Below are 133,613 nucleotides of genomic sequence, written 5' to 3'. Positions count from 1 at the left end.
CGGTCTGTGTCGGGGAAGAATCGAGACATGAAAGTACGCGTCCTTCAGGTCGATCGCTGCCAACCAATCCTGGGGACAGATGCACTCGAAGATGCGCTTCTGCGTGAGCATTTTCAACGGGAGCTTGTATAGGGCCTGATTCAAAACTCGCAGGTCCAGGATCGGCCGTAACCCACCGCTTTTCTTGGGTACAATGAAGTAAGGGCTGTAGAACCCAGACCTCATCTCGGCTGGAGGGACCGGCCCGATCGCGTCCTTCGCCAGCAGGGTGACGATCTCTTTCCTCAAGACAGGGGCATCGACACTCTGCACTTGGGTGAAGCGGATGCCCCTGTACTCGGGGGGCCGGCGGGCAAACTGAATTGCATAGCCAAGCCTGAAGGTACGGATGAGCCAGCGGGAGCGCTAGCCAGGCTTCGAGAGACCGTACCAACGAGCCGACCCGGACCACCGGCGTACCCGCGGAGGGGCAGCGAGGTGGAAGGCAGGGACCGGACTCCGGAGGCATTGCTGCGGCCGAGAGAGGGGTCTGGGTGTGCGGTGCAACACCTACCTGCTTCCACCGAGGGGCAGGCCCGACTTTCTCTGGGGCGTTCGGCTGCTGGCTGTCCCGAGGCGAAGGAAGGAGGGGAAACGAGGAGCGAGGCCCGGGGGCGTCGAGTCCTGGCTTCCGCGCCTCCATAGCGGCGTCACTGACATCTGAGCGCTGGAAGAGGGGGAAAAGAGTGGCAAGGCATGGGAGCGTGGCTCACTGCAGTCCGCACCTCTTGTGACCCAGAGATGGAAGAAATTGCTCTATTGAAAATGTGGGTACCACTGGACTCCGGGGAGCCAGCGGCGGAACAGAAAATGAACAAATTCTCCACCCGGCCCTCCTCCGGGGGAGGGAGAGGTGAGGATACCATCTCCCAGAGAGCAACTTCCTCCAACTCTGTGTCGCCCGTCTCAGGGCTGCTGAGACAGGTGGCGCCGTCCTCCTGCGAAAGCTAGACTTCATAGTAGAGCTGGCTGTGACATCTTTTCCACAGGGGACTGACACCCTTGGCGACAAACAGACTGAGGAGAAACCACGAGTGACTCGGTAGCACATAGGGTCAAGCTCTTGGTCTCCTCAACCTGCTTCTGAACTGTGGAAAGCCGCTGGGCACAGTCTCCAACAATGTCGCCGAAAACGGAAAACCTTGTGAGATAGGAGCACCGAGAAAGCGAACTCTGGCGATGTCTCGCACCTCTGCAAGGTTTAGCCGTGGGACGCTTCTGGACCACCAGTGTGGACATCGTCTGACCGAGGGCCAGTGCTATGACTTAAACCATTTACTCGGTCAGTCACAATGCACAGCTCAACCCCGACTCAGAACTACCCTTGTGTACTGCATGTTTTGGGTTCACACAGACTTGTAGTGGGGAAGAGGTGGTCTGCCATTAGTAAAGCCACCCCACCACCAAGGGTAGTGAGAGAGGAAAAAACTTTTTCTGCAGATTTTGGCACGTTTGGCCTTTCACAGCAACAACATGCTTCCATACTGCTAAAAGTTTTCACACACATCCGGGCAGGCACGGGGCGGGGGAAGGCGATTACGCGTTAGACTGCGCCCCAAGAGTAGCCCGGGAAGTGTGGCTGTCAAGTCTGAATCTGATTCAGCATGAGCACACACACCATTACAGTGGGAACTCAGCATCATCATTTCCAGAGTGTAACAGCCCTCTCTCCGATGCAGCAATCGACATCTGATCCTCCCCTGGAGCCCCGAATGAAATAGCTGGTCCCTCATGAGAAGGACCAGAAATTCCACCCGAAAGCTGCCAGGCATGCAAAACAGTGAACGTGGCCATAACCTTGATGGCACATGGCACGCAGAACGCTCAACCCCTCGTGAGAAAGGCAAGACGAACAACGTGCCGACGTGGTCATGCTCTCATAAGAGAGCATAAACCACCCACGAACACAGTCTCAGCATGTTTGCGATGCGCTAGAGGAGTGAGGGGTCTGAGAATGTGGTCTCGTCGGAGAACGCTCACTGTAATCCTCAGATCACCAATGCTATTAACCAAAGTAGCCCTTTTCCAGTGGCCACCAGAAGAGGAACTAGATCGGGGAATAGGCAAAGGGACTCCACCTCTTGAGTCTCGACCGCGCATCTAGAGCACCGAATGACGCGCTGGGTTGACGTGACAACCCGTGCTGTCAGCCGGCAGCTCGACGGCATACTGAGCGGCTCAAGCCTTTACGAGAAAGGGGAGACGAACAACGTGCCGACGTGGTCATGCTCTCATGAGAGAACATTAACCACCCACAAACGCAGTCTCATCATGCTTAAGCCCAGGCACGTGAAACAGTTATCGTGGCCGTCAAATGAGGACAGGAAACGACCGCATCCAGAAACACACGGGTGAAACGTCATCCTGAAAAGGACGCAATCTTCACCCGTGTTGCTCTTTTCACAGAAAACGCTCTCTTATTGTGCTGAAGCACACAGGGATAAACGCGGCAACACAGCGGGGAAACTGCAAGCCCGCTGTGCGCACTCAACCGAATACCAGCCGTGACAACAGCTCTTTGAAAAAAAGGGAGATCGCGTGAAGCAGCAGCTGGTACCCGGGAGATCACTGAAGCGCCGTCACACCAAAACAGAGAGGTCTCGGAGAAAACAGCAGATTCGTTGAGCGTAAATTACTAATCTTGAAGATCATCCACTCAGAGGACACAACCGGTCGGCTCCGAAGCTAAAAGCATATGTGTGTGCGCTCGCTTCCGCTTTATACCCGCACTGGCAGGCGGGGCGCGGAATGTAAGTCCTGCATGCCAATATTCATTGGCTCGTTTTAATTCACTCGAAGGCAATTGGTCTCCCTAGCGTGATCCCAATTCGTTGGAAACTCCTCCGACGAGAGGTAGGAGTTCCCGAACGAAAGGGAACTGCATTTGTTCTTCCTCTGTTAAAAGGGGGAGACCCGACAGATTTAAACAATTACAGACCCAAATTGTCCGTCCTGGCCAAGGTTATGGAAACTCTGGTGAATGAACAATTGAAAGAGTTTCAAACTACCAACAATATTTTGTCTAATTTTGTCTCTCAATCAGGTTTTCATAAAAAACACAGCACAACTACAGCAGCCCTAAAAGTATTTAATGATTTCATTGTCTCTTTAGATAAAAAAACAACATTGTGCAGCTCTTTTCATTGACTTATCTAAGGCTTTTGATACTGTGGATCACGCAATATTAAAACAAAGACTTCTCAGTGTCGGGTTGTCAGAACAAACAGTCTGTCGGTTTGAAAACTATCTATCAGGTAGATCTCAGTGTGTACAGATCTCAGTTCCAGCCCTCTTAGTATATCCAAGGGTGTGCCTCAGGGGTCAGTGCCCATTTATATTATATATCAACATTCTTGATCAAAATGTCTCTAACACAAATTTTCATTTCTATGCCGATGATACTGTGATATAATGCTCTGCATCTACTCCAAACCAAGCTCTTTGTCAGCTACAACTTGCTTTTGAACGTACGTTGTTTGATTTTAAATGACGACAAAACAAAACATATGTTGTTTTTCCAGTGCAAAATCAAAGTCACTGAACCTTTTACCCATCACTACTTCTCAGGGCTCAGATATTGAGTCTGTATCTCAATAAAAGTATCTTGGTTTCCTAATTGATGATTCACTCTCTTTTAAAACTTACATTCAGCAGTTAGTGAACAAATTGAAGCTGAAACTGGGTTTTTATTTTAGAAAGAAGTCATGTTTTACCTTTGAGGCCAAAGGAGGCTTGTTGCTGCTACTTTCATGTCAGTGCTGGACTATGGCGATATTATATACATGCATGCATCTATTACAAGCTTAAAACTGTTGGATACTGGAGCTCTTAGGTTCATCACAAACTTTAGAGAACTTACTCATCACTGTTCTTTGTATAATCGGGTTGGTTGGTCTGCATTGTCCACCCATAGACTTAATCATTGGCACATTTTTATCTATAAAGCGATTCTCGGTCTGCTTTCCCCATACCTCCAATCTTACATCAAAAAAGAAAAGCACAGGAAGATATTGTCTTCGTTCTGAGGACTTTTTTTTTTTTGATCTGTCCGTCAAGTGCGGACCGAATTGGGAAAAGGGGCGTTTAAGTATGCTGCCCCCTGCGCTTGGAATCAGCTGCAAAATGTCCTGAATCTTTAGGAGCTGGTTTCACTTGTTGATTTTAAATTACTTTTAAATGACATGGAGGCTACACAAACTGGCTGTAGATGTTACGACTGACTATTCTGAAGATCTTTGCTGTTGTTTATCGCTTGTGATAAATAGATATGAAACTTTGATTTTTATGACCTTGTAACTAACTATGTTTTACCGGTGTAAATTGTTATATGTTTTATGTTCATTAAATATGTTTTTATGTCTGCAACCTTGTTAATTGTGCTGCTGCCTGTCTTGGCCAGGACTCTCTTGGAAAAGAGATTTTTAATCTCAATGACTTTTCTTTCTGGTTAAATAAAGGTAATATACATGCGCAAAATAAAATTATATATTCATAAAATACATTTCACAAATGCAAAACACAATTCGTAGTTATACAACTGTGCACAAAAACCTTTGAATTTTTTAAAATGTACGAGTTTATCCTTGAATTTGAATGTGCAAATCGTCATTCATGTGTGAATCGCCTTTGATGTGTGTGTGTGTGTTTTTGAGACTTTCCTGGCAGCGCTTTCCTCGTAACACAGAGCAGTCGTACTCTTTAGCCAATCAGATTTAAGCTTATCAATCGACCAATCAGTATCACGTGAGGGCGGGCCATACCTGCATTATGTCATCAGCTTTCGACCAGTTCATGGCTGAGCAGAGGTAAGTGCAGTTAATCGTTCATTTCTGTGTTAACTGAAGTTAAAGAAGTTTGAGATCAGTTGAAGCAATAGTTTGTGAACTAATAACTGATGTAAGCAAGTGCTGTTGTTATCAGATGTCCCATAGGTTGAAAGTCTCTACACATCCTGATAGCAGTCACTAAGTTAATTGGTCTAAATGTATGCGTGTATCTGTGGAAGGCGTGGGACCACAAAATGTTAGTCCAATCATTGCATATGATGTTCTACCTGCCTGTCAACATAATCATTTCCATACCTCCATGAACCCTGCTGGCGCAGACATCACACATCTTCAGCGCGTTTCTTGCTATCCAGAGTTAGACAGACCTCAGTCACAGAGCACTGCAACTGAAACAGCAGCCATCTTTTACAGTTCCTCCTGAAACAAAATATTGAGCTTATGCTGCGTTCACACCATAACTACTGTAATTTAGAAGAAAGGGAAACCTAGAGAAATACCAGTGTTTTATGGAGATCCTCTTCAGTTTGAATTATTTATGCAAGCTTTCGACTTGATTTGTAGAGGCTTTTTGTCCACAAATTATTCCAAAATTAAAGCCACCCATCTTGTTTGGAGGGTTGAGGGATTCTTTGAAGCACATAATCCAATAGATTACCTCCATACCCAATATAATTGCTAAATAAAGTATTTATTTCCATAAGAAAGCAACAAAACAGGTTAATGTTGGTCAATACAACAATCTGTGGTCGAAAGCTGTGTGCTCTCTCCACCTTCACACCTGATTCCTTCGCGTAATTTTTTTTCCCAAACCACTTCAGCGGAAATCCCGCCCTGCAGCCGATTTCATTGGTTTAGGTTACAGTGACGGGTAGGTTTAGGGATCAGTGTTTGGTGTAGTCAATCAGTACAGTGATTGACATGACCAATGAAAACTTTAGAATCGGCTGCAGGGTGGGATTTCCACTGAATCTTCTTCTTTTAGTTTTATAGCGGATTGTATCCACAACTTATCAGGTGCATACTGCCACCAACTGTACCGGAGTATGCAATATGGGTAATGATTCGGTAACACTTTACAATACGGGTGCACTAATAAGCATTAATTCATGCTTAACTAATGCACAGATAATACAGAATGAATGTGTAACTAATGATTATCTAAGCTGTTCATTAATGATAACCACATTAGGAACTAATTAAGAGTCTGTAAGGTTAATGTATTAGTTCATTCATGCATTGTTATTAATTAAATATGTAATTGTGGATTAATTCCCTAATAACTCTTTTTTTTTTTACCTAATAGTGTTAATTAATATGTTACTTTCCAGAATGAGCCAAAGCCTTGTATTTCAACTTCCAGATAATACAGGTGCACTAATATGCATTAATACATGATTAATTACGTTATTGTTAGTGCAAATTCATGTGTAAATTACTACAATTACTAAATGACTAGTTAATAATGATGTGCCTCAACAAGTAAAGTCATAACATAATGATACCTTTGCAAATCATTAACTAATGATTAATTAAAGCAGACAACTGGTAGTTGAAGTGCATAGCTTTGACTAATTGTGGTAATTAACACATTAATTTACACTAGTAGTTAATAAAATATGTTATTAAGGAATTAATACACAATGACAGATTGAATTAATAGCAATTCATGTATTACTTAATCTATTAATCATATAGACTCTTTATTAGTTGCTGATGCAGTAATAATTAATTAATGGTTTAGTTCTTCATGAGTCATACATTAACTCATGATTATCTATGCATTAGTTAAACATGAATTAATGCATATTAGTGCACCCGTATTGTAAAGTGTTACCAATGATTCAATGATCTACTTATTTAAAAAAAAAAAAAAAAACCTTTCCTATACAACTATTTTAATGTTACATAAATATTTATATCCCTAGATCTTATAATATACCCCTATGCTCTTCAGATATTCCACAACATCATTATGTGTATCCTCTACCCCTTCTCCTGATGTTCCCAAGACACCCTCAAGGTTCCATTTCCTTCCTGCCTGACTTATCTTTTATTTTAATTGAATCATCTCTTCTCTATATTTCTTACAATGTAACAGTATATGCTCTGCATTTTCTGTAATTTTGCACTCCAAACATTCATCTGATTGACTTTTACCTAACATAACCATTTTTTTATTTAACCCTGTGTGGTCAAACTTCAGTCTGGTTAAAACTATCTCCTCCCCTCTGTTCCTTCTGATCACACCCTGTGTATTGATAGATTTTTATATACTATAATATTTCCTTCCACTATTATCAATGTCCCACCTATCCTGCCATTTCTTCATCATTTCTTTTTTTATTATTGCCATAGCTTCTCCTTTACCATGTGGAACTTTTATAACATTGCTTGTTCTTGCTATTTTTTTTTTTTTTTTTGCTATTTTATCTGCTCTCTCATTCCCTTTTATATTTACATGAGCAGGTACCCAGTAGAATCTCACATGTATCCGAAGCTTTCGCAATCTAAATAAACTTTGATGAATTTCTAATATTAAATCTTCTCTGTTAGATTTCATATTTTGAATACTGTAAAGTGCTGCTATAGAGTTAACACAACATACCACTCTATCTGGTTTTACTTCCTCCAAGTTTTGTAACCCTACAATAATCGCCATCATCTCTGCTGTGTAAACTGACAACTGATCGGATAATCTTTTCCCAATACTTACATTTCACGAGTTCACACTTACATCAATTAAACAGAGTAAAGATTATGCGTATTTGGCGTGCTGTCCGGGGGGAGGGCTCCGAGCTCGGAATTTTGCCCGAACCCAGAGTACTCCCCCCGTTGTTGTAAGAGTATTAGGCAGTCCCTCCAGTTTTTCGCGATTCTGCGATCGCTGAATACAACGCAAAATCAACAAAATGTCGCATTTTTTTGCGATCCTGCATAATTCCTAATTTAACCACAAAATAATCACAAAAAATAAAAAAAAGTCCTCTCAAAACATTAAATTATAATCACCCAATTGAAATATCTCTAGTTAATTAAAGTTTCAATGCATTTTTACGTGGGTACAGATTACAGAATAGATGTTGCGCACGCGTGATGTCTGTGAGCGGTCTGTCAGAAACATGGCGAAAGAAAAAGCGTCTCTCCTGCCCTCTCAGCGCCCAGGTTTTCATTGGGCAGTACGGCAAACTTATTAATGCGTTTAACATGATTGAATGACATAACAAAAAGTATTATATGCTCGATGGTACTAAAAAGAATTATTAAAAGCGCAGTATACCGTGAAAGAGAACTAATTTCAGCCAGTCGAGTGACAGTCTGTCTCTGACTGCAAGTGTGTGTGTGTGTGTGTGTGTGACTGACTGACTGACTGACTGCGTATCACCGCCTGTCGGCCTAGTTAGAATATTGAATTCTCTTTATAGCGCTTGAACAAATACACATAGCTACAATTACTTCAAAATATTCATCTTGGCAAGTATTAACGTAAAACAATCAGTAATAACTAATTGAGACGTTTGTCATTACTGTAGTAGGTCTTAAAGTGACAGTAACCTAATTTACCTGCTGTTGTTAATGTTAATCAAGCAACAACAATAGGCTACAGCATAATTTTTAAAAAAGAATTTGATTAGACCAAATAAACAAGCAAAAATCGCAAAAATCACATAAAAAAATCGTGAAATCCTGGAGGGACTGATTAGGACTATAAGTGAGGAGATGGGGTGGTGGAGGGATGCTGTTAAACTGTCAATGAACGGGGGTAAGTTTGCTGTACACAGCGCTTAACTCGTTGATTAAGCACCACTCGTGTCTAATTAGGTTTGATTATCTGAATGTGCTCCACGTGTGTTTAATTAGGTTTAATTATCTGAACGTGCTCCTCCCGAACTTTGTTAATAAAACATCATTTAGTGTTGGTATGTATATGCCTATACCTACCCTATCTTCTTTGTCTTTGGACCCATCTGTAATATTCCCTTTTTATGTACTGACTTGCCATGTGTCCTTTCTCACACTCTTCCCAATCTTTCTTTAATTCCATTATGTTTAAATCTACCTCAGTTTACTACTTATAGGGGTAGGGGAGTTAAAATTGGAAATTATCTAATCTTAATTCCACTGCTTTAGCCTTTATTACCCATCCAAATCCATTACATTGAAAATAATTAGTATATTCCCAACATTCTTTAATAACACTATTTGAAGGATTTTCATTACCCATCCACGTAGACGACACCAGTACGTAAGCATTAAGTGTATCTTTTCTCAGGTCTGAGGGCATTTCTCCTAACTCTACCTGTATTGCCTTAATTGGTGTTGATCTCATCGCACCAGTACAAATCCTCAAAGCTTTAGTAACTCTATCCAATTTCATTAAATGTGTTTTAGCTGCTGCTCCATACACAAAGCATCCAGAATCTATTGTTGACCTCATCAGAGCCCTATAAATATACATTAGTGATTGTTTATCTGCCCCCCAATCTCTCCCAGCTAATGCTCTCATTAAATTTAAGGGTGCTTTCACACCTGGATCGATTGGAGACGTTGTTCCGAAACAAAGGGGGGTTTCCCTTTTGGCCCGGTTCGTTTGGTCATATGTGAACATAACAATCGCACTCTGAATCGGAACAAAACAACCGAGCCGAGACCGCCTAGAAGAGGTGGTCTCGGGTCGATTCCATACGAACCCTGGAGCGGTTCGTTTGTAGTGAGAACACAACCGACCCACGAACCGGAACAAATCAATAGGCAAGGTGGTCTCGTACCTTTATGTACTGCTGTCGGAGTTTTTTCGCCTTTGCGCGGCACTGCTCGACGGACCGTTCATAACCCCTCTCTTTCATTTTATAGCGATCTTTTTGTACACTTCGGTGTTCTTGTGTGTAGTGTCCAATATCCGGGAGATGTGTTCTTCCGACCAAATATCTATGAGGCATTTCCGGAACAAAACAAATCGATCCAGGTGTGAAAGCACCCTTAGTGTAGGCTAGTTGACAATAACAGCGTAACAAATTCATAACGGAGATACCAACAGTTAAATATTGGGTTAATCAAACACATAATGGATTCTCCTTGCAGATAAATAGCTACACTCATTCACATTTGTCAATCACGTTATGTCAATCACGCGTGCACACTACGAAACTTTCATCCGTTATATAAAAACAATCGTAAGTTTTTCGCATCCGTAGCAAGCAGTTTGAATGGTGTTTTGACAATTCGGAGCCACCGAATCAATACGAAAAAACGCATACGAAAAAAACGCGGACTCAGTGTGCAATGGCCAGGGGGCTTGATGACGCTTTGGCAACTTTGCTCGCTTTTGACAGCGACATTTCTCAAATTAATAATATTTAATCTTTCTGAGGAGATTTGCTAGCTTGTTTATTACACAGAGCGCTCGCTCCGAGTCTGACAGGAGGGGGGCTGGACCAATCGCGTGCCGGTCAGTCGAAACGGCTTTCCATCGACAAATGATCAGCATTTGTGTAGATTTATAAGCTTTTTGATTGGTTCTATACAACGTGTAACATCATTTAAAGAGCAGAGATAGTGACGTTTCAGGGGATACCCGGGAAATGCTCAGAGGTGACGAGAGGAGTTGAGAAAAGCAATTCATTTCCAGCGAATTTAGTAAAACTTTGTACACTTTAATAGTAATTTAAATACCTTTACTCAATTATCTGGACTACGAAACTTTGGGAGATTATTTTTGAATGTCTGTTCTTTGAAATTAGCAAAAAAAAAAAAAATCTATTATTTCATTGTTTTTCCACATAATCCGCCCATATCTTAAAATAGAACGTTGCGACTTACGACTCATTTCGCCAGATCGGGTCACATTTTGTTTTGACCTTTTCAATATGTATTTCACACCTGATTCCATTCTGCCCACTTCCTTATTGAGAATGAGAATGTGACGTCACGCGTATCAATCCGCGTTGCATTGTGGGAAGGATTCGCCATCTTGGAAGGATACGCTATCCGTTGTCATGGTTACTTCTACCGTGAGATCGAGAGAAATAGCGACACAGAAAGAGAGCAGCTTGATATTTGTTTGCATTTTTGCGATAAGGCACAGTTTCTTAGGAATAAATGAAGAAGGGGGAAGGAAAGGGGCTCTATCGGGAGAGACAACAACACGAAGCCACATTATTTAGAGAAACTACTTGACATCAACAACATGGACCCGTACGACCTGCTACAGAATGGGCGAAAGACCCAAAGCACTAACGTTACCACCTTTCACATACCCTGACATAGTCAATTACCTGGTTTATGGTATCAGTGCCTAACGTTACTGCCTACACAATGCAAGAGTTCAGAAGCTTTAAGTCATTAGAAGCTTATGAACAATTCTGCTGCGGCTGGGTGCAAGACTTAAACCCCCAAACCTGTAACGTTAAACTGCGAGAGTTCAATCATACTTGATGTTTCAGGCCTCATTCATATGTGGAAATAAATCTGATATGAATCAGATGCGTGCATTTGCACCTGATGTGCAACGTCAAGCAGACAGATCGGACATTCCCATGTCAATGCGAGTCGTACGTCATTAAAAAAAGTCTTTTTAAAACATTTCGCGGTACAGATATATCTATAACAAATTAAACAACTCTAGTTGAATAACAGAGTATTAATTTCGTTCGTTTGTGTTAAATAAAAGGCGAACTGTGCTGAAATGTGTTGCTTTTGAAATCATGTTTTGCTCGCTGTTGCTGCTGTCAGTTTATTGACAAGCAGTTTCTCTAAATAAAGCTGGCTAGCATTGTTATTTAGTCTCTCCCGATAGAACCCCTTTCATTTCTCTTCCTTCTTCTCCATATCTTCCAAAGAAACTGCGGCGTATTGCTAAAATGTCAAATGTAAACAAATACTAAGCTGCTAAATCTAAATCTAAATCTAAATCTCTTTCGCTATTTCTAGAATGTTTAGTCGCGCCTCTGTGAAGTTCTGAAGGCGTTGCCTCAGGCAAGCGATAGCGTCTCCTACCATCATGGCCGACCGGCTCATACCGACCCCGCCCATATCGGCACGTGACTCCTCACTCTCAATACAGAGTAACCTTACAAGATAAAAGTCATCTCCTTTAAATTCATCAAAAACATAAAATCATAGTTTCAGTCAACAATTGAGATACATTAAATACAATTCAAACATTCAAACCGCTCCAACACCCATGACATTATATTCGGAGTTTAAATGACCGAATCTGCAGCAGTCAGGTGGTAGTACAGGTCATCGCTCTTTAAGTTATATTCATTATTATTGTGACATTATGTGCCTTGAGACATGAGGTAGTTTAACGCCGTCTCTCTCTTGTAATGCGTGGCTTTGGAGACGCTTTGAAGGGAGGGTGGGTGGTAAGTTCAAAGCTAACTTGCTATTGCCTACCCTACCTTTAAATCAGATTTACAAAAATGTGCAGCACATCTTATTACTATTTAAATAGTAGCTGCAATTATGCCATATTTGTCTGTGTTTAGACATTATAGTATATATCTTCCTCGTTCTTCATCATGACCGGATGGGCCAAGTTGCTGGCATGTATACATTAAAATGTAAGAAAATGAACTGGGAAGTGTCAACCTGATTTTATGGGAAAATATAACTATTTTGGCAATTTCGTATGAATTTGTACGATGTGAATCTTGTTGCTTATGTACATTTATACTGACTCACTACTTACAGTACCCTTCTCTAGCTTTCAAAATACAATGTAGACTTGAGACTTTTTGTAGTACTCTACAGTACTTTAAAATGTCTGTATATTTTGTCTGCTTTCAGCTACAGAGCAAAACAATTGAAAACATGATGCTTTACTGAGAATCTTGCCATCTATTACAAAATCAGCTGCACTGTAAGTGGCTCATCACTCTAGGAGGGTTACTATTGTCATCAAAAGCAGGTAATTCTGTTCCACATATCCTCAAACAAGGTCAATAATTTGTGTGGAAATGGCACCTGAAGGCTGGTCTTGAATTTTAATCAGAGTTATATGAGACGCAGTGTATTTTCTCTGTGCACCCGAACCCTTCTTACAAAATCAAAGATGTCAATCCTATACTTCACCCTTAACTTCTGAGCACAAGGACATTTTGTTACCACCTTGGCTATAAATGGTACAGGGTTATAGAACCTTAATTTATAAAAGGGTGATGTGAATTGCTGTTGTGAAGATGGACTTGGACAAGAACATGTCTTTCAAAATGATTTTTTTTTTGGTTGCTTATCACATTATCTCCTTTAAAAAACATTCTCATTCACTAACTGAGCAAATGCAAGTATCTGAGCTTAAAATCCTGATTCAAAAATTAGTCTGCATTAAAATCTAAAATGTATTATAATTTGTAATTTTCAAATATATTTTTATATTATTATTATTAATATTGTTATAATAACAAAAATAACTAGGTAACTAATAATCAATCATTTGTACACTAAATTGTACAGTAAGAATAAACCAAACATAAAATGCACAAATAAAAAACGAGAGGTCTGAAACACGATCACGTGTAACTATTTATTGTCCAACTATTGATTGTGTTTTAAAGTTGGCGTGAAACAGAAATGATCATCTTTTCTTTGATTTTGTCCATTGGGAATTGATCGGATCGTTGTGCAGCAACACAGTGTGATTAGAAGTTATTAATTCATACAAGATGCAAAAGTGTACAAGTTTGTACAAGCTGTAATGCATGTTTTGGAATGAGGCTCAGTGCTGAAGTGCTACTCTTCCTAGCATGTTTATTTGTTGAAAATATTGAAGAATTATTGAAAATATCGTTCACCAAAATGCTATATGTCTTACAGAGTCCCAACAAATAACATTATTTGAATCAAATCTAGTTTCCTTTTTCTTTAGCTGTGACCTTGATGTGCTGTGAAAAACACTCCCATATATTCATTCAAGAGTGGAAGGGATGCCAGTAATATTGAATGAATAAAAATGGCTCAGAAATTTGTCTTGCACAAACAGAATACAGCTCAAATCAGTCAATTCCTCCAAAGGGTTGTGAGAAAAGGGAGAAGGTTGACCTGAGTATAGACTAAACTTTTACTTTACCCGTGTCTTTTTCTCATTAATAAAATGTCATGGAAAATAGGGCTTATGTGACATGCAATTTTGTTCATCTTTCAGAGCCCCCATCAGATTATTATTGGGAGTGAAGAAATGGCATTGGCTGGCCTCAGAGCGATAATTGCAGCAAGCACAGGGGGTAGACAGACGTTATTTTCTTCCTGGAAGAACAGCACAGTGACATTAAAAAAAAAAAAAACATTCAGTGAGTTTTGCTTGAATTCTTTTCAAGACATGCAAGACTGCAACTCCCCTTCAAGCAATTCAGCATAAGAGCATAGCATGCTCAAAAATGCATTTCCCCCCATAAATGTATACAAGGTGAAATTAGTATCATTTAAAATTATGAGATACAAAACAGATAACATCTTGATGGTGAGCAGTGACTAGATTAACTGCATGAGAAGTTGATTGCCTCAACAGCGACACAGATTGCGTTGATCCTGTAGGCCGGGGACGGCTCACATAGTGTTGGAGCAAAATGAAAAACATGTCTTTACCACAAGCTGCAGCTATCACAGAGAACTTGAGTAGAACTGCACAACTGATTCACACTTTGATGAAAATGATACAAGACACCAATCATGCTTGCCAAGCAACTCACAAGCAGAAAAATGCAATAGCCACCAAGGGAGATACAGTAGTGTGAGTTGTGGCACGTGCACAGATAGACCCTAAGTGGTGCTCAATAACCTGCCCTTTTGGACTAAGTGCCCTATTTGCAAGAAACTATTTTTATTTCATATTGTTTTTGTTTAAGTTTGGCCCGTGGCATCAATCCTCAGCGTGTGCCCGACAACTTCTTAAATTCTTAATAATTCGACGAGGCCGCACGAACCCCTCCCACTCTCCGACATCCTTGTCACAGCATCCACATCTCCCAGACATGCCTTCATTGGTGACAGCCAGGTAACAATCTTTTACCCTAAACTTTGGCACTGTTTGTCACAGCTGTGAAATTAAACCACTATTAAATGCACAGAAAATGTTCTTCATTGAAATTTCCTTTGTTCTTTCACAAAGGATGTCCATACAGACTTCTCTATGGAAGTCAATTATTTCACTCAGAAAAACATTTTATTGCAACATTAAATTGCTTGAGAGCGCTATCCTGCTGCTGCACATAGTATTCATATACAAGTATAACCTGTGCTCCCAATTCATTTTCCAGCTCCACATACTGTACCTTCAGGCTCAAAATTGCTATATTGTGGGAGGCTTTAATTGCTAAGACCCATTCAGATTAATGAGCCAAAATTATATTTAATGTCATGCCAGAATGATCACTAATTTAAAAGGACATTCTAAATAAAATACAGTTCAGTATGAGAAAAATATTGCAGAATATATTTATTTTTTTACAAAAGCAACGCTAAAGGGACAATTCACACAAAAATGACATTACTTACCCTTGTGACATTCCCAACCCATAAGACTTGGAAATGAATAGACATTCTGATTCTGTCTAATGAAATATGAAGTAAATCTGTGAAAATTGCAATATTTCTCCAAATGTGCACACTTTTGGACTCAATGGCCTATGAATGTCGTTAAAACATCTCAAGACAGCCAGCCTTACTTGGGCATTATGCATAACAACAAGCAAGCTGTTCTGGCTTTGACGTAAAATAGCGTTGTGCAAGGTCGGAAATGCCACCAAAATTAATACAATTGCCATTGTATTTTTTGTTTAAAACATAATATTGTTAAGCAATATCGTGTAGTCGATATTAGCAAGAGTGCTATTTTCTCGAATATCAGCATAATTACAAAATGTGATATTCATTTTATACAACAGTTCAATAAACAATAAGTTGATTGTATGAATTGACAATTTGTAGACACAAAATTGTCAATTATCATTGTCAATGTCAGTTTTTGCTCTATTTTGCTAACGAGAATAGTTCCAAACTAAGCAGAAGAGTTGCTTCTCCCAGCAACTCCCAGCAGTGTTTTGTTCTTTTGTTATTTTTGAACGAATCAGTTGAGTCTATGATTCAGTGACCTAATCATAAAGTCAATGAACACTTGCTTTTTTCATGAATGAAACAGACGGTTTATCGGTTGAATGAATGATTTTATGATTCACTTATTACGACTTGCCGCAACCTATGTAACTTTAATCTTCCCTGTATTGTTTACTTAGGCCAGTGGTTCTCAGTTGTTTATGCTGAAGCTCCCTTTTTAGTTGTAAAATTGTTTAATATCACAAAAATAAATAAATAAAAAGTGATACTGCTTTACAGGAGTGAAATGAAAGAAAGGTCCTGTCATTTACACACCCACATATGTTGCATCAAACCCATATGATATCTCTTTTGTGAAACGAAAGGATGAGAGATTATTGTCAATGTAACTGTCAAGCTAAATATAGTCCATATAACTTGTGTGCTATTCCTAGTCCTGTAAGGCAAAATATCAATAGAACTGCTGCACTGCCCTGTCAATTTTCTTTTTATTTCAAAACATAAATATTTAGATCACCTCTCAAAAGAAGAAAAACATGTGAACAAACGGTAGGTTTTGGCCACTTGAGATCCATATACAGCACCTGCCACAGTACTGCAATCAGTGGGACAATATGAAATGTTTACCTTGAAAAATTTGCCATACTGTCCAAAGGGTGAACTTGATTTAATCAAGTAGAACATATTCCTGGATCAACATCCTTGTTGATCCTGGAACAACATTCCAATCAACCAATCAGATTTGAGGGATAGGTTTAATGTCAAGCTTTCAACCCAGGGTTATTTTAGGTGCTTCTACATCAGTGTTATTCACCTATCATTTCCCTCTGATTTCAGGGATATGTTATTGGTAGGGTTAGGTTTAGGGGTTGGGATACAGTCAGGACTTTGTTGTTGACTTTATTAACAAAAGATCAAATTCAATATGCACCTCAAAGATGATGCACACTATACAGGCAAGCAGGGGGCTGTTCCATAAATGAAGCTTAGAAAAGCGGGGATTAAACTCCAAAACCGGACTTGAATGAGCCTAACAAATAAGTTGGGGCTAAAGTGGTTCCATAAAAGGTAATTGAAGTTCACGCAATCTCACTAATTTGATCCAGGTTTATCTAGTCTAGATAATTGCGTGTGCACGCGTTTCTGAAGCAGCCCTAGAGGTCGATCGTGGATCAAATCGATCCACCATCATACAGCGTATATTTTGTGCTGTTTTATGCGTTTGTGACATGTTTTTTTCCCCCCTCAGTGCAAAAATTACATTTTACAGTTATATTCTCCATCTGTAAATGTTAGAAAGTCGTGCAAATGTATCCATTTTGCTGCTAATCTTCATATTGAACGAGCGCTGCTGCGCGCATGCGCGCCAAATAGGAGCGCAATAATTCTGACTAAAATATACATTTTGCTTGGAAAATTAATATGCGATATTTTATAACACTAGAAATATCTTCTAATTATAATAATTTCTCTTTAGGATGTTGGATAAGTTGCAGTGAACTTCTAGCTCATTACACTCATATATTTTATACTTCTAATAAAAAAAAGAAATTGAACAGAAGTAGCCTAATTCAGGGACGATTTTTTTAAAGAAACTAAATATATAAAGATACAAAATATAGTTTTGGGTATAGGACCTATGCTACTTTATAAAGATGATATATACTTATTTAGAATGCTGAGAATTACAGCTTTTAATGCAATAATTTTTTTGAGAAAGCAAGAATCCCCAGTTTTAAATGAGTGGTTAGATTTAGTTTCTAAAGTACATTATGGAGAGGATAACATTAAATTAAGAACAAATGTATACATGTTGAAAAGATATGTGCAACTCTAAAATCAAAGAATATTCCATAAAATAAAGGAATATATATTGGCCTACATTAACTACATTTTTATGTAACCTTCCCTTTTACTTCTTATTTTATTTATTTACTTATTTAATATTGAATATTTGATATTTAAATAATATTACTTGAATAACTATTAGGAATTATGTGTCATTCATTATAAGAGTTTGATATATGTGAATGTTATATTTTTATTAATATTTATTTATTGTTTTATTTATATGTATGTGTTGGTATTATCACAAAAGAAAAAAAAGTAGAAGGAAAAATAAGGAATATTTATTGGGGGAAAATATGATGTCTTTAAAGGAACTGTCCATTTGTAAAATTGTGTTAAATGTGTTTGAATTGAAAGACATAAAAAAAGTACATAATATATATATATATATATATATATATATATATATATATATATATATATACATATATATATATATATATATATATATATATATATATATATATAAGAGACAGTGCAGAGAAAGAATTCTCTGATAACCGAGGCAATCCCTAATTAAAATGTCTTTATTACAAAAATGACATGTCCTAAACGGACAACTTTAAAACGACTTATATATGTGTCTATATTGTAGCCTTATTTAAGTTGATTTTCTGTATACTGTGTATTTATAAAGTCCAATAATGGTATTAGAGACTGTCAGTGGTAATATCATTGTGTTCTTGTCGGTCAGTGTTGAGGATCTGTGTAACAACTGAGGCTTAGCCTGACAGTTAGCCTGCCCTGGACCAGGCTAGTTTCCCAGCATAAGTTGCCAGGGTAACTGAGTTTGAACTTTTTTAAGTTTGATTTATGAAACCGAATCTACCAAAAATAAGCTTGACTAACCGAAATAAGCCTGGCTTATACTCTAATCTTGGTTTATGGAACAGCCCCCAGATGAGACAAGTTGAATAAACATAACTGCTAAGTTAAAACTGTTTCTTATTATTCTGACCATCAAGAAATTAGTTAGGGCTAATCAGTTTTACTTTTCAGACATCTACCTTTTTATGTAATTGACTTAACCCTCTGGGGTCGGCTATCGCGCCGGCGCAACGAGCTCACTTTTTTCCTTATCAGTGCAAAAGAGACTCAAATTACTCTGTTGATTTTGATCTTCATATAAGTGTTGTACATCATTATATCCTGTTAAGTGTCTATTTTTTTGTGGATACTCACAATAAAAAAAAAGTGTTCTGCTTTTTGTCAAATAAAGAAAAATAAACATGATGTGAATTTTGCCTTCTCTCTATCAGTGAAGTTCATTCTGAAACGCGTCCGAAAATTAACTGTAAGTAAATTTGTCACACAGGCACGAAAGATTTTTCGTTATGAAGCTGAAATTCTCTTCTTTTAAATGAAGTAATTTATATAAAAAACAAATATTCTCAGTTTATGTAATCTGTTTGAAAAGAGAGAGATGTCAGTCTTTTTCCTTTCAGATAATTATAGCGTATTATGTCTTAATGTGACCACGCCCACTGAGAGCGTGCGCTATTCAAACGCTAATGTTGAGGCAAGCCATGAAAACGCCCACATCAGCTGGATAAAACATCCAGTTTAATAAGAATCATGTATGTTTTGCTGCGCTGTGAGGAATAATACTAATAATCCTGGAAAAGTTACCTCAGAAGTGCTGGTAGTTTCATTTCAAGGAGCGGATTCAGCTGATGTAGGAAGTTATTTATTCTTAAGTGCTTTGTTCTAATCGCGTTATTGAATAGTGTCTGTAAACTGCACAAAGACTGTTTAAATATGAATTGCTTGTCTGTGTGTGAATGAATGAATGGCACAGACACGCGCGCGATGTACATCGCATCTGTGCGTTTATTCACTCTAGCCCCTACATTAGTAAACGTTATTTTTACATGAACACATCCAAACTATATTGCTAGATTTATTACTGAGATTTGTTCTAATCGCGATATAGAATAGTGTCTGAAATGACAACATTTCGTTGACTAGTTTTAGATAGATTATAAAGTTTTTACTCTAAAATAGACATCAAATAAGCTTTTGTTAGACAGTTTCTGCTCATATGTTAAATATATAGTATGTTTTGTCAAAAAAAACTAATCACCTGTTATAGTGTGTAGCAACTACGAGAATGAACCAAACACAATTGAAGCTTTTAGATGATTGTTAATACATAATAACACATAAGAGGCTTCACATTCCAGATTACCCCAGGCTCCAGAGTCTGGAACCAAAAAGACCTTGTATTGTTTAACTAAAGGAAGAACGTTGTCAGCGTTTTATAATTTGGCAAGACAGATCTGTTCAGAAATGGTGAAACAAGAGGCCCTAACAAGAGGTCACCTGACCCCTGCGACTAACAGACTACACCTTTCTTAAGGACCAAGGTCCCATGACATGGGGACAAAACAGCCTTCAGCCTGAACTATTCTAACCTCAGACTGGAATGGCTTAAACCCCACAAACTGTACGCGCTAAAACACTTTACATATCAAAAGCCATAAAACTCATCCCAGAACAATTCTCGATGGACTTATAATCAAAGATCATGCAACTACATAATTCTGTTGTTCCTACAATATATGTGTGTGTCTCATGCTTAGATGCCATACAATTCATAATTGTTATAAATATTAGGTGTGTGAATGAAAGTGTGCCGTGTTTCCTGTCAGCAGGATTGTATGTTTTTAATTCAAAAGATGGCTCGATTGAAATCTGTGTAAAATGTTTTGTATTTTTATAATAGTAATAATGTCTAAACTGTGCCTCTTGTTCTCTCTGCTAGTGCCGGAGAACAAGGAGATCATAGATAACCCATGATTTACGAAAAGAAGGAAATAGGTCCACCTCCTAATTGGCTAGAACGTATCCGGGAGGTTGGACAAACTTTGAGTTTAAAATCCTAGACCCGAACAGAGCTTAAAAACAAATATGCAGCCGACAGAGTTAACAGACAGATAAGTAACCATGTAGACGAACGAAGACAAAGAACCCAATTTAAGATCAGAAGAACATGGGTTAAACAACAGCTTCATCAAGCCATCTAACTCGTCTCATCTTCCTTTCTTTTCCTTTGTTTTCTTTTCCGTTAAAAGTCTCGGTTCTAAGTTAAGTTTTGCTGCAAAGTTTCGTTTGAACGTTTCGACTTCAACGCGCTTCCAACTTCAAAGACTTTCATCCATCCGCCAAAACACCACGTGATGGGCTGCCCAAGATCTAGCAGGCACGAGGAGACCGCCAGCCAAGCAACCGACCCGGGAAACCCCTTTACACCGACAAAAGGGAACCCTAAAGCAAGGACAAGCAAGTAGCCTCCAGACTCTTAACTGAACTGGTGTTTTAATATACAATTGAATAACCTGCCTAAGAAACAATAGAAGCAGTGGTGTAGTCTACGTGATACGCAGGTATACGGCGTATACCCACTAGAAAATGTCAAGGATTTCCGTATACCCACTAGGAAAGGCCAAGGATCTCCGTATACCCATTTAAAAAAGCGCGAGTTCGTAACAACATCGTTTTGTGACAGAACTTTCATTCATAAATTCACCCCGCCGTCTGTGTTTGCGCAGCGGATCGAATCGCGGAATCCAGTCACAAATGTAACTTAGCCTACTGTAAAGCGGAACGTCACGCAATTTGGCCATTTTTGAAAGAATAAATCAAAAGTAGGGATGTACAACGAATCAAATCTCGATATGTACTAGTGTGTAAACTGGCGTCCTAGGCTGTAAACTCCGATTTTTCATCTCTTCAGCAAGGCTACACGCATCTGCTGATCCTGAGAGAAGCCGCCGTCGTTGAAAAGGCAACTCTGCAAGCATCTGGGAGACTGATGAAGCCGGCCGTCTTCGCCACCTTCAGCCGTCCTGCGAGCTAGCGCCATCCAAAGGATTTGTATCCTTTTTTACAAAAAGCTTCCTGTAAACATTTTGTATCTAAAAGAGCGAGCGTCTTTTTCATGATGTCTCATAAATCTTCCTGCGGCTCTTGCCGTGCTCCCCTCGAGGTTGGAGACCGCCACGTCATCTGCGCTCTCTGCCGCGGATTGGAGCACGCCGAGCTCGCCCTCGCCGATGGCGGCTGCGATCTCTGCGAGGACATGCCGTTGTCGACCCTGCGGTCTCGACTTCAGGCCAATAAAGTTGCTTCCGCGCCGCCTCTGACTTCGCCGCGGAAGAAGAAACGCCGCTCTCAGAGGCCGCCGGAACCCCAGCCAGAAGCGTTCATCCCGCCGGAGCCTGTCGCCTCCCGCTCTCCTTCTCCGCCGCTTCCGGAGATACAGTTGCCGCAGAGTGGCCGCTCTGTCGCCTCCGATGACGCCGCGGACATGTTCGCTTCTCGCCTCAGACAGTGAGGAATGGTCCGGTTCTCACGCCTCCTCGGCCCGAGAATCCACCGGGACCCGCGCTGGAATCGAGGAGGAATTAGTGCGCCTCCTCTCACAGGCCGTCGAACGCCTCGGGCTCGATTGGTCCCCTCCCCCCGAGCAGACTATCAACCGTATTGACAGCAGCTACTTCCGCCAGCGCTCGACTCCCGCCACTAAACGGGCCGCGCCCTTCCTGCCTGAACTGCACGCGGAACTCACGAAGTCCTGGAACGCCCCGCTCTCTGCTAGAACTCGCTCTGACTCTTCCACCCCGCTTCGCGTTGTGGACGGAGCCGCAGAGATGGGCTATCTCTCCATTCCCCCTGTAGAGGACCTGGTCGCCGCACATTTATGCCCGCCTTCCACGAGATGGCGCTCATCACCTGTGCTTCCCTCTAAAGCCTGCAGAGCGACTTCAAGCTTTCACGCCCGCGCTTACTCAGCCGCCGGCCAAGCAGCCTCTGCACTTCACTCCATGTCCGTCCTTCAGATACTACAGGGTGACTTACTTCGTGAATGGGACGAGAGCGGAAAAAATCCCCCCACAGTCGCGGATTTGAGGAGCGCCACGGACATTGCCCTTCGCGCTACAAAATCTGCTGCTCAAGCCCTGGGGAAATGCATGGCCGCCATTTGTGTGTCTGAAAGACATTTGTGCCTCACACTCGCCGACATGGGAGATTCTGAGCGCGCCGCCTTTCTCAACGCCCGCTCTCTCCATCCGGCCTCTTCGGATCTGCTGTCACGGGTATCGTTGACCGATTTTCCGAAGTGCAGAAAGCCTCCCAGGCCATGAATCTCTTTCTGCCTCATCGCGCTAGCTCCTCTGCAGGCCGCTCACGTGACCAGCCTCCTGCACGAGCCCCACTCCAGCGCCCAGCTCAGCACAGTCAGACTTCTCAGCGACGCCAGGGCGGCCGCCCTCGTTCTCGCTCTGACAGCAGCCACAGACCGCCGCCTCCTCGGGGGCCTCGGCCTAGGGTCGCGCTGAAACTTGATCACTCGAAGTCTGCCTAGCACAGCTGAGGAAAAGACGGCGCTCTCCCGCCGCGGCCGGACCGCCGTCAAAGTTTCGCCCTCTGTTAGTCCCCGCTCACGCGGCTACTACAGCAGTATACCCCGCCATTACCAAGCCGGTCCCCCTTCCCGCTTGCATGAGCACAAACGCCGTTTTCACGGCGACCCAGAGAAATCTCAAAAAGAGCATAAAAGCCTCCTGTGTAGAAAATGTGCCCACAACACTGTGTTCACTCATACACAAAAGCACTTCAGTTCCCGTGTCTCACACAGAGCCCACTCTCATAAAGCGGTTCCAACCCGCTCGAGTTTCAGAGTGCATAAGCGCGCCCACGAGCCCGTGTGCGCGTCCCACCTCTGCTCACTCTGTTACACAGCCCATAAACTCCTCTCTGAGTGTAAGTCCCGCTGTCTTAAACACTATGAGCGCGCTCGCGCAGCCCGCTATGTTGCAGCAACGGGGACCATGTAGCCATTCACCCCCTAGCGTTACGCTTCAAAGCGTGGGAAGCTATTCCGGGAATTTCCCAGTGGGTGCTAAACACAATAAGGCTAGGCTATCGCTTGCAGTTTCACCGCCGCCCTCCACGTTTTTGAGCGCGGCTAGAAACTATTGTGAACCCAGAAGCAGTGACACTGCTCCATTCAGAGATAGCAAAACTATTGTGCAAAAGGGCTATAGAGAGAGTTCCTCTATCTATGAGCGAGTCTGGGTTTTACAGCCGTTATTTTCTGGTTCCCAAGAAAGACGGCGGCCTCAGACCTCAGATTTCTGAACAAAGTTCTCATGAAGAGACCGTTCAAAATGCTCACTATCAGAAAACTCCTCGCGCATGTGCGCCAGGGGGACTGGTTCATTTCACTAGATCTGAAAGATGCTTACTTTCAGATTCAGATAAATCCCCTTCACAGGCCATTCTTACGTTTCGCCTTCGAAGGCCAGGTTTATCAATACACCGTCCTTCCGTTCTGCCTATCCTTTAGCACCCCGTACGTTCACGAAGTGCATGGATGCGGCGCTCGCCCCCCTGCGGAGGATGCGGCGCTTGCCCGGGGCTGCGAATATTTGGACGACTGGCTGATTTTGGCACAATCACAGAGAGAGCTACTGTCTCATCATACAGTTCTCCTCGACCATCTGAAAGCTTTGGGCCTCTCTGTCAGCTGGACAAAGAGCGCACTACAACCCAGTCAGACTATCTCCTTCTTGGGTATAGAGCTAGACTCGGTCACGATGACAGCTCGTCTGTCAACACAGCGTGCGCCCCGTGTTCAGCGTCTCGCCGCATCTTTGCAGATGAACAGACTCACACCTCTGAAAACTTTTCAGAAGGCGTTGGGTAACATGGCCTCAGCCTCCGCGGTGCTCCAGCTGGGGTTACTGCGCATGCGCCCGCTTCAGCTCTGGTTAAAGAGCCGTGTGTCTCACCGTGCGTGGACCACGGGCCGCCAGCTGATAAAAGTAACGCAGACCTGTATCACAGCTCTGCAGCCATGGACTGTGGCAGAATGGTTTCAGCGGGGCATTTCCATGGGGACCCTTTCTCGCCGAAAAGTCATCTTGACAGACGCATCCAACACAGGTTGGGGGTCTGCGAGGGCTCACCGGCCTTCGGCCCCTGGTCAGCTCAGGAGAGCCTCCTCCACATAAACTGTTTGGAGATGCTGGCGGTCGAGAACGCGCTTTCTTCCGCGCATTCATGGTCACCACGTGCTGATCCGTTCGGACAATATAGCCGTGGTCTCCTATCTAAACCGTCAGGGCGGAGTCAGATCCAGGAATCTCTTCCGGCTGACAGAACGCATCTTAGTTTGGTCTCAGTGTCACCTGATCTCACTCAGAGCGACGCACGTGCCGGGCCATCCGAACGACGGTCCAGACAGTCTGTCCAGGAACCCCATTCCTACCACAGGTGCTTCAGAGAATCAGGGAAATACGCTACTCGGTGCTCCTCATAGCCCCGCGTTGGGAGGGTCAGACTTGGTTTCCGGAGCTCACTGAGCTGTCACAGACAGCCCCGTGGCCCATTCCAGTCATAGCAGATCTCCTCTCCCAAGCTCGTGGCACGATCTGGCATCCCCACCCAGAGCGCTGGGCGCTACATGCATGGGTGATCCACAACTACCCGTTGCTTTGCCAGAGGGAGTGTTAAACACGATCATGCAGGCTAGAGCGGCTTCTACTAGAAGGCTCTATGCGTCTAAATGGTCTGTGTTCTCTAAATGGTACACCGACAGAAACTTGGACCCACGGTCATGCGAGGTTCCTTTCTTGCTAGTTTTTCTCCAAGAGATGTTGGACAAGGGCAGGTTCCCGTCCACTCTCAAGGTGTATGTGGCAGCCGTCGCAGCGTTCGTTGAACCCCGGCACGGCCAGTCACTGGGCAAAGATGGCTTGGTCATCCGCTTCCTCAGAGGAGCTAGAAGGATGAACCCCCCACACCCCCCTTCGGTGCCGATTTGGGACCTTTCCATAGTTCTCAAAGCTATGAAAGCCCCCCCATTCGAACCGCTAAACACCGTGGACCTCAAATACCTTTCGCTCAAAACCGTTTTTCTGCTCGCGCTCGCGTCAGTAAAACGTGTTGGAGACCTTCACGCGCTGTCCATTAGCGCTTCCTGTCTCGAGTTTGGGCCCAATGACTCCTTAGTCGTTCTCAAACCTAGACATGGTTATGTCCCAAAAGCGATTGGTACCTCGTTCAGGGCACAAGTTATTTCCCTATCGGCTCTGCCAGCATCCGATAGCGAATCTGACTCTAATCTCCTGTGTCCGGTCAGGGCCCTGAGAATTTACATTACTCGGACTGCTGCGGTCAGACGATCCGAGCAGCTTTTTGTTTCGTTCGGTGGGCGCACCAAGGGGTTGGCTGCCTGGAAACAGGCTCTATCCAGATGGATAGTTGATGCCATTGCAGCCGCATACACATCAAAAGACCTGCCATGCCCTCTGGGCATCAGGGCTCATTCCACTAGAGGCATGGCCTCATCGTGGGCATGGTCCAGCGGAATTTCCATTCATGACATTTGTGTGGCAGCAGGATGGGCTTCCCCCTCCACCTTTGTCAGATTTTACAATCTGGAAGTTCTCGCCTTGCAGGCTAAACTACTAGCAGTCTAGTATGTTACAGCTCTTCTGGTTGAGCTGCACTATAGAGAGTTATTCACACAGACCGGTTTTCGCTCTGTCCCTCTCTATCATGTGCTTATGTACTACACAATCTCCGGCCCGCTCTGCTGGCCTTTGTCACAGGTACATATAATTATTCCCACTCATAAGGGTTCCCCGGGGTCTCCCCTGGGACTCATAGTGGATTACCTAACGTAACCTCGGTTCTCTCTAGATGAGGGAACGAGTATTGCGTTCCTGGCCGTGCTTGTGCTTCTAGCGTTCTCGCTTCATTCTATGAAAACCAGAGTTTACAGCCTAGGACGCCAATTTATACTCTCTGACCACGCCCGTTTCGGCGGGCTCTGACGCAATGAGAGCAGGTCAGACTGTCATTGGCCGAGAGTTCATTCGCGTCTCCTCATAGGCTTAAGCAGTTCTCTGTGAGCGAACCAATGAGCTGCTAGCTAGCCCGCTCATGGTCTGCTGTACCCGAACTGCGTTGACAATTGATACAAATTATAGGATAATTTTTTGGCTTCAAATTCTCAGAAAAGATGCATCTTTCCCGTAGCGTAAGCTAGCTTACGCAATACTCGTTCCCTCATCTAGAGAGAACCGAGGTTACGTTAGGTAACCGATTCGTTTTATGTGTTAGTCTTATAATCAATAAGGTTCTGTTTGTGTGTGTTAGATATTAGTTTTATGTGTTAGTCATAGGCTTATAATCAATAAAGTATTGTTTGTATTTGAAAAGAGAAGCATTACTTGTGTTATGTGCTTACGAATTTATTGTCTTGAATTGCGATCTAAGCTACTTATGCTTTTACCCTTGAATTATTTCTTAATTTAGCTGTTAGCTGGGAATTAGTCTTTCTTGGCCAGGAAGATATTATATTTCCTAGAATTAATAATTGTTTATGCTTTCCGTTCATTGAATGAACTAATAAAATGATCATACTATTGATTCTGCTACAGTAAATTCTGAAAATAATTAAATTATTAATTATTGATCATAATCCGTTATGAATAATAATTAGTTATATTTATACGGGCGTATAAACACTACAAGTGATTGTTCCGATGCTTTATCAAAATAATGAATCCTTAACTTTGAAATATGTATGATAAAATGTATTGGCCTACTTTAAAAAACAATACTTTATGAAGACATTTATGGGAAAAGACAATTTTCTTTTCAAGATGTTTCCAACTCTAACTTTGAACCAATTCTGTAGAATGGCCCATATAACCTGTTCGAACAGGATTTGTTTCCAGGTATGACTAAAAATGTGCTTTTGACTTTCATTTATATTTTGATTATATATATATATATATATATATTTGTGTGTGTGTGTGTGTGTATGTATATATATATATATACATACTGTAACGGTCACCAGCTGGAGTGCTCTTGAGAGCCACCAGAGGGCACTCCAGATAAGACTATTATCACTCACAAACTACATTTCCCATAACTCACTGCCCGGACTCACCATCACTTATCACTGATCACATTCACCTGTACCTCATTCACTGATTGCATTCACCTGGCTCATCATCCTGTTAGTCTGTCTATTTATACCATGTTCATTCATTCACTCACCGCGAAGTCTTGTTTACATTTACATTTACTCATTTAGCTGACGCTTTTATCCAAAGCGACTTACAATTGCTATATAGGTCGCACGCCTCTGGAGCAACTAGGGGTTAAGTGTCTTGCTCAGGGACACATTGGTGTCTCACAGTGGATTCGAACCCGGGTCTCTCACACCAAAGGCATGTGTCTTATCCACGGCGCCATCACCACCCCTGTTTAAGTGTTACACTGCATTTCTGTGCATTCTCATGGTTTTCTTGTCTCTCTTGTCTCTTGGTTTTGGATATCTTGCCCTGTTCCCTGGATTACTCTCTTGCCTCTGGTCCCTGCCTGTTTTGTTTGTTTCTTTGTTTCTCTGTTTTGGACTGCCTGTCTGTGTATGACACCTTGCCTGTACTTTGGTTTACGCCTCTGGATTGCCCACAATAAATGAGCTGCATTTGGATCTCATCTTCGTGTCTTGGAGCAGATCGTAACACATACATGCATATATATATATATATATATATATATATATATATATATATATGTGTGTGTGTGTGTGTGTGTGTGTGTATATATATATATACATATATATATATATATAGTCCTTGCATTCTTTCTTGTGTGACACACCTTGAATGAAAGGCTCATTATGCGGGTTTTTCTCAGGTGAGAATCACCTAATTATACATGAGGGGGTTGGGCCGTTCACGCCCATCCGCATATTGCCTTTCCAAACAAAAAATGTTTTTCACAATTTAAAACAATCTATTGTTTTATGTGAATGATTAGGCAGGATGATTTTCAAATCATTTTGAAGCAAAAACTCTAGGCGACAACATACATTAGTCAAAAGTCTTGTGGACAGATATTTAGTATGTGTTTTGTGGCCTTATTACAGAAACTTTAATTCTTAGTTTTTTCAATAACCATGTATAAACAATATTCTGATTTGTGAAATGGCTCAATATTCTGAAATGGCTAATAAAAACTTGTACCGTGAGGATGTGTTGCAAATGTTATTCGCCGATTCTGACTCTGAAGGGGAATATTTGCCTTTTGTAAATGATGATCGGCCATCTAATGATCGCGCTTCTCCCGGTACATCTTTGCCGCGCAATGGTGCCGCCCGCGCCTTTCCCGGTACAACTTTGAAGCGCAATGGTGCTGAGGATTAAAACAAATAAAACATGCAAATAAGTTCAAATATCAGTACAATATCTACTATTTCCTGAATATTATGAAATTCAAGAGGGCCGCCCCTGATGACGTCATACACCTTAACAAGATAATTAATGACACACAGCTGAACCAAATGAAATAATGAAGACGGTAACCATAGAAACAAAGGAGTGGCGGGAAACTGATCAATTACACCCCAGATAAACTTTCAGTCATCCCCAACATTTTTCTAATTTACAGTAGATCTCTATCTTTAAGCCCTTTCAAGCCACAAGCTTTTGAAATTTTGATGTCAAAATCGAAAAAACCTTGGCGCCTAAAGAGTTAATGAGTGGTCGCATCACACACTTCGGAAATCTGTAACAAAGCAATTGTAATTCTGTAATGACAAAAGAATATAACTGTGAAACAAAGTGATATGTACAGTATACAGTTAAGGAATTCAAATAAGAGGATGGTGTAATAAAATGTAGCCTACAGAAAAATTCCATGATCAATATACAGCAACGCTTTAATGGTGCTGTAATACAATTTTGTTATTTCTGTTGCTTTATTGATGACCTCCTAGAACAGAATTCCTCGGTGTGCTTATGACTTACTGCTTTTCTGAGGCTGAATGTTAAGGGTACGTTTACAAGACAACTGTCCAGTTTGTGTTTGGACTTTTTGTTTGTATTTGATCAGTTTCCCGCCACTCCTTTGTTTCTATGGTTACCGTCTTCATTATTTCATTTGGTTCAGCTGTGTGTCATTAATTATCTTGTTAAGGTCCTTTGTTTGTATCATGCATATTTGCATATCATGCATGCTGTGTTCTCCCTCAGTCTCTGTCGGTTCTCATTAACGTTCGTTGTAATGTGGTTTTCTCTTGCTTTTTTCCTGGTTCCTGAGTGATTGATGATTAAAGTCTTACTTCTAGAATTATTCCTCGTCGTGAGAATTTCTAAGTACCAAGTTACGTAACAACAATGATGTACTAAGTTTTTGAAAATTTTAACGAACACAGCGACAACGTTGTCAAAGCAATCACAGTTCATACGGGGACTATGCGCGTTCTGAAGACTTAATACGCATGCGCATGACATTACTATTTTCACAGATTAGCGTTTTTGTGGTTTACACAGAGATGATGAAGGTATCGTTTAAAAAAAAAAGAAAGCATTTTCAGGTCCCCAAAACGCTGTTGTCGTGTAAATGAATGGCCCGTTTTTAGTTGTAAAAGACACCAATGCCATATCCACCTCCTAATTTTCTAGATTGGTTTATTGTTTGGAAGAAGATTGTATGAATGAGAATGCTGCAAATTCAAAATTAGCTTAAATTTCTTCACAACAAAAGATATGCAATCTAAACATAAAACAGTAATTTGTGATCAACTCAATCACCAAATATAAGTAAATACCACATAATTAGAATAGGTTTAAAAATCAGAATGGGAACATGTTAAAAGTCTCTTTTTCATATCATATATTTTTCATTTAATTTTCATATTGATCTGTTGTCTAACTACTTTAATTTGTATAGCAATTAACCAGAATTAATATACCTGACTTGCTGAAAATCAATTATTAAACATTTTCTTTCCTCATGACTTGCTTAATCATATTCTCTAAAATGTAGCTTTCCGCAGAAATTAACAATCATGTAAAAATAAAATGAGCGGCTACACCAGAGTGCACAATGACATGTTTTGTCAGGTAAGCTGAAGACGTGCTACTGTATGTAGTGACATTTTTAAAAACAAAAATACAGTATATGCTATGGGTGTGGGTTACACCAGGAAAGCAATTATTAGAAATATTAGGTTGAAATTGATCACACTTTTTAACAGCACAACAGCACTTTTTCAGGTTTTACCATGTCTAGAGATCCTCATTGAGCTCTGTTTAATTTGTGAGGCAGCACTTCACAGACAGGGATGAATAACAGAAAGCAGATTCCACAAAAAAAAAAAAGGTTTAATCAACTGCCACCACTGAAATTGAAAACGTAGGTCTCATTTATCATGGCCCACAATAAACCTTGCACTTTAATATCTTTCTTTTTCTGGTATTTTACAGTTTTTTTAAAATAAGTATTTTGACTGCAAATAGAAGTCATGCATTTTGTCAAGTAAAAGCAAGCTGACTAGTCTGCAGTATGTGGATGATAAATGGCACCCTTCCAGCCTCAGTGTGATTGTGAAGAAATTCCCATTTCACTATTAGATTGATCGATGTGGCCTGATGCACTGATTGCAGCACAGAGTCATTCTCAAAATCTAACCAGTTTTAGAGATTTACAAGACATGTTTATTTTGTATCTCACTGTGTTCATATCGTAAGGCACATCTAAGATGGAAAATAGATCTTTGTAGGGCTTTCTGATGTAAAATAGTTTTTCTTGTAAATGTAACACTTTTGTGGATGTTCAGAGCTAGAGACGACTGATTTGCCGAAGTCTTCTTATTCTTTTCCATGAAAAGCATTGCACTTGTGGGTTTATCATTTACTAAAAAAATCACCCTGTAGTCATGTCTGGATGGTTCTTGTTGTCATGGTTACCCGTAAAGAGAACGCTTTTGACCTACAACCATTTGAAACTGCATTGTGATGTCATGATCATTGTGAACCAGAGGATACAGTCTGAATTTGGTCCCTGTAACCATGACTACAATTCTGAGATCGCTTCAGTCCAAGCCTTTGGGGTTTGTCAGATCACGGCTGGCTGACGTCCTGCAGTCCCTCTTGCATGGTCACTGAAGTTCATGGTAAGGACAGCATGCTCCTGATTCTTCTTCATGATGATGCAATTCCAAAGGAATGATGGAGATCCAAAACAATGACAACAATGAAACTGACAGAGAAGAACTGACTTTTGAAGGTTCTGGAAACCTTTGGGAGTTTTCTGAAAGGGACATCAAGTTTGTTGTTTCTGAAAGGAAAATTCTGAAAGAGAATTTTGTTGGTATTATATCAGAAAGCTTACATTTGTTTTTATGAATAATTGAATGCATGACTGCAAATATTAGTGAAATAATTCCTATCGTTTCCTGTTTCTTCAAGCATTTGAGTGCTGAGATTACACTATACCACACAGAAATAGTATTTTCAGCCTTCATTTTCAACCTCTCATACTCAACGGAAATGTCTGTCATCTCCGTCAAGGGCAAGCTATCAGGACGCTATTGAATCTGGTTAACTAGGTTTTTTACTATGTCTTTCCTGTACCGTGTCACCATCGAGACGACATTGTACCTTTGCTGTGTTCCTTAAATTTTCAGATTAAAAGCAGCAGGAGGCTACTGGTGTCTGACTCATTCCAGCGAGTTGCTTATCCATTTTTGACTCTCTCTCTATAATTGAAGTGGAGGTAGACTCTTTGTTTTTTTGTTGTTTTTTTCTTGTTGTTTTTTTTACACTGGTGACCCAGTAAGTGAGAGATTACTATTTTGCACCTCAGGAGACGGATATCCTGCTTTCAATACATCTGGTCGAAATGCCGGCGCTATCAGAACATCTCTTCAGATGTAATGGAGCTCTAAGCCTGGAGCTCTAGATCTATTTGTGCTTGCTGATTCTGTTGTTACTGTAAGGTAATAGTTACATAGTAAAACAATGTATAGGGCCAAACATATATAATAAAAGTACATTTTAAAAATAGAATAGCTTGCCACTTGGTTCCTGCATGGTTCATATGGGGGTTATTATGTGGTAGACCACATCATAATGTACTTGGTTACTGTAAGACAAACAGAACCTCAGAAACTTTGATCTCCCAAGATATGGAACACAAACACTTACAGCCATTTGTCTCCACACCCCACAGAGTGAAGTTGTGGGAAAGCTTCTTTCCCTCCTGTCTTCCCTACACATTTGTTCCTTCTCCCCCACTTTCTTCCCTTTACACATTCTTCTTTTTACTCAGTTCACTTAGAACATTATAATAATTTATATAATCTTTATATGTCAATGCAAGTGAATTGACAGTCACGTTTGGTGTCATTTAAAATGTCTCTGGTACAATGGTCTGGTATGCGACTGGTACAATGGTCTGGTCTCCACAGAAGTAAACCAAAAGGTAATAAAAGTTTTAAGAGTTTAGAGATACTTTGCTTACTGTGGTGGATGTGCCCCTTTCCCAGAGTCCTTCATCCAAACCACCTCCTGTTCCTTGACAAGGTGCGAACCCCCTAGGTCTTTAACCCTAGTCAATACAAATTCCTATTGTAAGTTCATGGCCCACATTGGGGGGATATTTTGTCTTGGTCTGGGTATTTAAAGAAATGCTGAAAAAGGCATGGGGCGATTTGTAGTCAGATCAGCCCATAATGCTGATTGTCCTCCAGACTCTCAACATTCCCATTATTTCAGGGAACCGAGGTAACTGTAAGGCCCGCCCAATCGGCCAAACAACAGTTTCCGATAAGCTTTTTATTCGGCTTTATCCTGTTCGGCTTTTTCAGTGTAGCAAAGTAGTTTAATTCCAATTTACTTTTATCTGACTCCATTTTATCGCAACCTCGCATTTAGGTAAGGTTTAGTTCAAATGAGCAGTAGTTCGCAAGATCCACTTATGATGGTGTTCACTTTATCTATTTCTAGCAGGTGCCAAATTAATATTCATTGGGAAATTGTCTGTATCACTATGCTGGGAATTTCCTATGATTAGTGAGCTGCATGGTTTGGCTGAGCTACTCTCGTGGTTTGTTTGCAGAATGGGTCTTTAGGCCTCAAACAGACATTGCCTTTGGGACAGACACTTTTCCAAGGTTTTGTTTCCTCCTCACAAACCCCTCATCCCCCATCACTGATATGTTAAACTTACAGCTTGGATTCTATTTAAATTCACAGCCTGGTTCATAATTCAGTTACACCCATTAAAATTGTTATGTTCTTGAGTCAGATTCACAGTTAAATATAATTTGCAACACTGAGATAACATGCATTGTTTCACTCCTGCATAACAGTACAACAAATTCAATCATGAAAATGATCTAATTTATGAATGGAAACAACTTCAAAAAGTATGAGATCAATAATAATTAAACCTCTGTCATTATTGAATATAACACAAAAGAATGTAGTGATGATGATCACAGGATCATATTTTTTTATATATCATCATGAATGAGAGGTTAATAGAATTAAAATAAAAGCATTATACAGTTGTAATCGAAAGTATTCAACCCCAAGTATTCAGTTTTATTTGCAAAATTGATAGACTTTCAGCTGTTTGCAATGAACAAATCAAACTAAATAATTTCCCCAAATTCAACTGAAAATGGGACTTTTAATAACTTCTGCAGTCTCAAAATTATTCAACCCCCTAAATAGAATCAATCCCAACACAGCACAAATCTACAAAACAGGTTTTGTCTCAAGCACACCTGATGCTTGGTCACAAGTGTGCTTGAGCGCGATCACATAAAATAACTGAACTGGCTAGGTTTGTTGAGTGTCACGTTTGGCTGCATGTTAGAAATAAGTCAAAAAAATGGTCCAAAAAGTTAAAGGGGACATATCATAAAAATCTAACTTTTCCGTGTTTAAGTGCTATATTTGGGTCCCCGGTGCAACCCAGAAAACGTCTACCAACCCAGAAAACGTGAAAAGTGACATCCCAGTAACTTTGTTTTGGTAAGCCTTTCTCTCCAAGCATGTCAAAAAATAAGCTGATCCGATTTCACTTCCCTTCTGACGTAGGAAGGGGATCTTATTATAATTACCGCCCCTTATCTGCACGTTTCCACTCATGGCGCCGCCATTTGGCTTTCGCAAGCGACAAAAGTGTTACCAGTTCTAACGCAATGGCAAAAGTTTGAGCAAAGCTTGCTAACTGTTCTGTCGTTGAGACTGAACACTATTTGACCAAAAAAATATCACAGCAGTCTTATAAAGACCTCACCAGGAACTGTGTCAACTTGTGTAAAAGTTAAACATGACGGTACATGCAAGTCAATGAAATTAATCAATGTAACTCCACAACAACTGCATTTGTATCCAATAACCATTCAGAAATGTCCAGGTGCAGTCTAAAAGTTGCAACCTCTTCCTGAGTGTCTGTGTAAGGCTGCACTCCGCTACTGGTTATTCCTGAGATTTTATTTCGATGAGAGAGAGATTGGAGTATCCGAAGCTTGTGTAAAATATTGGCCATCTTCTGAACGGAGGTGGGTAGCAGCAGCTCATTTGCATTTAAAGGGGCACACACAAAAACGGGGCGTTTTTGCTCACACCCAAAAAGTGTCCATTTTAACATGCTATAAAAAAATCTGTAGGGTATTTTGAGCTGAAATTTCACAGACACATTCTGGGGACACCATAGATTTATATTACATATTGTGAAAAGGGGCATAATATGTCACCTTTAATGCTGGGGCCACACCACAAGATATTCGGGCCGATTTCTCCGACAAATCTTAAGTGAAGTCCCGATTATCTTGATGGTTCAACAGATTACCTTATCAGATTTTCCTGTGGTGTGAGGTGTGTTAAAAGTCACCGAACCTGCTCGGAAGAGCCGCCCCGATCGCGAAACGTTGAATTTGTTGAACCAGAATCCTGATGTGTGGGGGGAACCCCGAGGACAAACGTGCATGTACTCTGTTGATTGTCAGGTGGAACGAAACGATACCCAGTCAAAAAAGTGAGCTGACAGAAGACGGGAGCATATTCGCAGTCATGGACTCAGCACAGAGTGAAATGGATATGGACATCAGAGATGGATGATCAGCTTGTCGATTTGAGGAAATTCTGTCAAAAGCATTCCAAACACTATCATAGCAGTTTCTTCCTGCCTATCGTTGCTATGTTTATTCTGAAGTCTAGAGAGATGTTGCATGATTTCCCATCTTCACAGTCGGGACTCTGGTTGAAAATCTGTTTGTGTGTGGTGTGTTTTCTTCTTCACATCGTGGCACACCACACACTATAGGAGCAAAACTGTTAAATCTAGGAGTTTTTGTCCTCATGTTTGTGGTCTCTCACATTGTGAAAATCTTATAAGATTTTAAATATATTTTTGTGTGGCCCCAGCATTAGAGAAGATATCATCGCCCTTCACAAAAAAGGAACAGGATACAGAAAGATAACGAAGGCACTAAATATTACTAGAGACACCGTTGAAAGCATAGTTTGCAAGTTCAAAGTTAAAGGAACAGTGAACACTACCTGACAGAGTAGAAAAAGGAAGCTATTAATGGCTGCAACCACATTTCTGAGAAGGCAGGTTCAGAAAAACCCTTGAGTGACTGCAAAAGACCTGCAACACCACTACTGGCCCAAAAGCACAACTTTTCGTCCCTATGGATCAGCGGTATGTATTGAGGAAGAAAAATGAAGCATATGTTGAAAAGAATACTCTGTCTACAGTTAAGGTGGTGGTGGCTCGTGATGCTCTGGGGCTGCTTTGCATCCTCTGGCACTGGAAACCTGCAGCATGTGGAAGGCTAGACGGATTAATTTAAGTATCAGGAAATCCTTGGAGAAAACGTCACGCCATCAGTGAGGAAGCTGAAGCTTGGGCGTCATCGGACCTTACAACAGGACAATGATCCCAAGCATACCTCAAATTCCACCAAGGCTTGGTTGCAGAAGATGTTCTGGAATATTCTACAGTTGCCATCACAGTCAACTGACTTGAACCCCATAGAAAATCTCTGGTGGGATTTGAAGAAGGCGTTTGCTACAATTCTAGCTACACTAGATTTGTGTATTCGTGCTACATGCAAACCCAAGAATATTACTGAACTGGAGACCATTGCTCATGAGGAATGGGCTAAGATTCCTCAGAAACGCTGCCAGAAGCTGGTGTCTGGTTATACATCTCTTTTGTAGCAGGTCATAACATCAAAAGGGTGTTCTACGAAGTGCTAAAGATGCTTGCCATGAAGGGGTTGAATAATTTTTAAAAGACTGCAGAAGGCATTAAAAGTTGCATTTTCTGTTGAATTTGGGGAAACCACTTGAAACATTTGTTGTTTTGAGCTATTTCAATTACTTTTGTTTGATTTGTTCATTGCAAACAGCTGAAAGTCTGTACATTTTGCAAGAGTCACAAGAGTGATTAAAAACGGAGCCGTCTGCTCTCTAATCGTCCTCACGGTACTTTGATTTCATACATCGATCGGTCTGTCTAGCGCTGCTTCAAGTCAAACAAACCTTTTGTTTTTCATTGATCACGTGTTTCTCTGAAAACCATAGACGCTCGGGCACGGAGCTTCATGAGAAATTCTGCTGCGTACTCGATACGCACTAAGCTTCAGTGTCATTATGTCACTAAATTATGTTTTATTAACAAAGTTCGGGAGGAGCGCGTTCAGATAATTTACACGGGTGGAGAGCGCTCAACAATCAATGACAAGAGGTGACTCAACAGTCTCACCTCAATCCATTGACAGTTTAGCAGCACCCCTCCACCGCCCCTTCTCCACAGTTATAGTCCTAACTACTTACATAGGGGGGAGTGCTCTGGGTTCAGGCAGAACTCTGAGCTCGGAGCCCTCCCCCGGACAGCACGCCAAAATCCGCATTAAACTTTACCCCCTCTAATTGTATGTAAGTGTGAACTCGTGAATTACAGTTGTGTTCACGCCAAATCATAATTACCGTAATCTCGAGATGACAACATGTGTCATTCTATTCGGGGGTGTTCACGTTCTAGGTCTGGGGATGCGTTTATGCGTTTCTATGGCAACTAGGGATGTTAACGATTAATCGACGATCGATTATTTGTCGATAATACATTTAATCGATAAAAATTAATCGATTAAACAGGTCCATGTGTGCACATGCTGCTCAACCGCGATACATGTAAAGCGAGCGCGCCGGAGTTATGTTTGGGACCATTTTACACCATCATGACTATGTTTGCATGTGCATTCGCAATTTCACAGCCTTTTGTTTTGTGCAAATGTAAGCTTTAATATTGTGTAGGCCTATCTATATCTGATTAATCTTATATAGGATGCATTTGGTTAAGAATTAACGCTGTAGTAAAGCGTGCGGTGATCATCTTCAGCGTGCGCAATTAAAACGGCAATGCACGACTAATAATGACTATGATTTGGACTGTCATATCATATTACATAACATAAAGAGTACAATATTGTAATAAAACATTATGAATTATTTGGGTTTAGTTGGCGTGTTTTATCGCGTCCATTGCTCCAGGAAGAGAGCGTCCACAAGACGAGTCATTCTGTATGGCTTGTAACTTAGTTCAAGTTCACTTGTGCATTCACGTCATTTTGTGCAGATATAATTCATTTGTAATATTATGTTTATTTTGTATCTGATTATCTCATATAAGATGCATTTCTTTGAGTTAAATAACGCTCTCGTGTTCATTCAGCACGCACCTCAAGCAGCAATGCACGGCTAATAATAACTATGATTGGGACCGTCACATAACATGAGAACAGTATTTTATAATAGTTCAATAATATTTAAACTATCGCGTTTTCAGCGCGTTATTCCAGGAAGAGCATAAACATTCTAAAAGCACGCATCTGATACGGTGTTGGTGACACGTTGTTTAAGTTGTTATATTTTCTAAGAAATTTAATTAAATGATCAATCACATCGAAACATTTTACAATCCTACTAGCCCTTTATTTAGATTAAAACCCTTCTCATTAATTTGGTGAGGTAGCCTTTTCAGCAGCATTTGCCTACCCTGTCATGCTGTTGGCCATATGCCACTGCAGCAGACTCATATTGCAGTATTAAGGCTAACGATTAATCAATTAATTGATTGTTAATTTAAATGACGATCGATCATGGGAATTTGTGAAAATTGACATCCCTGATGGCAACACTCTCTCTCTCATTAACGTTTCAGCCGTATCCGACTCTTTGTGATTCTATGGCCATAGGTTGCCTGGTCTTTCCCCAACCCTTGGGACACACACACGGACAATTTACCGTCTCCAATTCACCTGCCCAATTCATACTGCATGTTTTTGGAATGTGAAAACCGAGAAAAGTTGACACAATTATGACTAAAGGTTTGCTAAAAAGTAGAGCTGTCAAATGATTAATCGTGATTAATCACATCCAAAATAAAAGTTTTTGTTTACATAATATATGTGGGTGCACTGTGTATAATTATTTTATATATATAAATACACACACATGCTTGTATATATTTAAGAAATATTTTCATGTATATACTGTATATAGATTTATATATAATTTATATTATATATAAATATAAATATTTTATATATAAATAATATTTTTTTCTTAAATATACATGCATGTGTGTGTATTTATATATATACAAAATAATTATACACAGTGCATCCACATATTTATGTAAACAAAAACTTTTATTTTGGATGTGATTAATTGTGATTAATCATTTGACAGCCCTACTAAAAAGTATTTCCTACTAAAGCAAGGGGGCATTTGGTGGGCACTGGTGGGAGTAGCCTTGGACAGCAATAGCCCAGTGCATTATGGGTGTTGAAAAGGGAAGACAACTGCCTTGTTTCTCTGTTTTGTCTAGCACTGATTTACATTTTTATTTCCGCCTTTCTACTGTATAGGCAGCCAAGTTTTATTGAAAGCCTATTTTGCCAGTGGTGAAGTACCCCTAACTAACTTCCTAACTAATTTGTTTGTGTTTATACAAACCCTCCAAACCATTAAAGTGGTTAATAAAATTAGAGTAGAGTTCTTGGTGACGCTTCCTTTTACAGTCCTGTTACCCATGTACTTACTATGTACTTATTATAGTAACTATAATTACTGGGTAATAACTAGGTACTAACCCTGAACCTACCCCTAAACCTACCCCTAACCCATGTACTTACCTTATATTAGCCAGTACTTTCTAGGTAAGTACACTGTAAGTACACGTAAGTACTGTACTGTAAAAGGAAGCGTTACCGAGTTCTCTCACCCTTTCATCATGAGAAAATGGCAAAGTGTTGTCAGTTGCAGCCAATGTGATCTATTTTTCTCAAAGTTTAAGAGACTCTGCAACATTGACCTTTGCACTTGATCTTTCAGATTGTAAACAACCTGTCAGAACATAGAAAAACAGATCACTCAATACAAGTTTGTCCTTGTAGCATATACTGAATAATTCAGTGTGAGGCCAATCTGAGACGGGTATTTGTAGTTTACTGTGACCATCCTCTACGGATCACCCATTTTCCATATAAAGTATGTGCCTACAAACCAAGGTATTTTTTTTTCTTCAGTTGTATACTCCAAGGCCACTGAATTGGAACACTAAAGTTGCTTGTTTGTTATTAAACATGGATCAGCTTCCTGTGAAATAATCGCTTTTCAGACACCTATAAGAGAAATTCTGGTAGACTGTAATGTATCATTGATGGAGGAAGGACTATCTCAAGCAGGTTCTCATGACTTGAATTCATGATTAGCTTTATATAAACAATTATTTGTTTTCAGAGACATATATCTCCTCTCTAAGGGCACTTTCACACTAGCACTTTTGGTGCGCACCCGAGTTCGAATGAAGTCAGAGTTCGGTTCGTTTGGATGATGCGAATGCTGTCTTTCTTTGAAAACAAAACCAAAGGTTAAAAAAAGAAGAACAAATGTGAAGAGATCAATTCTATCCATTTTAACGCCTTTTCATTCATAGCGGCGCCGCTTACCAAGCAACACGATTACGCGCCAGCTGCAGCTTGATGACGCAAAGCGTACCGTGGTTCGGATACAAATAATATAATCTGAACACAGTCCATCGGGGGCAGGGGCAGGGGCAGGGGCAGGGGCAGGGGGAGGCGGAGGGGGAGCAATCGAACCAAAGCCCCTTTCACACAGAGATTCCAGAAAATACACGGATAAAGCGACCCGGGATTTGACCCGGGTTCGTTTGATTTTGGTTCATTCACACTGCCAGTGATTTTCCGGAATCATAGAGTGCGTTCACACACAACCCGTAAAAATCCCGTAAAGACACGTGACATCGATGTGACATGTAATGTCTCAGCAGCGTGTATAGTTTGCTTATGAGCTGCGATTTCTCTCTGGAGAAACCACGCTTGTGCATTTTTTTCTTTGATTCGAACATAAACTAGCACATTACATACCGTTTCACTAGCCTGCTTTCACTTCACTTCAGCGTCATCATTACGACACGGCATTGGTTACGGCTTTTGCGCGCGTTCCGGGACTGATCCCGGCAATGTTACTAGGTCCCGGCATCAATCCCGGGTCGTGTTTGCGTTCACACAGAAGGCGTTCTGGCAATTTCCCGGCAATTTCCCGGGATCAACACGCTGTGTGAAAGGGGCTCAAGTGTGAAAACGCTTAGTCATTTATTATGAGTGTTTGTGAGAATTTTAATTTGAATATTTCGTAATGTCTATGTACTGCAGCAGCGTGTCGTGCAGTAGCAAGCCCCATACTTTCTCTGCAGCAGCAATAACAGCAGCAGCATAGCAGGTGTATTCATCCAAGACCAAATATATCAACAACATTGTCATACCCATTGCCATGTCAAACACTCAGAGAGTTGTCATGACAGAAGTGTATAATATATTCTCCCTATTTTGTTCAGTTCTTTGTCCGTTCTCTTCAATGTTGCATGGTAGTTTAATGTTGTTTCTTCTGTGTATTTATGAGTTTATGTTGATGGATTATATTAAAGACTCATTTGTTTCTAGTCTCCTGCATTGTGCGCTCTTTACACAGCCATCCTGTGACAATAGGCTTTATGCACAGCTTCACTACTTCCTGAACTTCAGCCAGCTCCTTTGTTTCCTGTCTGCCATTATTGGACAAACTGATTAATCCAGGTGTGCCTGATTATTGTTACTGAGGCCAGGCACACCTGGATTAATCAGTTTGTCCAATAATGGCAGACAGGAAACAAAGGAGCTGGCTGAAATTCAGGAAGTAGTGCAGCTGTGCATAAAGCCAATTTCATGGGGGGAAAAAATTCTTCATGTAGAACACTGTATTTACCCAAAACGAAAGTCAAAAGGATGAACTGAATGGAAAGGTGAAAATACACTGCATTTTTCTAATATACATTTTTTTAATAAAAAAAAAAAAAAAAAATATATATATATATATATATATACACTCACCTAAAGGATTATTAGGAACACCTGTTCAATTTCTCATTAATGCAATTATCTAATCAACCAATCACATGGCAATTGCTTCAATGCATTTAGGGGTGTAGTCCTGGTCAAGACAATCTCCTGAACTCCAAACTGAATGTCAGAATGGGAAAGAAAGGTGATTTAAGCAATTTTGAGCGTGGCATGGTTGTTGGTGCCAGACAGGCCGGTCTGAGTATTTCACAATCTGCTCAGTTACTGGGATTTTCACGCACAACCATGCCTGTGGGCCTGGTTAGGATTGGGTTCCTTCAGTTTACTCTCGTTCTGACTCTTTCATTTTCATGTTTAATCACATCACTAATTGGTGGGTGGAGCGGGCATTTAGTAAGCCATCAAACGCGATTGAAGCAGGCTTCTATAAACACCTGGTGTCCTTAGACTGGGACAGTGTAAATGTACTGCTGGCTCTGGTGTGGTGAATCAGCGATTCAGATGCTGTTTGAGTGTTGAGTGCGTGAAGGAGACGACGCTGATTGAGCCGCGGCGCGCCATTGTTTTCCTGTCTGACCATGTATGGGCGAGCGAATTACGGCAAAGTAATGCCAAACTACGTCCGCGTTTAATACGCATCGGCTGGAGACTGTGACTGCAGTGGGATGTTTACATTCAACTAGTGTTACCCCTTTCACTGTGAATGTTACGACAGGTATGTCTTGAATTATGTTCTGCCCGTATTCTTTTCCCTTGCTGTTCTAACTACCGTGTGTGTATTTATGTGTATTTTTGGTATCCAAAGACGTACACCTTGATATTGACCACCTTTTTTTATATGGCCATTTTATCCTGGAATATGTGACTGCATCTAAAAACGTGATATTGACTGAAGCATGATCAAACAAATATTCTTAATGATGTGGTTATTGTGTTTTCAGATATGTGCAGTTACCCTTGAGTTGCTAGCTGCTGTTCTCCATACTGTGTGATTGTGTATGCTGCTTATAGTATAGGTAGTTCATGTTATTATTATTATTTCTTTTTTTCTTTCCTTTTGTTGGTTGTTTGTTTTCCTCTAGCCTGTTGGCTGTAGCTGTTATTGTATGTAGTTGTATGAATTGTACGTCACAGGCTAGAGTGGGTTTATTTATCTTATTATCTTATTATCTTTATGCCCAATTCCCCTTTTTGTTTGTAACCAGCCTCGGTGTTAGTGGAGCCAGGGTAACTCCTGTATAAGAGACCTCACTGGAAAGCGGGTTTCCTTTTTCTTTTTCTCTTGTTTAACGAAGAAGTGTGCAGTGCCGTGTATGGTGAACCTTAATGCCTTTTAATCACATTTATTAGAGTGCTGTGAGTGTGCAGTGTGTAGACATTGAACTCTGGTGTGTATTACTTCAAATGAAGTCTGTCTTTGTTCACCGGTGGTAGTGCGAACTTGGCCTTCTCTTAGTATTTTCTCAACTGCTTTGCTGGCTCCCGTGCGGATGGCTTGGTATTCCCTAGTTATATGTTTATTTGTTTGATTTATTCTTTTTCTTTTTGACCAACCAACACCTTCAATCATTCCTCAATAAATATTTTTATACTTTTCTAAGAACCTGTGTTTGTACATTTTATTGGGGTAGAGTTCCCCTTGCTCTGACACTTGCACTAATTAGTTTAGCCCAAGGGGTGCCACATTGGGTTGACAAAGAATGGTGTGAAAAGGGAAAAACATCCAGTATGCGGCAGTCCTGTGGGCAAAAATGCCTTGTTGATGCTAGAAGTCAGAGGAGAATGGGCCGACTGATTCAAGCTCGTTACAACCGAGGTATGCAGCAAAGCATTTGTGAAGCCACAACACGCACAACCTTGAGGCGGATGGGCTACAACAGCAGAAGACCCCACCGGGTACCACTCATCTCCACGACAAATAGGAAAAAGAGGCTACAATTTGCAAGAGCTCACCAAAATTGGACAGTTGAAGACTGGAAAAATGTTGCCTGGTCTGATGAGTCTCGATTTCTGTTGAGACATTCAGATGGTAGAGTCAGAATTTGGCGTAAACAGAATGAGAACATGGATCCATCATGCCTTGTTACCACTGTGCAGGCTGGTGGTGGTGGTGTAATGGTGTGGGGGATGTTTGCTTGGCACACTTTAGGCCCCTTAGTGCCAATTGGGCATCGTTTAAATGCCACGGCCTACCTGAGCATTGTTTCTGACCATGTCCATCCCTTTATGGCCACCATGTACCCATCCTCTGATGGCTACTTCCAGCAGGATAATGCACCATGTCACAAAGCTCGAATCATTTCAAATTGGTTTCTTGAACATGACAATGAGTTCACTGTACTAAAATGGCCCCCACAGTCACCAGATCTCAACCCAATAGAGCATCTTTGGGATGTGGTGGAACGGGAGCTTCGTGCCCTGGATGTGCATCCCAGAAATCTCCATCAACTGCAAGATGCTATCCTATCAATATGGGCCAACATTTCTAAAGAATGCTTTCAGCACCTTGTTGAATCAATGCCACATAGAATTAAGGCAGTTCTGAAGGCGAAAGGGGGTCAAACACAGTATTAGTATGGTGTTCCTAATAATCCTTTAGGTGAGTGTATATATATATTAGTATTAACTTCCTCAGATTGTGGAAAAGCTGCCAGCTGCCAGTTTTTTACCGTAATTTTTTTTTTATACAGTACACCCACACTTATATAATATAAATATAACTTCAGTAGAGCAATGTTAAGACCTGTGCGCACTGAGCAGTTTCTAGTGCCACAACTTTATCAGGTGTGTAATGATAGAAGAGAACTTGACCTCCTCCTCTGCTGCCCTTCATATTATGCAGGCTCTTAAGATAAACTGAGATGATTAATTTACTCTGAATCATATGATGAACTTCTAATGTTTATTCAAACAGTTACGTGAGGGGCATTTCAAACCTTTGTGTAAGATGCATGTAAAATTAAGGGAACTATTTGCAATGCCACAAAGAGATAATGGCCTGGTTTCACCGGCAGGGCTTAGATTAAGCCAGAATTAGGCCTTAGTTCAATTAGGTTATTTAAGTAGCTTTTATAAACATGCCTTAGAAAAAAAAAAGTACTGGTGTGCATCTTTAGACAAAACAATGGCACTGACTTATTTTAAGATATGTCAGTGCAAGTTGCTTTAAGTTAAAACATGCATTTTATTCTGGGACTACCGGGGGAATGATTAAATTCGCATAATTTAAAGGGGTCATGACATGGATTTCCCACAATATCCAAATGAACCATTTTTGGAGCTTGATTAAGTAAAAAAAAAACAATTTTATAATGAGGAGGACGTTTTAAGCTATGAAACTTGCAAGATGTTTTAATGGTACAAAGACCTCTATATGTCAAAAGATCAATGTAATTTTGAGTTCTTATGTCATGACTCCTTTAAAGGAATAGTTACCTCAAAAATGAATCATCATGTAGGCCTACTCATCTTCTAGTTGTTCCACACCTATATCCACTGAACACACACACATGTTGGGGTTTCATGTTTCATGGGGACTTTCTATAGACAAAATGATTTTTATTGTGTACAAACTGTCATGATTCTGCCATATCATTGATTTTTCCTAGTCTTGTGGCAGGATCATGGCAGACCTTTGTTTTGTGTACAAGCGCATGGCCTGTTGTTTGGGCCATGTGCTTGTGTTGTCTCGTTACCTTACCCCGCCCCCTTGTTATCCTCATCTTGTCATTATTGTCTAGTCAGCTTCACCTGTCCTCGTCATTAGTGTTCCCTATTTAATCCCCTTGTGTTTGCTGTCCTGTGTCGGTTCATTGTGTATCATTCGCTGTGCTAATCATACCTGTGAGTACCTTGTGGAAAGTCTTGTCGTTGTGAACAGTTTATTAGTATTATTGTTTGTTTATTTGAACAGTCATAGTCTAGTCCTGTCAGCCTAAGTTTCCCTGTCCCGTCCGTGTTTTGCCCCCTCATGGGTTTTGTTTTCTTTTTTGTTACCAATAAAGCTTGTTCATCGCACTCTGTCTGCATTTGGGTTCATCTCCTTGCATCATCATAACACAAACTGTATATTCAAACTGTATATCTAACCCTACCCCTAAACCTACCCAATAACCAAAACTTTCTGAATTTTTTTATTTTATTTTAAAAAACCCACACCCTTTAGTATGTTTTTTAAGCCACACACTCTTTTGAAAAAAATATTCACTGCTGTTTTCCATACAATAATAATGTCCAATTCCATACAAAACATGGGCATATCTGCCAAGGGCGTAGGTTTAGGGGGGGACGCTAGGTACTAGTCCCAATCAATATTTTGAGATGACAAATTTGTCCCCACCAATATTTAGCAAGCTCCTTTGAACTGCTATTTTGATACTTGCGCTGCTATTTGGATCGATTCAAACGGCCAGGACGACGACAGTACAAGATACGCCGTATTTTGATTGACAGGCTACACGTGCGGGCCGGGACTACTTTCTGTGCTTGCACTCACTGGCAGCGAGCGGGTGGTGTGTGCGTGTGCGCGCGTGACGACGCCGACAAGTTACCAGGGCTGTCTCTCTGCCTCCCATATACAAATGCCAGAGTAAAACATTTTAATATTCCGTTTTTTTTGCCCCTTTTTGTACTTTGTACATCAGCTATGTCACCCAAGAAGAAGAAAGGGGACATACGAAGCTTTTTCATAAAGCAGAGTGTAAGTAGGCAAAATTACGGTGGCCGAGAGAGCTCAACGCGCTGCAACTGAAGAAAACACATGCAAATAGAAGAAAACACATGCAAATAGAAAACAACGCGTGCAAATAGAAAAAAAACACATGCAAATAAAATAAAACGCATGCAAATAGAAAAAAACGCGTGCAAATAAAAAAAAACACCTGCAAATTAAGAAAACATCTTCATCAGTTTCACAACACACGTGTGCTCCAAATACTCACAACACCACCAAATACATAAACGCGCTGCAAATAACACAGACCACAACGGAAATGTTTCCAGAGGAACCAAATAAGTGACGAACCCGGCTGGGACGTGCTGGCATATATCCATATCCATTGATATCCATAAATCGTCTCGGTTACGGATGTAACCCTCGTTCCCTGAGTAGGGAACGGAGACGTTCCGTCGGATGACGACGAATGGGGGTTTCGCTTAGAAGCCAATCAACTTCAAATACTTCAAAACGAGCCAATGGCAAAGAAATGCCATGGGTCTGCGGAATTTGCATAGCGTAACTCCGCCTCACCTCGTGAGTATATAAGGAGAACGCTGGCAGCAAACCGGCATGTTTCTTCGCTGAGGAGCCAACCTGAGTTCAGGCGATCCCCGCGGTACAGCGGAAGTGGCAGGAAGACGGAACGTCTCCGTTCCCTACTCAGGGAACGAGGGTTACATCCGTAACCGAGACGTTCCCTTTCGTTGTCACTCCGAGTTCCGTCGGATGACGACGAATGGGGATACCAGTCTAATCACGCCACCTTCTCAGCTGTCTTCCAGTGCCCTGCGTAAATCTGAGATCCCTGTCGTGAGACTAGCACGGACGAAGGACTCCTATTTAACACAGGAATACCAAGGTACACTGGGGAGCATATCCCAGGTCTTAGGGAAGTATGCAATTACTGCCAACCCAGAGGGGGGGACTTAGAAATACACATATGACCCGAGGGATGCATATGGGGAATCACTGGGGTATCCAGCCGCAGGTGGAATATTTCAACCCCAGGGGTGGCAAGGTGGCTTGCCAAGGGAAAGACACATGCTCAGAGAGGCTTACAGTGGGAATACACATGTGGGGGTAGCTCCGGGAGGTACCATGCACACGGGAGGCACCTAGCCGACGCGCAGGCAAGAGACACTGGCGCCGACGTCAGGAGTGCTGGAGGAACTCAGGGCTTTCGGAGAAGCTCACCTGAGGAGAATATCGCACGTATCCAGTCCGTGGAGTGGAGTGGCGAGCAAGCGAAGACACCTGAGCGGGTCCGGTACTAGCTGGTTGAAGCGAGTACATGAGAGGACACTGGCTCCACTCGGAGATTGTAGAATCTGGCGAATGTGTTAGGTGTCGCCCAGCCTGCAGCTCTGCAGATGTCTGTTAGCGAGGCGCCATGCGCTAGAGCCCAAGAGGATGCCACACTCCGGGTGGAGTGGGCAGTCACACCAAGGGGGCACGGTCGACCTTGCTGCTGGTATGCCAAAGCAATGGCGTCCACTATCCAGTGAGACAACCTTTGCTTGGAGAGAGCCTTTCCCTTCAGCTTCCCACCATAGCAGACAAAGAGCTGGTCTGAGGTCCTGAAACACTGCGTTCTGTCTACATAGATGCGGAGAGCACGTACTGGACAGAGCAGTGCCAAGGCTGGGTCTGCCTCCTCCGGGGGCAGCGCTTGCAGGTTCACCACCTGGTCCCGGAAGGGAGTGGTAGGAACCTTGGGCACATATCCAGGCCGGGGTCTCAGGATCACGTGAGAGTAAGCCGGCCCGAATTCCAGGCACGCTTCGTCAACGGAGAATGCGTGCAGGTCCCCTACCCTCTTGATGGAGGCCAATGCAGTCAGAAGCGCCGTCTTCATTGACAGGAAGTTAAGCTCGACTGACTGTAAAGGCTCAAAGGGAGCACTACGCAGGGCGGATAAGACCACTGCGAGGTCCCAAGAGGGAACGAGAGGAGGGCGAGGAGGATTCAGTCTCCTCGCTCCTCTCAGGAACCTGACGATCAGGTCATGCTTCCCCACCGACTTACCTTCTATAAGATCATGCTGTGCGGCAATAGCGGCGACATAGACCTTGAGGGTGGAGGGAGACAGCCTTCGCTCCAACCCCTCTTGAAGGAAGGAAAGCACGACGTTGATCGAACATCTCCGGGGGTCTTCTCGGTGAGAAGAGCACCAGTTGACGAAGAGGTTCCACTTCAACGCATAGAGGTGTCTCGTGGACGACGCTCTAGCGGAAGTGATGGTAGCCGCCACCGCTGGTGGCAGGGTACTCAAACCTGCCTCGTCCCGTCCAGGAGCCATACGTGGAGGTTCCAAAGATCGGGACGAGGGTGCCATAGGGTGCCCCGTCCCTGAGAAAGTAGGTCCTTCCTCAGAGGTATGGGCCAAGGAGGTGCTGTCGCGAGGAGTACAAGTTCGGAGAACCAGGTCCGGGTGGGCCAGTACGGCGCGACCAGAGTGACCTGCTCCTCGTCCTCCCTGACCTTGCGCAGGAGTTGCGCAAGAAGGCTCACTGGGGGAAACGCATATTTGCGGCCCCGCGGCCAGCTGTGTGCCAGAGCATCCGTGCCGAGCGTGCCCTCGGTCAGGGAATAATACTGGGCGCAATGGGTCGAGTCGTGAGAGGCAAACAGATCCATCTGTGCGTCCCCGAACTGGTCCCAAATCAGCTGAACCGTCTGGGGATGGAGTCGCCAATCTCCGGGGAGGGGCTGAAGCCGTGACAGCTCGTCGGCTGCACAGTTCAGGGCTCCAGGGATGAAAATGGCTCGAAGCGACCTCAGATGCTTCTGACTCCATAAGAGGAGGTGGCGGGCGAGTTGTGACATACGGCGGGAGCGCAGACCACCTTGACGGTTGATGTACGCTACCGGTATTGTCTGATCGGACTAGTACATGCTGGCCCGAGAGCACGGCTCGGAAGCGGCGCAGGGCGAGCTGTACAGCCAGCAACTCGAGGCAATTGATGTGCCATAAGCGGTGGGGTCCTGTCCAGGAGCCCGCGGCAGCACGTCCATTGCACATGGCACCCCAGCCCGTGGTGGAGGCATCTGTCGTTACAACAACATGCCGGGAAGCTCGTTCCAGAGGCACTCCTGCCCGTAGAAAGCTGAGGTTCCCCCACGGGGTGAAGGTCTGACGGCAGGTCGGAGTAACTGGTACTCGGAGGGTGCCGTGTTGCCATGCCCACCTCGGGACTCGGTCGCGAAGCCAAAGCTGAAGCGGTCTCATATGAAGCAATCCGAGCGGCGTTGCCGCGGCTGCAGATGCCATATGCCCCAGGAGCCTCTGAAAAAGTTTCAGTGGAACCGCACTCTTGCCCTCGAACTGTCTCAGGCAAGTCAGCAGTGACTGCGCGCGCTCGCTCGTAAGCTGCGTGGACATGGCGACCGAGTCGATCTCCATACCGAGAAAAGAGATCCTCTGCGCGGGGCAAAGTTTGCTCTTCTCCCAGTTGACCCGAAGGCCCAAACGGGCTACATGGCGGAGTACCAAATCCCTGTGTTCGCAAAGCTGATCTCGAGAGTGAGCTAGAATCAGCCAGTCGTCGAGATAGTTCAGAATGCGAACCCCGTGTTCCCGGAGGGGAACAAGGGCTGCCTCGACGACCTTCGTGAAGACGCGAGGAGACAGGGCTAGCCCGAATGGGAGAACTGCGTACTGATATGCCTGTCCCTCGAAAGCAAACCGTAGGAACGGTCTGTGTCGAGGGAGAATGGAGACATGAAAGTAGGCGTCCTTCAGGTCGATCGCTGCAAACCAATCCTGGTGCCGCACACATTCGAAAACGCGTTTGGCGGTGAGCATCTTGAACGGCAGCCTGTGAAGGGAGCGGTTCAATACGCGCAGGTCCAGGATTGGCCGTAACCCACCGGTTTTCTTCGGGACAATGAAGTAGGGGCTGTAAAACCCGGACCTCATTTCGGCTGGAGGGACAGTCTCGATCGCACCCTTCGCCAGCAGGGTAGCAACCTCCGCTCTCATGATAGGGGCATTGCCACCGACCATAGTGGAGCGGACTCCCCTGAAGCGGGGAGGAGACCGCGCGAACTGAATCGCGTAGCCGAGCCTGATCGTTCGTGCGACCCAGCGGGACAGGTTGGGAAGCTCTAGCCAAGCTCCCAAGGACTGAACCAGCGGGGTCATGCGAACCACAGACTTCCCGTCGGTGGGGCAGCGAGGCGGTATGACTGACCCAGACGTGGACGGCATAGCGGCCCGGTGTGGGGGTACAGTCATAGACCGCGTCCTGACAGAGCAGACCAGGGAAGGACGAACGTTCCACGGGGGTCTGCTCTGCCAGGGGTCTGGCGACAGAGGAGGATGAGAGTGGTACGGTCCGTGGACGGCGCGCACTGTCATCCGGCTCTGGGACAGAGGAGGACGAGGGGTGCACGGCCTGGGGGCGGCGCACCGTGTCGTCCGAGAACTCTGTGTGCTCAGAGATGAATGTGTCACTTCTCTCAAGATTCTCCCCCGGCCCTCCACCGGGGGAAGGAGTGGTCCTGCTACCACCTCCTGAGAAGTGTACATCATCCCTGAGCAGCCCGTCTCAGGAGCGCCGCTTGACCCGGCATTTAGCGGGGGGCGGGACTGGAGAGGGCTGGGGCGCCTTCCTACGGCCTCCTCCGCGACCGGGCCCGGGTGAAGGCTGCTGCTTGGGCCGGGCGGGAGGGGTGGGAGCCGTAGGAGGGCGCCCTCGGCGGGAAACAGACTGAGTATTCTGCCCGGTCGGCTGAGTGGAGGCAGCAGCGGGCCGTCGGGGCAGAATGTGCTTAATAGCCTCAGTCTGTTTCTGGGCAGTCGAGAACTGTTGGGCAAAATCCTCGACTGCACCGCCGAAAAGGCCATCTTGCGATATGGGGGTGTCGAGCAGCCGGGACCGCTCGGCATCCTCCACATCAGCAAGATTAAGCCAGAGGTGTCTCTCCTGGACCACGGCTGTGGACATCACCAGACCCAGGGAGCGTGCGGTCACCTTCGTCGCTCGGAGAGCAAGGTCGGTGGCGGCGCGCAGCTCATTGAAGAGCCCCGGGTCTGTCCTGCCCTCGTGCATGTCCCTGAGCATCTGGGCCTGGTAGACCTGCAGAATGGCCATGGCATGCAAAGAGGCGGCTGCCTGCCCCGCAGCTCTGTAGGACTTCGCCACTAACGCAGACGAGTACATACAGGCTTTGGATGGGTGCTTAGGCTCACCACGAGAAGAAGCGCTCTGAGGACACAGTTGCATCGCAACAGAGCGTTCAACCGGGGGGAGCCCAGTGTACCCACGGGCAGCGGCCTCATCGAGGGGAGGAAAGGCGGATGAAATCAGCGAGCGGTCACGGGAAGACATGGGAGTCTTCCAGGACTTCGAGATCTCATCATGCACGTCCGGGAAGAAAGGTATCGGGGCCTGACGCGGACGGGGGTCCGCAGCCTGACCCAAATACCAGTCATCCAGCCGCGAGCGCTCGGGGCAGGGCGGAGGGTTCCACTCTAACCCGATGCTCGCGGCGGCTCGAGACAGCATGGCCGTCATCTCTGGATCAGACTCTAGCACAACTGTATTCACACCCGAAGGCGGCAGCTGTGATGAGTCTTCACTTCCAGAAGACTCAGACCCACCCTGTGATGCTGCGATAGACATCGCGTCATCCTCTGGAGCGTCAAAGGAAACCCGCGGGACACCCGAAGATGATCCCGCCGGAATCCCCCGAACACTCACGGGTTGCAGCACTGGAGAGGATGCGGCTGGGCACGGACTGATAGTCGGCGCTTTGTTCCAAACCGTCATCCTCAGATCACCCTGGCCACCAGCCGAAGTACTAGCTCTATTTCTAGAGTCAGTAGATCGGGGTGTGGATGAGGGGACCCTCACTCTTGCGAGATCACCGAGTCTTGATCGTAATGCTGCGATGGTCATGTTCCCACAGAGAGAACATGAGTCATCCACGAGTGCTGCTCTAGCGTGATTAATGCCCAAACACACTATGCACCACTCGTGCCCATCAGAGTCATCAACGAGTCTACCGCAACCAGAAGTGCACGGGCGAGGCATCTTTAAAAAGACGTGCCGCGTGCAAGCTCTTTTGTGAGAAAAGAAACTCTGACTGTGTTGAAGCGCCCGGGGAGAAACACACTCGCTGTCGAATCACGGACAGAAAAGCAGGAAGCGCGTCCTCGCCGGAGATCGCCGTCACACCAACACCAGAGAATCTCGCTCGTCTGAAGAACTGACAGTACAGAAATGGCTGTGGAACGAAGGATTAACTTGGCTCCAAAGCGAAAACATGCCGGTTTGCTGCCAGCGTTCTCCTTATATACTCACGAGGTGAGGCGGAGTTACGCTATGCAAATTCCGCAGACCCATGGCATTTCTTTGCCATTGGCTCGTTTTGAAGTATTTGAAGTTGATTGGCTTCTAAGCGAAACCCCCATTCGTCGTCATCCGACGGAACTCGGAGTGACAACGAAAGGGAACTATGCGTGCTGGTGCTTACAGCTTAAAATTATACTTTATTTATTTGTTTATTTATTTATTTGTTTGTGCAAAACATACAGAGATTACATTTTTTATGACATACAACTTGTATACAATGTACAAAATGTATTAACAATATGTTCAATGTCATCAGAATACAAATGAGAAAAGAACAATGAGCTGGAAACTAAAATAAATAAATAAAAAAGATAAAGAAGAAAAACATGAAGGAAAGATATTTAACTATAGATCAGTTACACTGTACAAATTGTTTCATGTTATTACATTTTCATAAAGAAAAGTTTCGTAAGAAATGTTAGGTAATGTAGGGTCCAAAATTTTTAAGTTGAGACACAGATATATAACGCATATTTTAAAAGCTTTTTTTGTAAAATAAAAATAAAAATGTATTTGCATCCGTTATGTTAACAGCATCATATTACTGTCGTAAGACCAGCTGATGGACACCGTGCTGCGTTGTCATGGGAACATCCCACGATGTCTTTAGTTGCTCCCTTCATCAAGTGCGCTCCACACGGCTGCCTAACAGCCCACTAGAGCCTTGCTCACTCCAAAAGGGCTCTAATATCTGCCCTTCGAAGGGAGTATGGCATAGGGAAGCTCACGAGCAATAAGCACGTCTCAGCCGGGTTCGTCACTTATTTGGTTCCCCTGGAAACATTTCCGTTGTGGTCTGTGTTATTTGCAGCGCGTTTTCTGTATTTGGTTGTGTTGTGAACTTTTGCAGCGCATTTCCTTATTTGGAGCACACGTGTGTTGTGAAACTGATGAAGATGTTTTTTTAATTTGCAGGTGTTTTTTTTCTATTTGCACGTGTTTTTTTCTATTTGCACGTGTGTTTTTCTATTTGCATGTGTTTTTTTCTATTTGCACGCGTTTTTCTCTATTTGCATGTGTTTGCTTCAGTTGCAGCGCGTTGAGCTGTCTCGGCCACCGTACAAAATAACTATAGCCACACAAATAACTAGCAGTAGTAGTGACTGACCAGGCTTTCAAATGCAGATTCTACTGTGGAAAATAGTATTAACTAGTGATCCTGGTTACCCAGGATATTGTTACAGTTAAACCTTGCTTCTGCAATCTTTCAAGGTTAGGAGCATTAATTAGGGGTGTGCAGCACGGAAACTAATGTACATAATAATTTATGTTAAATAAAATGTTTGGTTGTTCAGCATTACACAGTCTAAGGTTTTAATTTTTTGAGAGTGCATTTTTGAGATTATACAGTTATACTAGCTCTTTATTGACAGTATACAGGATGGTGTATCGGGGTCAGGATACAATATAATGAGATGAAGTAGATTCACTGCTGTATTGTGATATACTGTATTGCCAGCAGTCTGAAATGACAAAGGAAATCGCCATTAAAGCACTGTAATCTTACAACAAAATAATTCGCGTGGGGGGGGGGGGTGGATGTCCCCACCAAAGCTGAGACCAAACCTACGCCCATGATATCTGCATTTAGTCATCATTAATACAGCATGATTGGATTGCATCAATGTTTGTGCATGCTTGTGTGTATGTTCATTTGATTGTATAAATTTGTTTAAATATGTGCCAGCTAGAGATATAACAATTCCATAAAAATGGAAAAAATACAGAAATGCTGCACCGTATCATTATGTCTATGAAATGTCCCCATAACCCATTTTTCTTCACTTCTAAATCTTGTTAGGGGATTTTTTTTATTTTGCTGTTGTTGGTGGGGTTTTGTAAGTTGCCTAAATGAAGTGAAATATGGAATTATCTGTTCTTAAAATTCCATTATATGAAGTTCCTAAACGTAAGTTAGGGAAGAGCGAGCCCATCCAATCTTTCAATCAACAAACAGAGTATATAAGCAGCCGCTTACCTCTCCCTAGCATCAGCTGTTCCAGTATGCATTAGGCCTACTGCCGCAAGGAATAATGTCCGACATCCCGGAAATCCAGCTCTTTCCTTCAGACGACGAACTGACAAGCCTTCCTGGGACACAGCCAGTCACACCCCGCGTGAGATCGAATCTTACGGATCATCTTCATGAGCGTTCTGATCGAAAAAAAACAGCACTCATATAAACCACGTTCCAAAAGGCAACGCTCTCCTCCATCTTCAAGATCGCCAGTTTTAACTGAGCCTCGTCCATCTTCTCTCCATTCTTCCGCTGCTAATACACCGATTCCACCCATTTCAAAATGTTCAGTCAACAGCCTACGTCAAGTCCTCTCCAGCTCCGGAACCATTTCTCCTGCAGATCAGCAAAAGCTCAACTCTACGATCTTTTCATCAGTTCTTACAGTTCCAGCATTCCATCAAACACTTCAACTTCTTATAAAAGCAAGACTCGCACCTCTTCTACCTCCGTTTCTCTCCCGGTTCGGCGTTCTGAACCCACACAATCCCAACGCGCCGATCCAAAGGCCGCCGGCGCCGCCGCGGCTCACACTTCCTTGTCTGCCGGTATTTCCACCCGGCCAGCAACAGCGGCCGCAAAAAACAGTTCCGCTTCTTCTCCAGCTTCACAAACTTCATGCAGTCAGCCCCACTCCCCAGGCAAGAACCGAACTCACAAACACATTCCTCCGACTTCCCTCTGCTTCTCCAGTTCTCTCTAAACTTCTTTATAATAACCCTTGTGCCAGGTCACCCTCGCACACAGTTACATTTCTCTCACCCTCAAACCAACCTACTCAAAGAGCGGATCCTAGCGTGAGGTTGCCTTCGCTAGCCATCTTCCCTCTTTCCTTCCATTCCAATTCGCCTCACCCCTTTTTCCCCTTCTATCTTCCAATTTTCGACTTGCAACCAAATAGAGCATTATCGCCACCTACTGTATCTTATTTACTTTTGCTTAAATCCTCAGGTTTAGTCCAGTTTGTTGTAGGTAAGATGATATGATTTTAAGCACCATCTTTCCGGATTTATTTGAGAAGATATTTGTAATGTTAATTTGTTTGATTCCTTCATGTTCCAGTCCATTCCTTAAATCCATTCTTTGATATGAGTATTTAATACACTCAAACAGCACATGTTCCAAGTTTTCCACCAGCAGTGTTGGGGAGTAACGGAATATATGTACCGGCGTTACGTATTCAGAATACAAATTATGAGTACGCCCATCTGTATTCCGTTACAGTTACAGTTTAAATAGTTGGTATTTAGAATAGTTACATTGTTGAAATCAATGGATTACATTACGATACTTCTCTGTTTCACGAGTTTAGTCACTCTCTAAATAAATTAGGCAACTCAGCATTTCCCAGAAGCCCCAATGTGAAAACGAAAAAAATGCGCGGTTTGCGTGATCAGTCACAATGAGTCGGAAGAGGAGCAGCGGGAGCTAGAATAGAGATGTAGCCGGAACTACAACAGAGACAGGGCAAGAATGCGTTTCTATCTCGGAAATTCAAACAGTATTTCACATTAAAGAAAGAGAAGGGAGAACGAAATATAGCATAACTGTGCAGTGCAACCTCTGCTTGCCAGCAACCAACCTCCTTTCAGCGTCCAAAGACTCCACCTCCAACCTATAGAAGCATCTTATAGTAAGTTATTTTCAGGTTTAGTCGTCTGCTTTCTGTTTATGTAATCCGTATGAAATGCGCATTTCTCTCTGGCGCATTCACTATCATACTGCAAAGATCACGAGTCAGCATCGTCAACTTCATCTTTGCAGGCGACAGTGACAGACAGAAAACACTTGTTTATCAGTGTTGTTTTTGGCAGCCCTTTTAGTTTTAGTCTTAGTCTTAGTCTTTTGGACGAAAATGCTTTTAAGTTTTAGTCACATTTTAGTCACTTATAAACATAATAGTTTTAGTCAAGTTTTAGTCGACGAAAACACAAAAAGGTTTTAGTCAAGTTTTAGGCGACGAAAACACAAAAAGGTTTTAGTAAAGTTTTAGTCAACCTCTGGTTATCTTTGGGGTCTTTTTAACCCGCAAATGACTTTTGGTCAAATTAAAAAAAATGTTCTCTTTGTCCAAATGGTATGAAACTTTCTACAGCTCTTAACACTTCATAGATCTACAAAAGAAAAAAAAAATTGGAATGATATTATGTTGCCGTGAAAAAAATAGTCACACTTGTTGTCTTCGGGGTCCCTGGAGACCCCGCATAGTAAATATATAATATTCATCATCAAAATCAGAAACAACGCAGATCACATGGACAGAAATGAAATGGCACACTTCCAACAATGTAAAAAACATCCACAATGCAAAATTATCATGCTCGCCACACACACACACACACACACACACACACACACACAACCACACATACACACAGAAATACATTTGTAAGGCTATAAAAAAAGTCTTATAATTTGTCAAATAAAATGCAGAACCACCACAAATATAAATTGGTGACACTGACACAACGAAAATACACACACACACACACACAGAATGTGTGTCTGCAGAAGTCATGCAACGTACTACGCATACTGCCTGCAGTGCACTGACTCGTGAACACCTCCAGTGCACCACCAATTGTTGTTCTTATTTGTTCAAAAAACAAAAATTTCCCAATCAGTTTTTTTTAACAAAATAATTTTTATATTACAACCATTTTATTTTTTTACTGCTTTATTTGATCATTTGTTATTGCTGTTCAGTTCATTGCACTTTTGTTTTTTTTTCTCAATATGTAATATAACTGTTCATTTCTGTTATTTTTTGTTCTGTTACAGTTTGTAACTGAAACGTTGATTAAAAATGATAGAATTATATTAAAAACAGATAATTGAAATAAATGATAAAATCTAAAGACTCCAAGATTTTTTGTAACATCTTGTTCAGGTTTGATTCTAATCATAAAGTAACATTATTGAAGAACTTTTTTCAATACAAAATATGCTAAACTTAATACAAAATATGCTAAACTTTGACCAAAAGTATATAATTCTTTTTTATAATTTTGATTTTAAAATATTTATATATGAATCCAACTCAATCCAACTGAATCCAACTTGTGAAAAGATGTATTTTGGTTAATCAAACAGCAAATAGCATATAATGGAGCTCTATAGCAATATAGTGGTTAAAGTGAATTTTTTTATTTTAAAACTTCATTTTCCAAAAAAAGGGCAAAAATCTTACATTAAATCATGTACAATTATCCATGTTATCCCCATAAATGAAAGTTAGAAATCTGGGTCCTTTATAAAGTGAATTTTACATAAAATGCTGTTTTTTGTAAAAAAAACTATTTATTTAAATATTTATTTATTTATTTTTAGAAATTTAAAAAATATCAAAAATCCTCCAAAAACTGCACAAATGTTGAGTAAAAACATTAATAAACAGAGTAAAATTACATTTGTAAAAAAAAAATTATTATACTGTTACAAAATGCAATGTTATTGTCTGGGGTCCCTGGAGACCCCAAAGATAACAAGTGTAGACCCTAAATGAAGATAATCAGAGGGTTAAGTAAAAAAAAAAAAAATTCATTTAGGCCAAAAAGTATCGGAAATGGGCTTAGGTTTGACAGGTTGTAGGAAGTGTTGCAATTCATAAAACAACAGCTAACCTTAAAACCTTTGCATAATAAACTAGACTTTCTCATTGATGGAGATGCAGTGCTGCCATTGCCAAGCTGTACTTGTCACATTGGGCAGAAACCTTTTATCCCCATATTTCAAGTTATAGTTTTTCCATGAATATTAAATGCTATTTTCACCAGGAATCACAGTAAAAAAGGAATGGTTTAAAGTTTAAACAGCAAAAAAAAAAATTGAGCTACTACAACATTAAACACAGATAAAGTGGTAACAGTGGAATCACTGTTTTACTCCAAAAAAGCCAGGAATAAAAACATTATTACATTATTGTGGCTTTATTTGAGAAATTGCTAAAGTGCAATGAACAATGTGCCCAAAATATAAGCTATTGAGGAACACATACTTATGATCTACAACTTGCACTTCAACTTGTCTGCCAGTGCAACAACAAGATGCATATTATTTGTAAACACAAACATCAAACAACCCTGTCTATCTTTAACTTGTGCAAACTGCAAAGTTGCAAACATTCTGAAACAAAATAATAAAATAAATAAATAATATGGTGCATTGAACATAGGTTGTTAGGAATGCATAGGCTACTTGAATATAAAGTATGAAACAAACATGACACTTGAAGTGTGTTGAGCATAAAAATGAATAAGACAATTCCTGAATATTGTAAACAATTTGGTCTTTCAATGGTTAGTTCGGTATTTTACACTTAAAGCCCTGTTTTAAGATCGTTTCTGATGAAATAGAACGGTTAAGGTTGAAATTTGGACAAATGCTGTTGTCCCGAGAATTTTAGGTTTACCCCCCCACCTACACGTCTATGTGCATTGGAACAATCATTCATAAAACGCATTAAACTTTAGTTTACAAAGACGTGAAACTCACCGAGTGGTCAGGGGTGTTCACTGATATGCTCACAAAAAAATCGCTGCAAAAGATGCTTTCCAACAGGTTTTATCGTAGTTTTTGTCCGACTCCATTGACTTGACTAAACAAAACCTGTGTTGTTGTTGCGTTGAATCTGGTGCGCGCGCGCGGCGGCCGGGTGCTGCGCGTAACGTTACCCAAAACAAGGATAGGAAACGGCAGCATTGCTGATACTTTTTTTTTTAGCTTAATACAGACAGATTGCACGCAAAACAGGCAGAAATGAAATGCATTGTGAACGTCAGACTTATTATCATTTTCGTTCCGTCTCGTCTCGTCAACGAAAACTCGAAAACGTCTCGTCATGTTTTAGTCACATTCAGAGCCGGATTATCCATAAGGGCACTTGGGCCAGTGCCCAGGGGCACCAACCATTCACAACCACTAGGGGGGCACCACATGAGTCAAGCATTAAAAATATTTTTCGTAAATTGTTATATTATTAACTTGAAATTCTTGACAGACCATAAATAAATCGTTTATGAACACCAATTTAACAATAATAATAACAATAATGATTTAATAATAAATTATAAATAAATAAAGATTACATGACCACTATCACTCCCCCCTCCCCAATCTGTCAGAGTTGCGTTGGTCCACAACAAATACGTGCAAATGTGTCATTTTTTTAACGGCTACAAAAAAATGAATTAAAATCAAAACTGGACAGACGTCAATTGAGTGGTTTTGCAAAAAGAAAGTTAAAGAAAGACAACGACGCTAGACGTAGCTACAATTCACAATGTTCCAGGTATCGAAAGATTTTTTGTGAGAACATCACGGGAATTGCGATCACTAGCAGCGCTGAGTCTGACGAAGCCGGAGCTAACTGTGGAGACGGTAACAAAGAAATGGACTTTGGGGATGTAGTTGACACCTTTGCTTGCGCAAAATCAAGGAAGGAGCAGTTCTGCTAAACTTAATACATGAAAACGTTTTACCAGATTTAGTGCTACACTTATTGTCTCTTATTTGTTCCTCACTAAATAATGTTTTTTTTTCCACTAAATGTTCGATTTTATACAATTATTGTGCACTTGTGATTTTTCTAGACTAAATTTTACTGCTGAGTTACCCACTAATCTAGTTTATATAATAGAATTTTTGTCATAGGTTATGATCATATTTTTTTTTATTTGTTGTTTTTCTTTATAATGAAGTTGTCTGTATTAAGTAGATTGTGTTTAACAGAAAATAGTGATTATCAGTTCAACACACAGAGTTATAGAAATTCTACTTGATTTTTTTTTTTTTTTTTTAACTGCGCTGGTATCGGATCGGTATAATTCAATACTCAGACTTTTTGGTATCGGATTGGATCGGTTCAGAAGAAATGGTATCGGGACATCCCTAATATTTTCTGGTAGGCTATCTAAGTTACCCAGGAGCTCTGTTGACATAGGCTTTGCTAACGTTAGTTACAGCTTGATGAATTGAGTTGAACACATCAGGAGAGAACGCAACATTAGCCAGCTAGCTAAAGCTCTGGTGGGAAATTATTAGCTAACGCTACGGAGGCCATAATATTTTTGACTCATGGCTGAAGTTAAGTTTCTCCAACTCTCCCCAGGTTGGCAAAAAAAATGCATCTCAAAATGCATCAGATTGATGCTATAAAATATGGAATATTTAAAAAATTTCTTCCGGGGGGGCATGCCCCCGGACCCCCCTAGAGGGGTAATATCCTTCTCACCTTTTTCACCCCTGACCCCTTTTCATGCCTGTAGAGGTAAGAAACCTGATAGATTTATTATTATTTTTGGGCAAACGTGAATTAACGCTGTCAATTAATTTATGTACATTTTTAATTGACACATTTGAATATAGGGGGCCTTTTGAGGTATAGTGCCCAGGGGCACCACACTGTCTTAATACGGCCCTGGTCACATTAGAGCCATTTTTAGCTAGTCATCGTCGCGTTATCGTCATAAAAAAAAAGTGCGTCAACGAAATCATTTCGTTATCGTCATCACTGACGAAAACATCATTGTTTTTTATTAATAAACAATTAAAATATATCCTTGCTATATTTGACATATTCATAATCAATATTTTTGCCGCCATCCCTACAACGCGTCACCACCGCATCAACATTCCGCATTCCTACACTTATAAAATGCAGTTCAATGTGGAAGTAATCCAAGTATTCAGAATACGTTACTCAGATTGAGTAACTTAACGGAATACATTACAAATTACATTTTGGGGCATGTATTCCGTTACAAAATACGTTTTGAAAGTATCCTTCCCAACACTGGACACCAGTCAGTAATGGGACCCTCCGATCAACATTCATTTACTTTTCTCAACACTAACACTTGCTCCTCAGGTACAATCCGCTTGCCAGCCCATTCACTCTCAACAGCAGTCCATCTTCCAGCTCCTAACAATGCAATCGCCATGGAACCACTACCAGTCCCAGCCCATCTCCGTTCCCTAATTCTATCAGGTGCAACTATCGATCTTCCTTCTCTACTGACTTTCGTCCCTCTCAATGAATCCCACCGCTTGTTTGACTTAAATCGTTGATCTTATAAATTCTGTACAACCTTCAAAACGAGTTCTCACACTTTCAGAATTCTGCGTTGCTTTTGCCAGATACACAGAAGTAATTTGCACTTCATTTCCAGCCAGACGCAAGGAATTAAATGACTACCTCTCTACCATAGCAGAGCTCAGTCTCTCTTTCGGAGGTAGTCATTTTTATACATACCATAAGCTTTTTCCAGCTAAATGCGCCACCCGCGTCACACACTGGAACCAGTGTCCTTACTTGGGAGCCTTGGACCTCGAACTATATAACAGAGTCTTCTTAGGCGTTCAAAGCCCTTCTTGCGCCATCTGCAGGTCTATCATTCATTCTACGTTCAGAATGTCCCCAAACCAACTCAGATCTTCCAACCCATCCAGCTCCTTTCCAAGAAAAATCCACTTCATATGTCCCTCAATCAAGGAATGACCGTAACCAGATTTTTACCTCAGTTCCAGGCAGACAAGTGTGCAACAGCTTTAATTCATCACGTTGCAACAGACAAGGATGCCACTTCCTCCATGTCTGTAATTTTTGTGGCGGAGCTCACGCCCGTTCTATGTGCCCTGTGCGCCGCTCCTCAGCTAACTTTAACCGTCGACATTCTTAACGTCTAGCTAACCACTCTCCGCTTAGGTCTTTTTCTCCTAACAAAACAAGAGCCCCAGACGCCATGTTCAATTTGGCTTTCTTCCGATCACCAAATCAAAATGCTAGGTCGATGGTCGTCCCTTGCCTTCGAAACATACGTTCGTTCAGATCTCCATAATATTAGACAAGCACAGCAAACACTAGCATCCCTCTAAGTCTGGACCGCTTCTCCCTACTATTTTGCATCTCCCCGCTTACCTAGCCCCGCAGGGCGTGTATTCATCTGGATGCAGTGAGAGCTCTCCCTTTTCAGATGTGCGTGACCTACCACTCCTGGAGTGGGGTCTCCCATCTGAATCGCCGTGTGGGCTCTTCCGTTCAGATGCATCATAGGCTCTCCCGTTCGACTTGCTGTGTGGGCTCTCCCGTTTTTGATCGCAGAGTGAACTCCCTATTTATACATATGGGGGGGGGCTCTCTCCTTCAAAACGCAGCGGGAGCTCTCCCGGTTGAATCGCAGTGTGAGCTTTCCGTTCGGGCGCCGTGGGGGCTCTCCCTTTCCGAATCGCTGTGTGATCCTTCATGTTTTTAACCATGGAGGCTCTCACGTTCGGATCGCAGTGTGGGCCCTCCCATCCGGAAAAATCAGGACTGGAGGTACCAAGGATCGGACGTCCCTCGAACGCGACGGGCCATTATGTCTTTATGTGATCTCCGCCCCCTGCGTCAGAAGGATGGTAGTTCTGCATTTCCTATGTATACCGTAGGCTCCCTCTTGCTGCGTAGGGAGTTTCGCTTCAGATACTGGTGGCCCGTTTGCCTTTAGGGACGAGGACCTTCTTCCCCGTTTGTGACATCTGGAAGCCCCATGTTCTCTAACTCCATGGAGCTCCATGTCATGGATGTGGCAGGGCGTTCTCCAACCTCGTACTCAAACCTCCAGTCCCAAGATACTCCCGCAGGAGTAATTTCTGAAAGTCACTGCCGCAGCAGTGCAGCGGTGAGATGTACCCCAGTCAAATTTCCACAAGCCCATGTCGTTTCACTCCACAACAAACGCAGGCACACTCTTTCAAACACAGCTCCCGCCGGAGCTCCACTCATAGCCCCACATGGTGGGCATAGTAGGGAGACGCAGTTCCAGCCAGGAGCCCCATTAAACATATCACTGCCGCAGCAGCGTCCATCCATGCTCCATACAGCTTTCAATCTCCACTCTTTTGGGGGGTAATACTTTAAGCTCTTAGGCATCCTGTATTTGATCACGTTATTCTAACTTGCTGTCCCAAATATTTATTCAACACTTTTGGGGGGGTATATCAGAGCTCGAGTTGAAGCTGCTTCATCGAGCCCCTCTCCAGCGGACAGCAAGCCAAATAAGTTTAACCTAATATCTTAAAGATTTTATGGGCAAACGAACTCGTTAAATGAAGTTCCTAAACGTAAGTTAGGGAGGAGCGAGCCCATCCAATCTTTCAATCAACAAACAGAGTATATAAGCAGCCGCTTACCTCTCCCTAGTATCAGCTGTTCCAGTATCCCTCCACCTCCCCAAACTCCACCTTCATCTTAGGTACCTTGCCCTTTAATTAACAGGTCCTACATTTAGCCACTGGGGGGGGGGGGGGGGGTATATCAGAGCTCGAGTTGAAGCTGCTTCATCGAGCCCCTCTCCAGCGGACAGCAAGCCAAATAAGTTTAACCTAATATCTTAAAGATTTTATGGGCAAACAAACTCGTTAAATGCTTTACGTTAACACAATGTCTGGTGTCGGCCTGATGAGATGGGCTTCCCCAGATGAGTCTTACCCTCTGTGCAAGGTTTCTTCCTTGTCTGCTTAAAGCTCCTATCCTGGAGTTCTTCCCTGCCACGGTTGCCATTGACTGATCACTGAGCGGGGGTTGTAAGGCACCTTTTCTTATTATTTTCTTTCCTTACTGTAATGCTGTCCAAACTTGTGTGCTATATCTCAAGCCAAATGATGCAGTAGCTTTGTGTGAGGAACAGATTGAAATGTAAGTTATTAATTTAAATATCTTTTCTGACAGGCGTGGTCACATATGGAAAAGAGCATCATAGACATTCTGCTGTAAATAACCCCTTTTCATGGAAGGAAGAGGATCATAAAGGTTTCAGAAGACATGAAGGAGAGTAAATTATGACAGAAATATGCCTCTGATGCCTAAATGTCACGCTGAACAACTGAACTCCATTGTTGTCGTATAGCCTGAGTAAAACTTTTGAGGCTTCAGAGATGACATAGTAGAATAGAATGAGTATCAGATGGTAATGTATCTTTTCCGAACTGAACAAATAACTGTGCTTATGGTCATCTGTCTGTGCCTCAGTGACTACGTTTACATGCAGCCAATTTTCGGGTTATGGTCGGGTTAAGGTCACTATTTGGGTTTCTGAAACATTAGGAATAACCCGTTTACATGCGTGAGCAGAGAGAGTTTCTCCTGTATACATGGAATTGCAATATCCCGATGTAAACAGCGATGCACGGTTAGCGTCAAGACGTACGGACAACCTTAAGACGCACTATGCGTCATTTCCAATTCTTCTTCCTGTATCCAACGACAACAACAACAACAGCAGCAGCACGCGGATAATGAATAGTTCGGGGCAGATAGCGATCGCCTTTGTTTGCGCTTTGGTGCTGGTACTGACCTCGCTCCAAAAGTATGCTGTGCTGCGTCTCGCCATGTTTACTTCCGGTATACTGCACGCGGGTTTTTGTATGCGCTGAGAAGTTCCTCTACTCAAAAGACCAAGATTCCTTGCGAATAGAACATGCGCAGAACACAAATCACTATGGGGATATGCCGATGTGCGTTTACATGACCAAAAAATTCTGGTTAGAAAAGGGGTACCCCAGGTATCATATTCCGGTTTTTAAAATCCGGGATATGAGCATATTCGGGTTTTTGCCGGTGTTTACATGGCCGTGCGCGACCGGGTTATTGCTAATATCCCGGTTTTGAACGGGTTATTGGCTGCATGTAAACGTAGTCAATGTAATATTCCTCATGATCCAATTAAAAACATTCAATGAAAGCCACTATGTCTCTTTAATCTTGTTTTTACTATTTTGTGCATACAAGTGAGAATTTGAACCGTTATGCACTAAATTCTTCTTTCTTCTAATTCCACAACGAATTACTCTGTCAAGGTTTGAATGATCTCATAAGAGATCAGTGGAGCAGCCTGCAGAGGAAACGTTTGATGGATGTCATGGCCGCTTACTCCTGCAGCTATTCGGCAGAACAAACGATCCAAGGCCAAGATTTCAGAGAGCTGGTTTCTTTGTTGTCTAAATGACCACGTCCAGAACCCTAATAGGCTTTGACACTCTGCAACCAAGTGGGACAAAAGCAGAGGATAAGCCTTTTCGTGCTGGATTTAGACTATGGAAAGGGAATTTCAGAGGTAAAAGATGTGCACGCTTTAGGCTTCTTGTGCCCAAAACATTCAGATTGCTGTTTAGAAGAAAAAGTACAATCAGTTTTGAATGAATAAAACATACTTAATGAAAACATGAGTCATTATGAGTTATTTGGGTTTGTTTGATTTCCATAATTCTGGAGTGTTTCTTCATTCTTGGAAGTGTAGATTGTAAGTCATTTGAATGCAACTTTCAGCAAAGACTTGAACAGTGGATTTCAAAGGTGACTGTAAAAAAAATTATGGACTCTGACATAAATCTGGGGTCACATAACATCACTGAGAATATTTTACAATGAATAAGTGTGTCTTTGATTCTTTTGTGTATTTTTATTGTGTATGTTGTATTTTTCATGCAGGTGTAAATCCTTTTGACATCCTTCCTGCAAACTCAAAAACCCAGAACTGGCCTTTTATGATGATTCATATTTCAGTTATCTCATTTAATACTAAAGTTTATCTTTTTACAAGAGTCAGTGACATATGTAGGTAAAGAAAAAGATCTAAGTTTTAGAAGTTACAGTATTAATAGCATTTACTAATATGTTATTAAAATAATAGTTGTATTTGTTAACAGTTAATGCACTGTGAACTAACATGGACAAACAATAAACGACTCTATCTTTATTAACTAACATTAACAAAGATTAATAAATGCTGTAACAAATGTATTGCTCATTGTTAGTTCATGTTAGACATGGCTATGGCCTGAGATGCTGGGATAGGATCAGCATCCCTATGACTTTACATATAGGACAAATGGTTTAGATAATGGATGGATGGACCACATACAACCTTAACTAACCTTATCTCGTCACAAAAAGGTCAAATTATTGAATTGATTTGATCCTTGCTACCATTGCCTTTTTAATTCTGTTTAATGCATGTTGGTCACACCACATGACTTTGACAGAAACGTTTTTCAAATCGTTTTTTAAAGAAACTTTTTCACAGTTTTTTCTAAGCAGTGAAATTAAAGATTGTGCCAAACAACTTACTTTTTTCTTGTCAATAATTTCGTCCTTGTAATAAGATTCTTTTTGAACATTATGATTTTAGAACAGTTGACATGTTCTACTTTATGCCCCCAAAATTCAGAATTTTAATTCAGAAATTAAAAACATGTTTATAATAGAAGATGTGCATTCAAGTCATTGTACAGTATGTATGAATGGCATTTTTAATATATTAATATAGGAAACCGGATCCAGACAAAAATGAGCATCACAGTGACGCTCAGCACACAGAGGCAAATGAAGAAGAGACTTGTATTCAAGCCCTTTCACATTGATTTATTACCCTGAGCACATTTGTATTACATAATTCTGACACAAGCCTTGGACTCCATTCTGACAAATGACAACGATCACTGGAAACAAACATATAATATAAGTACAGTCATTTTCATTTATTCACTTTCCTCAATTTTAAAATGTTACCACAATAACAGGTCCGTATGATTGATGTCCTTTTCAACAGTGTCATCAATTCGGCCAACATGTTTTACTATCGTTTTGCACATGATGAATGCAAATGATGATCATGACAAATGACTTGCCTCAATGGCACTCGGAGTTGTGACCACATCACGTCTACATCACTAACACATTACATTAAAATCTTAAGTATGAGGAGTCATTTCTCAAGTTCCCCAGCAGTGACCTGAATGCATTCGTCATTCACTCGTCTCCTCTATACTCTCTGATTTGACTCTTTGTGACAGTTTTTGTCTTGTTACTTGGAACATCGTACTCACACACGTCACTAGATTCCCACCAGTGCTATGCATTCATTGAGAACTGAAAGCACAGCAGGTTGAATCATGGGCAGAATTGTTCTGTTTCCAGCGACGTCAGAGGCACTGGCACTGGGCCATGCAATGCCTGATTACATTACCAAGAGCAGATCTCAGCTCCCTCATTGGTTACAGCAGAAAGTTCAGTTTGAATAGATCAGTGATGAATCACATGGCAGTTTGATCAGACACATCTTGCTTTACATTGAAACTCTGTATACTTCACAAAAGTCTGGAGGCTTATGACAAGTATCTTGCACATATAAAGAATGATTTGCACTCATTCAGCCATTCAGAAAAAGGAAACGGTGACAGAATCAGTGATGATTTTAGTGTGTCAAGAGTCAAGACAACAACTGATGTACAAAAATCATTTTTCTTTTTTTGTCATTTTGTCATTTTTCAGTACAAATATCTAAGCATTCTTAAATCAAGATCCATTTACTTGAGAAGAAAAATGACAAGATTTTCATTATGAAAAAAAAGTATCTAAATTAAGTGAGTTTATGCTTAAAACAACAACAAATGTGGGGTCAACACATTTTTTTCAGTGTAAAAAGAAAACAATTAAATCAAAAAGAGCAATTGAGTTACACTGCTTTATTATTATTCTACACCAAATGATGGCATCTCCACAATATAAAAAGCACTCGGAAGGACGGACCGTTTTAGTCCATATCCAAAAGTTAACCCTGAACACGGATTGCTTTACTCCTTGTTGAAAAGTGCATTTATAAAATAAAAATTAGTCAGTCACAATTACTTTTGAAAGAATTGTACTCACTATTATCATGTAGCCAACACTAATATAACAAGATTCACAAAGCCTTAAATATTGACAGTTTACAGCATTGCTTTTGCAAATACATAATTAGAAATACATAAAATTAACAATTTCACAGTAAGTACTCCTTTGTTCGTGTTCAGTAAACAGTGAGATAACAATGACTGTTTCTTCGAGACATTTTTCTTCAAGAAATGTGTAATTGGCAAATCTTGAAATAATGTGTGACAGACCTAGAGAGTAGTCAGTCACCTTGCAATCACAGATGTTTTTTTCTTTTTTTCTATCACACATTCCTTCGGTTAATTTTCAATCTCACTAAACAGTGGTGATGCTGCCTTAATCATGTTGAGATCGCATTGGTTTATGTAGTGTCTGCTGTCAAGAAGAGGGCAGAATTAACATACTCATCTCCCATCTGCTATGATAATCAAAACAAAATTACTACCGATAGATTTAATCAACTGTCGACAACAGACTCTAGAATTACTTGAGGACAAATCCTCTGTATGTTGGTATTTTTGAACGCCTTTAATGGTTCAAATAAGTAACCCAACAAACTCCTGTCACAGTATTTGAATGAAAAATACTATAGTCTAGGAAATGGAAATGTTTTGCTCTGTGGGAGAGAAAAGACTTTTCTGCTGACATTCACATTGTAGGACATTCATTCATTCAGGTAAAAAAAAAAAAAACGGGGATAAATAACCACTGGCATTTATTCTGGAACTTCACCAAAGTAAACTGGAGTTGGGGTGTAAATAAGTAAAAATATACAAAATAAGTAAAAATTCTTACTGCAACTTTCAGAACATCCTTACCAGTTTGAATATATGCTTAATAAAAAATATTTATTAAAACTGATCTGCAAAAACAGCTTGTTCTGTTCTTCTAAATCACTGTGAATAAAAAGTACAAAGTAGGACAGACAGAAACAATTATTCCTAAACGTTGTGCTTGTCCTGGCTTTTGCTCCACATATCCTTAACAGAGAGCTGAGGTTTATCTTTAAAGAGATTCCAGTCTGACTTTAACAGTTTCACTACAGATTAATTTGTGAAGCTGTCACAAGATAATGCAGGCCGAAGGAAGGGGTAGTTAAACTATACAAGAAAAAACCTGAAAGGAAAGTAAGTGGTTTATTCCACATGCAAACAGAGAGGGTAGAAAATGGTAATGAAAAATTAAATGATGACTGGTTTTGGCACAGACAGGAAAAAGCATGCTTGAAGAATAAATTAGCTTTAGGCCAGTGAATCACAGTGCTACATACATCCAGACTCATGAGCGTCAAATATTATTTTTGCCTAAAACCTACTTCTGTCTATGTCAAACAATTTAACAAAAGTCAACACTGATGAACAGGGCAACCAGTGTGAGTTACTTACTACATGTTCTGTACAGTGAACAATCAGATAAATCTCATTTTAAAAGGCTCATTTTACCCAGTTTTGGCACGAGTTTAAAAAATATGGTATTTAAAAAAAAGAACTCCCCCCGAAATTTATTTCAGCATTTAGAGGCATTTGTCACAAATGAGGTATGTTTAAAGCTGCAGTCCGTAGCTTTTTTGGGGTTAAAAATGATCCAAAATACATATTTGAGAAAATACATAACCAGCCAGTGTTCAAAACTATCTGCTTGCCGTAGCTCGATTCAAAGCGGTACGCTTGTAATAATGTTTTTAATTCCAGTGGTACTGGTGGATTTCCGCGGGAGATTCGAGCATGTCTTTGCGTCATTACGTCACATCTGTACACATAAAGAAGGAGTCTCGGCTAGTAGGCTATATTCTGTGTGAGGATGCTGGAGGTGGAGATTTATAGCCTTTTCTCACTGCACTTGATATAATTAAACTTATCAATTTGATGGCGGATCCAGAAAGGTTCAAATGACAATCACCAGTGACAACTAGAGATTCACCCGCTGTAAAATGCAAAAGACTTCGTTCGGACTTTGGAGTGGGTAACTTACAGAAAAAAAGAGACTGCAACCGGCCCATGAGAAAACAAAGATACATATCGGAAGGACATTACATGTAGTTACGCAATCCTGACGTTGATAACAATTTAAGAACAAAGTATAATTTGCACGGTTTTGCGTGATATGATAACTTATAAGCGATTGTTAGATTTAATCAGCGCGATTTACTGCAATGTCAGAACCAGAACAAAAGTGGATGTTTCTTACTTTCTAAAATTCTTATGTTGGTCATACTTCCAAAAAGAATAATCTGTGATTCTGAATGCCAGTATCCACACCGGCGCGGTGACTGATAGCCTCACATTCTCCTCAAACATTGTGTTCATCCGCGCTGTGCCGTGTCGAGGGTGTTGAAGTACAACTCACGTAAAGTTGATAATTCCGCGAATGACTGCAATTGCAGATTTCGAACAGAGATGGCGACAAAGAGGAAAAACGCCGGACTGCAGCTTTAATTTTAGTATTATGATGTGCCTGTGCTGTGCCTAAAATCCCAGATTGTAATCCAGAAACAATTAATGATTCTGGATTATGGCAGTTCTGATACTTTCAGATTGCATATAAAATAAAATAAATAAATAAAATGATGTACTGTTAAATCCCAGATGTTTACATCAGTATACAGTAGTGAATACACAAAATGATTCTGTTTATACATAACTTTACAATAATCTTGTTTTTTTAACTGAATATATCTTTACAAATTGCAGTTTACAAGACTACAGTTGATAAACTCCCAGATGTGCCAGAAAGTACATTCATGTTAACAGCAAATGACTGTTCAAAACAAATGTGAGTAAAATTCATTTTATACACAATTATATAATCTTAACAAATAATGTAATTTTAAATTTTTTTAATGAAATAATAGTCTTTATTTTAAGATATAATGAGCCTGTTATGTAGCCTATACATCATTGTCATCTAAAAACTTAGAGAGAAGCTCCTTCCATGCTGCATTCAGACACGTTCTCTAAATCTTCCATCACCAAGTCTTGCTCGTTGACGTGGTTCATCCTCCTCGAGCTGTTGTTCTCCAGGCTATTAAGAGAGATCGGCTCTGTGGAGGGTTGCAGGTTTACCGGCTGCACAGAATTACCCTGCACCCTGTGAGAATAGGTCCGATGTTGACCACCGACAGGACACAGGCCGAACTTCAAGATGGCCTGAAATCCACGGCGGAAGTTCTCGTTGAAGAACCCGTAAATTATAGGGTTGACACTGCTGTTGAAAAAGGCTAGCCAGTGGGCGAAGGGGTAGATGTAGATGTTAATAAGCCTGTACTGATGTTCAGTAAGTTTAACATAGTCTGTTAGCATCATCAGCGTCCACAGAGGCAACCAGGACAGGATGAAGAGCAAGGCCACGATGAGGAGCATTTTGATCACTCTTTGTTTTTTCTTTGACACAGAGTGACGGTTATCGTGGCCAGGTTTGGACCCCGCTGGCATAGCCGTTTTAAACAGAGTGATCCCAATCCTTGCGTACATGATCACTATGAGGGACAGAGGAGCTAGGTAAATGTTGGCAAACAGGACGGTTGTGTAGATCTTCCTCATCTCCTGGTTGGGCCAGTTTTCCCTGCACCAGTAGAAAGGGCTCGTTCGGTTGCCATCTCCCAGGAACACGCGGATGGTTTGTTCTTTAGTCACTTGAAGCATGACGCCAGAGGGGCACATGATGGACACTGCCAAGACCCAGATTATCACAATAATGAAGGTGGCTGTTGATATTGTCAGTTTCTGCTTGAAGGGATATACAATACATCTGAATCTGCAAAAGAAAGCAACAAGTTAAACATTTAACAGCTCTATGAAGAAACAGCGGTGTTTTTATCATGCCGTCACACTAATGACTGAGGCTATTTCAGAGTTTCTTCTTTTCAGTATTTTTGGAGATGAACAATGACAGTTTTTCAAAAGATGTTTCGCTCTCATTTCCTGTTCTCTCAACTCAATATGTCTTGGTTAATAGTACTGTAGCGAACTGAAAAAATGATGGACTGGTTTTATTAACTTGAGCACCTGTGTGGCCAATGCTCCTGCCTCGCAGACAGCAAACTCCAAAATTTCCCCCAGTTCCCGCCCACACATAACTGCACAGGCTCGTTCTTCGGGAGAACACCCCACCCCTTAAAGCCCCACACAAACAGAACACATTACACATGAAAAGAACATACATGCACTTATATCACACCTGAATAGAACATAAAACACTCTTTAAACTTGCTGAATAATTTTGATCGGAAAAAGGTTTCTAAAGACCAGATTGTTTGTTTCACTATAGATGGCAGTGTTGGGGAGTAGTTAACTACAAGTAGCGACGCTACTAACTTAACTACATTTTTCAGTAGCTTGGCAGTAGCTCAGTTGCTTTTTAAACAGTGTAGCTTTTCCAGTAGCTAACTACTTTTTGCAGCAAGTAGCGGTGTAGCGCAAGCAAAAGCTACATTGCGTTTTGTCGAGCCTGCGTGAATCAGCACGATGCAAGGATATTCTTCTTCTTGTTAGATTACAAACTAATTTTTTGCCATTACCGCCACCTGTTGTTTAATCACGCATCTTGCGGCTAACGGTTCACTGACGTACAGAAGTGGGTTGACACACCCATATTATCCATGATGGAGCCAGACGTGGCGGCAGATTTGGAGGATGGAGAAACAACTAACGTTAATTACCCATGGCCTATTAACCATCTCACAATCGTTATTTTTGAGAAAATGTTCTACATGCAATTTACGTTGGATGTGTATTTTGTTCTTGCAATGTTGTATTTGTTGCAATTTTGCACTTTTGACAAACAGTCTGAGATATTTGAGTGTTGTGTGTAATAAAACAATACTCTTTGAAATCATAATTGCATTGCATTGTTTTAAACACTAAATATTTTACTTAAAACATTCCCCAGACACTTATTCAGTTATTTATAATATACGTTGTTCAAAAAAAGCTAAAGTAGTTTCAATGTAGCTAGCTACTTTTTGATAGTAACTTGTTGTGTAGCTAACTACTTTTCCAAAAGGGTAGCTTGACTGTAGTTTAACTACTTTAACTTACGAGTAGCTTGTCAAACTACAGTTTCAGAGTAGCTTCCCCAACACTGATAGATGGTTAGTATGATTAACTAAAATAACCTATTTATAGTTGTATCTGTACCACTAGTAGGTTCAATGATGGAAGCCCATTTACACCATGGAATAAAAAATATAAATGTTAATTACAATGTATTATCTCGCAATTCGGTGGAATAGGTGGAAAGTAACGAATTACATTTACTCGCGTTACGTAATTGAGTAGTTTTTTTGTGTACTTCTACTTTTTCAAGTAGTTTTTAAAATCTGTACTTTTACTTAAGTACGTTTTCTTTGAAGTATTGTACTTCGCTACATTTGAAATCATATCCGTTACTGAGTAAAAAATAATAATACAAGAAAAGAAAAAAAAACACACTCCGGAAACTACTGCATTGATTGAAAGGCGGGAGAACAAACGCGCAAAAAAGGTGATGCAGAACCAGCTGAAGCTGAAACCGAAGTGCCAAGCGAATTATGGCCAGTATGAAAATACTTTGTAGAAAAAAGCGTGGTTGTCCTCGAGGATAGATATCCAATTTGCAAAAAATGTGGACGCAAAGTGGCTGCAAAAGGAGGATATAGGACACCATCCCTCCTGCAGATAAAGCCAAGGCATGTCCCGATTTACGTGATGCAGAGGGAACCCCGGAATCCAGTCATGAAAATGAAATTTACATAACGCAGATGTCACGTAAAACAATGGAAAGTAGAACTGTGCAATAAATCCAATCGCGACATGGTCTGTGAATATTTAAGCTAAGCACAAAAATACTGCATGTAAATATAACCCTATTTGTTCTGCTGAGCTGCGCCGCTTTGTCTACTAACTACATACTCAAGCGTGACATTCAGAGTCTCACAAACAATTTGAGGATATGAATACATGAACATTTCCAGAGCTGCTCTGAGAGAACGCCTAATGAGCATTTTCATAATTTTATTTGAGATAAACCATTGTCAAATACACTTTGAAACACTTTTTTACACTTTTGGTCTTCACTACAACCCGTCAAAATAAAAGTTTGGTTTTACTAGGAGAAATTAGGACAGAAATATATTACTATAGGCATACAATAGAACGTAGCCTACTTCTCTAAATAATAATAATAATAATACATTTTATTTAAACATTATTTAAAGGAATAAATTTTTTGTCCATGTTTTAATTTAGTAAATCTGTTTTTGCAGCGCTTCCCCAAAAAATAAAAGGACACAATTTTAAATTTACATTTGATTACAACCGTTTTTGATAATATATTTGGATTAAATCATAAAAAGAAACCGTAATTTTCTGAATAAAATACATTTCATAGGACAATATTTTTCTTAAACATTTTAATAAATGATTAATGTTAAAAAATAAGTTGTTAATCTAATTCATTATCAATTATCAAATTTAATTGATTAGACATGTTTTATTGAAATTTTAATAAACAAAACAAACAAATGGTTTCAAGTTTGTTATAATAAAAGCATTTGTTTGAGTGAGATGAGTCTGCCCGGGTTTTTCGAAATCGCCCATAATGTCCAGGATTCGGCTTTTGCGTTCTACAGTCGCCATTCATCATGTTTACTGCGGCGAGCAGGACAAATGAGGGCCGCTGGAGAACGGCGCGAGGCCGGTGCAGTGATTACCGATGAGCGACACCTGTGAGATGCACCGGCCTCGTATCTCTCACGGAGGAGCGGGAATTTTCTTAGCAATGTCAAAACACACATCAACCGATCACTTGTTTAGCATTCATGTAAACACTACATTCAGATTCACCAATCGGAATGAATTCAGTTAGATTAAAACAAAAGGTGTGCCTGTAAACAATGAATGGCTAGCAGAAAGCAAAAGCTGAATCCCGGACATTTTGGACGATCTCGACGTCTGGGAAAAAGAGGATTGTAAACTACTACTATTTAGCTTTCTCCACAGAACAAGAGCCTGCTAGCTTAGCTTCCAAAAAAAGATGTCTGACACTATGTGTCCATTCTGTGAGTGAGTTAATAATTCATTAATACTGTAAACCGTGATATTTTCTGAGACGTTATCATACTGTGAAAATCTCATACCATTACAAGCCTACACGGGAGAGTCCCCCACCCCCGCTGTTAAAAAAGTTACTCAGTAACTATTCTCTGAGTAAATTTTAAATGAGCTACTTTTTACTTTTACTTGAGTAGATTTTTAGACCGGTACTTTTATTGTACTTAAGTAAAATTGAATTGAAGTAGTAGTACTTTTACTTGAGTAGAATATTTTATTACTCTTTCCACCTCTGCGCAATTCTGTCTGCAACTAATGCATTCGTAGAGGGTATTTTCACTGATGACATCTAGGTTGATGGAGCAAAGGAACAAAGCCAGTGTGGACCTCATCAAAAGTGAACTGGTGAAGGTTAGCCTCAGTTACACTTTCCATGACTTCTACAGACACACACTGGACAAGAAGGCTCTTCTTAGTTCAAGATGCACTGAATCCGATTAAATTCATGCAATTTATATTCAGTTTATTGTATTTAGTAGACTGAATTGGTAGAATCTCTGCAAATTGAGTGCAATCACACAGAGCTGGTCACAATTATCATATTATCATCCAATGTTAATGCAAATAGGATTTCCATCGAACATAAATCAATATTTACAAAGTCTGTAATTGCTCTCCCACAGGTCCTGCTTTGTCCCGCAAAATCACATCTGCTGACCCGCAACAGAAGTGGTCAGCCTAATAGTGTTAAATAGTGTAAAAAATAAAATAAAATACACACCACCTTTGATTGGCCTTTTCGGTTAAACACAAATGAAAAGTGCACTCGATTTTTTAGCACTCTTAATAGTTCTAAAGTACAATTGGTTCGTAACAAAAAACAAACTCTCTAAGAGAACTGTTTAAAAACAAGGATATATACTAATTTGATGTTTTAGAGATGCTCTTCAGTGAACACTACTCTTTAAAAAAAAGTCTTTAAAAAGACACTTACTTGAAAGAAAGGAAACAAAACCAAAGGAGAAGCTTTATGAGAAGAAAGAATATTAACGATATCTCTAATGTGGAAGAGTAACAACTAGTGACTGTCATTAGGGGCCAAGCCCCGAAGGGGCTGAGGCACCTATTGTATCTGTTAGTTTTCTTATTATTATTCCGTAAATGGAAGTCTATGGCAGCCCTATGAACCGTAAGTAGGAAAATGATGAAATTTGGCACACTTATAGATATGGTTATGAAAAGAAATTGAGCCAAATTTTGAGTCTCTAGAACCAACTCTATAGCGCCACCACCCGTTCAATAATTCAACATTGAAATGGTTATAACTTTTGAACCCTTTGATCTAGAGACATGAAACTTGATACACCTGATTCCTCTCATCATTCTGATAACAACCAATACCTTACATTAAGACCCCGCCCATTACAGTAGTGGCCATTTTGAAATGTACAGTATTCAGTTTTTTCACTACTCCTCCTTCAAATTTTGTCCAATTTTCTCCAACCATGTGCTCAAATGATCGTCGGACTGAGCCACATAAAAGTACTGTTCCCGATTTTTTTGTTATACTGTAAAAAAAATGTATAATATCTCAAACTTAACAAGGTCCACCCAAAATTGGCTAAGAGGCTGTATCTCGGCCAAAGTTTGATCAATCAAAACGAAAATTGGTACACTTCATCGGAAGCATGTTCTGAGGTCCCATGCCAAAGTTGGGAATAGCGCCACCTACGGGTCATGAGATATGACAAATTGCTATTTTGGCCAATAACTTTTGAACAGTTTGTCAGAAAATCATAATTGTGGTATCTATGGATTCCTTGCATCATGCCGAATCCGTGGATATTGCCATGATGGGATGTACCACGTGTCCGCCATTTTGAATTTTGTCATAACTTGCAATATCTTTTAAACTATTTGAAATTTCTTCACCAAATTTGGTATGGATCATCATTAGCATGGCCCGAAGGTACCTGAGAAGTTTGATCACAGCGCCACCTAGTGTTCCAGAGATATCATTGTTTTTTGAAAAAACGCATATAACTTTTGCTAACATTGCTTGAAATTTGATTTCTTTTGAAATTTGATATTATGTCAATATATTCCTTGGCTTATGCCGATTTCAACGATATCTAATTTGCTATTTTTCAACAATGTGACTGGCCGCCATATTGGAGCGAATGTAAAACAGTTGTTTCGCTACTCCTCCTTCAAAAATTTTCCAAAATTGTCCAAAATTTGCTCAAATGATCTTCGGACCGAGCCGCACAGAAGTACTGTTCCCGATTTGGTAACACTTTACTTGAAGGGGTGTACATAAGACTGACATGACACCTTCATAACCATGACATGACATATGTCATGAATATGAAGTAGGGTTTATGCATGTTTATGACAACTGTCATTAAGTGTCTTTCGCTCAATAATGACATTTTGAAGGGAAATATGACATTGTTTAAGATGTCTTTGTTATGACACCTTGACATAAACCATAATATCATAACCTGTCAGTGTCTTTGTCATGACAACTTGACATTAAATTAAGTTAAACTGTCATGTGGTTGGTTTTGACATTGGCTGTCATAAGGCCATTATAACTGTGTCATGAATATTTTTCGTGACCTCAACTACAGTGGTACAAATTGAATTTGTCATTAAACAGTTATAATGGCTTCATGACAGCCAATGTCAAAAGCAACCACCTGACAGTTTAATGTAATGTTAACCAATAAAGCTAAGTGGTTTCTTAAGTTTGATAATTAATCTGCTATGTCATGTTTATGACAGGTTGTGTTGTCTTAGTAATGTCAAGTTGTCATGACAAAGATACTGACAGGTTATGATGTATTGGTTTATGTCAAGGTGTCATAACAAAGACATCTCAAACAATGTCATATTTGCATTAAAAATGTCATAATTGAGTGAATGACACTTAATGACAGTTGTCACAAACATGCATAAAACTTCCTTCATATTCATAACATGTGTCATGTCATGATAATGAAGGTGTCATGTTAGTCTTATGCACACCCCTTCAAGTAAAGTGTTAGCCCCGATTTTTTTGCTATATTGGAAAAAAAAAAGTTGTCGTAAATTTAACAAGTTCGACCCAACATTGGTTCAGAGGCTTAAACTTGTGAACAGTTTGTCACAAAATCATAAAATTGGTGTCTATCGATTCATTGCATCATGTCGATGATATCTATTTTGCCAGGATTGGATGTACCACGTCATAAGCTAAATTAGCATTAAGCTAGCTTACCATGCTAATCTGGTTAACATGTCATGGAACTTTTTTGTGAACTCATTCTCACACTGAACGAATCCCGAACCATTCTGGTCGTGGGTTCGAGTCCCATGTGGGATGACTTTAAAATTGTGTATAAAGTTGTCATTTCAATTCCTTCCGGCTCTGCTCTGCTGTTGGTGCTTAAATGCTCGCTGTGGTTCATTTACATGTATATTCAATTTGTGCTGTTTTTGTTCTTGCGGCTCTGCACTGCCATTGGTGCTTAAATGCTTGATGCGCTGCTGTACTTGCTCTGCTTGCTGTACTTGCTGTACTTGCTGTGCTTGCTGTACTTGCAGCTTGCTGTACTTGCAGTTTGCAATACTTGTTCTGCTTGCGGTGCCAAGCCTTTGAACTTTGCTGTACTTGTTCTAATTGCGGTGCCTTGCAGGGATTGGCCCCGTGTTGCTGCTTGCAGCTATATTTGTAAAGTGTTATTGTCTGCAGAATAGACAACAAATATAAAAAGTGTACCCTTGTGTTTTCCCAAACTATCCAAATAAATGCTGGGTAGGATATAAATCAAACTACGCTACAAAAGTACTACAAAAAGTAAGTACACCGTATTTATTAAGTGCCTGAATGCCTGCCTTCCAGGCTCTTCAGCTTCTCTAGTGGTAAGTGGGAGTACTTACCATGAATATATTATGTACAGCATATAATACATACTCCTCTGCACACCTGGAACATTTATGTAGCCTATATTTTCTATATTTTCTAGCTGTGTCCGAAACCACCCTGTTAGTTTTGTTGCTTGTCAGACGAACATGATCATCGCTGTAAGCCATGTCACACTGTAAGATCTCAGTTGTCATTAATGTCAGACTGTAGGACAGTTAAGAAGACGCGTTAAAAATGGACGCACCCAAGAAAACTTGTCCAGAGTTTTACATCATCAATCAACGACACGTTCAGTGAGAGTGAGCTGCATTACACGCTGGATTGAAATGATGGCTACAAAGAAATCTCTAACGTTAATTTTGGTCACGGCTTGTCTTGAAAAACAAAGACAATGTGATGGTCGTCATAGGAGAAGTCACACTGCAGGACTGTGAGTCAAATCTTCTAACACTGTCAGAATTTCGTCTGATGTAAAATTGTATCGCAATGGTCATTAATCGGCTGTCGGTGAACATTTCAAACTAACTATCAAAGACTTCAGATTTTAGCCAAGGATCAGAGGATTCTTTTAGGATTTGCACAATTGGTCTCAGACGGCCAAATCGTGGCAACAATCGCACAGTGTGCACCCGCCTTTAGTTGACAATTTCATTCCCTATATAATGCATAATCATTTATACCCATAATGCACTCTGATTAATAGCACACATGTATTCGCTTCAATACAGTGTTACCCCTATTGCAAAAGGACTGAAATCTTTATTTTGTACTGGTTGATTAAAAAAACTATTTAAAGATATATTACAAACCAAAATTATGCAGATTGGTTTTGAATTGAATTTAAAAGTTTTGACTTTTTAACCTTCAAAGAAATCAATTCTGACCAGTTGCATGTTTACAGTATTATTATTACACCATATTACAGGCACATTGGCCATGAAGTCTATTTTTTTGAGGGGGTCCATGACTTATCCATACATCCTTCACATTTCATATTAATGGTCAGAATAAAAACAAACTTGAAAACTGAGGTCAGACTAAAATGTTTGCCTTAATGAGTGTATACTTGATTTTATGCACTACTTAGTAATGGATGAATCTAAAATAGTTCAGCTTTGTGGTGTACTATGAAGTGTTTGTTATAATGCCTTATTGTCTATAAAAAAATAACTTGAAAACTGAGGTCAGACTAAAATGTTTGCCTTAATGAGTGTATAATTGATTTTATGCACTACTTAGTAATGGATGAATCTAAAATAGTTCAACTTTGTGGTGTACTATGCAATATTTGTTATAATGCCTTATTGTCTATAAAAATAAAATAAAAAAAAACTTGAAAACTGAGGTCAAACTAAAATGTTTGCCTTAATGAGTGTATAATTGATTTTATGCACTACTTAGTAATGGATGAATCTAAAATAGTTCAGCTTTGTGGTGTACTATGAAGTGTTTGTTATAATGCCTTATTGTCTATAAAAATAAAAAAACTAACTTGAAAACTGAGGTCAGACTAAAATGTTTGCCTTAATGAGTGTATAATTGATTTTATGCACTACTTAGTATTGGATGAATCTAAAATAGTTCAGCTTTTTGGTGTACTATGAAGTATTTGGTATAATGCCTTATTGTCTAGATATCCACATTATATTGATGGCCAGAACAATCAATTACAAACTACAGACAGGCTACTCACTATGCTGCAGGGAAGGAATCAAATAGACAGGAAACATACAACGAAACTGTAAAACATGACCTCAGATGACTACTTAACACACAATTAAATGTGATTCCATGTGTAAAAATGTAAGAGGAGATGAGGGTTAATTTAACACTCTGATTCACCGTCTGGTAGTATTAAGCAGGAACAGATGCACTTCAGCGATGACACACACACACACACACACACACACACACACATAAATAGACACCCAATCCAGCAGTGATATGTTTTCATTTCACTGCTTCCCCCAAAGGCCCCATGTCGTGATGATATAACAATGACATCAGGTGGGTATGGAAGCCCAACTGTCCAATCTAAAGGAACAGAACCAATCCGAGAACAATAGTCTGTCTGACTCTGGACACAGTCTGGATCTGGACCTTCCAGTGGACTAACGCCTGTTTCACACTTACTCCGTTTGGAGTGTGTATGCGGTGCATATTTTTTCCGTACCCATGTTGGCAGGTTAGAGCTTTCCCACTGCAAGCTGATGCGGTCCGGCAATGCGCTCAAGGAGCGGTGCGTGTACAGCAGTGCAGTGATCGTTTCCTGTGCTACATGCGCTGAATTAAAGTGACAGCTCATGGTTCATGGTCAAAATGAATGCGGATTGACATAAAAATGTAGTAATCTCACCATAAATGCATTTAATTAAATTATACTACTATTTTTCACAGATATCTTTTTTTTACTTTACTTGGCGCGCTACTCCTCCCGCAGCTTGTGTCACAGACCAACGAATGAGGGATCAAATCTTGTGGCCTCACGATAATTTTTTTATATCAGTCGATATCGATAATTAGTTTAATGGCAGATTTTTGCTCCTAAGTGAAAGTTTTAGAAACCAGTGTGTTCATTGTGGTTTTAAACTACTCTTTATTGTCAGAACATATCATGACAAACACTTGCCAAACATATATTTCTTAGTTTCTGCATGTGCTAATGGGGGATATTGTTTCAAGTCTTGAAACAGGTTTGTGTTGCCTGACTTTGATGGCACGTATCTTCAGCACGGTTTGCAGTGCAGGCTGCAATGTTAATATTACATGTTTTATCTCGAAACGCATATTTGACAGTGAGTTGACAGTAAATCTGCATCCTAACTCAAGCTAATACTATGTTAAATGTATGTTCATTAACAAAGACAGTATTATCTGTTAAAATAAAAATTAACAACCACATTTTTATTTGGTAAAATGTAATATTCTGACTGTTTGAGTTTTATTAAAATGAACATTGGTTACCCAGTATAATGCATTTAGATCATGATAACCACAGATAAAACCAGGCATAGCCTATAGCGCCTCACAAATGATCTGAAAATCATCCTGCCTAACCATTCACATAAAACCAGATTGCTTTAAAATGTGAAAAACATTTTTTTTTTTAAAGGCAATATGCGAATGGGTGTGAACGGCCCAACCCCCTCATGTATAATTAGGTGATTCTCACCTGAGAAGACAAAGATGCATTCATTTCATTCAGGTGTGTCACAAGAAAGAATGCAAGGAAAATATATATACATATATACACACACACAGACATATACACTCACCGGCCACTTTATTAGGTACACCTGTCCAACTGCTCGTTAACACTTAATTTCTAAGCAGCCAATCACATGGCGGCAACTCAGTGCATTTAGGCATGTAGACATGGTCAAGACAATCTCCTGCAGTTCAAACCGAGCATCAGTATGGGGAAGAAAGTTGATTTGAGTGACTTTGAACGTGGCATGATTGTTGGTGCCAGAAGGGCTGGTCTGAGTATTTCAGAAACTGCTAATCTACTGGGCTTTTCACGCACAACCATCTCTAGGGTTTAAAGAGAATGGTCCGAAAAAGAAAAAACATCCAGTGAGCGGCAGTTCTGTGGGCGGAAATGCCTTGTTGATGCCAGAGGTCTGAGGAGAATGGCCAGACTGGTTCGAGCTGATAGAAGGGCAACAGTGACTGAAATAACCACTCGTTACAACCGAGGTATGCAGCAAAGCATTTGTGAAGCCACAACACGCACAACCTTGAGGCGGATGGGCTACAACAGCAGAAGACTCCACCGGGTACCACTCATCTCCACTACAAATAGGAAAAAGAGGCTACAATTTGCAAGAGCTCACCAAAATTGAACAGTTGAAGACTGGAAAAATGTTGCCTGGTCTGATGAGTCTCGATTTCTGTTGAGACATTCAGATGTTAGAGTCAGAATTTGGCGTAAACAGAATGAGAACATGGAACCATCATGCCTTGTTACCACTGTGCAGGCTGGTGGTGGTGGTGTAATGGTGTGGGGGATGTTTTCCTGGCACACTTTAGGCCCCTTAGTGCCAATTGGGCATCGTTTAAATGCCACGGCCTACCTGAGCATTGTTTCTGACCATGTCCATCCCTTTATGGCCACCATGTACCCATCCTCTGATGGCTACTTCCACCATGTCACAAAGCTCTAATCATTTCAAATTGGTTTCTTGAACATGACAATGAGTTCACTGTACTAAAATGGCCTCCACAGTCACCAGATCTCAACCCAATAGAGCATCTTTGGGATGTGGTGGAACGGGAGATTCGCATCATGGATGTGCAGCCGACAAATCTGCGGCAACTGTGTGATGCCATCATGTCAATATGGACCAAACTCCCTGAGGAATGCTTCCAGCACCTTGTTGAATCTATGCCACGAAGAATTGAGGCAGTTCTGAAGGCAAAAGGGGGTCCAACCCGTTACTAGCATGGGGTACCTAATAAAGTGGCCGGTGAGTGTATATATATACATATATATATATATATATATATATATATATATATATATATATATATATATATATATATATATATATATATATATATATAAATAATCAAAATATAAATGAAAGTCAAAAGCACATTTTTAGTCATACCTGGAAACAAATCCTGTTCAAATAGGTTATATGGGCCATTCAATAGAATTGGTTCAAAGTTAGAGTTGGAAACATCTTGAAAAGAAAATTGTCTTTTTCCATAAATCTCTTATAAAGTATTATTTTTTAAAGTAGGACAATACATTTTATTATACATATTTCAAAGTTAAGGATTCATTATTTTGATATAGCCTATAGCTGGAACAAACACTATAACAGTTGATAAGTTTATTTTTGACAAAACATACTATATATTTAACATATGAGCAGAAACTGCTAACAAAAGCTTATTTGATGTCTATTTTAGAGTTAAAACTTTATAATCTATCCTAAACTAGTCACACACACACAGAGAAACATGATTCAAATTTAAACAGTAGGCTATTTTTGCGTTTACAGACACTAAATGTTGTTATATATCGCGATTAGAACAAACCACAAGAACAAAACACTTACAGTTCAGCTCGTTCCTCGAAGTGAAAATAAACCAGCACTTGTTCTGAGGTAGGTAAATGTCCCAGGATTATTCCTCACAGCCGCACAAGACGACAGTACATTAATCTGACTAAATATAGTGTGTTTACCAAGTTTATGTGGGCGTTTACACGCCTCAATGTGTTGCTTCAGATCATTAGCGTTTGAATAGCGCGCGCTCTCCGTGGGCGTCACATTAGTGGAATAATGAGATGCGAGAACGATAATGAGAACGGCTGACACCTCTCTCTTTTTATATAGATTACACAAAACAGGGAATATTTATTTTAGTTTTAAATTAGATAATTTAAAAGTACAAACTTAAATGATCATAAACATATATTGCTCATGTCTGAGTGAATAGAATTAGCGGAGTTTTGTTTAAGTTCAGAGAATTGCTCCAGAAAAAAAGTTCACGGACACGGAGAGGCAGAACGCACACCCTGTTTATTTTCTTTATTTTACAAAAGCACAATATTTTATTTCGATTGTAGGTGGGCACATAAAAAGGACATTTAACAGTTTTTTTTAAATATGTTTCATTACTCTGTATGACCAGAAATGATGGAGTAGTTTAAGTCTATTTTTCTGCTATGTGAAAAAAATCTGCCAAAACGCAAGGGTGCGTTCTTGGTCCCCAGAGGGTTAAATATAAACCTATATAGAGGTAATACATTGAATAATAAGTTGTTTAAATTTAGTGTGTTTAAACGTGAATAAGTCTATGAAAGACTGTATAACTGTAGGCTACTGTGTACAAAGAGAATTGCAATTCTGAAAAAAAATTCAGTAACAACTTTTGGATTAGAAATAAAAATAATGAATAAATGGTTTGTTTGTGGTATACAGCAGAGCAGATCAGTTGAGCTCCGCAAATGCAGTATATGTGAAAGCACACAAGTGCGTGTTGCTCCTGCACCGTAGTAACATTTATTTTTGTTAATGTTGTATGATAAGCAGAACAGCTAAATCTAGAATACAAAGACATTTGTAAGAAGTATTTATTTATATACACATTGTGGATGTAAATTCATATTGTTTATTCCTTATTTCATAGTTTTAACCTACTCTTATTAAAATATGGAAAAGAACATTCCGTGTCTGTGAAGTTGATGAGGGGGAGTTTAGCTTGCTGTTGAAGTATACAGAGGATGTATATGGAGTAGGGGTGGAACGGTACACAGAAGTCACGGTTCGGTTCATACCTCGGTTCAGACATCACGGTTCGGTACGATTTCGGTACAATGGAGGGAAAAGCAAAACAAAAATGCAGAAGGCATTGTATTTTTTAAATAAGTTTTATTAATAAAGGCATAGAACCATTTTATTTGTAGTGCACTGACAATAGTTTTATATAATTAGTTTATTAATTAAATTAATAAAAATACAAAAAGACCTTGCGATATGTTTGGTAATTGTACTATTAATTTAAAATTATTTTGCTATATTTCAGATCAATATATTTGTTTTCCTTAATTTTAATTAACATTATTAATTGACAATGTAACATTATTCTCATCTGAATTATAAATAATTGATTTCTGTATAAAATAATAGTACCATTAAAAACATTCGATTTTCTTTTTTAATCAATGTAGAATGTGTAAGATTAGTGCTCCGAGGACAAGAAATGAAAACCAATGCAATATGACGAATGTCCAAAAGATGGGACCCACAGACTGTTTTGAAATGGAGTTGGATAAATATGTTTTGCTTTTAAAACAGTGTGTGTGTGTGTGTGATTTTGGTTGGGTGACAGTTGTAGGTTACAGTTTGACAAGAGTTTAAAGTGTGACAAAAGCACAATGTTGTGTTTTATTGCGAGTGTACACAAATATAAGTAAACACTTTGCAGGTTTAATGATCTGTACAAAATGACGGAGTATGTTTTTTATGTTTCCACTGTTCGATCGCGCGCGTGCGCGCTCTCTCTCTCTCTCTCTCGCGCGCTCTCTCTCTCTCTCTCTCTCTCTCTCTCTCTCTCTTGCATTGCAATCTTGACATCGCAGCCTGTTCATTATGCGGTCACGGTCACACCAAACGCGAATAGAGCGTCAAATTTGCGTCTACATCGACGCTAGTCGAAAGCGAATAGGACGCGCTAAAGAACCCGCGTATCTAACAGTAGTTCCGCATTACATTAATTAATTTGCACGCGAGTTTTATTTATTTTTATACCGTGTATTCTCCGTGTAAATTCGTGCACCGAACCGTGACGCCCGTACCGTTTCGGTTCGATACGAATACATGTACCGTTCCACCCCTAATATGGAGTACAGTAGAATCAACAAAGAGGTAATATCTTACCTACATCCCAATTATTCTTAAAAATCAACTAGCCTCATTCATGAAACAAGCTGAATTTCTGTGTAAATCACTCTTTCTTAAATTATCTCTGTGAACCAAGTTCAACAGTTTAATTGCTGAAAATTACAGAAATTACCGTTTAGCAAGACCTATATCTCTGCATCAGAATATCATATAGAGATGGGAGTTGGCTCGTTTGTTTCAGTTGTTTACCGGAATTTCCCCACTGTGGGACAAATAAAGGTTTTCTTTTCTTATCTTAAGTAAAAATGAGGGCAGTCGGAGCCAGACAGAGCCATAGGGGTGGAGAGATGGAGTGCAGTGGACGGCTCGCAATGTCAGACCAAGGTGGAGCCAGAGGATCGAGGGAGCCCAGTGGAGCCATAAGTCCGATGGTCAAAGGTGGAGCCGACGGAGAGAGAGGAGGCGTCTGGACAATGGGCCGAAGTGGAGTGACGGGATTGATGGCTGGAGGCAGAGCCAGGGGATACCTTCATCCAGGAGGAGCTGGATGCCGGAAGGCCCGAGGTGGATCCATGTCACCGAGTGGAGGCAGAGAAGGAGGAGCTGCCTGAAGTTTGAAGAGGATGAGGGAGAGGGAGGCTGGGTGGGAACTCTGGAGACTTCGATGAGCGGACCGAACCAGCTGGGAGGCAAGAGATTCTAAGCTGGGTGGAACCAGCGTAGACGCAGGAGAACTGGACGGGACCAGCGGGGACAGGATCGGGATAGTCTGTAAGGCTCGCCAGATGGAGAAATCCACGAAAGTGGTCCTCAAGGCTTTGCTGCTCTTGCTCGAGGCAAAGCTGTTGGACTGCCAGTAAGTCCATCTTTATGGGTTCGTACTTCTGTCACAGGTGTGGGTTGCGAATATAAATCACACAACACAGGAGTAGATCAGTATTTAATCCAATAATCCAACAGATAACAGGTCGTAGAAACTCAGGAGATAAGACAACCACTTAACATTGACGAGAACGGACAGAGAACTGCACAAAATAGGGATAATATATACACAGACTAAGGGGCTGTTTACACAACACCGTTTTTAACTAAAAACGTAAAACCTTTTAGGTGTTTCGGCCGTTCGTTTATACGACAATGGCATTTTGGGTGCCTGAAAACAGGTTTCAAAGAGCAAGTTTTTTTCTCAGTGTAAACAACAAAAACGTGAATCTCTGATGACGATATGCACGTGCGTATTACGTGTTCATTCTGTAGAGTTACATCACCATCTAATGGCCTGGCAGCAGAATGGCCAACAAAACAACTCCTCTGCTTATTTTAGCTGACTGGCCTGCTGAGAAAATTCTCACAACGCTGTACAGCCACAACATCCAGTCTCCTCTCGGAATCAATTTTCACGAAGAACTCTTTCAATTGAACTTCATCCAACTTTGTCTTCGCAAGGTTTAGTTGAAGCTGGTGGTCCTTCATCCAGCCAGAGTTGCTTGTGGTCCGGGCCAACCCAACACTACACCACAACTTCTCCATTCAGCTAAGTTCGTCATCCATAACTCCATCAAGGTCAGCCAGGAACCTTGGACTTGTGATTGATGATCAATTGAACTTTACAGACCACATTGCTAGAACTGCCCAGTCCTGTAGATTTACCTTATACAACATTAGGAAGATCAGGCCCTTCCTATCAGAGCATCCTACACAACTCCTTGTTCAAGCACCTGTTCTATCCAGACTGGACTATTGTAATGCTCTCCTAGCAGGTCTTCCAGCTTGCACTGTCAAACCTCTGCAACTGATCCAAACTGCTGCAGCTAGAGTGGTCTTTAACGAGCCGAAGAGAGCACACATCACTCCTCTCCTCACAAACTTGCACTGGTTGCCAGCTGCCGCTCGCATCAAATTCAAGTCACTGACTTTTGCTTACAGAACAACCACTGGCTATGCTCCCTCCTACCTAAACTCATTACTTCAGACTTACGTGCCATCCAGAAACTTGCTCTGCACGTGAATGCCGTCTTGTGGTGCCATCTCAAAGAGGCACAAAATCTCTTTCTCTGACCTTTTTCGGGTCTGTTCCATGCTGGTGGAATGACCTGCCTAACTCAACCAGAGCTGCTGAGTCCGTGACCATTTTCAAGAAACGGCTGAAGACGCATCTTTTTCGGCAACATTTGATCCATTAATACTAACACTTTATCTACTATTCTATATGTATTATCTTTATAAAAAATTGTTTTAAAGTACACGTAATGCGTTAGATTAAACTGGGAAGGGTCATAGCACGTGCATATTGTTGTCCTATTGTTAGTTTAACGGCTTCTCTTGTTCTCATTTGCGTCTGCTATATGAATAAATGAAAATGTCAATTCTTCCTGGAAAACATCCCAGAAACGCCCGCAACTCCATCGACTCCAACACCATCCGGATCCAGGAAAGCCACTGCCAAACGAAAGCACTCCTCCCGTTCCACCAACCCACCGGCTCCAAAGAAATGGATGGAACAGAGACCCGGCAACATCGCACCGCTCGAAAATGAGCCTTCTTCTTTCCACACAACTTTGTCGACGCCTGCTCCCATGGCTCCCGTTGCTGCTGCAGATGCTGCTATCTCCACATCATTCATCATGGGACCTGCTGACCTTCTACCACGCAGATCCTTAGCCACGGCTCTCCCAGCGTCCACCACCGGAGCCCCGTTTTTTTCCACCAGCCGCTGCTATCTCTTCCCAGCTGCACGCCCAGATCCTCGCAGGTAACTATATTAATCTGGTAAAAATCCTGCTGTGCTCAGAGAGTCAAGATAAATGCATAGTTGACTGTGGAGACATATTTGTTATGTTAAAAGATAATGACCAACAGCTGTCTAATTGTCTAACTATGCCCGAGTTTAACATGGCTTTCGGAGTCTTTAGAGACATAATCTGTGAAGTATATCTATTATCTCAGACCTCGCCATAACTTCGGTTGGACTCTTTTCTGCAAGTAGCATAAATCTTTCTCGGCAAAGGCAGATATGTACATTCAACGGTTCAACCAAAGACTGGACTGGTCTGTAGTAGATTTGGCTTTAATAAGCAAACATTTTACCGGTCACCACGTTTTGTCTAGCTCCTTGTGTGGTTCTTTTGCACATACTCCTTCTCTGTGCCCGAGAAGTGCTAAAACTCCGGCAGGCCGTTTACCTAGAGATTAAGCAGCAGATAAGGTTACCAAGTGATTCATACTCTAATGTGTAAATATACACTCACCGGCCACTTTATTAGGTACACCTGTCCAACTGCTCGTTAACACTTAATTTCTAAGCAGCCAATCACATGGCGGCAACTCAGTGCATTTAGGCATGTAGACATGGTCAAGACAATCTCCTGCAGTTCAAACCGAGCATCAGTATGGGGAAGAAAGTTGATTTGAGTGACTTTGAACGTGGCATGATTGTTGGTGCCAGAAGGGCTGGTCTGAGTATTTCAGAAACTGCTAATCTACTGGGATTTTCACGCACAACCATCTCTAGGGTTTACAGAGAATGGTCCGAAAAAGAAAAAACATCCAGTGAGCGGCAGTTCTGTGGGCGGAAATGCCTTGTTGATGCCAGAGGTCAGAGGAGAATGGCCAGACTGGTTCGAGCTGATAGAAGGGCAACAGTGACTGAAATAACCACTCGTTACAACCGAGGTATGCAGCAAAGCATTTGTGAAGCCACAACACGCACAACCTTGAGGCGGATGGGCTACAACAGCAGAAGACTCCACCGGGTACCACTCATCTCCACTACAAATAGGAAAAAGAGGCTACAATTTGCAAGAGCTCACCAAAATTGAACAGTTGAAGACTGGAAAAATGTTGCCTGGTCTGATGAGTCTCGATTTCTGTTGAGACATTCAGATGTTAGAGTCAGAATTTGGCGTAAACAGAATGAGAACATGGAACCATCATGCCTTGTTACCACTGTGCAGGCTGGTGGTGGTGGTGTAATGGTGTGGGGGATGTTTTCCTGGCACACTTTAGGCCCCTTAGTGCCAATTGGGCATCGTTTAAATGCCACGGCCTACCTGAGCATTGTTTCTGACCATGTCCATCCCTTTATGGCCACCATGTACCCATCCTCTGATGGCTACTTCCACCATGTCACAAAGCTCTAATCATTTCAAATTGGTTTCTTGAACATGACAATGAGTTCACTGTACTAAAATGGCCTCCACAGTCACCAGATCTCAACCCAATAGAGCATCTTTGGGATGTGGTGGAACGGGAGATTCGCATCATGGATGTGCAGCCGACAAATCTGCGGCAACTGTGTGATGCCATCATGTCAATATGGACCAAACTCCCTGAGGAATGCTTCCAGCACCTTGTTGAATCTATGCCACGAAGAATTGAGGCAGTTCTGAAGGCAAAAGGGGGTCCAACCCGTTACTAGCATGGGGTACCTAATAAAGTGGCCGGTGAGTGTATATACTCCTATTAAAGAATGGCTTCATTGACACTTCAGTTAAAAAAGCGGGCATTCCAGGGTTCTCAGGATGCTTAGAACACACAATGTTATCTGGCAACGAATTCAGTCAGCAAAAAAGGAGAGGAAGGAGCTCCATGTGACATTCCTGGATTTGGCTAATGCATATGGTTCAGTGCCACATGAGCTTCTTTGGGCAGCATTTGATTTTTTCAGAGTACCAATGTCAATAACAAATTTAGTGAAAGCCTATTTTGGAGATTTGCAATTTAGTTTCTCAACTCCAAAATTCAGCACCGCATGGCAATGCTTAGAGGTTGGAATAATGGCAGGATGCACCATTTCTCCACTGGCTTTTACCATGGCAATGGAAGTAATCATTAGGGCATCAAGATGGGTAGTAGGAGGAGAGCGCTTGGCTTCTGGGTTGCGACTACCACCAATCAGAGCATACATGGATGACATGACAACCATGACTACAACAGTAGCCTGCACTAATCGGTTATTGGGGAAGTTAACCTGTTAAGCTTCAAGCCCACTTTTGAAAAATCCCCAGAAATCACATACCCAAACTGAAACAGATACAGTTCATGAACCCTTTGCACTAAAAGCACAAGTATGATCTCATTTGAAAGCTGACACCTGGTTGTTTATTGTAAATGTAGAATGAATTATTGTCATAATGAAAAAAACAATTTTAAATAGCTTCAAAGTTTTGTAAAGTTATTAGAAATTTATTTTTATGAAACATCTTTATGAAAATAAAATGGAAGTTGGCCCTGGAGCAATCTAGAAATGCACTGCAGCTAAAGCCACATGTCTGACCATTTTATATTTAAAATCTGAAAATGATAAGTATAAAACTCTGTATTTAGTTAAATGTTTTTCAAGATCATGTCAAATTACTTTATTTTGATTAGACTCTATTAGCAAACTGATGTTTAGTCATCCTCTGAGTCATCTATTCAGTCTATTGTCTCTATTGTTTTGTGGTGCCCCATTCAGTGTCAGTCTCCCCTGTACACATTCACACCTCTCCAGACTGGTTATTATGGATCTAAATATGCATTTCTTTTGTCTGCATTATAGCTACTAACGACTGGCTATTCACAGGCTATTCATAGGGTTTCAAACCCTAATTTCTTTTATCAAAATTCTCACTAAATATTTGAAACTGGTATCAAATGCACTGAAACATTTCAGTAAGCATTCCTATTTAGAAAAAAATCATAAAACAATAACTGCTCGTGGCAGGTGCGCCTGGGCTCGCTAGCATGTTAGCTTAGCACACCATCAATACACGACCATTTATGAGATTAAAATTATGTTTGTGCTCCAAACTTACTATATAACGCAAGTCTAGTGTTTTAAATAATCTTCTGTGATCTAACTTGGCTTCATATTAAAAAAAAATCCGACAGAAAATGTATTATTTAGTGTTCTGAACGATGATGAAATCTATATCGATTAGCATTACATTATAAATATAATCTATTATTATGAAATACCTGGCATGGCTTGAAGAACACAGGTAACTCAAATATCATTGCAATCATGTTTATTGTTTTCAAAACATCTTTATCTGCATGTTACAGCGATCTCTGTCAGCTACTTTCTGTATCACTCAGTGACGTCCTGGAATGTCACATGACTATGGGTCTTCTTCATGATCCATATATGGACTTTTATTGGACATAATAGCGCCCCCATGCCATTGGTATGAATGGAAAACACAGCACATCTCAGTAAGAAGCGATCATAACTTACATCGACGCATTTGGGTATAAATTCAATAAATATTATTCCTGTCTATAGAAATATGATGTGAATCTATGAGAATATATCAATATTTCTCCACATCTGCACATTGTTGAGCTAAAAGCCCTCAGGGACGTTGTTTTGTGAATCGCTGTCATGACGACAGCACGGAGTGTTTTTTATGAATGGACCAGCTGACGCTCATAATTCATATTAAAGGTATCGACTCATTGTTTTCATTTCATAACTCCTGACACAAATTAAGACATAACTGTCACTATAAGTTTCTCAGAATACAATAGTGGTCAAATACTGAATCTTGAGGCTTATATCTTTTTAATGATGTATAGTTTGTCAAGGTATAACATTAAATCTGATAGTATATTTGAACTAAATAAAAAAAAAAACGCTTCAGTGCGCCGACGCTCTGGAGACGGTTAAGAGGTTAACAGATAAGTTTGAATGGGCACGAATTCAATTTAAGCCCTCTAAATCAAGGAGCATCTCCATAGTTAAAGGAAAGGTAGTAGATAAAACATTCTTCATTAATGGTGAGGCACCAACAGTTTCTGAGAAGCCAGTGAAGAGTCTTGGGAGATGGTACGATGGGGATCTAAAGGACACAGTTCGAGTGGGAGAAGTTAGACGACAAGCAGTGGAAGGGTTGAAGAGCATAAACAGCTGTGCTCTACCAGGCAAACTAAAACTCTGGTGCTTTCAGTTTGGTCTACTGCCGAGGTTACTGTGGCCACTGACCGTGTATGAGGTTTCTTTGACAACAGTGGATAAGCTGGAAGCGTTAATAAGTTCATACATCAGGAAATGGTTGGGAGTTCCACGCTGCCTCAGCAGAGTGGGACTTTATAGTAAAGGAATATTGCAGCTGACAGTCTCTGCTTTAACCGAGGAGTTTTAACCGAGGAGTTTAAGTGTGCCAAGGTCAGACTGGAAATGACCTTAGTAGAGTCACGTGACAAATATGTAAGGGAGGCAGCCCCTGAGTTAAAAACTGGTAGAAAGTGGTCAGCAAAGAAATCTGTAGTAAAGGCAAAGGCTGACCTTCAAATTGGGGATATCGTGGGACAGGTACAGCATGGAAGAGGGGGGTTTTGGGCTCAGTTTAGCTCCTCCTAAATGGCACAAGGCAGGCCCAGCTCAAAGGAGGAAGCTGGTAGTCAACGAGGTGCAAAAGCAGGAGGAGAGGATGAGGTGTATAAAGGCCATTTCCCAGGCCAAGCAGGGAGAGTGGATGAGATGGGAGAGGGTGGAACAACGCAAAATGGGCTGGCAAGACCTTTGGTCAATGGAAGAGAGTAGGATCAGTTTCCTTATTAGGTCAACATATGATGTTCTCCCATCACCGCAGAACCTAAACCTCTGGGTAGGAGAGGATCCCTCTTGTCCTTTGTGTTCATCACCTGCCACATTAAGGCACGTTTTGACAGGATGTAAAGTGGCTCTTAGCCAAGGTCGGTTTACTTGGCGCCATGACCAAGTATTGCGATGTTTGGCTTTAGCATTGGAAGGCAAGCGTAGTATGACCAATAAGTTGCCGCCTGTTCTAGCAAAACATTACACGCAGAAGACAATATTCCTCCACCCAGGCAAGCAACCACCAAGAAAAGGTCCTAACACCAATTCTCGCCCAGGACAACTGGAAGCTGCTAGGGACTGGAAGATGCTGGCTGATCTTGATCAACGGCTTATTTTTCCACCTGAGATTGCCACCACTAACCTACGACCAGATATTGTTTTGTGGTCTGGATCAGCACGCATTGTTCAACTGATAGAGTTGCAGAGGCATATGAGAGGCATATGAGAGGAAGAAACTGCGATATGCTCATCTGGCCGCTGAAGCAGAACAGCGATGATGGAGAGTCCAGGTTTATCCAGTGGAAGTGGGTTGTCGAGGTTTTGTGGCACACTCTACAACCCGGTTCCTCAGAGACGTCGGATTCAGTGGCCAAGAGTTGTGTCGCACAGTAAAGAACTTATCTGAAGCACCAGAAAGGAGCAGCAACTGGCTGTGGTTGAGACGGAAAGATTCTAGCTGGCTGTGTACAGGACGCCACGCTACGGTTTCGTAGAATTCTTGAAAACTTGAGTCTGTTGGTTTATTTGTAGAGGTTGTATAGTATTTACAGTCATTACGTTCCTGCGTATATTGCGTGAATGACGGGTGGTTGGGCAGATATTGTGTTTTGCGGTAGGTGGTATGCCATACGGAACCGTTGCCACTGAAACTGCATATTAACGCACCAGTGGGGCTCGACAGCCTTAGTCAAACGGGTTGGCGCGTATGGTTGGGTTGCGGAGAGATTGTGAGATTGTGGTTAGGTTTCAGCAGCAGGAGGGATGTAGAGGTCAGTAAGCTGGGCTGAGTTGAGTGGGGGACGGAGGGGGGTGACTCTGAGACGCCAGAGTCACTGTCGAGCCCTCTTGAGGTGTCGTGGGCTAGTCGACGAAACACTGAGGACGGAAGGTGCCCACTTGAAGACCCTAGAGATGTCTCCTACTTGGCTCAATCCAGACAGTTGTCGTGCTGGTCCACTAGGGAGACCACACTGTAGGTGCAGCCGTCGTGTGTGCTGACGCACCAAGTACACTGCAGTCGTTAACACCGGACAGAAGGGGAGTCACACCACCATATGGAAAGAAGCGTAAATGGGTGAAGCATAGTTTACTGTAAAGCTACGTCTTAGTGTTGCTTATCTTGGCGAAAGAGGAGTACAAATCAGCATGAAGTTTTAACATCTACTCTCGTGTAATGGAAATCATGTCATAACTTTAACGGAAATGTGTGTAGGTTTTCTAATTGTAAATTTATTTACACTTGCAGTTATTGCGGAGACGGACATCCCAAGTCCGTGTGTCCTCGGAGAACACACATCAAAAAAGAGGAAAAAAAGCCTTCTACACCTGTCAATGTTCCTGAACTTGAAAAAGCTTTGAGAAAGCATCCCAATCGCTGTTTTGTGCATTATTTGATAACTGGACTTATTCAAGGTTTCTTGGCTGGTTTACCACTTCTTCCAAAAACATTGTTCTTTTGCAATAATCTTCTTTGTTTTATGCTTCAGTAGATCATGCCATTCAGTTAATTAAAACAGCTGGTAAGGGCGCTTGGATGGGCAAAGCCGACATCATCGATGCTTTTAAAATCATGCCGCTTCACCCGTCTCAGTGGTACCTCTTCGGAGTTCAATGGCGTAAACATTTTTTTAATTCTGTTAGACTTACTTTCGGCTGCCGCTGCAGCCCTCGTATTTTCGATACTTTATCGGAAGCACTCTATTGGATTCTTTTAAGTAGAAGCTGCCTTCTGTGCTTCATTTTCTTGGTTTCTTGGTCGTGGACTATCCAAAATCTACACCCGAGCGATGTATTAATACTCTGAAAGAAACTTTTAATACACAAGGTATACCTTTCTCAGAAGGAAAAAAATGTGAGGCCATTAATTACAATAGAATTTCTTGGCATCATCCTAGATAGCAATCTCATGCAAGCTTCCTTACCTTTTTAATAAACTTGATCATATCAGGGAGGTTTTTAAAACATTTTTAAATCGCAATTCCACCACTAAGAAAGAATTACTCTGTCTGTTAGGGCATTTAAGCCCCGTTCACACTACACGCGACCAAGCGACGCGATACCATTCATTTCAATGGTGAGCGGGCGACTTCTGGCGACTAGATGGGGCGTGTCTGGCGACGCGACAAAGTTGAGAAATTTTTAACTTTATGCAAATGAGGAGCGATTTTCGCGAGCGACAACCAATAGGAGTGGAGCGCACGTGATCCTTCTCCTCAGCCCCTGGTAAACAAATTGCCAGCCGTTCACCAGGGGAAATGGCTCGGCGGAACCGTGTATTGTCCTTGCAAATCAGGGGACCCACCCTCCGCAGCAGCACATCAAACTGGGTCCTGTCCAGCCTGAAGTACTGCTGGAACCGGACTTCATCCAGCCGCAGTTCCTGCACCAGCCGGTGGTAGTCGCCGTGCTGTCTCCGAGCCCGAATGGTCTCGTGAACCCAGATAGACCGGCGTTTGCGCTTATGCCGTAGATAAACGGCCGCAACGAGAAAAATCGACTTCTGTGTCTCGTTCATCTTCATGCTTCACTACAGACGTTTTTATGTATGGAGTATATTTATATTTAGTATTTTCCCTCCAGAAATTGTGTTTTTTAGCGGCAAGAAAGCTGATTCGCTGTCTTTTGGATGTCATACTAGTCAACCAGTAGTGGGAACGCCCACTAGCGACCTCATCGCCAGCGACTGGCGACTTGCAGCGGCAAAGTCGTGTGTAGTGTGAACGGGGCTTTACATTTTGCGATGCAAATCATACCGCAAGGTCGCTCTTGCATTTCAAGGCGTATTGATTTATCAAAAACAGTTGAGAAATTGCACGATTTTATCAATCTAGATTCAGGCTGCAAATCCGAGCTGCATTTTTGGTCTCTTCTATGTGAAGGGTGGAACGGGATTTCTTTTAACGATTTAATAGAGACTTCTATCGACCTTAGGTTTTTAAACTGACGCCGCTCCTTCTATCGGATACAGAGTTTTTTTCAATAATCATTGGTTTGCTAGCGGTTGGCCAAAATAATTGTCGACTTCCTACAAACACACTATAAACAGCGCTGTTACAATTATATCCTTTCGTCGTTGCCTGTATTCTTTGGGGCAATCAGTGGTCCAGAAAACAAATTCTCGTTTACTGCGACAATGCAGCAACAGTTTTCATTATTAATTAAGGGCGCTCCTCAGTTTCACTCATTAATACAATTTTGAGGCATCTTATGTGGACAAGCACAATTTTATTCTCCGCGCTGCTTACATACCTGGCCTCGACAACAAAATAGCTGACTGTCTGTCTCGTTTTAAATTTCAGGAGTTCAAAACTATGTGCCCAGATGCCTCTCCTTCGAGCCTGCCTTGCCCAGCATTCACCCTGATTGTTCTTGACTAAACGCCACACTGCAGTCTTATCTTTCCGCAGCTTCTCTGTACATAAGGTCCAGTCTAGCCAATTCTACATTAAAAGTGTATGACTCTGCTTGGATTCGATTTTCTACTTTTTGCTCCACCTTTTCAGTTTCTGTCTTGCCTGTTAACATCGCTATTGTATGTTCTTGTATAATGCATTGTCATTTAGCACAAAAAATGCAGCCCTCCTCCATTAAAAGTCAGGTTTCAGGCATTCAGTTTCATCTAAGATGCTTGGATCCAGACGTCTGCAGTCTTTTGGGGCATCCATCTATCCATCTGCTCCTCGATGGCAAAGACAAATGCCTTCCTCTTACTTTCTATCTTGTTAAAAAACTGGTTGTTAAACTGAGACAGGGGTGCTTCAGTCCTTATGTGGATTCACTTTTAGAAGCCGGTTTCCTATGTGCTTTTTATGGTTTTCTCAGGGTGTGTGAATTCACACGCAATCATAATTTTGATCCCTCTCACAATCTCACATTGTCTGATATTACTTTTGACTAATTTTTTTTTTTCCATTTTCCTTAAATATTCAAAGTCTGACAAAGAATCTAAAGGTATTTCATTGCTCGTCCTAACACAGATTTTAGCCCTTTTTATTCCATGTAGCAGTATCTGAGTTTTCGCCCTCATGCTTATCCTGATGACCTCTATTCGTCACTGAGGCAAAAAAAGCCATATCCAGATCCTGGTTTACCACTCGTCTCCGTTTGGTCTGCCAATCCTGTGGCCTCTCACCAGAGCAATACACGACTCACTCCTTTCACATCGGAGCAGCTACATCAGCGGCCTCTGTCACAACGATTCATACACTGAAAGGAAGATGGTCTTCTGGCGCATACGAACGTTACGTTCGTCCTGGACTTAAGGACATTTTAGATGCTCAAAAATCTATGTGATATGTCTAAATCTAGCTAAAGGCTTCTCCTCGCTTTGATTTTTTTTCCGTCCCCAACATTTCACGTTATCGACCATTCAAATGCTTCAGTTCTGTTGGGGGGTCTCGGCATATATGGTTGTTTTGGGGGTTTGACTTGCTGCTTAATTTTGCCCAGAACAGAACCATACCGCCAACACTAACTGTATGCTATAATTGTAATAAATTGATATACTTGGCAAAGTGGTCCTGACTGAAATCAAGCATTGGTTAGTTCAGGCAGGCCATGTCAGCCAAGCTCGCATCAGCTGATAGCAGGGCTGGACTGGGACAAAAAATCGGCCCGGGCATTTTGGCCCAGACTGGCCCACTAACACAACCGAACTTTGCACGCCCTTGAATATGTATACCAACTCCTATTAAAACCACTAATGCCATAAGTGAATAGGAGTGAGTAAGAGTTAACCGATGAAATAACTACTAAGTTGAACTATACTCCACACAGTGATGAATCCTAAAGAAAGCTATAAGCTGGGATAGCAATACCGGTTTTTCCCACAGGTTTTTGTGAAATTTGTGGTGAGTGCACCTCTGTCCCTCTAGGGGGGTTCGGGGGCATGCTCCCGCGTAAGAAGATTTTGTGCTTTTTAATGTTAAATTCATCAATCTGGTGCACTTTGAGAGTTAAAAATAAAGAGCTCCAACCCATATTCAGTGTGCAAATTGAACAAAGAAAAACTCAAAACTCTTTTAGTTGTGATATAGTGTCTGTCTACATTACACTACTACATAATACTAGTTATAATATTAATCCCATGACAGTAATAGCCATATGTTGTAAAACAAATGCACTGAAAAATAAAAGCAACTTTCATAAATAGTTTCGTACTAATTTCTATACAGAGATAAGCACATTATCTTTTATTTTGACGGAAACGGCATCGAGCTTTTATTTTGAAGAATAATATGGTTTACAAACTCATTACTCATTATTGTCTCATTACAATTCTAATCAAATGCGTAATCGTCAAATATGCAGATGTGTAAATAATGCGTAACTGGGTAGTGGGTTCCTACATAGCCTAATGGTGTGTTCACACCGAACGCGAATTTAATTATTTGGGCGAGTAGATTACATACAAAGTCAATGCAAAGACGCGAATAGACGCATCATTTGCGCCGGGCGTTGCGAATGACGCGAATTGTGCGACACGTTTGCCGCGAATGTCTTCCGCGCAAGTTGAAAAATGTGAACTCGAGCGAATGTTCAAGCGTCTAACTAAACGCGATAGACGCGTATTTGACGCTCTATTCGCGTTCGGTGTGAACACACCATAAGTGTTGTGACAGTAGCCTAGTTCTGCTTACCACAGTTCTCTGCACTCACTCATCTCTCTCCTTATCCTCCTCAGACACTTGAAGGGCCTTTGAAGTTTCTTTTTTCACGCTATTTCTCTGCACATTCCTTGCGTTTCTTCTCCATCGCTCTGACTATTTTGACAGATACACACTGACACTGCTCGCTCACTCAGAGCTCAAAGGGGGAGGAGTTTAAAGATGTTGGACCAGCCCAGTGTCAATCAAGAAAATAACCAATGGGCTGCTGATTTACGCGTTTCATCATGCGCCGGTCTGTGAGAAAAAGAAAAACCTACGCTGACTTTTTTGTCCAATGCATTACACCGGCACAAAGATCCCAGAGCCGCCAATTAAACAAAACTAAACGCAATGGGCCGCCGATGTACGAGTTTTATGGGCCGTTCAGACAAAAAAAAAAAAAAAAAAAAAAAGTATGAGATGTATCGGCCCACAAAGCACGTCGGCCCACCGGGCAAATGCCCGGTGTGCCCGATGGCCAGTCCAGCCCTGGCTGATAGCCAGCTGTTCCTGACGTGTACCAATCCAGTGTCGACATCTATCACAGCGGCACATATAAATTCCCATTCCTTCAGCATTTTATTCATAGCATCGCTGCTCGCATTTAAACTCCCTCCTCCAACCCCAACTCCACCCAACCGAACCTTTAATCATTCTGACTATTTAGTTTTTTCCATACAGTTCAATACATTGCAAGCTTTTCTATCATGTATTTATATTTTTACAACTCATGTAATTGAGAATTGTAATTATGTAGTATGCATATACTGGTTCTGTTCTGTTACCCCAGGGGGGTTTGACTTGCTGCCCTCCCCGCTCTGTCCAGCCATAGCTGCATGGACAGGCGTGGGAGTTTTGCCCAGAACAGATCCATACTGCCAACACTAACTGTATGCTCTAATTGCAATACATTTATATAGTTGGCGAAGTGGTCCTGACTGAAACAGGGTTTTTAGTCGTTTTCGCAAATCCGTGTGAATGGGGATCATTTTGACAATGGTGTCATCTGTATGCAAAAAAACTCAAAGCAAAAACTTCCCCGTTTTAAGCATATCGTTGGTGCGTAAACGTGCCCTAAATGAGGAAACTAAACAGGCACAGCTGAACACAATTATTAACTAACGAGTTACCAAGGAAACAAACTACGAACTCAGGCAGGCTTAACCAGAACTAAACAAAACATACACACTACACCAAGGGGGCAGCAGGATAACTTTAAGTATTTAAATTAAGACATTATTATTAATATATCCAAAGAATTTAACACTAATCTTAATTAAATGAAAAGAAAAAAAAGAGATAAAATCACAAAACAATTCAGTTATTTTATTTAATACATCAATACTCACGCTTTGTCATTATTACAGCAGAAATGCCAGAAATATCACAGCCTTTATATATATTGTGTTGGATAATGAGGGGCCTTCGAGTCACAAAGGTTAAGAAACCACTCTTTAAATATTCAAGCTCAAATGCTATTTAAATATTTTTTAAATAGCAACTGTCATTCTATGTCATTTGAACTTTTTAGAGAACATCATTAATGCCTTAGCTGAGGGACAAGGTGATATTACCATGACATTACCTGTCAACCGCTATGGCAACCAAGGTGAAAACTGATGCTGAGACTGATATGCCCTGGACCATACCGCTCATTTTGCAGACCATGCTCCCAAATGGCCAACCTGTGGAGAAGAGTGAGATCACATACTAAGAGATAATCTTGGCTAAATTATACAGGCATATACACATTAATTGGATAACATTAATGTCTGCTAAAATGATTGTAAATGGTGTCCAATAATGTATGCACTGCTGAACTTTCATAGCATTTTCAATTATGCAGTTCATCATGTTGAGTGTCATTTGACATGCATTTATCTGGCACACATTGAGTCACCCAAGCAGCTGGGGTACTAAATTTCAATTACAGTGGATGGTATTTTGCAGATTGACAAAATGCCACTTTATGTAGGAAAAAATTCAGAAATACAGATATTAGAAATCCATTTTTGACTGAGATAATAAGTAACATTTTGTGTGGAAACTATGACTTATTGAAAAAACGTATAAGCCTAAAACAAAATAAAAAAAATCGAATTCATGGTTAACGTTGCTGAATATCATTCCAATTTATTTGGCACGTTTTGACTTTAAAATTCAGTACATTTTTGACTGGGGTTTAAACAACGCACTGCTGTGGGCCAGAACAGCAAGATGCCTTCAATTTTGCCTCGGTATACAGCATGTGGGTCAGTTGCTGCAATCACACTTACCATCTGGTGGGATTTGATGTATTTTGTGTATGATTGGAGGAGGTGAATTGGCTTAGGGAAAGGCTTAACTATATTTCACTGTGGGGGTGGGGAGTGTGTGTGTGTAGACAGAATTAATTTGTGTTTTATAGTGACCATTCACACAGGATATGTTCTTGCGTCAGTCTGAAATACAAAGTTCTGTCATGAAACTCTAGATAGCGTATGGCAAGCTGTTTTAACATTTAATCATTTAAACCGACTAGTATCTATTTTCATGCTACTAGTACTTATTTTTTAGATACTAGTATCTATTCTATTAAGTACTAGTACTTATTCATTAGCTACTAGTGCTTATTCATTAGGTACTAGTGCCTATTCTTTAGGTACTAGTACCTTTTTAAAGATACTAGTACTTATTCATTAGAAACTAGTTCTTATTTTATTAGATACTAGTACCTATTAAAAAGACACTAGTACGTATTCATTAGATTCTAGTGCCTATTAAAGGGGTGGTAAAATGCCATTTTCACAAGATGTAATATACATCTATGATGTCCCCAGAGTGTGTGTGTGAAGTTTTAGCACAAAATACCGCCCAGATATTTTTATATAGCATGTTAAAGTTGTCACTTTTTGAGGGTTTGCAAAAACGCACCGTTTTGTGCCTGGCCCTTTAAATGCAAATGAGCTGCAGCAGAGGGCGGGGTTTCAAGAGCTCGCGTGTGTTAGCAGCTGCGATTAGGGCTGTTTGATTCCGGATTTTTTGGAATCGATTCCGATTCCTGTTTCTGGAATCAAAAATAATCGATTCCAAGAATCGATTCCGCACTGTTTTTTTTTTTTAATACCAACACCGTGTCTAACATTGTCGCGTCTTCATATATTATTTTTGTGAACGGTCCTAAAATGTTTTATCATTGGGGATGTTGTTTTGCTAAATTTATCGCAAATTTGGCATTTACTTTTTTTGTCGAATCTCACGTAACGTAGCGCCAGACTTGACCTTGGAGGCATTCTTTGTCGCGTGAGTGTGATTGATTTTTGTCGATTGATTTCATAAATCAGATTTATTACTTGTCCTAAATTACAACGAGTAAGATCAAACCCCGCCAAGCAACCGATTCTAAAGATTTCATTGGGTCAGTCATTGCACTGATTGCCTACACAATGCTGAAATAATCATCCTACCCAAACCATACTCTGTGTCATGACTGGATCCATTTATTTAGTTTGAACTTTATTTATTTACAGGGGACGTGATTGTGTTGACAAATAAAATCGATTACAGGCCGCGGTTTGTGTTAAAAAAAATATTGGATGAGTCGATTCCCCTTAATGGAATCGATTCCAACCTTTGGAATTGACTCTCAATTCCTAACGCCTCGGAATCGAGGAATCGATTCTTTTCGGAATCGATTCCCAGGCCTAGCTGCGATCACCTCACGCAGACACACACTAAAATGACAGAAACTGTTCTCCCTTTAATGTTAAAACGGAGTCAGTCAAAGATGGAGAGACTCAAGAAGAAGTGACAACATGTAGAATGCAACAGGACGTCTCTGAATGGTTGATGCATTTATGCTGCTGATGTGAAGTTAACTATCTTCAATTAGGATATTCTGTCATGGTAATCTATAAATCTCTCCTATAGGAACTGTTGTGAGATGCACACAGAGTGACTTTCTATTGCATGTGAAAAAAAATGGATGCTAAAGTTTGAGCTGACTCACAAATGTACTCTTATACAACAACTTTTCCTCTTCTCAACATGGACCGGAGGAGGGGTTTATGTACATTTTAGGGTTGCTGATGTCACTAACCCGGGAGGAATGTTGTGTAGTCCCTACCAGCCATTTGTTGTAGTCCTTTTCTTTAAAACCAAATATCTTCCTTTGCTTTGAACTTTGAGCGTTGTAACTTTGATAATGTTAAACTCAAACTGCAACATTACACACTAACTAAAGTTAGAAAAGTGAAATCATACTTTACCACCCCTTTAACCCTTGTGTTCTGTTCGAATTCTGTGTACACCCTTTATGGACCGGATCAAATTGACCCTAATTGGATTCAATACAATTCCTCAAAAATCACACTATGAAAAACAACAAAGATTTAGATACAAACTGTAAACTTTTAATATCAACATTTGTCAAACATTACAAAAACATTATATCTGAAAATATGATTTATGAAAATGTTTTTAAAACATTTTTACAACAGTTTTGTTTTGATAAAATTGGAAAATAAACAGTATACTGATTTTTTTTGCATATTTTTTTTTTTTTTTTTTTTTTTTTACATTTTATGCTTTGAACATCGTAACTGAACAAAAAAAAATAGCTGTTTAATGAAATTTTTTCATTTTCCTAAGTTAACTTTCCCTAGTTTCCTAAGACCTATTTTCCTAGTTTCATTTATTCACTCACAGGGAAGTGAGAAACCAAACATAACAAAATCATTCATCAAATAATTTTTTTTTTTTTTTTTTTTTGGCTCTGTGAAGCTGCCTTTGAAAATCCTACATAAAAGTTTTGGGTAAAAGCTAGGTATTTTAGATATCTTGAATATTGAAATGAGAGCTTATTTTACTATCTGTGTCTGACAAAGATTTTCATCTGTAATTTGCAAATAATTCTAAACACTGTGATTTTAGCTTTTTCAAGTGTGTTTGGTTAGGGTTAGAGCACTTTTAGATGCACTTGCACGTTAGAACTGGAGTTGAAGTGCCCTTACATACAGAAAATAAATGTTTTTATTTTGTGTCTGTACAGTTGCTTTTGAATGGCTGTCTATGAGGGTCAAATTGACCCGCGAACATCACAAACGTAACAGTAATTTTGTTTGTATATGTCAAAACACATCACGATGTTGAAACTTTGCATGCATGTTCATCATGATAAATGAGAAAAAGTCACAAAATATCAAGTAAAAAAACAAAAGTTAACCAGTATTTCCAACAACTTGAAAATCGAAACGGGTCAAATTGACCCGCAACATAACACAAGGGTTAAATTGGTACTAGTACTGATTCATTAGTTACTAGTACTTATTCATTAGCTACTACTTATTCATTAGATACTACTACTTATTCATAGATACTAGTACCTATTAATTAGATACTAGTACTTATTAATTAGCTACTAGTTCTTATTCAAAATATACTAGTATTTATTCCAAATGTTACTAGTAAGATTTTTTATTTTACTAGTAAGATTTCTAATTGAACTCTACAGTGGCCGTTCTGCCTAGTCATAACATAAGACGAGTAAAAAAGCAGTTGTGACTAGTAAAATAAGAATAGTTACTAGTGTCTAATAAATAGGTACTAGTATCTATTGAATAAGTACTAGTATCTAATGAATAAGTACTAGTATATATTGAATAAGTACTAGTAGCTATTTAATAGGTACTAGTATATATTTAATAGGTACTAGTATCTAATGACTTAGTACTAGTATTTATTGAATACATACTAGTATCTAGTAATAGGTACTAGTATCTAAAAATAAGTACTAGTATCTAAAAATAAGTACTAGTACCTAATGAATAACTACTAGTTTCTAATATATATGTAGGCTACTAGTCACAATTGGAATACATACTAGTCAGAACTGAATAGTTGACACCTGAATGACAGATCCCCATAGAAGTCAATGGCAAAAAAAATTAATTTGTTACTAGTAACAAAAGAATAGTTACTAGTCACTATCAAAATAAGTACTAGTATCTAATGAATACGTTCTAGTATCTATTTAATACCATCTTAGCAATGAAAAATTGTTGCAAGAATACCGGTTTGATCGACCGGTATATCGAATATTTGTCATCGCTAACAAACTAGACGGCGACCTTGACCATGCATTCACACATCACAACCACTCTTTACCTGCGGTGTTACAACTGCTTATAGCACTGCGTTTTTTTGCAACTGGGAGTTTTCAGACGATAGTGGGAGATGTTTTCCACGTGCATAAATCGTCTGTCAGCAGAGTGGTTAACCGGGTTGCGGGGGCTCTTTCCCATCATTTAAACGCAACGGTCAAGTTTCCTTCCCGTAGTTTGCTTTTCAAAATGGTTTTTATTTTACCATATTCATCAAGAAGAATACATTTCTCCTCCTCTGTCCAATTAGGCTTTCTTTTTTTGTTTTCTTTATCCATTGAAATCCTAGCCTACTTTATTTGATGAAACCGCGAAATTGCTTGTGTTAGGGTTTTGCGTATCTATGGCAACAACAGACTTTTATAACGTGAATCCAGGATCGCTGTCGTGAAACACTTAAATGTTTCCCTTACCTAAGAGAACCGTTTAAGAGATTATATGCAACACCCTTAAGGTATTCTCTTAGGTATGGGGAAATCGCCCCTTAAAGGATTAGTTCACTTTAAAAAAAAACTTTGGCTGATAATTTACTCACCCCCATGTCATCCAAGATGTCCATGTCTTTCTTTCTTCAGTCGAAAAGAAATTAAGGTTTTTGATGAAAACATTCCAGGATTTTTCTCCATATAATGCACTTTGCTGGGCACCAAACGGTTCAAGGTCCAAAAGACAGTTTCAGTGCAAACTGCAAACTGTTCAAATGGCTTTAAAAGACACCAGACGATGAATAAGGGTCTTATCAAGCGAAACGATCGCTCATTTAAAAAAGAAATAACAAAGTTTAAGTTTTATAAGCTCAAATGCTCGCCTTGCTCTGTTCTGTTTGACTCTCCTGTTTGAACTCGTTCATCAAAATGAACAAATCTTTTTCTGAGTCAATTCGTTCATTTCGTTCGTTAAATGAACCAAATGACTCGAAAAAAGATTTGTTCATTTTGATGAACGAGTTCGAACAGGAGAGTCACGAACGTGCATCACAGAACAGAGCAAGGCAAACATTTGACATTATTAAACTTAAACTTTTTTTATTTATTTTTGAAATGACCGATCGTTTCGCTTGATAAGACCATTATTCATCGTCTGGAATCGTTTAAAGCCCTTTGAACAGTTTGCAGTTTGCACTGAAACTGTCTTTTGGACCTTGAACCGTTTGGTGCCCAGCAAAGTGCATTATATGGAGAAAAATCCTGGAATGTTTTAATCAAAAACCTTAATTTCTTTTCGACTGAAGAAAGAAAGACATGGACATCTTGGATGACATGGGGGTGAGTAAATTATCAGCAAAAGTTGTTTTTAAAAGTGAACTAATCCTTTAAGTTTCATACTTAAGGGGAAAACTTAAGGTGCTTTATGCAACCTTTTGTCAACCGATTCTTTTGTCACCAAAGTCGAAAATGTTTGTAGAGGTTTTTGCACTTCTACTCTACTGTCTTCTACTGCTATTCCTTTTTATTATGGTAAGTTGTCTAAATTCTGTACAATTGACTCATATTCTCTTTTAGCAGAGGTTTAAAAAATGAAAGCAGCTACTTCTTTACTAGATCCCATACCATTTGGTCTGTTTAAATCTTGTTTCGCTTCCTTGTGCCCCTTTGTTCTGAGTATTACAAACAACTCTCTGTGTACTGGGGTTGTGCCAGCAACTTTTAAAACAGCTGCAATTACCTCGGTGCCTAAAAAGTCAAATATTGATTATGAGAACTTCACTAATTTTTATCCCATATCTAATCTCCCTTTTTTTGCTAAACTTTTGGAACGAGTGGTTGCTTCTCAGTTGATTTTTTCACTTAACTGAGAATAATCTCTTTGAGCCTCTGCAATCAGGCTCAAAGAAACTCTGCTACAATAATATGTCAGCAGCATGTATGTAAAGGTTTGTAGTTTTGAGATAATGACGTTTATGCGTGGTTTGTGAAAAAAAACTAAAAAGAATTGTCTCTGAAATAAGGTCATGAAACCCATACTGATTATTTCTTCACAAGACTTTTGAAAATTGTATCACATAGCCTAGAGTATTTGCTCCAAAACTATGTGAAAATAATCCTGACTACTCATTCAGATAAGACAATAAAGTCTTTTAAAATGTGTATGACGTGTTTTGTGTAAGATAGCTTTATTCAAAGGGGGGGAATCTCATTAATATTACTGCTTTTCACACCTGAGAAAGACAAAGACCCTCCCCTAATGGCCCTATTAGGTGCTATCAGGCCCTACCATTATGAGGAGCCTTGCACAAAGAATGACATTTAAAAAAAGAATGGCTTTTAAATTGTTTGGATTTATTTACAACACAACATAATCCAAATATACACAACAAAGGACAAATCTAAAGACAGAGGCTTGAACAGTCACACAACTTTGTGCCATTCCTGAAACATAGTACATACCTGTCATTTCCAAGGTGTTTGATTTTTCATTTTACCATGTTCATGTACAGAGTCTCCTGTGAATGTTGAAGTCAGCAGGACTCATCGGTGGGGCATCTGGTCCCTGTAAAAAAAAAAAAAAAAAAACTGTGAACATGCTGATATCAAGAGAAACTACAGGGCTGACTGGAATACATTTGAGATTTTTCTGGTTTAAATTATATTAAATATATATGAACACCAAGTTTGTTGTGCATTGTTATAGCCTATGTGTAGGACTGCATAAAATAATAACAGATAGATAGCAGGCAGCCTATATATCGTTAAAAAGGAACACTTCAGTAACACTACACTAGACAAAAATATATGAATTATCATATTATGTTACTTCAAACGTTTCCATTCGTTATGAAATGAGATTGGAGTAAAAACATGAAGCCTAATGTTTGGCGTGTTTTGCTTTTCAAACGCACAGCGCGAGTGACTCAAACTTCGAGAACATTTACTGAATCGATCGAGCCGCTCCAAACTATGAAACATTATTGTTACATTATACATATCAACGTTTGAGCAGATATCCACAAACACAGTATTTAACAGTAAACACGGGTCTAAACATTATTCACCATTGAATAATAAGCCTACTTTATATCATGCTGTGTTTAATTATTGAAGATAAAAACATTATTGTGTGTACATGTATATTCATTTAGCATTAGGCTTCATGTTTTCACTCCAATCTCATTTCATAACATTTTAGTCTGGCACCAGTTTAACTAGTAGCTACAATGTAAAGTATATACAACCATAAGACGCTTATTATGTGTCTTACCTTAAAAACCGTTCTCATAATCAAATCGTGTTCTTCTAATTCTTCTGAGGTAAATCCAAGGCGCACAGACCAAACACTTCCAAACTCGATGAAAAGCAGAGGAGGGCTGAAGTCGCTGATTCTTTGTTTAGAGGTGATGAGGGCGTTTGCGTTCCTTCACATGGATCATTTGAATTTGAACAGCTCGCGTGCGTCTGGGCGTGGTCACATTAGAGTTAATGAGCTCGGGCTGAAGAAACTGTACATGTCGTTGCTTTCATACGGATTACTTAAACATAGACTATTTGTTTTTGATATGATTTACATCATTTAAAAATGGAGACTTGAAGCTTTGTAAAGACATAACTCTCACGTGTGGGTGGCAATTATTTGCTGAGTTACAGATCATTTTCTGTTGCGTTTCAGAATGAACTTCACATTAAGAGAGACGACAGAACGCGCATGTTTATTTTCTTTATTTTACGAAAAACACATTTTCTTTTTTTTATTAGTGTACACAAATAAAAGTAGACATTTAACAGTTTTGAATGATGTATAACACTTGCCTGTATCACAAAAATCGAAGAGTTATTTGAGTCTCTTTTGCACTGATAAGAAAAAAAGTTAGCTGGTATCGCCAGCGATACCGCCGACCCCAGAGGGTTAATTTCCTCAGATTCTGGCTGTCTTTCAGTTTTGATCCTACTTGATCTCAGTGTTGATCACTCAATTTTAATTACTCGTCTTGAAACTGTTTTTGGGGTTTCAAATACTGTGCTTAATTGGTTTAAGTCATACCTTTTTGATCGGAAGCAGTTCGTTGCCATGAATGGATTTAGATCTGAGATTAATGTTGTGCAGTCTGGCATCCCTCAGGGGTCAATTTTGGGCCCTCTACTTTTTAATATTTATGTTTATCCTCTTGGCCAGCTTTTGAGATCACTTGGTCTAAAATTTCATTTCAGTTAATTTTCTAAGTGTATTTCTAAGATGAAGGAATGGATGACAGATAATTTTCTTTGTCTTAACAGTAAAAAGACTGAGATTATGCTTGTTGGTTCACCCCACCAACTACGCAAAGCAGAGCCAGTCACTCTAACTCTTGATGGCTCTACTATGGAGTTTCAAACAAAATTGAGGAATTTAGGAGTAATTTTTAATGGGAATCTAACGTTTGAGGCACATGTTTTGAATACTGTTAAAATTTCAATTTTCCATCTCAGAAATATTGCCAGATTGCGTCCAATGCTGTCATTTACTGTTGCTGAGAGATTGATAAACACTTTTGTGTTTTCGCGTATTGATTACTGTAATGCCTTGTTAGCTGGCGTGTCAAAAGTTACCTTAAACAGAATGCAGGTTTTGCTAAATTTGACTGCCAGAATCATTACTAGAACTAATATACGAGACCATATTACTCCCATTTTGGAGTCTTTGCACCGGCTTCCCGTTAGGTTTAGGGTGGACTTCAAAATGTTTATGCTTACTTACAAGGCACTGCATGGTTTGACACCTCAATATTTGACCGAGCTTTAAACTCCATATACTCCAAAATGTGATCTTCGTTCTTCGGAAACTGGTCTTTTAACTGTTCCCTCAACTCGTTTGAGATTAATGGGAGATAGGGCTTTTTCTTCATTATCTCCAAAACTTTGGAATTATCTACCGATTGAGATCAGGCAAGCCAAATCTTTTGGTATTTTTAAATCTCAGCTTAAAACTAATTTTTTTAGGTTAGCTTTTAATTGATTTATTGTCTTTTATGTTTATTGTATTTTGTTTATTTTACTGTGTATTATGTCTCTTTGTGTCTTGTATCTTTGCCGTTTTAATTGTTTTTGTACAGCGCTTTGAGATGTACATTTAAAGGCGCTATAGAAAATAAAGGTTATTATTATTATTATTATAATGAATTAGTATTAGTGTGGTGAGCAGGACGGCCGAGGGACGTGAGAGAACGTCGCGAGGCCGGTGGTGCGATTGCTAATGAGCAGCACCTGGGAAGCACACCGGTCTCGCATCTCTCACGGAGGAGCGGAAGCATAAAGGAGGAGCGACGGAGTGGATGATCGAGAGAGGAACAGGCCTGCTTTTGTTTGTATTTTATTTTGGTAGCCAGCAGTCGTCCGTGAGGGGCTGCTGGCAGGTATTTATATTTTATTTTCGGTAGCCAGCAGTTCCGTGAGGGACTGCTGGCAGGTATTTTGTTTGTTTATTTCATTTAAATAAAGTTTTATTTGATTGTTCTCCGGTTCCCGCCTCCTTCTTCCCTGAACCTTGCTACAATTAGTATCTTTAAAAAGGTACTAGTACCTAAAGAATAAGCACTAGTATCTAAAGAATAGGCACTAGTACCTAAATAATAAGCACTAGTAGCTAATGAATAAGTACTAGTACTTAATGGAATAGATACTTGTATCTAAAAAATAAGTACTATTAGCATGAAAATAGAGACTAGTAGGTTTAAATGGCTTGCCATACACAGCACACGCTAAACCTTGAAATACTTGGTTAGCATTTGCCTTAGCAGTGCAGCGTGCTTTCAGAAGCCCTCCATATTCCCCAGCTGCACCTGTATAGATCTGCTGTGGGCAATTCATTTACACTATATTGTACAGCAACAGCATGTATTAATTCCTCACAGCAGCGCATGAATTGGCAGTCGCAAGTCCCATACTTGCTCTGGAGCAGCAATAATCAACAGCAGCAGCAGCAGCGTAGGCAAATATATTCCAAGACCAAACACTCTGAGAGTTGTTATGATAGAACTGCTTTTTAAAGACCCCCTGTGGTCATGTTTTTAACATTGTTTAAATGACTATGTGGTGTTTTTAAAATTTAAAATTTTAATTTTAATTAAGACAAATTATGTGCAAATCATAGACTGTAAAAAAAGATGGATGACGCCCCTTCACTCTCTTCCATTGGTGAAAAGTGAAGCAACCAAACTCATAATATGGCGCTGACATCTTGCGCATATTTGGGACCTGATTCACAGGTAGTGAACGCGGGACCCAAGTCTGCGCAGTAGTGAGCGTGAAGTGGAGCCGCAATATCAATGTCCCGCCCTCACTCTCGCAGAAACCGTTAGTACAGTTTACTGCAGAACAACTCATTATGTAAGTGTAAGTGAGAAGCCAGGTTATCCCAGTATATTTGAGAATCTCAAGAGAAGCCAGTCTCACCTATCTCAAGAGAAGCCAGGTTATCCCATTATATGTTTCTGTTGATCTGAAAAATTGGGATTTAGCAATATCGCTGGTATAAAATGTATATTATGTATATAATGATGTTATGATGAACCATGTGCCTTTCTTCACTGACGTTCTAAATTGTTTAGAGCGTTTGTGTAACATTAGCAAAACATTACTTTCGGTTTGATAATGTAGTCAGTCTAATCATATCAATTAGTCATATGTGCGACATTGTAGAGAGCGATACATAAAACGTGTTACCATTCTGAAACATCGACTTGTAGACGAGCCTAATTCACTCTTCTTCTTCTGAATCGGTTTATGGTTCAAACATATAAGGCTAAATTAAACCAGTATTGCAGCGTTTACTACAGTAAAGTTGACCGAGTCGATCAGGTAGTCCGAGCTGCTGTGATTGAGTGGAGGCTAAATGAAGCAAGTTATATTCAAGCTATTTTAAGGCATGAAAAAATTATTTTCACAGGAAAAAAAACATTTAAATATATAATTTTGGTGATCAAACATGACTTTTAAGTGATACAATTATTGACTACATGGGGATTTTAAATGTTTATAAAAACAGAATTTAGAATTCAGAATTTGAGAATTTGAGTTTTGTAGCTTTTAGTCTCTATGTCATCCATCTATCTTTAAAGTCATCTATATGAGGTCATTCATACCGCTTGTGAAAAAGTACAGTTTATCACACTTTTAAAAAGAGCACTTATTACAGAACTAATATACTTTAAAATAATATACTTAAGTGCAGACTGAACACTTGAATTAAATGAATATGTATTATATTTAAAATTTATATTAAATGAAGTTCCCTTTCAAGGGAACTCGTGCTGCATCGAATGACGCTGTGGGAACGCTCTGTGTGATATAAATCAGTCCAATGATTTTCTCAGGGTTTGGAAGCATGTGCTGTGGTGTCTTTTGCCCCAAGTAAGGCACCGGTGCTGCAATTATCTAGCTCTGAGGAGTTATGGTAAGCATCGATGCAGGAGATGCTGAGGATTCGCCACCTCACTCTCCTGCATGTGAGGAGCTGGTGGAGTTTGTGACTTGCTCTGTTGCCAGGTTAAACATCGACTGACCAGCCAAGAAACAGTACATGCATCCCAAAAGTAAATTAGATGCACGTTTCCTGCCCTCTAGGTCACAGCCTCCTAGTTGGGACTGCCGAGGCGTTGAGATCATGGAAGAAGCCAGTCTCTTATTGTGTGAATACTGCACAAACATCACACTATTCATCGATATTAGACTACAAAGAGCACAGTAATGTGGAGAAGCCCAAGGTGGAAGAGACGCTGGCCAGCTATCTCTCCTCTCAGATTGCATCGTCCCTAAAGGCCCCGACGTAACCAACCAAACCTTTGGTGGGTAAGGCTTATTCAGCAGCGGGTCAGGCTGCAGCATGTCTTCAAACAATATCATGGCTGAAAGTCTACCAGGCTGACCTGTTAGGAGACCTGGATGAGGGTGGGGGTATTGGCACGGATAGAGTTAGCTAACTGCATTGGGCCACGACCTTTTCTCTCCGGGCCACCAAGGAGATGGCCAAATCCATCGGCTGTGCTATGGCAGCCCTGGTGGCCACGGAAAGACATGTATGGCTAAATCTCAGTGCCATCAAAGATAAAGATAAGAGTTTTCTCATGGACACCCCACTGTCACCTTCTGGCCTCTTCGGCGATGCTGTCAACATAGACGTCGAGAGGTTTCAGGAGGCCAACAAACAGCCAGCAGCATTACAAAAACTTCTCCCCCGCCGCTCTCAGGAACAGCCCCAAACATCATAGAAAGCCAGCTCCTCACACAGTGCCACCCAAAAACAGAGCTTCACCATCCAAACTCCCCTTCAGAAAGAATGGGGATCGGGAGGTGGTCTCAACTGCAGCCTTCACAGGGCAAGTCAGATCTGAGGACCGTCATTATCGCCAAGAAGGCTATAGGAAAGAGGGCAGTCCTCTGAGGGCAGTCCCCTCCAGGGGGAAGTTGTCAACACCTCATTATATTGTACCCATTTCCCCTCTGTGCCTTAAGGGTTTCGTTCTGCAAACCCCGCCACCTCGTGTGCTACAGGGCACAGCAGTCTCCGGCGAGCCTATATCTTAGTGTCCTGGGATGGTCGCCCCCTCTGAGGAGGGTCCCAGAGCGACCAGTTCGGTTGTTCCCTGCCGGTTCACCCGAAAAAAACTAGAGGCCAGTCTCGAGAGACTGGTTCCCTTAGTAGATTTTCTGGCAGCGTGGAAGCTGCTGCCAAATATATCTTTTTGGGGGCCTGCACACAGTTGAAAAGGGTTACACAATTCAGTTCGGGTCTCGCCTCCCCAGATTTATTGGGGTCCTGCCCACAGTGGTAGGCCCCAAGCAGGTTCTGGTCATCAAAACTTTGTTGGGGAAGGGAGCCATAGAGTGTGTACCTCCCCCCCCCCGACAGAGAAACCAGTTTCTACAGTTCCAAAGAAGGATGGGGGTTGCGTCCCATTTTGGATCTGCGTCATCTCCAGTCAGTCATGCAGCTCTAATTCTAAATGTTAACCTTGAGACAAATGGTACCACAGATCAGATCTGAGGACTGATAACAGCGCGCAAGATCTATCTATCTATCCCGAACTTTTGTAAAATAAAACATCATATGTGACCTGATCTGGCGAAATGAGTCGGAAGTCGCAACGTTCTATTTTAAGATATGGGCCGATTATGTGGAAAAACAATGAAATAATAGATTTTTTTTTTTTTTTTGCTAATTTCAAAGAACAGACATTCAAAAATAATCTCCCAAAGTTTCGTAGTCCAGATAATTGAGTAAAGGTATTTAAATTACTATTAAAGTGTACAAAGTTTTACTAAATTCGCTGGAAATGAACATTGCTTTTCTCAACTCCTCTCGTCACCTCTGAGCATTTCCCGGGTATCCCCTGAAACGTCACTATCTCTGCTCTTTAAATGGTGTTACACGTAGTATAGAACCAATCAAAAAGCTTAGAAATCTACACAAATGCTGATCATTTGTCGATGGGAAGCCATTTCGACTGACCGGCACGCGATTGGTCCAGCCACCCTCCTGTCAGACTCGCAGCGAGCGCTCTGTGTAATAAACAAGCTAGCAGATCTCCTCAGAAAGATTAAATATTATTAATTTGAGAAATGTCGCTGTCAAAAGTGAGCAAAGTTGCCAAAGCGTCATCAAGCCCCCTGGCCATTGCACACTGAGTCCGCGTTTTTTTCGTATGCGTTTTTTCGTATTGATTCGGTGGCTCCGAATTGTCAAAACACCATTCAAACTGCTTGCTACGGATGCGAAAAACTTATGATTGTTTTTATATAACGGATGAAAGTTTCGTAGTGTGCACACGTGATTGACATAACGTGATTGACAAATGTGAATGAGTGTAGCTATTTATCTGCAAGGAGAATCCATTAATGTGTTTGATTAACCCAATATTTAACTGTTGGTATCTCCGTTATGAATTTGTTACGCTGTTTTTGTCAACTAGCCTACACTAAGATATGATTGCATAGACTAGCATTATTTGATCTCTGTTACCTTGTCTCTCTGCCTCTCACTTTCTCTCTCTCTCTCTCTCTCACACACACACACACACACACACACACACACACACACACACACACACACAGACACACACAGACACACACAGACACACACACCCTCTCTCTCAAGCAAAAATGTAGCACCTCTGTTCAATCTTTCTGATTTTAGTACATTTTTGTAAAAGGTAGGCCTACTGTTAAATTATTTATTCAAACAAAAACTTTTAAAATAATTTGAGCTTCAGCCTGGTTTAATAGCATTTATATATTAATGACTTTGGTCAAATTAAGCTGTAAAATAAATAGTTCCCTTTCGAACGGTCACTTCGTATTGCGTAGCTATACGCAGTGGGGAAACTCCTTTTCCTCGATTTACTGAAGCCTATATGTAAAACGCATTTGCAGCTGCACAGCTAGCACACTGAGCATCTGACCCGCTCATAGGCTGTGCTGCAGCAACTGCACATCCAATGGCGCGGGCGAATCTGACGCACGACCAATGAGCTAGCCCAACGTCAGAGCCCGTCGAGGGGGCGTGGCCCAGCCTATATAGACCCCCGAATTCGCCATTATAGCAGATTTTACTCCTTCAGCGACAGTACACATGTCCCTGAGCTTTTTACTGTAGTATTCCCCGTCGAACAAGCCTTTCAGCCTGAGCGAGCTATCTCTTCAGCAGACTTCGTCTGCACGTCGATTGTCTCCTGACGCCGTCTCACCTGTGGCTATCCGGCGACATCCTATATCCTTTGCATTATTATTTTGTGAATTCTTTTCAGTATGCCTCGTTCATCCTGCGCCACGTGCGGAGGCCGTCTGCACGAGGCAGACCAGCACACGAGCTGCATTTCCTGTCTGGGTGTCGACCACGCAGAGAATGCTCTCTCTGCCGGCGGATGTGAGGCCTGCGACTGCATGCCTATCTCCGTGCTGCGCAATCGGCTAGCTCTCTCCCGGGACGGCGAGGCCGCTTCAACCACGCTTTCCATTCCGAGGAAGAAGAAGCGTCGCAGCCAACGGCAACCGGAGGGTATGGAGATTTGTGAACGCACGCCGGCCGCGTCCCCGCGTGCTTCACTTTCTCCGACTCAAACGCCATCACCGGTCCTGTTCGCAGGAGACCAGCGCCCCCCCCACACGTGGCGGGCCTCGTCTCCTTCGGCGGATCTCTCGAGCGCGACGACAGCCTATCCATCGCCGCTTCTGAGGACGAGTGGCCGGGCTCTCTCGACTCCTTCACCGCTTCTCAATCGGTGGCCAGTGGATTAGCGACCAGGACGAATTCCGACGCCGAAATGCTTCGGATCCTGACGAAGGCCGTCGCGGACCTCGACCTCGAGTGGGCCTCGCCCGAGGAGCCGCCTCGTAGTCGGCTGGATGGATGGTTTCTGGAGGGGCGCCAGCAGGCCCCGCGTCACAAACCGGCGCCATTTTTCCCCGAGGTCCACGAGGAGCTAACCAAGGCCTGGCGCGCTCCATACTCAGCACGTGTGGGATCCGCAGTTTTCGCGACGCTCTCCTCCGTGGATGGCGCAGCGGAAAAGGGTTATGAGTCTTTCCCGCCCCTCGAAGAGGCCGTGGCAGCTCATCTTTGCCCGAACACTGCAGCTAGCTGGCGAGCTAGAGCCGCTCATCCCAACAAACCCTGCCGTAACACCTCAGCCCTCGCTGGACGCGCGTACGCCGCCTCCGGTCAGGCTGCATCGGCCCTGCACACGATGGCCGTGTTGCAGGTCTACCAGGCCAAACTCCTCCGGTCCATGGACGAGGCTGGCCCGGACCCGGAGACCTTTCGGGACCTGAGGAGTGCTACGGACTTAGCGCTGCGAAACAGGCCTCTCAGCCCCGCCCTGCGGCTGATAGCCAGCGCCAGTCAAGGCCCGCGAAGCGCTACCCGCTCCCCAGGCGTCAAGGCCCTCGACCCAGCGCCGTGGCCGACCAGGCGCCTCGGAAGTTGTCCTAGCACGGAGGGGAAAGAGAGAGGGCTCGTGTCTCGCGCTTGCCGGACCACCCTCGAAGAAACCAGCAAAACTTCCCACAGCTCCCTGTTCAGTTCAGGCGGCTGGGGATTTTATTATTGTAAACAGGCCCGCAGCAGTGAGCGCGTCTCTGCAAACAAACGCCGTTTTCACGGCGACCCAAATAAAGCACAAAAAGAGCATGTTTCACAATCACAACACACGGGTTCACGGTCCCCCTTCACTAGGCGGCCCCCGCCCTGTTGTAACACTGACTTCCCCCCGGGCAAAAGCCTATACAGTCAGTCAAACACTCAGTATGTGCACAAATCACATTATAAGGGTGTCAGGTCCCCCTATGTTAGGCGGTCCCCCCCATTCAGTGTGTCACGCCCTAGCCACACGAGTGATGGCCTGGCAAGCCATCCCTGGTGTGTTGAGTTGGGTCATAAACACTATAAAGCGAGGCTACTCGCTCCAATTCGCTCGCAGACCCCCGAAATTCCAGGCGGTTATCGAGACATCGGTGAGAAGCGGCGTGAATCATGTGCTTCGCACCGAAGTTCAGGCATTATTAGCAAAAGGAGCGATAGAGTCAGTCCCTCCCGCGCTAATGTATTCGGGGTTTTACAGCCGCTATTTTCTAATTCCAAAGAAAGACGGCGGGCTCAGACCCATACTAGATCTGAGGCGTTTGAACAGGGCTCTCATGAGACGGCCTTTCAAAATGTTAACACTCAAACAAATTCTCGCGCAGGTTCGCCCGGGGGACTGGTTTGTTTCAATGGATCTGAAAGATGCATACTTTCATATTCAGATCGACCCTCGTCACAGGCCATTTTTGAGATTCGCCTTCGAGGGGAGGGCATATCAATACACCGTTCTGCCGTTCGGTCTGGCTCTGGCACCCCGTACATTCACGAAATGTATGGATGCAGCGCTCTCCCCGCTGAAAAGCCAGGGAGTGCGTGTGCTGAATTATCTCGACGACTGGCTGGTGCTAGCGCAGTCGAGAGACGAACTAATAGTTCACAGGGATTTGATTCTCAGCCATTTAAAGTGCCTGGGTCTCACAATCAATGTTGCCAAAAGCGAACTGAACCCCAGCCAGACTGTGGTCTTTCTGGGCACGGTTTTAGACTCGGTGACAATGAAAGCGCGGCTCACTCAAGAGCGCGCGCTCTCTGTGCAGACGCGGGTAGCCGCATTCAGGGCGCGCGAGCGCGCGCCTCTGAAGAGGTTTCAGAGACTGCTTGGTCTAATGGCAGCTGCATCATCAGTACTCCACATGGGATTACTGCACATGCGCCCGCTGCAGCACTGGCTGAAACGCCGTGTGCCAACCCATGCATGGCAGTCAGGCAGCCTGCGCATTATGGTGAATCAGGGGTGTTTGAGAACACTGATTCCCTGGCGGGCTCAGGACTGGTACCGCAAGGGGGTGACCATGGGGATAGTTTCCAGGAGGAAAGTGGTTTTTACAGATGCATCCAACATGGGTTGGGGAGCGCTGCACGAGGGCAAGCCTGCCTCCGGCCTCTGGTCGAGCACGGAGCAGAGCTTACATATCAACTGTCTGGAAATGAAAGCAGTTGGTTTGGCCCTGAAAGCTTTTCTGTCAAACCTCAGGGGTCACCACGTCTTGGTCCGTACAGACAACGTGTCTGTGGTGGCCTACATAAATCGCCAGGGTGGCATCAGGTCAGGCAACCTGTACGCTATGGCGAGGGACCTCCTCATGTGGGCACAAGCCAATCTGAGCTCTCTGAGAGCAGCGCATGTCCCGGGCGTCCAGAATGTGGGCGCGGATATGCTCTCAAGGGGCAACACTCCCCTAGGCGAGTGGTCCCTGAACCCTCAGACGGTCAGACTAATATGGGAGAGGTTCGGCGAGGCCGAAGTCGACCTTTTCGCCTCGAGAGCCAACACCCACTGCAGGGTGTGTTTCTCGAAAAACAGGGATGCGCTGGCTCATCTCTGGCCCACCCGCCCCCTTTACGCGTTTCCCCCCGTCTCGATGATCCCACAGGTTATCGAGCGGGTCAGGGAGAGCGGATGCCCAGTCCTTCTGCTGGCTCCTCTCTGGAAATCCAGACCTTGGTTTCCGGAACTGGTTCAGTTGTCAGACACGACCCCCTGGCCTGTTCCGATGAGGAAGGATTTCCTCACACAGGCCAACGGAACGATGTGGCATCCCTGACCCGATTTATGGGCCCTCCATGTGTGGCCCCTAAACGGGTATCCGGGGACCTTCCTGACAGGGTCTTAAGCACTATCTCTGAAGCAAGGGCCCCATCTACTCGGCGCCTTTATGCTTTAAAGTGGTCGGGTTTTTCCAGCTGGTGCTCGAGAAATCATATTGACCCAGAGTCATGTGAGGTTTCGGTGGTGCTCTCCTTCCTGCAGGAGCTACTGGACGCGGGCCGCACCCCGTCCACGCTCAAAGTGTATGTGACAGCCATCGCAGCGCATCATGCTCTGGTGGCTGGCCAATCACTAGGAAGGAATGACCTGGTGGTAAAGTTTCTGAAGGGTGCTAGGAGGATTAACCCCGCCAGGCCCCCTTCGGTGCCGCCTTGGGACCTCTCCACGGTCCTTAGGGCCCTGAGGGGACCACCTTTTGAGCCGCTCCAGTCGGTTGATCTAAAACCACTTTCGCTAAAGACTGCTCTCCTGTTGGCATTGGCATCTATCAAGCGAGTGGGAGATCTGCAGGCCCTCTCAGTGAGTCCTGCATGTTTGGAGTTTGGATTGGATGACTCCAGAGTCATTCTCAAACCCAGGCATGGTTATGTACCCAAGGTGCTCTCAACGCCGTTTAGAGCACAAGTTATTAGGCTATTAGCCCTTCCCCCTTCTGCCGAGGATGGGGAGGTTAATCTTCTCTGCCCTGTCAGGGCGTTGAGAATCTATTTGGAGCGTTCTGCGTCTTTTAGACAATCAGAACAGCTGTTTGTCTGCTTTGGGGGCCGATCTAAGGGTGATCCAGTCACTAAGCAAAGACTGTCTAGATGGATAGTGGATGCCATCTCTTTGGCTTACACCGCAGTGGGTCAGGTTTGCCCCATAGGTGTCAAGGCCCATTCGACCAAAGGTATGGCCTCGTCGTGGGCTTGGTCATCTGGTTTTCCCATTCAAGATATTTGTGATGCGGCCGGCTGGTCCTCGCCTTCCACATTTATGAAGTTCTATAATATGGAGGTACCTTCCCTGCAGGCGAAGGTGCTTTCGGTATGATTGAGACCTGACAGTGGCTGGTCTTATCTACAAAAATTACTGTGCATATCACATACATATTATATAAACCCGCTTCGGCCGGTAGTAAGGTTATACTAATAATCCCGACGGTGTCTGGTTTTGTTAGTATATTCTGTTAGTTGTTACTGACTTATATATATATATTATTCAGACCCGACTGTGTCTGGTCTGTTATATATACATGTATATGCATATGTTATTGGGTTCTGGCTTGTTCTGTTAGCTCAGGGGTCCTGAGTGGCAGGGCAACCAGTTACTCAGGGTGCGGCGTTTTTCATGGTGTCCCCACTGCGTATAGCTACGCAATACGAAGTGACCGTTCGAAAGGGAACTACTCGGTTACTATCGTAACCTCAGTTCTCTGAGATAGGGAACGAGTATTGCGTAGCCGGCCGCACTATGGTAACTAGGGAAGTTGTCGCTTCAGTCGTATAAACCTGCTATAATGGCGAATTCGGGGGTCAATATAGGCTGGGCCACGCCCCCTCGACGGGCTCTGACGTTGGGCTAGCTCATTGGTCGTGCGTCAGATTCGCCCGCGCCATTGGATGTGCAGTTGCTGCAGCACAGCCTATGAGCGGGTCAGACGCTCAGTGTGCTAGCTGTGCAGCTGCAAATGCGTTTTACATATAGGCTTCAGTAAATCGAGGAAAATGAGTTTCCCCACTGCGTATAGCTACGCAATACTCGTTCCCTATCTCAGGGAACTGAGGTTACGATAGTAACCGAGTAGTTTATCCCTTTAAATGTAATGGATTTTGAAAGATATCAACAAAAAACGGGCAAAAAACTTTAAAAGCGATTTTCTCAGGTTTTCAATTGGAAAAAGAGGGCAGACGACCATAATTCAAATGTGTATATCTTTACAACCATTCAAGGTATGACTTTGACTAGGATATCAATTGAAAGCTTATGGTCTCCTCTTTCCATTAATACCAAAATCTCAATTTTTAAATTTGGGTCACTGTGACTCATTTTGCTGGATCAGGTCACATATTGTAAGCATTATCCATAAATTAGAAAGGGCATGGCAGCACAAATCTTACATTTATTTATTCATTTTATCAATAGGTCTCTATTGGGATTGGAATAATTTACAGAGCGAGCTTCCAGATTCAAAATGGGATACAGAGTCGGAAGAAAGAGCAAGAGAAAGGGGGGACACTCAGCTCAAGCTTCACTTTAACCAACTCAACCTGCAATCCTCATGATCAAAAGCTAACCACGCCACGTCTGAAAATGCAGGACATTAACCATGGGGCACAGATGTCTGACTCTGATCCCTCGAGAAGAGAGCCAGACGAGAGCGGAGCTTTCTTATTGTGAACACAGTTAGCCCCCTCCAGAACTTACTGAGCGTGCTCCATCCCAAACAAACAACACCAAATCGTCACCAGTAAAACAACACAACACACAGCATCACACATCTCCTAATTGCTGGTTTTCATATTTTCTTTTAGTACCAAATTAGTCAAACAGGATGTAACATTTTGACAAACAATCACACTGAAACAAACGTGGCTTCTGAAGACAAAGAAGCTGGGGATTCGGTGACGTAGGTGCCCTTTTATGGTCTACCTTCGTCGGCTAATAGCACAGGCTTCAGACACCAGCGCACACTGAAAGCGTTCCCATAGTGTCAACGCCATAACACAGCATTGAGCTCCCTTGAAAGGGAACTCAAAGAATTTTCACAAAAGTGTTGTGATGCTAATTGAAAAATGCACTAAATTCTTGCAGTTCTGACCTAATACATTTCAAATTGCAAATTTTTGAAAACTTAATTTACAACAACCTAAAATCAACCTTAGGATGGAGCATCTCACACAGAGATGTTATAAAGAAACAGTCATTATTTCAGAAAGTTACAATAGCACACAGAAAATAATCATATTTTTACCATGATTCAAAAATGATTTGTGACTTTACAAAGACTGGCAAATAAAATGATTCGTTTCGTATTTACTGTCATCCATCCTAGTGATAAATCCTAGTGATCTTCCTCACAATATTTTAAAGAAAGTATAAATTAAGTTTTTCAATATAAAAATTAGACCTTTAAGGAAAAAGTTCCTGGATTTCGAGTAATTTTCCCATCCCCATTCCCCACAAATGACAAGATACTGTAAGTTATAATCCTTAATAGCATGATGTTGATGGGATGTACAACAACAGGGAAGTAAAGACAGCTCTAATATAAGGTGAAGTAGATTTCTACATACATTTTGGTGAAATTGTGCCAATTTTATACAGCAAAGGCAAGCTTATGTTCTGGAATATGTCACTGATTGCAGCCACCAGGGGTGGAAAGAGTACTAGAAAAATAATCTACTCAAGTAAAAGTACCATTACTTTACCCCAAAAAAGGAAGTGTGTAAAGGTACTTGTCCAAAAAAAAAAAAAAGAAACTACTTGAGTAAGAGAAAAAGAAAAGCTTATTTTAAAGTACTCATCAGTAGTGAGTACTGAGCTGCAGGTTCTACCCCATTATAAGAAACAATGAACACTGCTATTTAGAAATGTAGAAAACACTGTACTAATTCACATTCTCTTTTGCTGTTTGTCAGAAAAAAAAATTAAGAATACTATATCCTCCAACAGTTACTATTTCATATCCAACAGAGAAGATTTTTCAGGGCGCGGCATTCTCAGCGAATAACTGACTGGAAAAAAAATCTTGAAATATGTTTTTGTGCAAGTGCACTCACTAAATGAAGGCGGACTGTATGAAATGGATCAAACAAAAAATGTTGATTATTAACGAGCTGTAGTTTTATCACATCTACATCACGCACTGACAGAGATGCATATAATGACATGGGTCACCAATAAGGTGCATACTGAATTTGGTCCGCCAATTTCAGTACATTGAACGATGGTACATTTTTATTTTCCCATTAAGCATTTTAGAATGTCCCCAACACACTTTTTCAAAGATCGCATTTCACATTCATAATAACCTCATCAAGAGCAAATAGGCTAGACTGCTGCAGGACGCGTGTGAGTGAGAGACATGGCAGTGCAGATTGCGCTTCTCTCCACATTTTCCCTACCGAGCCTACAGCGTTTTAGACTATGGGAGGCACTTTCGGTTTGGGGAAGTTCCACTCAAAAAGATTAAACATTTTATAATAATAATTTTTAAAAAAAAGTATAAATAGCTAATCATAAAATAGCTGGAACCAAAATGGCATATTCAATAAAAATGTGTGAGACTTATAGATGTTAATAGTTCTTGTTGGCAACATTCTTGACAGTGAGTGAATATAGTTAAGTCAAGTCAAGTCACCTTTATGACTATAGCGCTTTTTACAATACAGATTTTATCAAAGCAGCTTCACAGGGATAACATGAAAATAATACAACAAAGTATGTTTCTAAGAAAATTGCATAATCATCCACCTTAAGTAGGCTAAGGCAGATCAATAATATTGTTGAATATTAAATGTCCCCAACTAAGCAAGCCAAAAGCCAAGGCAATGTACCAGCTGTGTTGTTACACATAACATCAAGTGTATGACACTTGGGGTCCTTTAATTTTGTGCTGGAGGTAAATTACCACCTCAACTTAATTTATATACACTCAAAATTGATTTACATAAAAGTAATGTTCACATAAATATAGTGGCAGTAGATGACAGAAGTATAGATTGTCAATTATGATTTGGTATTATCCATTCACATCTAATTAACTAACTTGTTATGGTTACTTCATACTCACCAGAGAAATTAGCAATTTGCCAGAACAAAAAAAAATCTTGCATAACTTGCAACAATCTCATAATCAAGATGCAATGGCATTTTATTTTAGATTCAGAGCTGGATCTTTTTTAAGCTGTTTCAGAATAGCTCATAGACACATCTGTAAGATATACATATCAATGCAGTTCAAGCAATGGCACAGTCTGTTTGAAATAAACAGACTATGTAAAGAACCAACTTTATCTGTATATCTCTTGTTCATCTCAGCATGCATAATTTGTAGCAGTTTTGTCTTGTGGCTATGGTTATGTGATACAAATGCAAGAACATATGACTATATTTCAGAAACTGATAGTGACTCCCTTTCACTAATGGGTGGCACCAAAAACCTTTTTTATAGTCTAGCAGCACTTAAATGTTAATTTTTATGAAAATTGTGGTCCGGCTTGCCATGAATAGCTTTTCATGGTCCTCCTAACTTAAATCTGTCATTCTAATGGTGAACAGCATCCTCTACTGCCACACACAACATGAACTCAGTGTTAACTGATGCCTACTACTAGAATAAATGGTCACTTTTCTGGTCACGACAGCCCTACGGAGATTCATAAATGTCAGTTGAAAATTCAAGCATGTATAACCTTAGCTAGAACAAGGGACTTTAAAGAAGATGCAAATAATTACATATATGGTTCCTGGCATTGCACTGACCTGTAATAATGTTGTCAAGAAGAGTTGTGGGCATGCAGAAAATCCCAACAAGAAGGTCACTGATGGCGAGGTTGAGGATGAAAAGGTTGGTGACAGTGCGCATGTTTTTGCTCCGCAACACAATGAAGCACACCACTCCATTTCCGACCATGCAGACCAGGAAAATGAGAAGGTAGGACACTATAAAGATTGCTGCTACTGATGGCTGATGCAGGTAATATCCAACATATGTAATGTTGTTCTGATGTAAGAAGAATTCACCAGAGCCATTGAGAAAAGTCCAGTTACCATCATCCACAAGGGTAAAGTTCAGGTCCAGGGTTTCACTCATTTTAGATCTGAGGATAATAGAATAGAGTTAAGAGATGGGCTTTATTCCCACAGTTCTCCTCAAACAATATCAAGCCTTTGTCTTTCTGGTATTGTCTCCCTTTTTTGCTTTCAACCTCTCTCGCTTGCAGTTACTACTGTACTGAACAAATCTGTTTATCTATTTATCTCTCCGACTTCCAGCTGTATAATTAACTATGCATATTGTAAGTGATAGATTATTGACAAATAACGCCCTACCATAATAGCCTACTTTTTATAAAGTGGTTTGCAGTTATCTACACTCTGCAATCACATTTGCCTCTGTAATCACTCAAAAATTATAAGAATGTAGACACATCAACACTTCAGATGACTTTGAGCCTGGTTATATGTAATCTTAAATATGTTATTGGCTACTTCATTTGTATCAGGAGTTCATTTGTGAAGCACACAATTAACAGAGTCAGAAATCATCTAGTCGTGAGATACAGTCTGGATCAAATAATCATCCGCACTCACATTGTTTTTTATATGGTATGCAACTTAAGTAAAGTTTCTATTTATTTTATTTTATCAATTAAATAATCATCATCTCACAGAGGATAAATCAAATGGAATAAAGCTTTAAAATACTAATAATAGTCCGTTTTATCTACCAGAAAATTACAATGAGAGTATTTATACAGTATGGGCTTCAGCTGTAAATACTACAATGCACAGTAGCAACTAGAGCTAGTCTATTAATCATTTGCATATCCCTACTGATATTATCTCATTTTTACCACAGCATTGCACATTGTGTCATTTTTAAATATATTAACAAATAATAATAAAAACATACACAGACAGAGTGCTGTAGCCAACCAGGCAATAACAGTCTTTCTTACCTTTTTATATACCCAGTTTCCCAAAAGTACTACCTGTTCCCAGGTAAAAACAAACAACACGTTCGCCTGGTCCTCCACAGAGAGACATAAGGAGTCTTTTGAAAGCTTTTTAAACGAGTAACATCTGAATTATTGTTTACGAATGAATTTCATTTCCTCTCAAAGAGAACTCCGACATATTGCGTGCCATAATTCGTAGTTTCAACAAGTTTTCCAAGCGAAGCAAAGCTGCCGGTGTCAGTTCCACACTCTTCAGCGGACTGTCAGTGAACAATGCGCGGGCAAGATGAAGCAGGGGAGAGAGAGACCGGCGGAGTGATGATGCGCTTTTAAGCGTCACAGCGCGCATGGTGATGGACACAGCATTGAATTGTGCTCTTGGATCTACTTGCGTCCATTGTGATAGTTTCAGCTTCGGACTACAGGACACCCAAAGTGTTCAGCACAAAGTGTTTTTATTATTTATTTTGCACTGTGACCTTTTGCATTGAAGCTGAGATTCTTGCTTTATTTAATCAAGCCGCGGTATTTGGCGCAATTGATTTCAATTTAATTTACAATTAGTGCTTTTCAAAGTTCTATATAGCCATGTTATCACCGTTCTGGGATCGTATTTATATTGAAATAGCTATGTGTATCAGCAATAGGGGGCACCATTCACTAGTGTTTGTGAATAGGGCACCCATTCCCACTGGTTCCTTCCTACATAAAGGTATAATTCCCCAAAAAATGAAATTTTGTTATTATTTACTCACCCTTATGTTGTCCCAAACCTGTATGAATTTATTTTTTCCGTGGGTCACAAAATAAGATCCTCAGTAGAAAGTTGGGGACTGACAGATTCAGTCTCCATTCACTTTTACTGGATCTGTTTCCAGATAATGAAAGTGAATAGTAGCCTAACTGGGCCATTCCACCGAAGGGTGACATTTGCTTGTTGTTACTCTTCAAAATTAAACTTTATTTTTTTTATCTTTTTTTCAACACTGAATCTAATACTACACATTTAACTATTCAAAATGTGTATTGGTCAATCTCAGGCAACTTTATTTAATTTTTTACAAGGTTTCTAAGCAGAAGATGGAAGCATGTTTTCTCAGTCCTGTTACCGAAACTCATGTTTAAAAGCATGTCAATTAAATCCTTTGTTTTCTCCACAATAACGTGTTTATTTTAAAGAAATTGTTGGTTATATGTTCAAATAATTGATATTTGTGACAAAAAAATCACTATATATTAAGGCAAGGTGTATTTTAATAAAAAACACAAAGCCATTTTTTTTTTTCAATTTAATTTATTAAACAATTGTATAAATGATGGACCAAACAAAACTGATAAAAACAGTGGTTTAACAATTTTTTTAGAAAAAGAAAAAAATGTGTGCATAATATTATGTGTGCATAATATTTATGTGTTGAAGTGATGCACTATGTGCTAATAGTACTTCACAGTGAAGAAGGTGGAAAGAGAAAGAAGGAGAGAGAGAAGAAGAGAGAGGGAGGAAGAAAGAGGTAAGTTAAGACAAACAAGGGAGAAAAGGGAGGTTTGCGGGTGTGTCTTGCTCCTTTCCGTGCAACATCCCAGGATGTTTCTGGCACCTGTATAGTATGGGGTTTCTCCATTTTCTACAAAAGAAAGACAAAGACAAAACGTTTTAGTCACTTCGTGGTGGACTGGCTTTCTGGAAATATGGTGTTCACATTGTAAAACTAATGTCTATAATATAAGTATTGCCACTTTAAAACTCATAATTCAGGTGACCCTGAAGTTAGGCAAGTCGTGACCTTCCAGGTCGCAGATTTGGATTGCTGGGCGCCAGCATGTCCAGAAAAACAAGTTAGTCAATCTCCAATAATGCGAGTTGTTCCTTAACCTGTAACCAAAAAGACTAACACACACACACCGAGACACAGCTTTTCCAAGGTTGGATTTGGCACGGCTCTAACTATAAACAGGAGAGTCCTCCCAAAACATCAAGATAATGCGTTCTTTCTCTCAAGGAGAGCTACACTTTAGTCTAACTGAAAAGTAAGGCTTTAACAAAGAAATGGTCCCTTAAACTATTGGCTTCAATGACCCCTATATGTTTTATCACGTTGAAGACCTTTCTCAAACACAAAACAAGTCCCCATTTCATTCCTGGAAGCCGGGCTAATTAAAGCAAGCACTGTTACTGCATTCAGATATCAAATACAGACATTAAAGAATACATGAAAAGAACATTTCAGTAATCACACTGGTAACTTCTATAACAAAGTAAAATCTCCAGAGAAATCATTCAACTCATTTGATATTTAGAAGGAAAAATATTGATTAATACCTTGATTATAATCACTCATTCATTACATTTACATTGAAGCAGCAGTGGATTCCAATCCACCCCCTTCAATAGTATTACTAATATTTATTAAATCAACAAAACAGAGGACTCTACTCACTCCTGTTACTTTAACTCACTCCTGTTATTTTTCATATAAGTAGTAACAGGATTGAGATTTTAAGCAAAAAGTTAAATACATGGCATATTGCCACATAGCATACATGCTAATAGCATAAGGACACGGAGCAAATTCTAGTGACTTACATACCAAAAGGGAATATTTTTAAAGGAAACAAATAAAATCTAAGAAATTATTTACGTAACATTAACCTAAATTATTAATCTCAATATGCAGAGATTGACCTTCTAAGTCGTAGTTAAAATTTCATAAAATATACTGAAATTAAAATGAGAGGACTTACTTATGGTCTTCCCATTGCCTTCAGAAGATCAACATGATGCAACTTCCTGTTGAAAATGTGTCTTGGGGAAAAATGTGTCTTGTCAGAGCAGGGGATGTGTTAGGGTAACAGTGAAAACCCGACTAAAATGTGTATATTATCTAAAATATTAGATAAAATATTTTTTCTCATGAAAAAACAACAACATTTTAAAGCATAGATTGGATATAAAGTCACACAACAATGCAAAAAGAATTTAACGAGTTCGTTTGCCCATAAAATCTTTAAGATATTAGGTTAAACTTATTTGGCTTGCTGTCTGCTGGAGAGGGGCTCGATGAAGCAGCTTCAACTCGAGCTCTGATATACCCCCCAGTGGCTAAATGTAGAACCTGTTAATTAAAGGGCAAGGTACCTTAGATGAAGGTGGAGTTTGGGGAGGTGGAGGGATACTGGAACAGCTGATACTAGGGAGAGGTAAGCGGCTGCTTATATACTCTGTTTGTTGATTGAAAGATTGGATGGGCTCGCTCCTCCCTAACTTACGTTTAGGAACTTCATTTAACGAGTTCGTTTGCCCATAAAATCTTTAAGATATTAGGTTAAACTTATTTGGCTTGCTGTCCGCTGGAGAGGGGCTCGATGAAGCAGCTTCAACTCGAGCTCTGATATACCCCCCAAAAGTGTTGAATAAATATTTGGGACAGCAAGTTAGAATAACGTGATCAAATACAGGATGCCTAAGAGCTTAAAGTATGTTACCCCCCAAAAAGAGTGGAAATTTAAAGGTGTATGGAGCATGGATGAACGCTGCTGCGGCAGTGATATGTTTAATGGGGCTCCTGGCTGGAACTGCGTCTCCCTACTATGCCCACCATGAGTGGAGTGGAGCTCCGGCGAGAGCTTTGTTTTAAAGAGTGTGCCTGCGTTCGTTGTGGAGTGAAACGACATGGGCTTGTGGAAATTTGACTGGGGTACATCTCACCGCTGCACTGCTGCGGCAGTGACTTTCAGAAATTACTCCTGCGGGAGTATCTTGGGACTGGAGGTTTGAGTACGAGGTTGGAGAACGCCCTGCCACATCCATGACATGGAGCTTAATGGAGTTAGAGAACATGGGGCTTCCAGATGTCACAAATGGGGAAGAAGGTCCTCGTCCCTAAAGGCGAACGGGCCACCGGTGTCTGAAGCGAAACTCCCTACGCAGCAAGAGGGAGCCTACGGTATACATAGGAAATGCAGAACTACTATCCTTCTGACGCAGGGGGCGAAGATCACATAAAGACATAATGGCCCGTCGCGTTCGAGGGACGTACGATCCTTGGTACCTCCAGTCCTGATTTTTTCGGATAGGAGGGCCCACACTGCGATCCGAACGGGAGAGCCTCCATGGTTAAAAACTAAAATAGTAGGGAGAAGCGGTCCAGACTTAGAGGGATGCTAGTGTTTGCTGTGCTTGTCTAATGTTATGCAGATCTGAACGAACGTATGTTTCGAAGGCGAGGGACGACCATCGACCTAGCATTTTGATTTGGTGATCGGAAGAAAGCCAAATTGAACATGGCGTCTGGGGCTCTTGTTTTGTTAGGAGAACACGACCTGGGCGGAGAGTGGTTAGGCAGACGCTAAGAATGTCGACGGTTAAAGTTAGCTGAGGAGCGGCGCACAGGGCACATAGAACGGGCGTGAACTCCGCCACAGAAATTACAGACATGGAGGAAGTGGCATCGTTGTCTGTTGCAACGTGATGAATTAAAGCTGTTGCACACTTGTCTGCCTGGAACTGAGGTAGAAATCTGGTTACGGTCATTCCTTGATTGAGGGACATATGAAGTGGATTTTTCTTGGAAAGGAGCTGGATGGTTCGGAAGATCTGAGTTGGTTTGGGGACATTCTGAAGTAGAATGAATGATAGACCTGCAGATGGCGCAAGAAGGGCTTCGAACGCCTAAGAAGACTCTGTTATATAGTTCGAGGTCCAAGGCTCCCCAGTAAGGACACTGGTTCCAGGGTGTGACGCGGGCGGAGCATTTAGCTGGAAAAAGCTTATGGTATGTATAAAAATTACTACCTCCGAAAGAGAGACTGAGCTCTGCTATGGTAGAGAGGTAGTCATTTAATTCCTTGCGTCTGGCTGGAAATGAAGAGCAAATTACTTCTGTGTATCTGGCAAAAGCGACGCAGAATTCTGAAAGTGTGAGAACTCGTTTTGAAGGTTGTACAGAATTTGTAAGATCAACGATTTAAGTCAAACGAGCGGTGGGATTCATTGAGAGGGGCGAATGTCAGTAGAGAAGGAAGATCGATAGTTGCACCTGATAGAATTAGGGAACGGAGATGGGCTGGGACTGGTAGTGGTTCCATGGCGATTGCATTGTTAGGAGCTGGAAGATGGACTGCTGTTGAGAGTGAATGGGCTGGCAAGCAGATTGTACTTTAAGATGCTTCTTCAGGTTGGAGGTGGAGTCTTTGGACCATAGACAGTAAAAGAAATGGACACAGTTGATTTCAACGGAGAGAGTTGAAGCCCAACATGGGCACTCACTTCCTGATAACCAAGCGCACTGCGCAGGCTCAAACTGAGCTTGACGACGATCTGACCTTCTAGTAGCTGTGCCGGGACAAATCTGACCTTCTAGTAGCTGTGCCGGGACAAATTTGACCTTCTAGTAGCTGTGCCGGGACAAATCTGACCTTCTAGTAGCTGTGCCGGGACAAATCTCAATTGAAATCTGAAAGAAATCTGTTGTTGAAATATTTTGTCCCGTTGCATTTAAGAACTCTCTATCTATGGGCTTCTCCCTTGACTTTATGCCTCCATGTCCACCCGATTGCCTCATAGACAGTAAACGATTGCCTACGAGCTTCTACTTCTGTCTACACGGTAATTTCTCTACTGTGCGACAGAGCGTCCCGTGGTTATGACGCAATCGTTAGCCTATTTTTACAAGAACGGCTTCTACGGGGCCATAACGTGTAAGATACAAAGTAATGGAGCCTTTTATACATTGTCGTGTTTCTTTAGAAATAAATAATGGACAAATGGAGTCTTTGGACGCCTCATATGTAAAGTTATTCGCTGTCAAAGTGACGCCAAAATGAATGGGAGTCAATGGGATGCTAACAGCAGGTGATAGCCAGCGACAATGGCGGCCCCCGGAGGCAGCTTCAACTTCCGGCTGATGGATTACCCCCTTGCTTTGGACGCTGAAAGGAGGTTGGTTGCTGGCAAGCAGAGGTTGCGATGCACAGTTAGGCTATATTTCGTTCTCCCTTCTCTTTCTTTAATGTGAAATGCTGTTTGAATTTCCGAGATCGAAACGCATTCTTGCCCTGTCTCTGTTGTAGTTCCGGCTACATCTCTATTCTAGCTCCCGCTGCTCCTCTTCCGACTCATTGTGACTGATCACGCAAACCGCGCATTTTTCGTTTTCACATTGGAGCTTCTGGGAAATGCTGAGTTGCCTTAATTTATT

At 41.2% G+C, this 133,613-nt stretch overlaps 1 protein-coding gene across 1 annotated transcript; it reads right to left on the bottom strand.

The window, feature by feature from the left end:
• Nucleotides 1-71,683: 71,683 nt before the first annotated feature.
• Nucleotides 71,684-127,794, bottom strand: npffr2a (neuropeptide FF receptor 2a). The gene is made up of 4 exons (XM_056233391.1): nucleotides 127,417-127,794; nucleotides 126,218-126,555; nucleotides 102,102-102,201; nucleotides 71,684-72,524 (listed from the first exon to the last, which is right to left on the bottom strand). Exons 2-4 carry the CDS (start codon nucleotides 126,546-126,548, stop codon nucleotides 71,684-71,686), a joined length of 1,272 nt encoding a protein of 423 aa, XP_056089366.1. The 5' UTR covers nucleotides 126,549-126,555; nucleotides 127,417-127,794.
• Nucleotides 127,795-133,613: the final 5,819 nt, after the last annotated feature.

Source organism: Rhinichthys klamathensis, unplaced genomic scaffold (genome assembly GCF_029890125.1).
Source record: "Rhinichthys klamathensis goyatoka isolate OS25496 unplaced genomic scaffold, OSU_Roscu_1.1 h1tg000369l_1, whole genome shotgun sequence".
NCBI lineage: Eukaryota > Metazoa > Chordata > Actinopteri > Cypriniformes > Leuciscidae > Rhinichthys > Rhinichthys klamathensis.
This window is presented reverse-complemented; position numbering and strand designations above follow the sequence as displayed.

Bases quoted from the DNA above. Each gene is read 5' to 3' on its own strand.
- npffr2a (XM_056233391.1), bottom strand. From the start codon at position 126,548: ATGAGTGAAACCCTGGACCTGAACTTTACCCTTGTGGATGATGGTAAC. The intron at 102,202-126,217 runs GTCAGTGCAATG...TCTTCTCCACAG, and splicing joins TCTTGACAACATTATTACAG to GTTGGCCATTTGGGAGCATG. The intron at 72,525-102,101 runs GTAATGTCATGG...TTTCTTTTGCAG, and splicing joins GTTGCCATAGCGGTTGACAG to ATTCAGATGTATTGTATATC.